This window comes from Thermobia domestica, chromosome 13 (assembly GCF_964235325.1).
Source record: "Thermobia domestica chromosome 13, izTheDome1.hap1.1, whole genome shotgun sequence".
Taxonomy (NCBI): domain Eukaryota; kingdom Metazoa; phylum Arthropoda; class Insecta; order Zygentoma; family Lepismatidae; genus Thermobia; species Thermobia domestica.
The window spans coordinates 70,507,513-70,651,691 of NC_137466.1; the positions used below are offsets into that span (position 1 = coordinate 70,507,513).

General features: G+C 34.8%; 4 protein-coding genes across 9 annotated transcripts in view; 2 read left to right on the forward strand and 2 right to left on the reverse strand.

Annotated features, from left to right (window-relative positions):
• Positions 1 to 1,458: 1,458 nt before the first annotated feature.
• Positions 1,459 to 23,250, reverse strand: LOC145667637 (uncharacterized). Its single transcript, XM_081735099.1, has 5 exons — positions 23,213 to 23,250; positions 19,241 to 19,307; positions 7,645 to 7,713; positions 3,367 to 3,489; positions 1,459 to 1,603 (listed from the first exon to the last, which is right to left on the reverse strand). Exons 1-5 carry the CDS (start codon positions 23,248 to 23,250, stop codon positions 1,508 to 1,510), a joined length of 393 nt encoding a protein of 130 aa, XP_081591225.1. The 3' UTR covers positions 1,459 to 1,507.
• On the forward strand, positions 19,527 to 48,947 carry LOC145668222 (uncharacterized). Of its 2 annotated transcripts, XM_081735874.1 has the most exons (4): positions 19,527 to 19,603; positions 23,541 to 23,730; positions 38,330 to 38,467; positions 45,388 to 48,947. In XM_081735874.1, the coding sequence occupies exons 2-4, from the start codon at positions 23,670 to 23,672 to the stop codon at positions 47,001 to 47,003; spliced, it is 1,815 nt and encodes a 604-aa protein (XP_081592000.1). In that variant the 5' UTR covers positions 19,527 to 19,603; positions 23,541 to 23,669; the 3' UTR covers positions 47,004 to 48,947. The 2 variants fall into 2 exon arrangements, with proteins under 2 accessions (XP_081592000.1, XP_081592001.1); XM_081735875.1 differs by lacking the exons at positions 19,527 to 19,603; positions 23,541 to 23,730; positions 38,330 to 38,467 and adding an exon at positions 40,671 to 40,790.
• Positions 48,948 to 58,277: 9,330 nt separating this feature from the next.
• On the reverse strand, positions 58,278 to 73,125 carry LOC145669213 (uncharacterized). 5 transcript variants are annotated; one of them, XR_014128166.1, is made up of 4 exons: positions 72,939 to 73,125; positions 66,568 to 66,681; positions 59,323 to 59,460; positions 58,278 to 59,156 (listed from the first exon to the last, which is right to left on the reverse strand). XR_014128166.1 is itself a non-coding variant. In XM_081737540.1 (3 exons), exons 1-3 carry the CDS (start codon positions 72,991 to 72,993, stop codon positions 58,827 to 58,829), a joined length of 564 nt encoding a protein of 187 aa, XP_081593666.1. In that variant the 5' UTR covers positions 72,994 to 73,121; the 3' UTR covers positions 58,278 to 58,826. The 5 variants fall into 5 exon arrangements, 3 of the variants coding, with proteins under 3 accessions (XP_081593666.1, XP_081593668.1, XP_081593667.1); XR_014128167.1 differs by lacking the exon at positions 72,939 to 73,125 and adding an exon at positions 72,884 to 72,925; XM_081737540.1 differs by lacking the exon at positions 59,323 to 59,460 and having other exon boundaries at positions 58,278 to 59,221; positions 72,939 to 73,121.
• An 18,154-nt stretch (positions 73,126 to 91,279) lies between these two features.
• LOC145668224 (uncharacterized) overlaps positions 91,280 to 144,179 on the forward strand; it is a 65,368-nt gene continuing 12,468 nt past the window's right edge. The window contains exons 1-6 of the mRNA XM_081735876.1: positions 91,280 to 91,480; positions 94,393 to 94,581; positions 106,293 to 106,577; positions 111,796 to 111,993; positions 117,099 to 117,323; positions 133,884 to 134,108. Of these exons, the coding sequence (XP_081592002.1) occupies positions 91,390 to 91,480; positions 94,393 to 94,581; positions 106,293 to 106,577; positions 111,796 to 111,993; positions 117,099 to 117,323; positions 133,884 to 134,108 (1,213 nt within the window). The 5' untranslated portion in view covers positions 91,280 to 91,389. The remainder of the gene's footprint in view (positions 91,481 to 94,392; positions 94,582 to 106,292; positions 106,578 to 111,795; positions 111,994 to 117,098; positions 117,324 to 133,883; positions 134,109 to 144,179) is intronic.

Below are 144,179 nucleotides of genomic sequence, written 5' to 3' on the forward strand. Positions count from 1 at the left end.
ATATGTACAGGAATGTAGCAATGGGAAACTGAATTCTCTTCTTCCGTCCGTCGCTGTGCTAAATTTAATCTTTCTATGACTTCGGGAAATAAGTTAAGATTTCGAGATTAGATCTCTCCCTTCGAACCGTCGTTAATTAGAGAAAAACACGTAAAAATAATACAGAAAGTAAGATTAACTGCAACTATGCAAAGGTACTTCATAGTTCGACGTATACGAATATATTTCTAACAAAAGTACTCAGTATGTAGAATAAAATGCTTTTTATTTCTGGCTTCTGTCAATTACAACAGGGTGTCTACTGGAATACCAGAAAGTAAATTCATGACTTTTTCATGACTTTTCATGACCTTTTAGTTCAAATTTTCATGACCATGTCGATAAAAATTTACCATTAGTAATAATAAACCCTACCATCAGTGGTGCATCGGAACTATGCGGGTTGCTAGTCTTAAATATCACTTATTGTGAATCTTAAAGGAAGAATCTAAAATTCTGCCGCCTTGTGCTCGAGCACAGAATAGCACTTACCTAAATACGGGCCTGCTCTTACCAGTGAATCACTCTATACTGTATTTGAAGTTTTAATTCTGAGTATAATTATCCATCTAGCAGAAATTTGTCTGAAATTAAGCACTCAGAGAACTGCCCAAAGACAAAACAAATTATAAAAGAAATTCGTTTTAAAAAAATAGATCATCAAATTTAAAATCTGCAAACTCAAACGAATAATATTATTTGCATAAGTCTAAAGGCCCAAAAATACACAATTTACATTTCTTAGAAGTAAAGAAATAGCAGATCAGAAAGTTGGACAGCAAAAAGTTGTTACTATATTACAGAGACTAGAAGATGAAATGGGGAGTAGCTAGGAAGACAGTAAAGTACCAGTTAGCTAGCACTAACTGGTGGGGGAAATTCTCACAATTACTGACCTGATACAACTGTTTTAGTACATGCAGTATGAGGTATAAAAGTATGAAGTATAAAAATATACTCTGAGATTTCAGATTTTCATGACCAGTTGGGTAAATAAAGGACTTTTTCATGGCTTTCATGACCACTAAGCAAAATATATGGCTTTTTCATGACTTTCATGACTTTCATGACCAGTAGACACCCTGTACAAGTTGAAATATTTCCATTTATGTCAAAAGCTTCGAAAGATGTAAAAGTGGCGGCGTTCGAAAAGGCCACGTTGCAAATATTAAAACATGTGACATAGACGTAACCAGTTGCCCCGAATTATCAATAATTAGCTAAAATTGTCGATCATTAAATTATGCTCTAGAGTATATAGATGCAGACACACACCAATAATTCTGCCTTTCTTACGAAGAATCCAGGAAGTTATACTGGCATTGAGGTTTAGATTACGTCTGCATTATGTACGAAGAAATATGTATATATTTATTGTGCGTGTTATTTTTATTAAGCATTTTATGCTATTTTGTTTCAGATCCTACCTATTACCAGAAACATCATATTCAAGAACGACTTCTACAAGTTATTCAAAAGTTTGAAAATAAATACAAGGACGCCGATATAATTCTTCCAAGTTACACTGGAAACCAAGTAGATGAATCTTCACTCGATGTTTGTCCTGAAACGTATGTGAAAGAAGTAGGATTTAGTATTCAAAACTGTACATATTCTCGTTCAGTCTCTGAACTTGTTACTTTAATTATTGTTGCTATAAATGTCACCGAACATGATCTCGCAACTCAAGCGAAATACTTACAAACTATTAATGAACCGTATAATAAACTGAGCATTTTCGTAGCTGTCAGCAGTAAACATAGGGCGCACATTGAAAAAGAGTTTAAAAATGCAGTTGTAATTTTCTTTCCAGATGATTTATCCGTGGGTCTAATACTGAACGAAGTGACCAGAAGAGTAAGGACAAAATATACTTTGATATCACTTGATATCTTGACACACTTAACTGCACATGCAAAGTTGGAAAGGCAAATACGAGTTATGAATATTGTCGAAAGAGTTGTTGTAACAGGAGGATCTTTCAGAAACTTAACCGGACATTGGAGATATAGCTGCTTTCAAACAAGAATGAAGAACTTCTTCTTAGAGTACATCGAAGGTTATTACCATTCTGTAGAAAGCTGCATGTATTGTGACTACTTGGAAGGTCCTTTTATGACAGCGACATCCTTACTTCTTACATTCCCTTTCCATGAATTTTATGCCTCTGAAATTGTAATGATTGATTGGTTCTCAAGACTAAAACAAACTGGTATCTATGTTGTTAATTGTCCTGATGTCATGTATTTCACTTACGGTATTACAAAATCAATTGATAAGAGTGCTTGGTTATCCATTGCTCAATCGAAGTTAGTGGACAGTATTTTAACACCAGAACGTCAACTTTTAAGGTTTACGTGTGAAGAAATAAATTTTTCTTGTAGAACCCTTAGTTGGGTGAACGCATACTTACTTCCATCTTGTTGCAATCTCCAAATTATTAATGCCTTAAATGAACTTATTAGCGTGACAAAAAGTTTAAATATCAGTTTCAAAATCACTTGGGGTACTCTCCTGGGAGCTATCAAGCTTCAAAGTTTCTTGCCGTGGGATCCGGATGGAGACATAACTTTGACTAGGCAAGATTTTGATAAATTGATTGCACACAAACATCTTCTAAAAAGAAAAGGATTGATTTTTGAAGATCAAAAGGATGGTTATTATCACTTCTTTACCCCTGAAATTAAATTTGACGTGTCTAGTGAAGATACATTCAATGTGTCTATAATACCTCTGCCTTCTGACATAAAGAACATAACTACAAAAGTTCGATTTCTTGGATTTTGGATGGAATCACAGATTAGTCCTGGAGACTTTGTTCGAAATCATTATGGACCACACTATCTTATTCACAAACAACATTGTTTATTTCATTTTAATTCGAGTTATTGTTATAATACCTATAAAAATTCCCCTGGGAAGTGGTTCCCTTGTCCTGAACCACATCATCATGCATGTTTGCGAAACAATTATTCACAAGAAGGAAACATAGATTTTCTTCCTCGTCAGCAAAATTGAGTTTGCTAATATACATGTTTTGTTTGAATATATGTTAAGAAAATATGTTTTTATTATTATTGTTTGTATATAACGTTTTTGTAATGGTATATGAGAAAATAATTATTACCAGTTGATTAACGTGTTATTGACCTGTTATTCACTATTAGTTGTAACTAATGTACGTGTTTCAAGAGCCATGGTTAATGTTCGTTTATCTATCATAAGTGTACTCATATATCATTATTACTATACTGCATCTGTTAAATAAATAAATAAATAAATAAATAAAATTGTGATTAGTGTTGCTGATGAGATCAATAATGTTACCTTTCGATTCATTTGTTCCAACACAGGTAGAAAGAATGCTTCATCCTCCGAGCCAACATGTCCATCGCCGACAACAGAGTGCAAATCAGTCTTGGTGCTTAATGCTTTACACACTGAACGAAGCTGTAATTGAAACAGACTCAAATGAAAATCAGGACGCAGACTTTCTTCGTTGTTGATAACCTCTTCAGTTCTTACCCGCGTCATTGAGCTTTACCGTGTTTTACACTGAACTTAACTCCGAAACATAAATCCAAGTCATGTCTACCCCTTCTCGTAAGGAGGGGTGTTTGTGTCACGAATTTTTTTTTAAATGAAAATGTTAGCACTCCTAACATTTATAAAGACCGAAATAATAATAATAATAATAATAATAATAATAATAATAATAATAATAATAATAATAATAATAATAATAATAATAATAATAATAATAATTCTGTTATTATAATTTCAATTCCGAATTCAGCTTGAAGGGAAACTACTCCCAGCTACGTAGTGACACAAGGTTGCACTTCCGTCAATCAAACTTCACTATTATTTAGCTTGTATATAATTACCACTATTGTATGTAATGACCATAATTTACTACTGCATTGTTTTGTACGATGCACTATAAATTTTACTATTATCGAAAAATGTTTTTACTTCTTTGACTCCCTCCTTGAATTAAACAGAGATTTTTATCAATTATTTATTCACAAAATTAAGACTATTTGGAATAAGTTCTAAAATAGTATTTAAATCTTGCTTTCCATAACATTATGTCTACCAGTGTAAACCATACTTTTAAGTTCTGTAAGTGTCTTTCCTCTCGGAAATTATTTATTCTGGTTTAACAATATCTTCATTTCTCAAAAGACTTTGCAAGGTATGTTCTTATGTAAACCTGTGCCATTCTCTTAGTTGTTCGCCAATGTTTTTCTCTCAAAGAACACATAGAAGACTTTTTATCTATATTTGCACTCACATGATTCATATTTAAAAAAAAAAAAACATTTTACTTAGAAACTACACATTAGCACAATAAAATATTCACAAATCAGTATACAAGCACTACTTCTAGTCAGTCGTTCTTTCAGAAAAAAATATTCCAGGGGGGCACACACAGTATTCCGGGGGGGGCACAGCTGGTACTATTTTATTTATTATTATATTATAAACGTATTATTTTAGTTTCGTCCGGGGGCACTCTCAGAAATCCGGGGGGAGGGCAGTGTCTCCCCAGGAATATGTCTTGAAGAAACACTGCTTCTAGTTCTAATTAATATTTTCTATTACGGCATATCTGAAAATAACATCACCCTCATATTGACATTTTTGAGGGGGTGTTTATTTCTGTTTATAAAGTTGTAAATTGAGCTACCAGCTTAGTTATTAAATTAAAATAAATTATGATTGTTACTTATTTCAGTATTTCAGAAGGAAAAAGGAAGGATTTAAAATACTTATTATTTTTCAAGAAAGTAAGATGAACGCAGTAAATGTTAACACTAGAGCTACATCTGATTAACAGATAGAATGAATTTATTTTGCATTGTGAACCGCTAGTGAACTGTAAAAATGTTTTAATGTATGAGCTAAAATAAAAATAAAAAGAATAAATGCAAGAATTCCATTCAGCCAATCAATGGAAGTCTACTTTTGCGGATTAAACAATCTTAATTAAAAAGTGCTAGGTTAATTTTTTTTGTTAAATTTTGTAGTTTGTGGTACATTTCCTACAACCATAAGAAAAATTAAATTGGTTTTTGCGTCTTAAAATTATCTAAAAGACCAGGGCCAAAGGGAGCACCACCAACTTCTAAACTCATCATCATCATTATCATCATAGGTACTCTGCCCTTACTGGCAGGTCACTTGCAGCAGCTGAGAAGCTTGCATGCTCCACGCTCCTACGCTAACCTCTTCGTCCTTACGTATGATCTTTCTGTTTTTATATCATCCATTAATTGTATTTTCCTTCGCCCCCTCCCTCTCTTTCCTGCCACCATACCCTCTAGGACGTCCCTCATGATACATTTTCTTCTTCTCATGATACAATGTTCCAACCAGTTTCTCTTCCTCTTCTTAACAATATCTAAAATTGTTCTTTTCTCCCCCACCATTTCTAACACCCTCTCATTCGTTTTACGCTCGACCCAACTAATGCTTTCCATTCTTCTCCACACCCACATTTCGAAGGCTTCCAGTCGTTTTTCATCACTTTTTCGTAGTGTCCACGTTTCCACCCCATACAGTACAACACTCCACACGAAGCATTTTATGAGTCTTTCTCAACTCTTTGTTTGAGGTCCCACAAAACAGACTTTTCTTCCTCCTAAAGGCTTCTTTCCCCATCTCTATCCTTGCTTTTATTTCACTTTCGCACTTCATGTCATTACTAAGAATACTACCCAGATATCGAAACTATTCACTTGTTCTATTTTCTCCCCTCCCACTTTTATATTTGACACAGACCTCTTCGTTGCAATCACCATGGCGTTTGTCTTTCTAACATTTATTCTCATCCCATATTCTTCAAAGGCCATCCTCAGGTTTTCTAACATTTTATTGATTTCCTTTTCAGATTCTGCAACAAGCGCCATATCGTCTGCAAATCTTATCTAATCATTCTAGCTCCTACCGAAATGCCGTCATCATCATGTAAACTCTTTTTCAGTATCTCTTCTAGATAGACATTAAATAGTGTTGGCGAGAGGCAGCTCCCTTGTCGAACTCCCCTTCCAATTGCACTCTCTTCCGTCAGTTCTTCCTTTCTCCTAACACTTATTTGTTAGTTCATGTATAAGTTTCTTATGAGTCTTCGATCTTTCCAATCCAACCCTATCTTCTTTAGAACTCCCAACAACAATTCCAAATTCACGTGGTCAAAAGCCTTTTCTAGATCAATAAACACAACATGTACCTCTTTCTCTTTTCCTATAAATCTTTCACCGATCACCCTTAATAATCCAATAACATCTCTTGTGCCCTAACCTCTTCTGAACCCGAACTGCTCCTTCTCAACTTCTTCATTTGTTCTTCTATATAACCTTGTGTTCAGTATTTGGAGCAAAATTTTAGCTGCATGAAATATGAGCTAAACTCACATATCATAAGTTTACTTCGCAGTTAATGAAAACAAATTCATCTAAGTTAAAGGAGAAAAGTAAGCAAATATAAATCACTGTGTCACTTCAAATTATTTCACTCCTGAAGATTCTCACTAAGTTTCCAAAAAACTAATTCGGTCTAAGTTATTTGCAATTTACTTAAGAGCAGAAGAGACTCACATAACCTTTGATACTCATTCTATAGAAATTCTTCCCATTCGTCTGAAAAATTCCAAATTAAGATAATAAGCGCTAACTGGCAGCTTCAAATTACATATTTAAAAATCCTATTGATGAAGGAAATACTGTCCGACTATAACCATTAGGACCGTTTGCTTACGATCTTAAATTAAGATTCAGTAGTTCATTTGGACTTGAGTTACAGAAGTCAATCATATTATTTTAATATATATAAATGCAAATGGCTTCAAAGGAAGTTAGCAGATAAACTGTCTTCCGCTTGTATTCTGCAATTTTAAGCTATTTCCACTCGCAGTTTTTACTATCTCCTTTTAGCAGCTCCTAAACATATTGAATTTACTTACGCATTGTTGTTTTAGACGAAAACAATTTTAAAAAAACTATTTATTAAAATCAGCTCGTCTGCACAGATCTTCTGCCTAACAAAGTGACCACCAGAACTAAAGATGACAAACGACAATGAATTTTGGGAGGCGACAAATCGCTTTGATGAATTCCGAAACGAAAGGGAGCCGCCTCCAGCAAAATAACGACACCTATACATTCAAGTTTCACAAAGCACTTAACTGGTTGATGACACCACCAAAATAAGAAAATAAAAAAAATAAAAAAGCTATACGAAGAGTTTTCTATAAAAATGGCGAATTATTAAATAAAAAATGTAAAAATGTATATAGAACATTTATGACAGCCGAAAGTTAGATTTCGTACTCAGTTCCTACTTCTAGAGGATCATAAAACAACTAGAATTACTGAAATTAACAAAATTATTCTCTGAATATTGAAAATGAATATTCAATTTAAAAGAAAATGAAAATGAAATATGTCAATTTAACGTCCCAGGTTAAGCTTTTTAAGCTGAGGGAGACAATGCTTAAGGCAAGTGAACGATGACGGAACAATTGGTGGAATGAGAAAGTGGAAGGAAACGAGAGCAATTCAAGAAAATCCTCGGACACGATGTTATCTACCACAAACTTACTTGTCCGGGATCGAACCAGGGACCTCCAAGCACCAATGGTAAGCACTTTACCGCTGAGCCATCGGGCCCCTGCAATTTAAAAGAAATATAAGAGATTGCCTACATTACATAAGGAAAATATAATAATTCCTACTTCTAGTGTATCATGTGTTACAAACGAAGGAGTTTTGTTAAGAGGGCATCAATTCAATTGTATACTACGTTCATTTCTATAACATTTTTAAAACTAATTTCGCAGAGCTGCTGAAACATGTTAAAAGATTGGCTATATTAGCTAAAGTAGGTATTTTGTATGGCTGTATTAGCAACCAAAAACTATGAGTTTTGTTAAAGAGAGTTTACTTGTAATTTTCCCGAATGCTTTATTCTGTGGACTGATTCTCTTTTAAGAAAACTTGATCAAATATTGTATTTTACACACAGTATATTGAAAAATCTTAGTATAAGATATATTCTGTTTTATAATTTGGCATTAGAAAGTTTATATCGGTTAATTCAAGAAAAATATACAGTAAACTGACAATGTGACGGACTTTACAGTCCGTTACACATAATTTGTAAATGATGGGATGATGCAATATTTTCTCAGTTTTTTGATGTTTAATTTTAAAAGGCAGTATTTTAAAGTACTACGCAAATTTCACCAGATACTCATTTTACATCAGATTTTGAGAAGCCCTGAGTCACATTGGAACAAAGGTATAAAAATGAAATAAATACTGCCTGAATCTGGCTGTCTGGTTTTTATAGTGATGCCGTAACGACTGTACCACTGTGACACTTTTGATCCTTGATGTTAGTTATGCACAAGATGTCTTCTTGCTTCAACCACAGTATTCATAAAGATTTCAAAATATCAAAATTCCAAATAGCTAAAGAGATAAGAACAAACCTAAATAATAATAATAATAATAATAATAATAATAATAATAATAATAATAATAATAATAATAATAAATCGCAAGAACTTCTTTAGTAGCTGATATAATTATGTTTCTTATATTCTACATATAAGTCTTCACAATAGTGAAAAAGCACGTCTAAAGCTTGATTCCTGTTGAAAATTTCATCTTTCATCATGTACTGTGTGTTGCTCCACACTTCTCTACTGTTTCTATCTTAGAGAACTCGTGTTTTATGAAGTTACGAAGTGGCATACAAAAGTACTCAGGTTTATACAAAGGTATGTCCTGAGTATAAATTGATATCGATTTCTGAACTAATCAAAGGCTTTTTTTTCGTTTTGTGTGTGTGTGTTTGGTTTTCCTTGTTCAAAGTTCTGCAACTTTGTCTGTAATGTATATACATAGTTCCTCAGTTTTGTGTAAACTGTTGTTGCAGTGCCCCTGGATCCTATTACAATTCCTACTACATACGAAGTATATATTTTCTTTTCCTTTGGGATCAAATTAAGTGGCCTCCGTTTTTTAATTTTTAATTTTTTCTTTACTTTAACATTCTATCCCTAGATAAAAATTACAAGTATTAAAAAATAATCCTGCTCTAAGGAAGACGAATATATCATTCATGTTTTTGGAAGAACAATATATTCATTGGATCACGGTCCTGCTATGACATTGGAACGCCACCTTCTATGAAAGTAAACCATGTGCTGCCATTATTTTGATACGGCAATTTTTAATCGATAAAAGGTTTTCATTTACATTTCTGTTGACTCGCGTGTAGGGTCGTCTCATGGATCCATTCTTGGGAGGCCCACATAATAGGACCCAAGTGTTAGGAAATATAACAAGTTTACTACACATGGTACGCAAAACTTAAAGACGAGGTAAACACAGTAACATTAAATAGTAGTCGATGGAAATGAATGAATTCCGTATAGTATGTTGCCAGAGATCTCCCACACGTGTAGGGAGCAAGACGTTGCTAACATTACGTCTGCGTGATCGTAGTGCCGAACGGATCTGCTTCCCCATCACTAAGTAGTTGAATGAAAAGTCCCAGATAGTGCATGTCAGTCAGAGAACAGTTAAGGTACATTGTGGCCGGGAGAAAATACTTTATTGACTTGATACGGGAAAGAACCATCAGGAAAATAGAATAAGAAGTGTGACGAATGTGTTTCACGAGTATGGTATTGCCCTCAGCATTATTTCACACGTATGAGAAGCATTCAGAACCATAGGCAATGATGTGCTAAGGTAAGATAGTGGTCGACCACGGTTGACTGCATTAGAGGACAGACATTACATTGTGAAACAGGCAAAAAGGTATCAATGTAATAAACAGCAGATGCATTCGGACACACAAGTAAGAGGACTGCAAGTTTGCCAGCTTCACGCACCATTGTGGCAAGTTGATAATATTGAGATAGTCTTTTCCCACGATGACCATTACGTTGTATTGCATTGACAGACACACGCACATCGGCGGCATCGTATGTGGTGGTGCTAAAAATATCAGGGCTGCGCCGAGGAGGAGTGGAGTTCTCATTTCTGACAAGATTCAATGTCAATTCAGATTGAGTAATGACCCTGTAAGTACACTTATTTGGTGAGAGGTAGAAACACCTAATAAAATCAGGAACATTGTCAAAAATAATCATGTTTGTGGTCCGGTATTCCAGGGAATGCATGGTCACACTAACCCAATACTGTTTGGACTCGATATACTGCGCGGTCAACGTTATTATCATACTGTATCCCTTTCTCCACTGTGTCTTTTCAGATGTGAAGTTGGCTCCAAGTCGTATAGGTATGATAATGAGCCGACCGCATCGAAAAGTACAGGATGCGGTAGTAGCTTATTATATCACTTTTCGGACGGGAACTCTTGAAATGAGTCGATATTCGGCGAATGTACTGGCCTTCCTTTTCTCTCCGACTTGAATCTGATTTTGGACGTTTGGGATACTCTGGGAAAGTCATTGTAAATCATTTTTCAACTTTGTAGTATTAATGTCGCGACATGAACTTATAGTAAAATATCCCTATTATTGCTATGAAAAAGTCAAAATTGGCGCAAAATAATGTATTCGTGCTGAATATGGAATTTTCATCTACATCATTACCAAACGCCCCCGGCCCAACAAATCGATGAGACGAACCTGCTTGAGTGTTTTTGTGAGTAGTATATAGTAAAGTTTTCCTTAATTTCAAAGTAGAAGCAATACATCTACACATCTGATACTGTATAATTAGTAAATCCCAACTATTACAAGAAATAAATTATTTATAGAAAACTTTGTTATTATTATTATTATTATTATTATTATTATTATTATTATTATTATTATTATTATTATTATTATTGAACATAATGACTTCCTTGCAATATCTTCAAATATAGACAGGATGAGGGAAAAGTAACTGTCTACTTTTAAACTTTTGTACCTTCTAAAAGATACAAATCAGGACTGCACATATTCTTTATGCGTCTATTATATGTTATCCTTCTAAATTTATGCTTTAGCGTAAATTCAAACATTTTGAAAATATCTCTCGAAACGGACGGAAAAACTTTGCTTGAAATTATGTATTACAGTCTGTTCAAAGCTCTTGTAATGCTAATTTTGATACCAGCAATATAATGCTCTATGCAGAAAATTACGTGTTCTTATGTGTATTTTAGCAAAAATGACATTTTAACCCTTTTAGGATTTCCACTTTTCGAGGTAAATTTTAGACTTTCACTGAAACAGCTACTGCTTCCTTACTATTTATCGTATAATCATAGTTCATACCTCGCTTTTTTCTGGATAGATCATAGTTTCAAAGGCATCTATCTCTTGTCCTTATTATTCACCAGAAACAAGAAAATTGAAAAAAAAAAAAGATTTTCGAAAAAAAATTCGAAATTTTTGTGTCCCTCTGGCCCGGGTCTGGGTTCACGTAGGGATCTGAATTTTAAAAAAAAATGCATTGCTATGCACATAATACGTGTGCATAATTTCGTTCTTGTATCTTGAAAACTGAGGTCGGAAGAAATTTTTGAATGACTTAAGGTAACCCATTTTTCATATATGTACATACATACATATATATTTAAAAAATCTAAAATGTACTGCGTCATTCAGATTTGACCTACAGTCATAGTTCAAACGCCATTTTCTTCAGTATAATAAGCCCTTTTCAACAGTATCACTCACATGTCGATATCATACACATGAAATGGAAAATTAGGGAGAAACCCAGAGGTATTTATGAAAATTTAACCAAAATATTTTGCCCCTGTGGCCTAGACCTGGGTTGACATAGGGATCTGATTTTTTAAAAAGAAAAAATACGTTGTTGTATACATAATACGTGTGCAAAATTTCAATCTTCTATCTTGAAAACAAAAGGCGGAAAAATAGTTGAATATCTGAATTTGCTTTCCCTCTATACATACCCACACCCACCCACCCACCCCCACACACACACATATTTAAACTCAAGTACAATTTCATATTACAAATAAACTTAGCTTATACATAAAATTAATGCTGGATGGAAATTTATATTATCCCAATTTAATAATTAATTAATTAAACTAATTCAGTAACAAATATGACACAGTCCATTGTAGAATAACAGGAGTATTATGGAATAATATTTGGAGGCAGCTTAATTGGAAAATTCTGATATGAATAAATGATGTATATGATGGAGAAGAATGGTGGGAATTAGATGGGTAGAACATAAAACAAATCAGTAAACTTTGGAAATATTAGGGAAGAATAAACAACATATATTTGGTATGTGAAAGAGAAAATGCTTAGAACATTGGTTCAGAAGCGACTGTATTATGAAGAAGGCGATAGGCTTCGATAAATGAAAACAGAAATATGCTTGCATTAGATGACCCAAATTAAAACTGAAGAGCTTAGTAAGCTGAATACCGTAGTGTATATAAAACATCTGGGTCTCGCTAAATTACCTATTAATAATGATAGAATATATGTGATAGCAGCATTATTTTAATAAGTATTGTTATGCATCATGTTAAAGTGCATGCTTGTGAATTTGATTGGAACAAAATCATAGCTTATGTGAAGGAACATTTTAATATGATTGGAGGAGAGATGAAGAGTTATATCTTATCTATAAAGTTATATCTATACAGACAGTTTTTCAATTTTTTAAAAAATAATAATCAAAGAGAGCCAAATTAGATGAATAAGGGGGATAAATACTAATTGGAATCTCAGGGTAGTCTGTGTGGCAACCTCAACCACATGCGTAGGATACTAGTATGTGACCTGGTCAATGCCATGTAAAAAGGATAATTCTTTGAACAGCTTTTTACATCCACTGCGTTTTCGTCTTAATGATCTCATGGAGCTGTTGTATTAGCTAATCATAATAATTACTGGTGATACTTGAACTAGGTAGTACAGAAACAAAATACCTAATATTCTTTGTTTAGTTATTGTTGATCAAACTTTTAAATTTATTTCAATGTTTATTGATTCATTGTTGGAAAACTATAAATAGATTCCTTAGCAACAACATTTATTTGATCATACAAAAAATCAGTATTGGATGGCGGTGGTGTGGAACCAATTGCTGTAATATTAAAGGTATGCGAGTTCTCTATCATAAGTGACATCTACAGTTTTGAATTTACAAGTAACAAAGTAAGGCTATTCTTTTCTCTTTATACACACTAATTGATTTAATTATTAAAATATATTAATGATTTAGAAACCTTAAAAAAATTTAAGACCACCTTCATTTCGGAAGGTCTATCGAAAAATTATATGGAAACTAAATAAGAACAAGACATTAGCCGATTACATAACTGTTCAGTAGTCAATTGATGCACCTCTAGCTTTCAACCCTTTATTTACTAACGGTAAGTACCACCGGAAAGAAATCATTATGGGAAAGGACTCGTATGTTGTGCTCGAACGGTACTCTTTGGAAACAATTTTCCCTGTTTTGCAAATCGACTAATAGCTGACAGGACGATGTAGAAAAAATATTTCCCGCTAAAGCCATTTAGTTTCAGGTAGTCAAAAGAGCTGGTATCCAGTGTTTGAGAGACCAGCTAACTTAAGTTAGCTGCTTGGATATTTTTTATTTTTATCAACACGCTTGGTAGTCATGTATTCATTGTTAAGTTTTGGAATTCTTTGAGTGTTGTGTGCGAGAGCCAATTGCTTTTCTTTGGACTTATAAGTACCGTCTGGGCTGTAAAGTAACAATTTATGGCTCTTTTTACTTTCTTGTTTGATTTATTTGTAGGAAGAATTTCGAGTACCCTCTCCATGAATTGTGTTTGAAACTTCTTTGAATAATTGAAGCAGACATATATCTAACTCAGATGTAAGCAGTGACATGTCGACAGGGGTAAGGGGTCATTTCTCTCCATATTTTTTTTTCGTTATCACATATAAAGTATATTTGGAAATAATCTGAAAAATTTATACCAAACATGTAACGTGAGGGATTTCAGAAAAATGAAAGTAAACATTCATATTATTTTGTCGTAAGTTGATGAATGTAATAGAGCCCTTTAAAACGGTACTACTCACTTTTACGTATCATATACCTGAACCGGAAAAATTGTGAAAACCGGAAATTTTTCTAAAAATCACCCCCTCGGAACACTTGCGACCCTCGTGCCCGAACCCAGTTTCAAATACGGATCTCAAAAAGTTAAAGAAAGTTCTAAAGGTACACAGAATCCGTACGCATAGTTACAATCTGATATCGTGAAAATTAAAGGCGTGAACCATTTTTGAAATTTGCTTTAAGAAAAATAAAAAAAGTCACATTTCTTAGCCCCCATTTGGTGCCGCCAAGTTGACCATAAGCTTCCAAAATGCATCTGGGATGTTCTTTGGTCCATTCTTGATTTACTAATAAAAAGAACACGGCTTATATACCTGTTATAGAACCTAAATAAGCGGTAAAAGACGATATTTCGATATTGTAACAAAAGTTACCAAAAATCGTTAAAGGCGTAATTCTTCCATGTGTCTCTTACAACCGAAACCTAACTCTATTTGAAATCTTTTAAAACACAATTTAAACAGTAAGCGTCTGTATGTATCAAAATTATCCCACAAGTGCTAAACGTTATTGTGTTAATATGATTGAACACCGATGCTAAGAGAATATGAACGGTTGATTGCATTCATGTGGAAGAGAGTAAATATCTGTTTAACCCTTTATTTATGGCTGAAAAAAGTCACTCCTGAATTTTTGGAGATCCCTTTGACTCAAAAATACCATCAGGTCAGAAATATCCATTTTCCGAAATGTACAGCATATGAAAACAATCTTATAAACATTTCTTCTGTATTTAATAAATTATGACATTGTAAATGAACTTTTCACCTTTATTAGCATTCAGAAATAAATTTGGATATAAATAACAGATCAAAGTTGCCTAAGTATCAACAGTAATAATGTCGAACTTAATAAATACATCAATATTAATTTCGACCATTTTTCGACCTTACAAGAATTACATAAATATCATACAAGTAAATTTAATTTGCTGCTGAACATTCAAATACTGCTGGACATCCCCCTTCCCCCTGCCGCTTGTGCCCACACGTCATTTTGATTCCTAATACAGAATGTGACATATATTCCATGTCATTGTTAAAAATTGGCTGGAATATTTTATACTGGGTAATACTCGGTATTTGTTTTTCTGTTTTTTTCAGTATTAGTAATAAGGGATTTTCTGAGAAAAATTGCTCCATACCCCTACAAATACAATTTTCTTACCCTTACGTAATTCTTGTTTCCAACCACTCTTCACAATAAGTTGATAATGTATGGTGCACCGCAACACTTCTATAGATTACAATTATTTCCAAGTCACGAAAGTAATGGCAAATCTGATTCATACCGCTGGATCCATCTCATGACTAGAAAAAAGGCCTATAATAAAATATGGGACAAGAATGCTCCCCTATTCCACCCTCTATCACATGCATCAATTTACGACAAAATAATATGAATGTTTACTTTCATTTTTCTGAAATCCCTCACGTTACATGTTTGGTATAAATTTTTCAGATTATTTCCAAATATACTTTATATGTGATAACGAAAAAAAATATGGAGAGAAATGACCCCTTACCCCTGTCGACATGTCACTGCTTACATCTGAGTTAGATATATGTCTGCTTCAATTATTCAAAGAAGTTTCAAACACAATTCATGGAGAGGGTACTCGAAATTCTTCCTACAAATAAATCAAACAAGAAAGTAAAAAGAGCCATAAATTGTTACTTTACAGCCCAGACGGTACTTATAAGTCCAAAGAAAAGCAATTGGCTCTCGCACACAACACTCAAAGAATTCCAAAACTTAACAATGAATACATGACTACCAAGCGTGTTGATAAAAATAAAAAATATCCAAGCAGCTAACTTAAGTTAGCTGGTCTCTCAAACACTGGATACCAGCTCTTTTGACTACCTGAAACTAAATGGCTTTAGCGGGAAATATTTTTTCTACATCGTCCTGTCAGCTATTAGTCGATTTGCAAAACAGGGAAAATTGTTTCCAAAGAGTACCGTTCGAGCACAACATACGAGTCCTTTCCCATAATGATTTCTTTCCGGTGGTACTTACCGTTAGTAAATAAAGGGTTGAAAGCTAGAGGTGCATCAATTGACTACTGAACAGTTATGTAATCGGCTAATGTCTTGTTCTTATTTAGTTTCCATATAATTTTTCGATAGACCTTCCGAAATGAAGGTGGTCTTAAATTTTTTTAAGGTTTCTAAATCATTAATATATTTTAATAATTAAATCAATTAGTGTGTATAAAGAGAAAAGAATAGCCTTACTTTGTTACTTGTAAATTCAAAACTGTAGATGTCACTTATGATAGAGAACTCGCATACCTTTAATATTACAGCAATTGGTTCCACACCACCGCCATCCAATACTGATTTTTTGTATGATCAAATAAATGTTGTTGCTAAGGAATCTATTTATAGTTTTCCAACAATGAATCAATAAACATTGAAATAAATTTAAAAGTTTGATCAACAATAACTAAACAAAGAATATTAGGTATTTTGTTTCTGTACTATCTAGTTCAAGTATCACCAGTAATTATTATGATTAGCTAATACAACAGCTCCATGAGATCATTAAGACGAAAACGCAGTGGATGTAAAAAGCTGTTCAAAGAATTATCCTTTTTACATGGCATTGACCAGGTCACATACTAGTATCCTACGCATGTGGTTGAGGTTGCCACACAGACTACCCTGAGATTCCAGTTAGTATTTATACCCCTTATTCATAAAATTAGTATTCATCTAATTTGGCTCTCTTTGATTATTATTTTTTTAAAATGAAAAACTGTTTCAAACGACATCACTTGAGAACAATCCTAACGACCAACTTGTTACAAAGATATGGTATAAGACATAGTAAATAGAAATTTTATTTGAATAAAGTTAGAAAAGCTATAACATTGATAGGACTATATTTTCATCCTTATACCTCTACTCACCTGTGGTGTTTGGGGTCCCGGGTCCGATCCTCATGGGCAAGAAAATTTGGAGATTTCAGCAATGCAAACAAAATGCTCGTCACAGTTCTCACTCTAAACTCTGATCCACAATTAGATTTATAGACCTGAAAACAGAGTCATTAAATTCACCTAAATGCCTAATGTATCTAAAAGATTATAGGCGACCTGTGGTCTAAGTGTTTTGCTGTCCTCACGTCAAAACAGCTCAACTTGGTCCTACTTTAAGAAGAAGACACATACACACTTCTTTAATGAAATCAGTACTTCACCTAGCCACACAGAACTCTGAACGAACAAGAGCTCTTGTGACAAGAATTTCTAACTATAATTTTACTACAGGTTTAAGATAAGGCTAAATATGGCCCAAACAATAGGCCATACTTACAGTCTCTCAGTACTGAGACAAGAAATTTTGACCATTTTACAAGGAGTAATCCCTAATACAGATTTAGGATCAACAAACGAAACAAAACAAGTTGTGTACTGACCACATTAAACAAATATTAAAAAAAGGATCCATAAACATAGGCTCGAACATTGTGTCGTTGCAGTACATATAATCTTTTATATGTACTGCAACGACACAATGCGATTTGGGTTCGATTCCTCTGAAGATCGAGCCTAGGTTTATGGATCCTTCAGATTTTGCTTGGGGGGGCAAAACCCCTTGATATAAGTAAAATTTCACATATTTCACTGATTTACTACTATTTTATTGATAAAATCTATAGAAATCTCAATCTCAGGGGGGACAAGCCCCTCTCTGCCCCCCCTAATAAAAGACCTAACATTGGTGAACAACCTTTACTTAAACAAGTCCTAACTAAAAATGTGAAAAACCTAATTCCTAGCAAATGGAACTGTAAAACCATAGTTACGCGAGACTACTAGAACACTAGAAGTCTCTTACTAAAACACCGACAGAAATATGAGTTTCCTGATGGCGGGTCCTAGTTCATACCCCTGGTCTTTTCGTAAGACCAACTAAATAACCAGCAGATTAGAGCATAGACCTGACGGAAACAAAGTCCATGCTGCATTTTTTTTTTAAGTGGTTGATTCAAGTGACCTACGACTGTCGGTTTTACATAACCATGTGCTCCAGCCGTTTTGAAAATACAACCCAGTCTTACCGACAGCCGTTTATATATGATTCTGAAATCGTGAAACAGAACCTGTAAATGAAAGCGTTCTCCAGATAAAATAAAGAAACGATATTAATTTTAAACTAAAAGGACGCTAACCAGGGTCGGATCCAGGATTTGTTGAAGGGGAGTGAACCTATGACTACCTCTACATTTGATTTAAATTTTTAAAGTTTTTAAATGCCTTTAGGTATCTGCGGTGTAAATGAGGAATATTACTTTGTTCAGTGAATCTTTTTCCTTCAACCTTCAGAAAATCGACTTAAGCTATTGCTTTTGCAAAACTAAGCTTTCTTTTAAGCCTCAAACGGACACATGACAGCACAAAGCTTCGAAAAATGTTGCTTTTTCACTGCCAGGTTCTCATTTTAGATAGTGGATATTTATAGTGAATTGGGGTGCATGTGCTCCAGTACACCCCTTCCCCTAAATCCGGTCCTGACGTTAACCAACCTTCTTCCTTGAGTTTTTCCTGTCTTCAGCCACACATCTGGCCCAAAATTAGTTACATATTGCCCAGTGTTTCTATCTCGCTATAAAAGACTAAAATGAGCTTTTTTCTCTATACTGTACAATACTAAAGCTATAGAAAAAATAAATACGAAAATTATACACTGAAATAAACAAAGCAATATACATATAGCAAAGAAATAAATATTATTATTCATATATATCGTCCGTCTCGAGACAAAGGGGCGTATCTCATTTTCTTAATTTTTCCAGGAGAGAACTTTAAATCTTTTCTCATTGTTTATTCTATCGTCTTCTTTGAAAATTTCCTTTCATATCCTTCTTTCAGGTATACAACTTACGAGATCAAACTAAATTTTGAAAGAAGATGATAGAATAAATAATGAGATAAGGTTTAAAGTTGTCTTCTGGAAAAATTAAGAAAATGAGATACGCCTCTTTGTCTCGAGAGGGACGTTATAAATGATCATATAGGCTTGAATTAAAAAGTAAAGTCAATATTACTATGTATGAATAAAATTTACCTTAATATTATGGAGCAAGTTAATGTTATACACATGACCACTTACAAAATTTAAATATGATACAATGCTCAACGAGAAATATATATATATATATATATATATATATATATATATATATATATATATATATTAATGTTCTGAATTGAAGTTTACTTATATTCTGTCGCAGAACTCCTCCGTGTACAAACATTTGAATATTTCTCCCATAACGTCTATTGTTCCGAAGAAATGTGTAACATAAATATTTAAGATACAGAAAAATAGGAACTGTATCTATAGCTTTACAAGAAAGAGTAGTTTATTATTGGAAATGTTTTTAAGTGAACCACTTTGCAAGAGATTGCTGCGATACTTTCCTTTATGGTATTATTTATGTTTATTCTATTATTATTACTTACTTTTATTAAAGCGTTAGAGTTTACAAATAATTTTGTATTTAAACATGTTTTGTAGGGACAACTCAAAATTAATTACAAATGGTTAAAGTATATTTTGAGAGATATTTATTTTCTCCTTTATAACAAGTTTATAGAAGATTATAATGCATGATATTAGAATCTTACTCAGATTTTCATGACACGTTAATAAGATATGTCCATTTGTATACAGCTTAACACATTTGTTCCCAACCTTTTTGAATGACAGGACATGTTAGTGCAACCGCATGATACGTGACACATTCGATTTTTAAATAATAATAATAATAATGCACGTACCTAGGTAATAATAAAAAAACATAAACTGATGTATAGAAGCCAAGTATCAGACATGAAGGATTTAGGAATTAGATTTCGGGGCTGTCGGCATCTAAGGCCATGTAGCATATCGCTTACATAAGGTATGAGCACACTATCCGATGAAAGGGAACGAAGAAAGAGTTGAGAAAGGAAAGAAGGAAGCGGTCTGGGATCATTATGTTAGGTACCATCCAGGCGTTTTCCTAGTAAGAGTGAGGAAAACCCGATTAGCCTGAAAAAGCTAATACACTTTTCGACCGAGTGCCTCCACCGGGAATCGAATCGGGACCACTCGCACCAAAGGCGAGAGCGTTAATATCACATCAAATGTGGATAGACAGAAGTTATCACGTAGGAGTACTCGGACGGAGAACCAGGCCCGTATCCAGGGAGGTCTAGGGGGGCCAGGCCCCCCTAAATTTTTGCTGGCTCCCCTAAAAGTTTCACAGTAGGCTTGCAAATTATGTATAATATGGTGATGAACTATAATATGGTTGGATCGTCCCCCCTAACTTCAGCCAGACCCTCCCGAACTTCAGAGGCCCCCCTACATTTTTGGGCTGGCTACCGGCCTGCGGAGAACTTTTCTGATATGACAGAGCTCTTTCGAGAGGATTAGATACGCTTTCTGAGACGAGACATGCACTGTACAAAATGTAGATTTAGACACCTTCTATACATATATACTTTTTTAAAATAAAAAAAATTGCAACACATTTCATGGGGATATGCGATACAAGGGTTCAGAAAATGTTTCTTATACTTCAAGACACTTGAGACCTAGGAATATTTTGTTGAGAATATAAGCTGAAAAGGAGTTAATAATAATAATAAAAAGACGTGCAATGTATGAGGCGAAACCAGAAAGATCTCACCCTGACTATGATAGGAATGTACTAGTAATGTAAAACTTCGCACAATAATAGGTTAGCATCTCATTAATATGTGTACTAATTTACAAGTTTTGTCGAATTGATGTTACAGCTAGAAAACTAGACAGTAGAAACACGTTGGACAAGATTGAATACCGAGCTGTGATTATGTTCCAACACCTTTAAGGAAAATTGGGACAAATGATACGTGAAGAGATGGCAGCTGTATATGTTGAGAAATACCCGTCTTACGGAGACAGTAGAATCCTGGAACAGAGAATTCAAATGTAGTCACGTGGCCCCGCGTAGCGTAGTAGCTAACACTCTCACTTTCGGTGCGAGCTGTCCCGGGTTTGATTCCCCACTTTTTCAGGCCAGCAACCCCGAATGAGGTTTTCTTGGATTTTTGTATTCATACCAGGCAAATGCGGGGATAGTGCTTAACTTATAGGCCTCAGGCCGCTTCCTTTCTTCCCTTTCCCTCGCCGAGGGACGTCATCCCTCAAAACGTAACTGGCTAAATGGCCTTAGATGCCGAAAGCCCAGAAATCTAAATCGTAAATCCTAATCCTTTAATGTAGTTACAAGTCAACAAAATTGACCTAACTGAAGATTGCCGTTCAATAACTACAAACCAACAAGTATGACAGCAAAAGTTGTGTAGCTAGCACTTAAAGATAGATGTTTAACTGTTAATTGCTTACTTAGGGAAGTTATCATCAGAGTACGTTTACACTATATCACATGGCATTCTATACATAAATAAATTGGCAGCAAGGTGGGTTTCCGAATTGTTGACACTTTTCGAAAAACAGTGATGCGTGCAATGCAATGTGCACAAAGCATTTTGGACCTACACTAGAAGGGTAAGGATGCTTTTGAAAACATCTTAGTGATTATGCATGATTTCAGGGTCTGGGGTATATTTATTTGACCCTGAAGTAAGTAAAACAAGGAAACATATCTCGTCTTCCTTCCCCGAGAAGGCTAAATTGCAGTATTCATCTAGCAAGGTCGTGTTGTTCGAGTTTTGGGAGCATAAATGTGGACCTTGAATGATTACTTTACAGGAATATATTGCAGGTACTATTACTTTACAGGTACTAGCTACAAGAGTTACAGTACGATATTAAAGTAGAGACAGAATTTGCCCTTGAATGGTGTATTGCTGTTGCAAACAATGTACGGGTAGACCGAACAGCAAACACGTTCATATTTGTGTACCACTATGTGTATGGCTACGAACCTTTACCCTACCACTATGATCACCTGGTCCGGCTCCTTCCGTTTACAGCCTCTCCAGAAATATGAAGAAACATTTGCGGGCTATACGTTTCGCGTATGATAATCAGTTCATTAATGTGGTGGGAAACTGGTTTTCCTCTAACTTCACAGACCTCTATGTAGATGGTATTTACAGACTGAATCATAAGAGCGAAATGTAAGGCGATACGAGGTAAATACACAGAGAAGGGCTCGTAAGTGAACCAAGTTGCCGATTCCTAGTTCATCTCTATTATAGTGAGGGTAAAAACTTTCTGACTTTCTCTAATACTGCTATAAAGACATACGAGTGTACTACTCTAAAAATATTAAAATCTAAGAGTTAATGATAATTTTAGGTGATTATATCTCATTAGCAAATGCCCCAACATGTAACTACAGGCAATATCTTGCGTTCCTCCTTCTTAACCTTTCATATAGAACTCATCTGCACTCGAACTCTCGTATGGAATTGTAATGTCTGATATGGACATCATAGTGAACTACTTCTTTCACTAAATTTCAGCACTTTCGCTAAGGTAAATTTAGTCAGCAAACTCATACGCTTACGAAATTTCTTCTTGAAAGATAGCACAAAATATATGTTGTTCGTTACTTAGCATGAATATCAAATATACCGCGTTATCTTCACTGATAGCTTAAAAGTAAAAACTAATGTAAATTTTCAATAACAGTTACTTAGATATTTATATTTGTGCAGTCATCGTGTATGCTAAAAATAATAATGTAGCTGAACAGTCTTGATTTGCACATTATGAACAAATGAAAGGTGTGGATGACTTTTGACTAGTAATAGAGATATCAATATTATCTCAATGGTTTATTTTCACCATGTCAACTGAGGTATATATTACAAGAACACCGTCGTGCTGTTCCCATTTCAGTATTTCTTCATTCATTCTCCTTGCTCATTTTAACACTGTCGTGTTGTTATTTTCATCCATAACTTCAGTATCAAACCATAAGATCAGGCCTTATTAACCGCAACACTGAAGTTATGTGGTCAAATAACACGTTAAAGTGTTAAGATTCTGGAACCATCGGCCTTTGTTAAAATTAAGTTGTATTAACATGCTTACTTGTGTTTGGTGCTGTTCCTATTCCAGCATTTCTTCATTCATTCTCCTTGTTCTTTTTAAATACTCTAGTGATATTATTTTCACTCGTAACATCTGTATCGAACTGTAATTTCAGGCCTATATTAACCGCAAAACCGAAGTTATGCGGTGTTAAAATAACACGTTAAAGTGCTAGTGACGTTGGAACAAGTGGTCTTTGTTAAATGTATTAACACCCTGATTTGCGTCTTGTTTTCTGATTTCTTAGTTCGGTAATAATATCTCTTTATATTTAGTTGTAAGGTATTAATTAATCTTAATTTAAATAATACTCTTCTGTGCTTTTTAGATCGCAAATTACTACTAGTTGTTAATGGCTTGACACACATTTTCGATATTGAATGAGGTACATGGAGGCAAATCTGGAGGACTATTTTTAAGTAAATGATCAACCAACTAGGAGGAACAATTCTACGAAATGGACATCAAACAATGTGTATCTATGACTTCCTTTATTTTAATAGTTACTCTTCTTTTAGGTAAAAACATTTGGTTGTATTACACGTTTCACATGCTCCTAAGTGTAAACGATCACATTTTGCTTATTCAACTTGTACTTTTAATCTAGATTACACAATGTCACATAGAACATTTATTCCTTTCTGGTAATTTTAAACACAGTACTTCTTGTACATACGTTTATAACTGCAATGCCATATATTAATTTTGGTTATGTTCCAAACACAAATGGTTATCAAAATATCAGACAATTATGTAGTCTGCAACGGTAAGGGACAAAATCTTGCGGACGAAACATTGCTACCCAAAATTCTGTGGGGTAAAATCTCTTGAGGACCGTATCTTGCTGGATCAAAACTCGTATCCGAAATCTCATACGAACAAGACATCACCATTATATATATATATATATATATATATATATATATATATATATATATATATATATATATATATATATATATATATATATATACGTATATATAAGATGCTTAATTTAAACACTGGAAGCGAAAAAGTTGACTGTTCAAAATGAATGGATTTATAACCTTTTAAAAAATAGGAGAAGTTTTATCCATCGAATATATTTTAGTTAAATTATTTATTGAGAGTGAACTGATAATCTCACTGTTGTTGAATATTTATGCCAAAAATAACTTAAAACATGATACTTTGTGTATAAAGTCCTCATTAAAAATAACTGGAAACTTGCCGCAGCTTGTTGAAAATTCAGCTTTCAAGAGAGGAAACTCATTTTTCTCTACATTTAAATCGAAATTCAATGTGTTATCTTCGTCTTCTGAAAATGGTTCAAACATTTGAAATAAATTTTCTGTATACTATACTGCACTCAGATTTATTTTTAAATTGCAGAAAGATTAAGTTTTCTGCGCTAATGACGTCTCAATTAAGAATAGTTTCTATTCGTTATGAAGAGGTAAATTAGTATGTTATTCACATGCTGCTTGAGGTGAAGGAAAGAAAAGTGTCCTTATCTATATCTGATAGTTCCCGTGAAATAGAGGGATCTTTCCTGTAATAATAGATATATTTTTTACCAAGACATAAAGTCTCTCATATTATAGAGCAGTTGGGTAGTAGAAGTTTAACTGTTTATACGTAACTAGTAGAAAATGGATCGATCTGGGCCAGACCTGAGCCAGTTTTAGCCAACTCACAAGCCACTGAGAAAATGACCACCGTGCACCGTGAGCCCACGGTCTTTTACGACCTCCATTTTAGGGGTGAATTCGTTCTCTTTTATGACCACTTTTTGGGGGGTGTATTCATTCTCTTTTACGAGCACATTTTAAGGGGTGAACTCATTTCCTTTTATGAGCACTTTTCCAACCCATATGTTGATTACGAACACATAGAAGAACAGATAACACATAACACTACGTAACACACAGCAGAACAGATAACAGATAAGAATATGAAACATAGAAGGGGTGTACTCGTTCCCTTTTATGAGCATATTTTCCAACCCCTATTTTAACATAGGAGATAACACATACGATTACGAACACATAGCAAAGCAGATAACACACAACAGAGCAGATAACACATAAGACTCGTACCCTTTTATGAACACTTTTTCAAGGGTGTATTCATTCTCTTTTATGAGCATATTTTTCAACCCTTATTGTAACATAGGAGATAACACATACGATTACGAACACATAGAAGAGCTGATAACACATAGCACTATTTTAACATAGCAGAACATAAGACTACGTAACATAGCAAGGGTGTACTCGTTCCCTTTTATGAGCACTTTTTCAACCCTTATTTTAACATAGGAGATAACACATAAGATTACGAACACATAGAAGAGAAGATAACACATAAAACTACGCAACACACAACAGAACAGATAATACATAAGAATACGTAACATAACAAGGGTGTATTCATTCTCTTTTACGACCTCCATTTTAAGGGGAACTCGTTTTCAACCCCTATTTTAACATGGCAGATAACACATAAGATTACGAACACATAACATAGCAGGGGTGAACTCGTTCTCTTTTATGAGCATATTTTCAACCCTTATTTTAACATAACGAGCAAGGATTACAATCGAACACCCACGGTCTACAGATAATCATTTTAGATGGTGTATTCATTCATTCTCTTTGATGACCATTTTTCCACCCCTAATGAAATTACATAGGAGAGCAGATAATACATAAGATTCGTTCTCTTTTACGACCTCTATTTTAAGGGTGAACTCGTTCCCTTTTATGATTACTTTTTCAACCCCTATTTTGAACATTTGAACATAGCAGAAATGACACAAGCATGTCCTCAAACTACTGGCCATCGTGAACAAAAGGTCAAACTCGAAAACGAAACAACATATTGAGGTGCTGTTTCCAAATCTAGTAACTGGTCATCAACTACTACAAGTTCCAAAAATAGTGGTCATCGAGGTCAAAGGTCACAGTACTTAAAACCTAATTACTCGAAAATGGAGCCACATACTCAGGTGCTGTTTCCACATTTAGTAATCGGTCACCAACTACTACATGTCCCAAAATTAGTGGTCATTGAGGTCAAAGGTCAAAATACTTAAAACCTAATAACACGAAAACTGAGCCACATATTGAGGTGCTGTTTCCACATTTAGTAATCGGCCACCAACTACTACAAGTTCCAAAATACTGATCATCGAGGTCAAAGGTCAACATACTTAAAACCCAATAACTCGACAACTGAGACACATATTGAAGTGCTGTTTCCAAATCTAGTAATACGCCATCAACTACTAAAGTTCCAAAAATAGTGGTCATCCAGGTCAAAGGTCAAAATACTTAAAACCTAATAACTCAGAAACGGAGCCACATATTGAGATGCTCTTTCCACATTTAGCAATTGGTCATCAGGTACTACAAGTTCCAAAATAATGATCATCGAGGTCAAACGTCAAACTCGAAAACGGATCCACATATTGAGATGCTGTTTCCAAATCTAGTAATACGCCCTCAACTACTACAAGTTCCAAAAATAGTGGTCATCGAGGTCAAAGGTCACAGTACTTAAAACCTAATAACTCAGAAACGGAGCCACATATTGAGATGCTCTTTCCACATTTAGCAATTGGTCATCAGGTACTACAAGTTCCAAAATAATGATCATCGAGGTCAAACGTCAAACTCGAAACCGGATCCACATATTGAGATGCTGTTTCCAAATCTAGTAACTGGTCATCAACTAGTACATGTTAAAAAGTACTGATCATCGAGGTCAAAGGTCAAACTCGAAAATGGATCCACATATTGAAGTGCTGTTTCCAAATCTAGTAATTGGTCATCAACTACTACAAGTTCTAAAATAATAACCTTCCAGGTCAAAGGTCAAATATTTAAACGCAAATAACTCTTAAATGGATCCACGTATTGAGGTGCTGTTTCCAAATCTAGTAACTGGTCATCAACTACTACAAGTTACAAAATAATGACCATCGAGGTCAAAGGTCAAAATACTTAAAACCCAATAACTCGACAACTGAGACACATATTGAGGTGTTATTTCCAAATCTAGTAACTGGTCATCAACTGCTACAAGTTCTAAAATAATGACCATCGAGAGCTTGTAAACGGAGCAACGGATAAATTTTGTACAAAGCAGAAAAAGTGAAAGAGGAATAAATTTGAGTGGTCTATTGAATTTTGTACCAACGAGAAATGTCATTTTTTCTAGACCATGTTCTAATATTTAAACAAACGAAGGGTGAATTTGAGGGACCTATTCAATTTTGCATCAACGAGAAATAATTGCGTATTTTAAACAAACAATCGGATAAATGTAACCGGCTCAGAAGCTCAATACTATTTTGTACTCTTGAGTGAGCTTTCCAATTTTGTAGCAAGAAGGACCATTTTTTAAAAAAACTAACTCAGAATTTCATTTCATTTTTGTAATACGAACCAGAAAAACTTGATTGGATTATTTCCTTAGGTACCAACTGGAAAAAGTGAAGGACCATTATTCAAATAAACGAAGGAATAGAGTATTTAGTTTTTGTACCAACTAGAAAAAAAGAAGTGAAGTATGAATAAAATTTAGGTGGACTATTTTCTTTTGTATCAATCAGAAAAAAAACGAAGAAGAGCCATTTTAACAACTTCATAATTTCGATGTTCTACTTTTTATACCAACGAGAAAAAATGAACTAGCTGAATATACGAAAGAATAAATTTAAGTGACCTATTCAATTTTGTACCCATGAGAAATGGCTCAGCAAAAGGCGAAGAAGGGCTATTTTAAACAATGAAGTATTTAGTTTTGCACCATTTTGGAGTATTCAAATAAACAAAGGAATTATAATTTGTGTCAACTCTAAAATCAATTAAACGAAGTAATGCATTTGAAAAACCGAAGTTGAGTATTTTATACCATTTTGTATTATTTCAACAAACAAAGGATTAAGCAAAATAAAGGATCATTTTATATCATTTTAAACTAGTCTATTTAATTTTGTAGCAACCAAAGGATTTTCACGGAAGAACAAAATTGTACTAATCAGAAAAACCGAAGAAGACCCATTTTAACTAACTGAGAATTTCTGTACCTTTTTGTACTATTTAAACAAACGATGGGATAAATTTGAGTGACCTGTTTTTTGTACTAACCAGAAAAATCGAAGAAGGTACCTTTATACTAGCTCAATGAACGAAAGAACAAATTTGAGTGTTCTACTTTTTATACCAAACAAAGAAGAACCATTTTGTACTAATCAAATAAACGAAAGAAAAAAGTGAAAAAAAGACCAATTTAACTAGCTCAGAATTTATATACGTTTTGTTTAGGTGTCCTACTTTTTGTACCAGCGTGAACCATTTTTAATTGACTTAGAATTTTATACCTTTTTGAAAAATTTGTATCAAATCGAAAAAAGCAAGGAAATACCATTTTAAATAGCTCAGCATGTTATAGCTTTTTGTTTTTTTGGTCTACCCAATTTAAACAAACAAAAGAATAAATTTGTCTGACCTATTCACTTTTATAGCAAGCAGAAAAAGCATGAAAAAAAACCGAAGAAGGTTCATTATAACAAGCTAGGTATTTTTATACCATTTTGTATTACGGGTGGTCTATTTCATTTTTGTAACAATCAGAAGAAAACAGCTCAGAATGTTATACCTTTGTGATGTTATATTTTTGTGTCATCCAGAGAACAATTTAAATTGCCTCTCCCTGACAATTCAGTTGCCAGAGTCCAATGTTAGTTATCTATTAAATTCTTAATACTACAGTACTACAAATTGATCCAGTTAACAGTTCAAGTTCTTTTATTCTTACACAATCAAATGCATATGCTACAGTGAGCTCAGTGTTCATTTACAGAATTAAATAATTGTTTATCTTTCTCTAAAAACATTTCTACTATTTTGTTGATATAATAATCACACTCTGTAATGTATTCATATACCAGATTAAATTTTTTCTCCAAAGTATAAGTGTTCTTAATATTACAACCTTTAAAATGCTTCTTTATATAAAGTTTATAGATTTTCTCTCTCATTTCACGTTTAATCAAGATTGTCCACACCTTTTGCAATAATTCGTAATCATACTGCAGCAAACAGTTGTGATCTTTTTCATTCTCATTATGTTTAGAACATGCTTCACATAATAATACTGAATTTGGTGTATACTCATTAAATAATTGTATAACACATGTATCACTAATAGTTTCACTAGTACAGTCGCACTCATTAGCTTCCAGTTCAAAACAGGTAATATTTGAAACACTGTCATCATCACTTTCCGGGAGTATTTCATCATTATATCTATTATAGCGTCTAAAATAATGCACTTCTTCTATTTCTTGTGTTGGATATATTATTCTCACTTTATCACGTAATTCATCTGGCAAATCGGGGTCAGACGGCTCGATTAACAGTATGGGTTTCTCGTTTTCACGCTGAATTTCTTTTTCTCTAGGTGAAACATAAACAATCTCCTTGCTAGTCATTTTTTCTGCTCTTCAGCAAAAACAAATCAAGTGTGATACATCTATTTATATACCTAGAAAAAAAGCATTCTATGCATTCTCCGTGTTTAATAATATGTTTCAAAACAATACAACATCGTGATGTATGTTCTATTATTTCCAAATATACTCCATAAACTTATATTCCATTATAATAAAATACATAAATGCAAAAATATATATTTGTCTTTTTTGACTTAGACGAGGAAAGAAAGTCTATAAATAATTGAATCGTTGAGCAATAGGCAATACACCTGTTAGGTAACGCATTCATAACGTTGTTTAAATATCTGCTTTTCTTACTTTGATATAATCTCTTCTTCTGCTGTGATCAAAAATGGCCATGCATGATGTTACGGAAATAACTATGGAGTCTGTTCTACACAATTATGACTCAACTCTGGTTTGTTAAATCTCACGTTCAATATTTTATGAGCCTTTCTTAGTGAAGGGAGAGGCAATTTAAATTGTTCTCTGGATGACACAAAAATATAACATCACAAAGGTATAACATTCTGAGCTGTTTTCTTCTGATTGTTACAAAAATGAAATAGACCACCAGTAATACAAAATGGTACAAAAATACCTAGCTTGTTATAATGAACCTTCTTCCCTTTTTTTTCATGCTTTTTCTGCTTGCTATAAAAGTGAATAGCTCAAACAAATTTGTTTTTCTATGCTTGGTATAGAAAGTAGACCTTCTCCGCTTTTTTAATTGCAAACAAAATTTATTCATTCTTCAATAGGCTAGTTACCATTGACCTTTGCTTAAGCCACTCAAATTTTTCTTTCCTTTTTCTGCTTGCTATAAAAGTGAATAGGTCAGACAAATTTATTCTTTTGTTTGTTTAAATTGGGTAGACCAAAAAAACAAAAAGCTATAACATGCTGAGCTATTTAAAATGGTATTTCCTTGCTTTTTTCGATTTGATACAAATTTTTCAAAAAGGTATAAAATTCTAAGTCAATTAAAAATGGTTCTCGTTGGTAAAAAAGATATAGGACACCCGAATAAATGGCATAAAAAGTATAGAATGCTGATCCTTCTTCTCCTTTTCTGGTTAGTACAAAGTGTTAATTCTTTCCTTTTTTCTGCTTGGCTAGTTAAAATAACCCTTCTTTGATTTTCTTCTGATTGGTACAAAAAATAGTACAGAATGGTATAAAGATCTGAGTTAGTTAAAATGGTTCTTCTTTACATTTTTTTCTGGTTCATACAAAGCTAAATACTCCATCCAAATTTTGAGTAAAATGGTTCACGTTCGCTTTCTCAAATTTAGCCCTTCGTTTTGTTTAAATAATACAACATGCACTAGAAATTCTAAGTTAGATAAAAATGACATTTCTCCTTGGTACAAAATGGAATAGATCACTTATATTTATCCCTTCGTTTATTTAAATAGTTAATATGGCATATATTTGCTTTCTTTCTTGTTACTCCATCCAACTTATTTTTTGCGTTACAGAAATTCTGCGCTAGTTAAAAAGGTCTTTTTTCGCTTTTTCTTTCGTTTATTTAAGTAGTACAAAATGGTATAAAATACTCAGCAAGTTAAAATGGAAAAGTAGAACACCCAAATTTGTTCTTTCGTTCATTGAGCTAGTATAAAGGTACCTTCTTCGATTTTTCTGGTTAGTACAAAAAAACAGGTCACTCAAATTTATCCCTTCGTTTGTTTAAATAGTACAAAAAGGTACAGAAATTCTCAGTTAGTTAAAATGGACCTCCTTCGGTTTTTCTCTGGTCTCACTCATGTTTATGCCTTCGTTTATTTAAATAGTTTAAAATGGTCCTTTTTGCTTTTTCTTTTGTTTGTTGAAATAATACAAAATGGCCGTTTTTAGAGTTGACACAAATTATAAGTTCTTTGTTAATTTGAATACTCCAAAATGGTGCAAAACTAAATACTCCATTGCTTATTTGAGTAGTAAAATTATAAAATAGTCCTTCTTCGCCCTTGTTCTTAGGTTGGTACAAAACTAAATAGACAACTCAAATTCTGAGCCAGAAAATCTATAAACTTTATTTAAAGAAGCATTTTAAAAGTTGTAATATTAAGAACACTTATACTTTGGAGAAAAAATTTAATCTGGTATATGAATACATTACAGAGTGTGATTATTATATCAACAAAATAGTAGAAATGTTTTTAGAGAAAGATAAACAATTATTTAATTCTGTAAATGAACACTGAGCCCACTGTAGCATATGCATTTGTTTGTGAATGAATAGAAGAACTTGAACTGTTAACTGGATCAATTTGTAGTACTGTAATATTACAAACATTGGACTGTGGCAACTGAATTGTCAGTGAGAGTCAATTTAAATTGTTCTCTGGATGGCACAGACATATACCAAATGTAACACCACAAAGGTATAAAATTCTGAGCTGTTTTCTTCTGATTGTTACAAAAATGGTATAATGGACCTTCCTGGTTGGTATAAGTCACACAAATTTATTTCTTCGTTTATTTGAATAACACAAAAAGGTATAGAAATTCTGAGCTTATTCCGTCGTTTGTTTGAGTAGCAGAATATGGTATTTGAGTAGTACAAAATGTACATAAAATAGACCTTCTCCGTTTTTTTTTAATTGCAAACAAAATTGAATAGATCACTCAGTTTTAATAGCACAAAAGGTACAAATTGACCTTCTTTGCTTAAGCCACTCAAAATTTATTCTTTCGTTTATTTGATTAGTACAAAATGTTAATTCTTTCCTTTTCCTGCTTGTTTTTCAAAACTGAATAGGTTACAAAAATTTATTCCTTCGTTTATTTGATTAGCTATATTGGATCTCTTTCGCTTTCTTCGTTTATTTAAATAGCACAAAAAGATATAAAATGCTGAGTTATTTAAAATGGTATTTCTTGTTGATACCAAATTGAATAGGTCACTCAAATTTATTCATTTGTTGATTTGTGTAGCACAAAAATACTCAACTAATTAAAATGGCCCTTCTTTGCTTTTCTTCTGATTGGTATAAAATTGAATAGATCACTCAAATTTATTCCTTCCTTTCTTTAAATAGCACATAAAGGTATAAAATGATCCTTCTTCGCCTTTTCTGGTCAGTACAAATTCTTTTCTTTTCCTGCTTTGTTTTTTCATTTGTTTGAATGACACAAAAGTACAGAAATTCTGAACTAGTTGTTTATTTGAATACTACTGAGCTGGTTAAAAAGACATTTCACGCTGGTACAAAAAGTAGGACACCTAAACAAAACGTATATAAATTCTGAGCTAGTTAAATTGGTCTTTTTTTCACTTTTTTCTTTCGTTTATTTGATTAGTACAAAATGGTTCTTCTTTGTTTGGTATAAAAAGTAGAACACTCAAATTTGTTCTTTCGTTCATTGAGCTAGTATAAAGGTACCTTCTTCGATTTTTCTGGTTAGTACAAAAAACAGGTCACTCAAATTTATCCCATCGTTTGTTTAAATAGTACAAAAAGGTACAGAAATTCTCAGTTAGTTAAAATGGGTCTTCTTCGGTTTTTCTGATTAGTACAATTTTGTTCTTCCGTGAAAATCCTTTGGTTGCTACAAAATTAAATAGACTAGTTTAAAATGATATAAAATGATCCTTTATTTTGCTTAATCCTTTGCTTGTTGAAATAATACAAAATGGTATAAAATACTCAACTTCGGTTTTTCAAATGCATTACTTCGTTTAATTGATTTTAGAGTTGACACAAATTATAATTCCTTTGTTTATTTGAATACTCCAAAATGGTGCAAAACTAAATACTTCAATGTTTAAAATAGCCCTTCTTCGCCTTTTGCTGAGCCATTTCTCATGGGTACAAAATTGAATAGGTCACTTAAATTTATTCTTTCGTATATTCAGCTAGTTCATTTTTTCTCGTTGGTATAAAAAGTAGAACATCGAAATTATGAAGTTGTTAAAATGGCTCTTCTTCGTTTTTTTTTCTGATTGATACAAAAGAAAATAGTCCACCTAAATTTTATTCATACTTCACTTCTTTTTTTCTAGTTGGTACAAAAACTAAATACTCTATTCCTTCGTTTATTTGAATAATGGTCCTTCACTTTTTCCAGTTGGTACCTAAGGAAATAATCCAATCAAGTTTTTCTGGTTCGTACAAAACTAAACACTTCATCCAAATTTGAGTATTACAAAAATGAAATGAAATTCTGAGTTAGTTTTTTTAAAAAATGGTCCTTCTTGCTACAAAATTGGAAAGCTCACTCAAGAGTACAAAATAGTATTGAGCTTCTGAGCCGGTTACATTTATCCGATTGTTTGTTTAAAATACGCAATTATTTCTCGTTGATGCAAAATTGAATAGGTCCCTCAAATTCACCCTTCGTTTGTTTAAATATTAGAACATGGTCTAGAAAAAATGACATTTCTCGTTGGTACAAAATTCAATAGACCACTCAAATTTATTCCTCTTTCACTTTTTCTGCTTTGTACAAAATTTATCCGTTGCTCCGTTTACAAGCTCTCGATGGTCATTATTTTAGAACTTGTAGCAGTTGATGACCAGTTACTAGATTTGGAAATAACACCTCAATATGTGTCTCAGTTGTCGAGTTATTGGGTTTTAAATATTTGACCTTTGACCTGGAAGGTTATTATTTTAGAACTTGTAGTAGTTGATGACCAATTACTAGATTTGGAAACAGCACTTCAATATGTGGATCCATTTAAGAGTTATTTGCATTTAAATATTTGACCTTTGACCTGGAAGGTTATTATTTTAGAACTTGTAGTAGTTGATGACCAATTACTAGATTTGGAAACAGCACTTCAATATGTGGATCCATTTTCGAGTTTGACCTTTGACCTCGATGATCAGTACTTTTTAACATGTACTAGTTGATGAACAGTTACTAGATTTGGAAACAGCATCTCAATATGTGGATCCGTTTTCGAGTTTGACGTTTGACCTCGATGATCATTATTTTGGAACTTGTAGTACCTGATGACCAATTGCTAAATGTGGAAAGAGCATCTCAATATGTGGCTCCGTTTCTGAGTTATTAGGTTTTAAGTATTTTGACCTTTGACCTCGATGACCACTATTTTTGGAACTTGTAGTAGTTGATGGCGTATTACTATAATTTGGAAACAGCATCTCAATATGTGGATCCGTTTTCGAGTTTGACGTTTGACCTCGATGATCATTATTTTGGAACTTGTAGTACCTGATGACCAATTGCTAAATGTGGAAAGAGCATCTCAATATGTGGCTCCGTTTCTGAGTTATTAGGTTTTAAGTATTTTGACCTTTGACCTGGATGACCACTATTTTTGGAACTTGTAGTAGTTGATGGCGTATTACTAGATTTGGAAACAGCACTTCAATATGTGTCTCAGTTGTCGAGTTATTGGGTTTTAAGTATGTTGACCTTTGACCTCGATGATCAGTATTTTGGAACTTGTAGTAGTTGGTGGCCGATTACTAAATGTGGAAACAGCACCTCAATATGTGGCTCAGTTTTCGTGTTATTAGGTTTTAAGTATTTTGACCTTTGACCTCAATGACCACTAATTTTGGGACATGTAGTAGTTGGTGACCGATTACTAAATGTGGAAACAGCACCTGAGTATGTGGCTCCATTTTCGAGTAATTAGGTTTTAAGTACTGTGACCTTTGACCTCGATGACCACTATTTTTGGAACTTGTAGTAGTTGATGACCAGTTACTAGATTTGGAAACAGCACCTCAATATGTTGTTTCGTTTTCGAGTTTGACCTTTTGTTCACGATGGCCAGTAGTTTGAGGACATGCTTATGTCATTTCTGCTATGTTCAAATGTTCAAAATAGGGGTTGAAAAAGTAATCATAAAAGGGAACGAGTTCACCCTTAAAATAGAGGTCGTAAAAGAGAACGAATCTTATGTATTATCTGCTCTCCTATGTAATTTCATTAGGGGTGGAAAAATGGTCATCAAAGAGAATGAATGAATACACCATCTAAAATGATTATCTGTAGACCGTGGGTGTTCGATTGTAATCCTTGCTCGTTATGTTAAAATAAGGGTTGAAAATATGCTCATAAAAGAGAACGAGTTCACCCCTGCTATGTTATGTGTTCGTAATCTTATGTGTTATCTGCCATGTTAAAATAGGGGTTGAAAACGAGTTCCCCTTAAAATGGAGGTCGTAAAAGAGAATGAATACACCCTTGTTATGTTACGTATTCTTATGTATTATCTGTTCTGTTGTGTGCTGCGTAGTTTTATGTGTTATCTTCTCTTCTATGTGTTCGTAATCTTATGTGTTATCTCCTATGTTAAAATAAGGGTTGAAAAAGTGCTCATAAAAGGGAACGAGTACACCCTTGCTATGTTACGTAGTCTTATGTTCTGCTATGTTAAAATAGTGCTATGTGTTATCAGCTCTTCTATGTGTTCGTAATCGTATGTGTTATCTCCTATGTTACAATAAGGGTTGAAAAATATGCTCATAAAAGAGAATGAATACACCCTTGAAAAAGTGTTCATAAAAGGGTACGAGTCTTATGTGTTATCTGCTCTGCTGTGTGTTATCTGCTTTGCTATGTGTTCGTAATCGTATGTGTTATCTCCTATGTTAAAATAGGGGTTGGAAAATATGCTCATAAAAGGGAACGAGTACACCCCTTCTATGTTTCATATTCTTATCTGTTATCTGTTCTGCTGTGTGTTACGTAGTGTTATGTGTTATCTGTTCTTCTATGTGTTCGTAATTAACATATGGGTTGGAAAAGTGCTCGTAAAAGGGAACGAGTACACCCTCTAAAATGGAGGTCGTAAAAGAGAATGAATACACCCCCTTAAAAGTGGTCATAAAAGAGAACGAATTCACCCCTAAAATGGAGGTCGTAAAAGACCGTGGGCTCACGGTGCACGGTGGTCATTTTGTCAGTGGCTTGTGAGTTGGCTAAAACTGGCTCAGGTCTGTTCCAGATCGATCCATTTTCTACTACTTACGTATATATGCTACTGTTAAACTATGCATACAGTGGTGTTTTGAAAATTCTACACGGAAATCATTATGGCAAAATTTCATCCCGCAAGATTTTGCACTATGAGCTTTTCCTCTAGGCAACATTTCGTGTCACGAGATTCTGGCCAGATGAGGTTTCGGGCGGACGAGATTTTAGCCAGCTAGGTTTTGAACGACGGTGTTTTGACCACTTGGGTGCCAGGTTGTAGCTGCGAAGTTTCGGCCACGAGGTTATGGCTGCGAGTTTTCGGCCGCAAGATTTTGTGCCCGAATTGTTACCAAGACGTAAGATGTTGAATGCCCGTTAGTTATGTTAGATGATCGGCTGTAGTGCGTCAGGTAGGTTAGAATGGAAAAGTCTGAGAAAGCATGCAGACAATGGTGATGAGAAAAGAGAAATTCTTTCGGGTTTCAAACCGAACAAATTCTGGTGAGATAATTGTTTTAAGTGTATCTAAGACGCCAGTCAGTTACATGTTTCTGAGAGACAGTGTCCAAATTCATGGCGGCTTACAAAATTTATGGCAAAACAACATCGGCGTGAGAAGCAGCTTCAATAGTGACACGGATATTCGAGCATTGTAGATTATACATTATCATTATTACTATCGAATGCAGCAAAATGACTATAGAACTCAACCAGCCTATTGTGACAATCATAGTCTGACGCGCGTACCATAACCTGAACATCCGCAGTCGAATTGCAATGCCTAAACCTCTTATTACTGCCAACAACACTTTAGCGCGAAGAAAATGATGTCAACACGATGCAAAGTGGACAGTCGACTATTCTAAACACGTAATATAGTTTCGGGAGTCATCTTTTACCTTATTTCCAACAAGAAATCATGTTTCTGTATGCCCAAATGGCCAGAAACCTAAGTTCCGAAGTCTCTTCTACTTTCCGTGAAACATGGTATCGGCTTTGTGATATTGTAGGCTGCAATTTCCAGCTATTCTGTACGTCCTGTGATCCGGTGACAGAATGTATTACTTTCCCCTGGTAATGTGGACACGATGATCACGTGGATATTATTGATTTGAGTAGATTTTCTGCAACGATTTCTTGCATTGTCGTGCAATTTTCAAGGCGCTGTCTAGCGGAAAAACTTAATGGGTTGTTGGACATCATTTCCTTTGAATCATGACCTAGTAGAACAGACTCATATTGGAGCCTCCTACAACGTAAAATACGTAAAATCATATGATTGTAGCATTTTCGTAGCATAAGCCTGAAACCGAGGTTACGGGGAATTAAGTTCTTCTTTTATAAGCAATTGTTGAAGATCTTCAATATGTCAGTTTGACTATCGTGGAACATGAATTGCTTTTGTTTCTGTTGCAAAGAGACGGGTACAAACTTTTACGGAATAATTGTAAATCGTAAATTTCATTAACTTGTCCCGAATACTTATGGTATGTGGCTATTAGTACTGAGAAACGTTTAAAACAAAACTCGATAGTTGTTGTTTCACAATTATGCTCAAAATTATATTAAAACTCAACTTTTGAGTCAGAAATTAATTACAATAAAACTATATTGTTAATATTGTGAACAAGAATGTAAGTGTTTTCTTCTACTCTTATACTTTCATATTGGTTTTAATCTTTTCTACGTTCAATTTATGTTTCAAAAAGTAATCCATATTTTTCTAGTATGTTACAAGTTTAAATGTTTCATAATAAAAGTTGGAAGAGATACAAAGAAATGTAGCAGCTCAGGGAAGGAAGACATGTTGAAACTTCATCACGAAATAATAGAAGATTTACGATTCATAAGTTCCATGCTAGACGGTAAGTGTTATGATCATTGTGTTACTTTAAGCTTAAAGAGCTACAGGTTATAGACTCAGTGCTACATGGTAAGGATAATAGTTGTAATGATATCGAAAAGTCTAGAATAACAATAACTTACTAACTCATGCTAATGCAACCATAACATTCGTAAATTCTATATAATTACTTCATATTACACATTAGATACAATCATTATCATGATATTTAAAATTCAATGCTATCGACTTACACATGATTTAATAACAACAGCGAATTACAAAATTTACATTGAATGGTAAATATAAGCCTTATTGTGTTGTTTATAGCTAAAAAAAGATTTATACAGAGTGAATCAAAATTATGTGAACACTATTTGAGAGAAACCATTTAGTCATAGTTTTCATTACAGAGAGTCTCAACCTGCCTACTAGCACGATTAATGCACATAAATTAACGTTTAACAGTACAATTTAGTGCCCTGAACACACATTTCAGGAGAAATGGTGGATATCACACTTTTTATTCTGTATTTGAGTTTTTCTATGTCGATTTCACTTTTGTGCTAATACACTCGCTCCTTTATCATACCCCATAACCAGAAGTCACAGGGTATAAGATCCGGAGATCAACGGTCCGCCGAGACCAATCCAATGATTTGGGAATGTTTGATCAAGATAAGCATGAGCAAAATGAGGCGGTCCATCATCATGTTGAATATAACATTCTCGTCTAAGTTGTAGGGGCATCTTATCAACGGCACTCTTGCAGCATTTGCAAGTAGCCATCTGTAGTCACCGTTCGAGCTGTGAAGAAAAATGGGTCAATTACAGCAGTAGGGTTCACGATATACCACACATTTACCTTCGAGGATCCACCTTCATGCTCACGAATAATACGTGGATTTTCAGTAGGACAGAAAATTGTGTTTTCACGATTAACATGACCACTGGTATGAAAGGTAGCTTCATCACTGACTGACAATGCGCAGCTGCATCCGTGGCATTTCAGCTAGAATCTCATAGCATTCTAGTCGTGCCTCTTCCTGCCGAACAGTAAAATCTTGAACGATTTTAGGTGATATGGTCGCATGCCGAGGTCCTTGGATGGAATTCGGATCACTGTCTTCTGTGGAATCTCTGTTTCCAGACAGCAATGTCTCGGCGATTTTGATGTACTCCTTACTATGGCTCTTGTACTGTTTAATTCACTTCTGCCAGTTCTAGGTCGACCAGAATTTCCTCAATAATTTTGTCTGCTAATGATCCAATTGCTACAAACTTTTGGTAAATGCGATAAATTGTTAAACGAGTTGGTGGTCGTCAATCTGGATATTGTTCTGCAAACTTTCAAAGCACTTCTGTTGCTGATTGCAGAACGTCCACTAAGCTTGCTACCACTTTTCTTTGCTCCAATGTGAGTCTGTCAGCCATGGGTAAGCATTAATAGAAAACAAAAAACAAACTATAGATTTTAACATAATTTTAACTCACCCTGTATGTTTTACGCAACATTGTAAGTTTGTGTTATTTTGTGATAGTTAACCTTTACGATTTATAATTTACTGCATATGATACTCAATGGTAAAAGCCAGTGGCGTATTTACGATTTTCTTTCGGGGGGGGGGCGGGCTTTGCTAACTTCAGACCTGGAAGTGTGAAAATTGTGCAAGATATTTCATTTACTTTAATATAGTAAATAAAATTTCGGAAGGGGGGGCTTAAGCCCAGAAGCCACCTCCCTAAATACGCCACTGGTAAGAGTAATAATTTTTGTGCTACTTGGAGCTCGAGTGTTATAATTTCAAACTCTAGGCTTTATAGTAAATATAATCAACACAATATTGTGTAAAGGTAAAAAGTTAGAACTTGCAAGCTCTGTTTAATTGTGAATATAATTATTGTTATACTAGGTACGGATAAAGAATAACAACTTTCTAAATATTTTGTATTCATTTTTGCTTGAACCTCTACATATACAACTTATAGAAACTATGCTATATCGTAGATAATCAGTTTTATGATGTTTGAAAGTGACGAACTACAATTTATAAAATCAATACTAGATGGTAAGTATAAGCATTGTTAAGATAAAGTTGTTGTGTCAGGAAATATAATTAAACAATTACCGACCTAGTAACTCAGTACTCATGGTAACGATAAACTGTTATGTTACTTCGAATGAAATATTTTTTTAGTTATAAGCTCTATATTAGTAGAGCAAATACAACTATGGTCATAGAGTAATTATACAGTAAAAGAAGTTACAAGTGCTCTTCACGCTAAAACTATGAAGACTGTTGCGCCACCACTCAAGAAAGTAGGAGAACCACGAACCACTAAAAGTAAGAACGAATGAAATCATTCAGAGCGTCTGAATCTGATAGAATTAGCCAATGATACACTTAGCTACTGCAAGTAGCAGACGATGCAGTTAGTTACAACTCGAGCCGGTAGTATCGCAGTCACTTTCGTTGTATTGTGGGAAAAAATAATTTCCATTAGTTATATAGGAAGTGGTTCATCTGGGTAATCAGTGACTATCGTTATATTGTCAAATGATCGAGAATAACGATTTAAAAATTTTATGTTAAATTTGATGAGGAAATTTAAGTATTATTATTCTACTTACTACTTAGTCTCGTGGAATCCAGATACGTCTAGAGATTTTTTTTTTTAATTATGCTGAAAGAATAAGTAGTGTATAACATGCAGATATAGTAAATAGTATACGTATTATGGTGATTTTTTTTTTCAATTTTGGAAAACAGCGTTCCAGCATTCTTTCCAGAGTTTACTCTCGTGATAAAACGGGAAATAGAAAAGTAGCATTTCAGCGTTTCCTAAACTGTTAATAGCTGCGAAATAAGATAGGGTAGATTATTTGGGTTAAGAAATAAAATTTCCCTTTCAATGTTGAGTTATCGAATAAATTTGATTCGCTTATCCATGTGAAGAACAAAACTACGCTTCCAATAGTTTTCTTCTTCAGCTTCGCAAACGCTGAGTAACAAAGAAGCAGAGAAATACATGGTTCAATCCTAGGCCAAGGTTTGTGTTCTAAAATATTGTGCCCAGAAATTATCTAAAAATCCAAAAAGTTTTTATCACTCTCTACATAGCAACAACAATCACTAAACACAAACTATATACAACTTCCTTACAAGGCTGTCTATAATCTTTATTATAAATTAACTAGAAATGTTACAGTTTCGGAAGTATATCACTTCCTTCTTCAGACTACTACTTCAACTTAAATCATAAATAATATTACATCACTTGTTATCTCTACCAATCAGGAATCACTTTTCATTAAAATTCAATATATATGTCCATTGTTGTGACATTTTGAATTCTTAACAGACATAATAAAATGTTAAGAAATCTTTATATTTCTTTTAACATATATTAACTAAAATAAATACTAAATAACTACCTAAATATTGAATTTTTTACCTGAATATTGAATACTAATTAACTACCTGAATATTGAAAAAACACATAAATAAATTTAATCTTATAATACAATATAACCCTATATTGTCCTTATATTCTACCTTTCTTGTTTCTTATTTCTTCTCTTTTCAACATGTCCTCCCACTCTTCATTAATATTCAAAACACTATCCCAGTTCATAGCTTTATCGTAAATTTCTTTTATCCTCCTCGCTTCTTTCCACTTTCAAACCAGTTGTCTCCTTTCATATTTCAATATATTCTCTCCTTCCCAGTTTACTTCGTGGCCTGTTTCATCGACGTGCTTGTAAATGGCATTAGTGTCTCTCTTCAATCTTACATAATATTTATGTTGTTTTAAACGTTCTTGCATTCTCTTCTTGGTTTCCCCTACATACACCTTATCACACATCCCACACGGTACTTCATATATCACTCCTTTTTTTACGTAATTCCGCTGACGTTCTCATCTTCTTTTTCTTTATATCTATTATCTTGATTCCTCCTTTCCTGTACGTCTTAATACCGTCTCTCTTAAAAATTCTTCTTATCTTCTCTGATATCAACCTTGCACTTTCAATACTATCAAGTGATTCCTGATTGGTAGAAATAACAAGTGATGTAATATTATTTATGATTTCAGTTGGAGTAGTAGTCTCAGGAAGGAAGTGATATACTTCCGAAACTGTAACATTTCTAGTTAATTTATAATAAAGATTATAGACAGCCTTGTAAGAAAGTTGAATTTAGTTTGTGTTTAAGATGGACACAAGGCCTTTTTATCATAATAACAATCACTAATGTTCATTTCTACTTTAACCGATAGCGTGTAAGCCTTGAAGTTGAAATATACATGTCTTTCTTTTACATTATATTTAATGTTCCTCACCACTAATGGCAAAATGTGGCGAGTAATAATGAAAAAGTGTATGATTTGTTCCTGTGGGTAACAGGTAATAAATCAATCTGATCTGTTCAGTATAAAGGGAACCAAGTCCATGTTTGGTCATTTTTTCTTTTTTTTTTAAACATATTTTATCTATAAGATATCTACCTCAAGCTCCTTTCAGAACTTAAAAGATTCATATCCAGACATTATAAATAACTCTTAGTCCATAATGTAAGAAAAAAAAAGTTAATTTTCTGACCATATAAGCATGTAGTTAGAATTTTGTATCTTTCTCTCAGAACCCTAGTAATTGGGTTTGATTCCCTTGTGATCGGAACCCTCTATATATTTGAATTAAGACTTGAATTTTAACTGTGAAAAAAATATCTTTAACCTTTCGTTAGTAAACCTATTCTGGCCTTACTACGTCAACAATTTATAGAAAAAACAGGACATTTAACTGTTCTAAACTGGTCTAGACAACATGATACAAAAATCTCAATTTATGCCTGTTGAACTATCGTATGCTTCAGTCTCTGCAGAATTTTCTGAATGGTGTTAAATTAGTTTGAAACGAAGCCAATAAAAGGCACGAGTCACAATTTATTTTACTATAAACAACAGCAGTAGTATAACAACGGGCTATGGTGTTGTTGCCGGAATTATGAGAGTAACTCTTCGAATACAAGGGCGCATATGCAGTTTTATATTGTTATAATAATAATAAAAATAAATGTTACGCAAAATGATCAATATTTTGGACAGCCTGATACTACTAACTCCTAATATATATATATATTAGGGTGGTCCTTAATTTTCGATTTCCGAATTTCTTTGCTCCCAACCCCTAAATTGGTTCCATGTCGGACCAAATTAATCTGTGAAAAAAATGGGCTCAATCGAAGAATATTTAACCGACCCCCAAGCGACCTAAACATCTGAATGCATTTACAATGTATAGTATATGGCAAAAGTTTGTAATAAACTCTTGTAACTTAAAAATGGCTGAGGGAAAGGAACCATATCTTGGATAGAAGTTGTAGAAGTAGATCCATACCTGATACTGACTAGTGAACGAGATGAGGCATATATTTACGTCCACCATCTTGGATTCGGGCACAAAATTTTAAACCAGAAACTGCGGCATTTGCATTCTTTGATGATGAAGTGCCACATGTGAAAGAAAAACTGGTTCTTAATATAAAAGGGGGTACAGAAGAATGTGATGCACAAAATCTAAGTTATCAGCGCCGTAACTTAGATTTCTTTCTTGGGGGGCAAGCGTTAATATGCGTATTTGGGCCCCTAGAAAAGTTATTTTTCTAATTGTTGGGCCCCCTTTACCTTCTTTTTTTTACTCTTTATGGGGCTCCAGGAGCCCGTGGGCCCTCGCGCATAGCAAGGTCTGCGGGGCCTTCAGTTACGCCCCTGGTTCTTTCCATATATGACAAATTAATTAAGGAGACAATATTGAAAAATCTCAAAGTCATACGAATAAATATTATTTCTAGGGTCTCTAATAGTAGACAATTTTTTTACTGAAATGGGCCCACGACTCATTTCTTGTTTTATTTACCTTTTGGGTGCTGTTTTGTTTATGTAATGTAGTGAACCTCTTTGATGCTTCATTTATAATTTCATACCGTATATGGAGTAAGAAAATGTCTTAAAATGGGCACTCCTGGAACGGTGGGGAGCTTCCCTGGGAGAGCAGTTGTCCCTCCTACCCACTCCTCACAAGTTACGGCCCTAATCTTCATCGAAGCTAATTTGAGAGGAGTGACAAACAAAACTAAATTAATTAATATGTATCTGACATGTACGATTATTTCCTTTTGTGGAAAGTAGAAAAATGTCAGTTCTACAGTCCGAAAATGAAAACAGCCCTATATGTCAGATGCATATTGACTAATTTAGTTTTGTTTGTCACTTCTTTCAAATTAGCTTCGATGGAGATGACCGGTTTTCGAACTCAACGATTCAATTTTATCTACAACATAGAAAAGTATTTGAAATAAAGTTATTTCAAACGAAAGTACTGTTTTAGTTCGACGTTTGACTACAAAAGTCAATCCGATGTTATAGCATATATCAAGTTACCAAACCTTAGACCCGTCTTGAAACGTTATTACTAACAAAGATTCACAAGATAGGTGAAATGTTTTGTTTATCATTTCAGAAATATACAAATATTTGATAGAAAATTTATTCAGATCGTGGGAAGTATAGAGGGAAGAAACCAGGCATTTTTACGGTTGCCCGGTGGACCAGTCGACCCGTGGGTAGGGATCCCACCTACATAAATTGCTTTCAATACTTCAAGCTAAATAAATTCAATATCAGAGTAATTTAAATCATCGGAATAGGAGGTCTAAATGTTGCATTTTGTTTAATCTTGATATAACTCATGATCTATTAAAACAAAATAAAACATGCTATGTATAAAGATGTGTGACGTAGATGTACCGTACGTAGTCAACTTACCTCAAATTAACAATTACTTAGAAGTTACACTGATTGAACCTATGCAATACAGATGTAACTAGAATTATTTGTATGTGTGTTACTTTTATTAAGTATTTTATACTTTTGTTTCAGATTCATCTAATTACCAGAAACATCATATTCAAGAACAAGTTCTAAAATTTATTCAAAAGTTTGAAAATAAATATAACGACACCAAGGCAATTCTTCCAAGCTACATTGGAAACCAAACAGATACTTCTTTATTAGATGTTTGTCCTGAAATATATTTGCAAGAAGTTGGATTTAGTGCTAAAAACTGCTCAAATGCTCGTTCAATCAGTGAACTCATTACACTAGTTTTTGCTTTTATTAGTGTCACTGAACATCATCTCAACATTCAAGCAAAGTGTTTACAAACTATATTTGAAAAATACAATAAAATACATGTTTTCATAGCTACAAGCAATAAATATAGGGAGTATATTGAAAAAGTGGTTAAAAATGCAGTTCTAGTTTTCTTTCCGGATGATTTCACCTTAGGTCAAATACTGAATGAAGTAACTAGAAGAATAAAGACAAAATATACCTTGATTTCAAGGGATGTCTTTACACATTTAACTGCACACGCCAATTTAGAAAGGCAAATCAGAATTATATCTACTGTAGAGGGAGTTACTGTTGCAGGAGGGTCTTTCAGGAACTTAACAGGACATTGGAGAGTTGGTTGCTTTCAAACAAGAATCAAGAATTTCTTCTTAGAGTATATAGAAGGCTATTACCATTCTGTAGAAAGTTGTATGTATTGTGATTATTTGCAAGGCCCTTTTGTCACAAAGACATCTTTACTTGGTAGATTTCCTTTCAATGAGCAGCTCCCTTCTGAAGTTGTAATGCATGATTGGTTCTTAAGACTAAAACAAGCTGGTATCTTTGTTGTTAATTGCCTTGACGTCATGTATTTCACTTACAGTGTTACAAAATCAATTGATAAGATCGCATGGTTATCCCTTGCTAGAGCTTCGTTAGTGGACAGTATTTTAACACCAAAACGAAAATTTTTCCGGTTCACATGTGAAGAAATAAACTTTGTATGTAATTCTACTCGTTGGGTGTACTCGTACTTACTTCCACCTTGTTGCAATCTCCAAATTACTAATGCCTTAAATGAACTTATTAACTTGACTAAAAGTTTGAATATCAGTTTCAAAATCACTTGGGGCACTCTCCTGGGAGCTGTGAAGCTTCAAAGTTTCTTGCCGTGGGATCCGGATGGAGACATCTCTTTGACTAAACAAGATTTTGAGAAATTGATTGAACACAAAGATGTTCTTGAAATGAAGGGACTGATTCTCCGACAACAAAGGAACTGTTATTATCATTTCCTTACTCCTGATATAAGATTTGACTTGTTTTGTGAAAATACTTTGAATGTGTCCGTGGTATCTTTGCCTTCTGACATAAAAAATATAGCCACTAAAGTTCGATTTCTTGGATTGTGGATGGATTCAGAGATTAGTCCTGCGGATTTTGTTCGTAATTATTATGGTCCACATTACCTTATACACAAACAGCATTGTTTGTATCACATTCACATTCGCCATTGTCTTAATTATTATCAAAATACCCCTGGAAAGTGGTTTCCTTGTCCTGAACCATCTCATCATGCATGTTTGCAAAACCATTATTCACAAGAAGGAAGCATTGATTTTATTGTTCGTCAGCAAGACACAGTTTGCGAATGTGCATGAATTATTAGATTTTCACAATGACGCAAACGATTAGATGACGCAATATCTTTTTAGTTTTATTTTATATTTAATTATTAGAAACATGTAGTATTGTAAAACAACTCCCAGGATTTCACAGATTTTCATTTTATACAGTGTGGCTGAATCCCTTAGTCTCATTGGGATAATTGTGGAAATAGAAATAAATACAGTCCCAATCTGGCTGTCTAATTAATAGATATGTACCTTATCGGCTATAAAACTGTGACTCGTCTTATCTTTGACATAGGTTATACGCAGATGCATGGGGTAGGGACATCACTACAAAGATATCCCGTCTTTTCTGAAAATGTATCTAATTTTAGGTATCATTTTACAAATTTTAATATAATTTATTGTGATATTGAATTTGGATCCCCCAAAAGTTTTGGACCCCTTCCGAGATAAATTCCTTTGCACATGTCTGCGCAGATGTTTTGTAGTATCAATCACAATATCGATTAGACAATATATGGAAATTTCAAATATATGAAAGATAAGAACAATTGTATATGGTATTAATCATATCCCTTGTGTTCGACATATAGTTATGTAAATTCTATGGTATAATTACAATATGCTCTTACAACGTTCACCTCGCACCTCTATCGTTTGATTCCGCTAGAAAATCTTTTCTTCTATCTTGCCTCATACGGCATGTTGCTCCACGTTTCTCTATTGTTGCTACCTTACAAAATTTGGATTTTGAAAAAGTTATACAGTATATTTATAAGTAAAATACAAAAGTACTTCGGTATATACAAGGACACCTTCTAGGTAGTAAGTTCATATATTATTCTGAAAGATACAATCATAAGAATAATTTTTGGTTTGTTAAACTTTCCTTATCAAGAGCACATATGCTTGCAATTTTGCTTCTTAATAATTTTGCTTGCACTTCCTTAGTTTTCTATTGGTGCAGTGATACTTGGATCCATTTGCAATATCTACTGGCACATGAAAAACTTATTTTTTATTTAATTTCGGGGTCAAAATCAGTGGCCTCCGTCTTGAATTTCCAACTTTTTTTCTTTAGCAATGTATCCACAGAGAAAAAGATACGAGTATTTTAAAGAAATCGATTCTCGAGAGGAGAGGAAGGCATTATTATGTTTTTTTAAAGAATAATATTCAATAAATTTTTCTTATCAAATCACGGGCCTACTATGATACTGGAACACCTTACTAGAAAACTGAGTGGATTTTGAATTTAACGTCCCTTTCAGCAGCAAGAATATATGAGACGGGATCTACTGATTAACGTAGAATCCAAACCACATGAGCTCCGGGTCCCCTACGCAAAAGGCGCATATGTTAACCGCTTAGCTACGAAGAAGCTCACCCTATTACAAAAGTAAATTATGTTAATTTTATATGGTAGTTCTTAATTGATTAAAGGTTTTCATTCTTATATGTCTGTTAACTTGCCAGTCAATCAGATATCGAAATTTCAGAAAATAGTTTTAGGTCTACATAACTCGTGTACAGGGCTGTCTCATAAGGATTTTCACGAAACATCAGGTGTTTACCCTAATTCATTCTTGGGATTTCAAATATTTGAAAGATGATGATCCATACTTTGATGAGTCATTTTATTGCACTGTGTGCTGTCAATGTCATGAAATGAACTCATAGTGAAATATAACTATTACTAATAGGAAAAAGTCAAAGTTGGGTGGAAAACAATTTATTCATTCTGAAAATGGAATTTTCATCGATATCATTGGGATCGAAATTTACTTCCGCCCCAGGCACTAGAAATCAACGGGATGACTTTGCTTGTGTAAATGTGTGAGTATTGTACAGTAATATTTTCCGCACTTTAATATGTATATTTTGAGGAGGTAAAAATAATACAATATGTACATATTTGGTGTTGTATAATGAATAAAGCTCAAATATTACAAAAAATAAATTATTCTTAGAAAACCGTTTAATAATTATTATTATTTTGAATAAGTAATTCCTTCTACCCCAAATACAAAACAATGTGTTTGCAATACCTTCAAAAATAGACAAGTTGAACATAAAGTAAATGCATAATTTTAAAATTTTGTATCTTCTAATATAAACAAATCAGAGCGCTATGTTTCTCGTCACATGTTTATTATATGCCATTACTTGTTGTATCGTTGTATCTTAGCATAGAGGCTTTGAAATGGGCACAAAAACGAACATATTTTTTTTCTAAATGTGCAGAAATATTTTGTACGAATTTTAGTACAAAATAGGCTTTATACGAGATATGACAACACACATTTTGTTTTCAAGTTAATTAAGAGTTTAAAGTTTGCTATGACGCTTGTCCCATTGCCCATTCTGTAATTATAATCAAATAAATGAATTATGTGCTTTGTAAAGAACATTATGTGGGACATTGATTTACCATTAATCGTCCTGAAAAATGCTCACTAGGCCAGTTTCTAACAGGGCATCTTGTATAAATATCCCTCGCCGAAATTTTCAATGCAGAAATTGTGACCACATAAACATCTATAACATTTTTCTGTAATATCCCTTAGAACTTACTTTCGGCTTGTCCTGTGTCCTTTCGACCTCTCTAGACGATTCTCATCAGCCGAATAGTACCCTTAAGATCCCTAAACTAATTCCTCTACACAAACCACAACTCTATACTCCAATGAACAACGTAAAACGAATCAACATGTACTTCTTTTCAAGAAATCACTCATCTGTACTGCGTGTTGGAATAGTGTTGGAATACGTACTGCGGCAGATATGAGTTCGATTCCCGGTGAGAGATCATATGGTTCGAATCCCGTGTTAAGCTGTGACTCGATAGCCTAGCTTCTGAATGGGACTTTAATCCTAGATAAACAAACCAAAAACCTAATCTTATTTTCTTGCACTAGTCAATTCACAAAATTTCAAATTCCTGTCCAATTTTTCCGAAATCATTCTTCAACTAAAGGTTCTCATTGTAACTGAGGTAGATTGGGTTAGATGAGGAATAGGAATAAGATTTCTGGGCTTTCGACATCTATGGTCACGTTAGTCTGTCATGTATGAAGGATGACGTTCCTTGGCAATCACGCTGCACGGTAAATTATGAAGGAAGAATAGTATGGAGGAGGAAGCGGCCTAGGTCCATTATGTGAGGTACCTTCTCTTGTGTGGTGTGAACGAAGACAATGTAAGAAAATCTCACTCAGGATATCTGGTCTGAAAAAAATTTCGACCAAGTGTCCACACCGGGAATAGAACCCAGGATTACTACGCTATGGTGGCCTCGGTGGTTAGCGACTACGCTATGGTGGCCTCACAAATTAACTTGGAACGATAGGTTAGGTTTGCTAAGTACGTTGAATTAGGTTAGTAGGGTAGATTACAAGAACAGGGTAGGGTAGTGTTTATTTGTACATTGTAATTACAAGTATATTTGATGTGGTTTTCACTGTGATGCGGGTTCCTATACACTTGTACTGGTCTTACGCTAGTAACTCTATTTTTGTAAGTATAAAAACAGTAGAAGCAAGAGCTTCACCTATCATCTTATTCGCTCAAACAATTGTCATTCCTTTCTGAGAACAATATCGAAAAATTCAGTATGATATCTTGTGAAATTATTTTTTCCTTCAAAATATAATGTGGAAAATACAGAGGTTAATTTATTTATATTTAGCCGAAATCAATGTGCAAATGTGGGGCGTATGCACAACACATCGCTGTGAGATTGCCACAAAGCAAGCAACAGTATCTCGTTAGTTGCGTTGTAGAGCAGTGTGGCCTAGCGTAATCTGATGCTGCCGAAACTGAACAGAGTCTGGGAGGAACTCGATATGGTCTTTTCGAGACGCTAAGTTCACTTTGTCGTGCTTCGTAGGAATGTGTCAAGTGCGTAATTTTCGTCTAGATCGTGCCGCCGTGAATCGTATAATACGGAAATACGCTACACAGAGTCCTGGGCCTTCCACACCGACGCGAGCAGCTAGAACTGTTTCCCAAAAGAATTCATGATCGTAGTCGGTATCTTGGACACGGCAAACTGCGTCTCCGAAAGGTGGAAGAGAAACGTCAAAATCAATGCTGCGTCGTACTAGACTCATGTCCTGACTGAAATGAACCATCATAAAATCCCAGCGTTATACGGACAAGATGTGAACCAGGTTGAAATGTACCAAGGCAAGGCATCGAGCCACACAACGTAAAGATAGCTGAAATTCTATCGCCGTGTGGAATAGGAAGGAAACTGGAATTTCGTCAATTCCCTTCTGTGTAATTCCTGTGAAGAGCCCAGATGACTATTGTGCTTTCGGACTCCTCAAGCAGCACCTGTCTTATCGTCGAGTTCGTACAGGCCTGCGGAAAGCGTGTAAAGAAGACTGGGAATCAATACTCACGGTTCAGCTACAACGCAATCTCCTGCAGTGGAAATTCTATGCCGGACAATAGCTAGTAGAAGTGGCCTGGAGATCGAACACAGCCGGTGGTGGAAACACAAAGTTTCTTAAGTAATTGGCACATTCAAATTTCTTCATTAATGTTCCCTTTACACTTCTTCAGGTGGGTTTTATTGTTTTGTGTGGGCTTCAGTTACTTTCATTCACTGTCTTCAACAGTGTACACTATTATTAACTGTTATGTGATTGAAATGTCGACTCTAGCAGTTCGTACATCTTCATAATCGTTATCTCTCGTTCTATCGAGTATTTGATTACAGATAGTAAACTTTATTGTTTCTGGTTTCCTCTGAAACGAAAAAAGATGGTCGAGTCTCCAATTGAACAGCTCCAAACTTTCACAGCTCCTGTACTAGCCTTCTTCATTATATTCACTTCTTCCAAGCTTATTTTCGTCAATTTTCACCATGTTCTGTTCCCAGCAACTAGCTTTGCTCTTTTCTTATATGTACTTAACTAGCACTTTTTATATGAGCTGATTTCAATCAACTGTTGTTTTAGGAGATGTGCTATAGTGATCTTCCATCCCATGGAACTTGTTCCTTTTAATAGTTAGTACGTTAACACTAATATTTATGGGATTGTTAATTTGTTTCTATAAAGTCACAACTTTAATCTAATAGTAACATGCTTTCTGCATCTTTTTACTATGTTTTATATAAGTTCCTAGTTTCTATTTTTTCGGTTTTCCGCAATCCTATTATAGCACATCTTCGTTTCTTCTTAATAGGATTCACATCATACAGACTACTTCAATAACCCGGCTTCAATACCAAACTTTCGAACGCACCTATAACTTTATATTGGTACCAAGAAACAAGAAGAAGGCATATTTAGTATTCCTTCCCTCCCAAACAATTTTGTTTCGCGATATTTGGAATGCTTAATTTATTTCTTACTTTATTTTGGTGTTTTTAAACCAACTAGAATCAGACTTAGTAGCTTTAGAAGAAAAAAAAAATACGAAACTTAAATAATGTATAAACTTAAAATATACATAATTGTACATTGAAAATGCAAGACCTATTACATCATTCTAAGTCTATAGTATATTATACTAGAACACATTTTATAAGTAATTCTGATTCTTATACCGCTACAAACCCTGCGGCAGGAATCTCCGAATAGCCTTGCATTCTGATTTCAAGTATTTGTTACGAGTTTACTGTCTGTATACACTATCTCTGGGCTGTTCTCTGAACGGACATAAAGTTAGTAAGGATAAAACAATTAACCTGGATACTTAGCACCGTCGTGTGTCTGGCTAAGTAGTTAGCTTCCTTATTCTTGCTATTAATATATAAACCGTATTATCAGCGAATCAGTTTACATCAAATCAGATCTATAATAACCTCAGAAATCCCACTAAATAAAGATTAAATTTATGCAGCTGTGAGAAATACTTCTTGAAAACTGTACACCACCTGAGAATTTAATTACAGTGGGGAGGAAGCAGGTACGGAAAAGTACAGGCAAGTGCAGATATTAGAAAACAAGACCGATTATTTTTGGTGCAAACTTAGTTTCGGCCAGAAATTTTTCATAGTGGTGAATATTGCATTTGGCATTGGGAACTTGTGCAAAACATGTGCTATCTAACGAGGAAGGTCCATAAACCGTGAGAGTTGAATTTTGATGAAAATTTGTGACAAGATTCAGTTCGAGTTGCTAAATAACGTAGTAATAGTCACTCGATGCGCAAATGTTTCGTTGAGCTGCTACACCGACGCCATCTTGAAATCCTGTAGGCAATGTCCAAGAATACCCTTTTAGCACAAAAATGAAAAAGCTTTTGATATATCTGACTTCAGTATTGTAAACCAAGGTAAATCATTTATATGCGAGAGTACTTCCAGTGCATGACCGCCATCTTGAAAGGCGCTATATTGAATCGCCGTCAAATATGATAAATGGCAAGGGGGTCATGTGGGGTATCAAATAGAACTGGAATTTACTCTTAAATTCATTTCCGTAACCAAAGTTTAGATATCTCTTTTCACTTCAGAGTTAAGAGCTCTCTCGCTCACAGGAACATACAAAAACTGAGCAAGTAAAATTTGTGATATGAAATGCGGTCATGCAAACACTTGCATGATTTTAACTAATGAAATAGTAGTTATTTGATCTACAATAGCCTCTATACCAATCAGATCTTGAGACTAGTGAGAGATATCGTTAATTAAATTGAAATGCCTGTAGTGAAAAATGGAATAGCAGCACTGTAACAAATTATTCCTATTTCAAAATCGCTATATTTATATGAGTCTGTATGTGTTGCGATTATGCATAGCATTTAAATACTGTAATATAAATTAGGTGGAACGGCCCATATGGTTTTAAAAAATCTGTCTTGAAGTTATTAGAGAATTAATAGAAAAAATATTAGAAAAATAATATAAACTATTGCACATAAGCAAATATTGACCTACTAACCTTTTGCTCTTCAATTGTGATGATGGAGATCCAAAACGTAGTGATTAGCACACAGCATCATGGAGCAGTGCAAACACTTAACAAATGCACTTTCGTCATAATCTTCATGACCACAGACACTATTTTCTACTAGTCTTCAGAACATTTGTAAATGAATCAATTATTGCTCCTGTTACGTACCCACATTTCTGCCATGCATATGCAAGCATGTCCTTTAGGACTGGCGCACAAAATTGATGATACACAACAGAATGCATTTTCTTTATGAAAATTCTGCCATATAACTTGTACACCGAACAAGTGAACACCTGCTACAATCAGTTATTTATCACAGTTTTGATATGAAAACTAGTCTTGCCCTTATTATATGCAAGTGTTTTATCGTTAAAGGTGGAAAGATGCAGATATTTAATTATTTTATATTGAAGGGAAAAGGAAGAAAGAGGCTTGTTTTATGGATTGCAACTTGGAATTGAATCTTGTAATAATCTTTACTGCCACATATTCTTAGCAGTTGTGCATGCATTCTCTTATCACTATTAGCAGAACAGACACAAGAAAAGTGAATTCTAAGTTTCCAGGTGTATCTTCTAAGAATTGGCTGTGAACTGATAACACTAGTTAACAAACTTAAACTTTTTGTTTGTTACATGAGAAAAATCACCTGATCTTAAAGGAACTTTTTGCGCTGAATTCGAATATGCACTCGATTTCTCTCCATCACGTACAGTTTTCCCGTAACAGAGGGATTTTTGGGAAATTCCCTCAAAAATTTCCCTTTTTCAGATATTTTATTCCCCTATCTCCTGTCCCCTTACATATAGTAACATAGAAATTATACCTAAGTATACCTTGATTTATATTTAATAAACCCTAAAAGTTTCTTAAAAATCGCTTTGTTCTTTCTAGAGAAATAAATATATTTGTATGTATACTGTGTGCACTGTTTATTGCACCTGATACTAATGCTTTCAGATCTCCTGAGTTGGGGTAAAAACGATTTGCTTTATTACTACAAAAACAGACATAAAAATGAATATTTACAATAGTCAACAACACACTTGTATTGCTCTCTGTAAATTAGAAACGTGTATAAAAATAGAATGTACTTCCAACGTATATTTTTTTTTAAACGTACAGTATATGTATATCTTAATACATATATATACAATTCTCCAAGTTTTTTCGTTTTGTTCATGAAATGGTTATCAATATTTGTTATCAAATGTAACAGAATGCAAAAGAAAGAAAGAATGGAATACAGACTCATTGTTGACAACAATGAACTAATGCAGTCTGAATTTTCCACTACGGTATCGTTTCCCCCCTCCCCCGCGCATTTCTTTCTTTCTTGTGTTCTTGACACCTGGTGAGGGAGTTTTGTACATTTTTATATTGACGTGTGGTTTAACACTACTTCACTTTCAAAGTTGTCTTTGCTGCTAAGAGTGCTTTCATGTTTGATCTTAACGGCATTATACCCAACTAAGACCAGAAGTTTAGTTTGTGATCAGTACAATGGCGTCAAGAGGACGGCGTTCGTGTGTTAACTCACCAAATAGTTTTTGTTATGTGTGTGGCCAGTTTGTAGTTAAAGGACAGTGTAGATCCATTACGCCATCGGTGAAACTAGCATATTATATATATTTCGAATGTCGTGTGGGAGATCAGGACAAAACTTGTGCACCCAACATAATTTGTGCGTCGTGCTACGTCACTTTACTTGCATGGGCCAAAGGGAAACGGAGGTTCATGAAATTTGCTGTACCAATGGTGTGGAGAGAACCCACCAACCATCTGGATGATTGTTATTTTTGTCTCACAGTAGTTAAGGGACATTCTAAAAAAAGCAAATACACAATAAGTTATCCCAACGTTAAATCCGCAATTAGACCTATTCCGCACGGGGATGAACTTTCACTTCCCGAGCCCCCTACCAACTGGGAAGAGATATGGCCAAAAGACTCTGATGATGATCATGACCTTGATGAACCATCGACATCAACATGTACACCCAAGGATCCAACGTTCATCCCTGACTGTGTTCGCGAGCCACATTTCATCCGGCAATGTGAACTTAATGACCTAGTCCGTGATTTGCACCTGACAAAACAAGAGGCGGAACTTCTGGGATCAAGGCTCCAGCAGTGGAACTTATTGGATGCAGAAACGAACATATCAGTGTACAGGAAAAGGCATGTTCAATTTTCAAGCTATTTCTCAATGCAAGATAATGTGTGCGTATGTACGGATATAAATGGGTTGATGGCGGAGCTAGGAATTCCTTACGTTCCAGAAGAATGGAGGTTATTTATCGACGCGTCAAAGGTCAGCCAAGGAATCCTATGACACCATGTCAACTTTGCTAAATCTTATAAATTACAAGGACCATTGTTGGCAAATATGTTGTGATCTCAAGGTAGTTGGTATTTTATTAGGACTGCAGTGCGGTTACACGAAGTACCAATGTTTTTTATGTTTATGGGATAGCCGAGCTGGTGACAAACATTATGAAGTGAAGGAATGGGAACCTAGAGTGAATTACCTACCTGGAGAATGCAACGTCAAATACGCTCCTTTGGTAGATCCTAATAAGATATTACTACCGCCACTTCATATCAAGTTAGGACTTATGAAAAACTTTGTCAAAGCCATGGACACATCTGGTGAAGGTTTCAAGTATTTGCGACATAAGTTCCCTAACCTGAGTGATGCTAAGATTTCAGCGGGAGTGTTTATTGGTCCCCAAATTAGGAAATTAATGCTTGATGATAGCTTTGACAGCAAGTTAAACAGTGCTGAGCTAGCTGCCTGGACAGCATTTAAGTGTGTTGTGCGCAACTTTCTGGGCAATAACAAAGCTGAGAGTTACACAGAAATCGTACAGGACATGATACAGAAATACAAAGAGTTGGGTTGTAGGATGTCTTTAAAAATCCACTTTTTGCACTCCCACCTCAGCTTCTTTCCTGCTAACCTAGGTGCTCTCAGCGACGAACAGGGGGAAAGATTCCACCAAGATATAATGGCAATGGAGAAAAGGTACCAGGGACGATGGGATCCTTCAATGATGGGGAACTATTGTTGGGGTCTTGTTAGAGAATGCAACATTTCTTACAAAAGAAGGAAGTAGTGTGCGTTTTTGTAACCCAATGGAAGTTTCATATATTGTGATAGTTTTGATTGTCTTTTCATTACCTTTTGGTACATTTGTATTATTGTTTATTGTAAATTGTCACACTTGTAAATTATATTGTATTATATTTTATATATGTGTTTGTGGTAATAAAGCAAAACGTTTTACCTCAACTTAAGAGATCTAAAAGCATTACTATAAGGTGCAATAAACAGTACACACAGTATACATACAAACATATTTATTTCTCTAGAAAGAATAAAGCGATTATTACGAAACTTGGAGGGTTTGTTAAATATGAATCAAAGTATACTTGGGTATAATTTCTATGTTAGTATATGCAAGGGGACAAGATCTTGGGGTGTAAAATAAAGGAAAAGGGAAATTTTTGAGGGATTTTCCCGAAAATCCCTCTGTTACGGGAAAATCGTACGTGATGGAGAAAAACCGAGTGCATATTCGAATTCAGCGCAAAAAGTTCCTTTAAGAACAGGTATTTCCTTTTATGTAACAAAACCTTTGTTAACTAGTGTAATTTAAATCTCCTTCATTGTTCAATCTGGCAGCAATAAATCGATTGTATTTAGAGAAACTGTCAATAAATACATTAAAGTATTTTAACTTCGTAATATGCACGGTAAATTATAGGTCGTCAAATATGAGTATTGGAAAGGAACGCAATATTCTGCAACAATGATGGTCTTTGCGTAAGGTTTCTAGATTGGAGAATAAAATTTAACACACTATAATGGACCACGTAAAATTGCCTAAAAGATATTTTTGGTTTGATACAATTCAACGTCCCACACGCCTGCTACGCTAAAGGTGGGTAGAGCGTTCACCTCCGGTGCTTGGGGTCCCTGGTTCGATCCCAGCTCGCGCCGTGTGGACTTTGTGGTGGACAAACACCGTGCACGTGGGTTTTCTCGGGGTTCTCCCGTTTCCTCCCACTTTCTTCATTTCACCATTTCACTCATCTCTCATTATCACCGTCTCCTTTAGCCTAACCGGCATAACAGTGGGACGTAAAACTTAAAGATTTCATTTTCTTTAGTACAAAAGAGAGTTTATGTTTTACGATGCCCTGCATATTCCATAGGCCTGGAGGGTTGTTTTCTGGCGATATTTCCGTCATCCGGGAATCAGTGACGAAGACCTTGAAAACCTTTAGAGTACAGGAATTCCAGAAGTGATTCCATGACTTGCTGGATCGTGCAAAGTTGAATGTAAACGAAGTGAGTTTCTATTTCGAATAAATGGAGATAATTGATTCAACTTGTTATTTATTTTCTTTTTACCATACCAATCTTATTTTCTAATTGCCGTTGCATGTATTAATCACAGGATTATAAAACAAACACTCATCGGCTTACCAAGTACATAAAATGATAGAGCAGAAATCATGTAAACTCTCTATTTTTCTACGAAATAATTCAGTAAAGTAAAAAAGTAATATGTATCAATATGTTTCGGGGTTGATTGCAGACTTAGTTGCTTGAAAACGTTCACCAACAACACTGTCTTCACCAAATTAAATCTTCGGTTTCCCTTGGTTTCAGCTGGAATTTAGGCCTAATCATTTGCATATAATCTAGTCGTAAAGTCCTCTCGACGCGACATATAAACTGTTGTGGTAGGTTTAGAAAATTTCCTTGCAAGTAATGAATGATTAATAAAATTAATGATAAAAAAGAAAACTAATAATACAAATTTATGTTTATTTTAAAGTAATAGTAGCGCATGCCGAAGGAAATTATCTTAATATCATATCCAAACAGTGAGTAAATACATTAACTGATCATTTTACTCATTGTATTAGGATAAAAAATCACTCAGATGATTTTCCAAGGTTTTTATAATATCCTTGGCATTTTCTGTTGTGGTTGCTCCTGTAGGAGGTGAAGAAGATGATTGCAGGCTTACTTTATTGCCAACAGTTTCTGTAGTAATCTTTTCAGTTGAAGTCACCAGACTTGTTTGTGAGTTTTTGTTTCTTGAGGCCAAATGTTTAAGGTTATTCATCATATTTTGAAGACGGCCGTGTTGCTCTCGCACTCCAACTTGGGCTGACATCATGTTAGATATTGCTGATTTCAACTTGTGTAATAGTGAATCCAATCTCCCTCTTATATTGCCAATTTCATCCTGCAAAGCGGAAAGTTTTGATGGCAGTTTATTACGATCAAGTTGGTCTGATCCATTAGTTATGTCTGTAAATTATTCAATAATGGAAAAGAATTAGAAGTTAATATATAGATGGAAACATAGAAAAACTAAATAATCAATTACGCATACATTAATTATTACTTACCTTGTCACTATTTCTTTTTAAAAAGTAGTATGTTATTGTAGTATACCATTATTTGTGTATTCGCAGTCAGATTGAACGCTTACACGTCCTCGTCCAGTCTATACATTGGTTTCCCAAACATTTCTTTATGGCGACAACCTGTTAGTACAAAACACACAATTTTATAAAACTCCACTCACTGACATTAATTATGTAATAGAATATTCAGTGTTGGATTTCGGACTAGGAAAACAAGGCAAACTCCCTAAAGCTGCACAACTGACTGTTAGAGGGACCGCAAAAGAAAAAAATAAGTTTGTACATTGTAACGAACTATCCAAACCCACAAAGGTACTTTTATAAACTAGAAAGTAAAGGTACTGTAAAGCAATCTGTGGTTAAAGCAAAACTGTTTACCTTATCAGTACAATAAACAAAACACAAAGAGATGTGTCAGTTTAAACTAGCGATTTATCTTCTGCTCTAGGGCTACTCAGTCTGGTGTAGACACTTGAAGCCCTGTTAGTGGAAAAGAATTAGTGTAGTAATGAGATCATGTGCAATAAATGTATGGGTGACGATTATAAATGCGATAATGAGGTTTATGGAAATCTGTGGCATCTTCACGTTCATGAATTGCAAGATCTTCGACTGGCGAATAAGCGTAACGTAGTAAGGCTGGTGTTTGCTCGAGAAGTTCACATAAAATTGGATGAGCGTCTTTGATACGGTGGTGAATATAATGAGAGCGAAGGCGGTAGAGATGTGGGTGAAGTGTCGGTATATCGGTATAGACTTCTTATGTTGGAGTGCTAGGTGGTACAGAGTACTGCTATAAAACTTTAATGGAGACGACAACCAGGCAATGTTTCAATTAATCAGAGCAGGGTGTACAAATCCTTGTAAGTATAAAGTATCAGTCACAAATTGAGGCCCCAGTGTGTGCTTCTTAAACTACGCAACAAACTGAATCGACGGCGAATATTAGCTTCGAGGTTGGAGAGATGGGCTTTTCCAGGGAGATGTTTGTCAAAGATACTTCACACTATCTTGTAAGGTTAATGGTAAACCTAAAAGTGTGAGATATAAACTTTCAGGATTTCAAGTTAGACCATATTTGCTGTGTTAGAGTCTAAGTAACGTCATTTGAGTTTTTTTTGCATATAGTTTTTCACTTGAGACACTAACTAACAAGTTTGGCGATTGCTGGTTACAATTTAGCATTAAATACGATTTACTAAGGAACATAATGCTACAAAGGCAGTGTTAGAAAATTGTAGAGAATATATTGCTGGTTGAGATTGTGGCATTTTAGCGACAAATAAGATCACATTAGGGGTGACAAAACAGTCTTGAGTCACTCCTACTCGAAGTACAAAGTGGCGGGATTGAGCCTGATTAATTTGGATGAACGACTGAATGTTGATGAAGAAAAATGACTGTGAGTCGAACGTATTTTAACGGTAGAATGTGTAACGAGTTGAAAAGAAGTCCCTGATGCCAGACTGTATCGAACGCGGGCTCGATATAAAATGAATTTAGTATAGAAGGCAGATGTTTCTTGAAATGGTTAATAATGTAACAAGATAGTTTTAAAAGTTGATCAGCAGTACTAAATAATGGTCGAAACTTGGCTTGTATAGATGGCAGAAGAGAACAAAGATGTAGATAAGACTAGAATCGTCTGAATAGAATTCGTCCCAATCTCTTGCTGAAGACATTAGTGAGATTGATTGGTCGGTAGGAGCCTATATTGACAGGATCTTTATATAGTTTTAGGAATACCATTATTTTCGCGAGCTTTCATAGGGTAGGGAAAAGCCTGTAGTAAGAATTACTGTATAGAGCAGAGCTATAATAGTATGAAACGCCAATGGTGCCTAAATTTGATTGTAAGTTATTAGTATCTGCTCCAGAAGTTGTATTACGGAGAGCAATGACAACATCATTACTAGTAATTGGGGTTGTGAGTGGTTCTGAAGCATCAAGGTGTTGTTCTGTGACACGTGCAAACTACGGTCGGATAGGATCAAAAAACCTGGTAATGTGACTATGAGACGGATGTGTAAAAGGTGGAGCAGACTGAGCGGTGAAAATGTCCTTAAAATGATTTGCGAAAGATCTTGCTTTCTCTGGATCGGTATTAGGGACAGTGCAAGCGACATGAAAATATATTGTGATCCGTGCGTCTGGTGAGTAAGGCGTTTGAATTGTGTCGCTTAAATATAAAACACATATATAATTAGTTCTCTATAATATATATATTAGATAAATTATGACATATACACTTTCAAGTGATAATTTCCAATCTTGCTTCGCTCCTTCCCAGTCTCATCCAGGGGAAGAATTAAAATATCCTAACGGCTTCCTTAAAAAGACCAACACAAAGAACAGAAAAAATATAGAGACTAATCAATAACTTGGGAAGCATTTTTGTATTTGTGAAAATTAAAGGAAAAAGAATAATTATACTTGGTATTAATTCTATAATTAGTTCCCTTAAATACTTTACAATTTTTGCGCAATGTGTATACAAAATTAATATTCTTGATCGTATTAAATTATATTCCTCAACCTACTATCTTTTAGACCATCAGTTCATTCAGCCGAGCGGCCAATATCCATTCCGGAAGAGGACTCATTTGATCCCCGACCGAAGCAAACCTAGTATTATCTTTGTCGCCAGCTTACTCAACTAGACGACTGTTTTAAAATGGGACCAAGCAGAAGACTCTCTCTATCTTCTACAGGTTAAAAATGAAATTACTCTTCGAGGTTTAATTCAGCTGTTCCTACTTAAAGCTTCTTACGTAATAGAAAAAATCCGCAGCTATGCATCACTCAGATAGCTGGGTTTTAAGAAAATCAAACCGAATGCCCTCTCATTTAAGAGACAATTAAAAATAAAAATCTAAATGCCTTTTCATTCCAAAGGCAATAACTATACAGTGATTGCACCCGCATTCAAGAGACAACCACAAGATTTAAAAGAAATCTCCGCAGCCGACATCGTTCAGGCGACTGGGTACTAAAAATAAAAAAGAACAGCGCCTCCTCATTCTGAAAACGGTTAAAAAAAGCTTTATCTGGTTCGTCGTATTACGACCGGCATCACCTATAAAAATAGCTAAAGTTTATCTCTATCAAACCCCCATGAGGCTCACTTATCCCGAAAGAAGAGTTATCACTATTACATGAAAATAAACAGTCTCCATCATTCAAGAGAAATGCCCAAATAAAATTTAGCAAAATTTTTAAGAATACTAGTTCATAAATAAAAGGTAGACTCCCTTATAATAGGAATCTAAATAAATCCTTATTTTATCCTATCTAAAAATATCCTAATTTCCTAAGATTTAGAAGAATGATAGTTCATGTCTCAGAGCTGACTACTCATTCTGTAAGTCCGGGTGAGAGGTAAAAAACTTCATCCCTGCGTCCCTTCACTATTGGAGACGCAGAGGGGTAAGGATCTCTGGGAGATGTGTAGAAGTTAGTGGTTGAGAAGAGAGTGCCTCTCCCACAAACATGGACCGTATTTATACGCTCGGCCTCCCGACTCACCAAGCAGCCATATGTTCCAAAAAAAAAAAAAATATTGTACCACTTTAGTCTTAAAAAATAATCTTTGGCTACCTATTCTAACTAAAGATAAAAAGCATCTAAACCGCAAAATATTATAAGTGAAAAAAATACTTAAATAACACTAAGAAATTAAATTTCCATGTCGTTTAATAAAAAATCTATATACTATAATTAATTAGGTAAAGACACAAAAGATGAATGTGTGATTTTATAATCAACAAAGAAGAAGTCCCATTATTTGTTGAGTTAGTTTCATTGCGTAATCGGTTACAAGAAGTAATCCAGTGATGATATAATGTTTGACCATTTGTTGGAATTGGCAATGAATTAGTAAAAGTTTGTGATCTTTGGTTCTCCTGCATTTGTTTAAACATTCGTGAAATTAGTGAAGTAATGTGAGAGTGTGATGACGTAAACTAGACTGATTAGAGTGCAAACAACTTTTTGGAACTATATTTTGATGATTACGTTATTTAAAGAAGTTGAGACGATTTCTATGTCATTCAAAGATGCAATGTTAGTACTTGTAGATGGATGCGGCTCAGAAATGAAGATTCCCGGATATTTACTCCAGTCTGCTTTTGCGAAATTATATTTTGTGTCAGAAACTCGCGATTCTATTGTGTGAGTACCAGATGGAATTATTATAAGAAGAATGAGTAAGTCATCACTGCCTACCGAACTGAGTACCTCCATGTTAGATTTAGTTAATAGATTATTAGTGACTACTGCAACGTCAAGTATCGTATTACTTTCAGGCCTAGTTGGTGTAGTAGAGAAATGCAGGAGCTGCTGGTAGTTTGGAGAAAGTTTTGGAAATGTTGTTGCTGTGCAGTAGTTTGGGAATGATAATTAATGTCTGCTACAACATAGGTTTTAAAGTTAAGATCCATGTATATAAGAAAACGATACGATAATGGTTGAGTGAACAGAACATAAGTAGTTGTCGAAGTAAGAGTAAATACTGGAAAACATACTGTTGTGATGACATGTTTAGAGTACTGATCAGGATATAGTGGCACGATAGGAAGAGGAAGTAATGAGGTAATGGCAATAGCGGCTCCACCATGGTCAATTGTAAGGAAAGTCAAATTGAAGCAGATAATGTGGAAAATAAAAACTGTCTGATGATTTTAAGAAAGTTTCGTTGAGCGCAATACAATCGACTTCATGCAATGATGCCATGATTTTGGGCAAACTTCTATTAGTTTGTGGCGAACGAATATTAGCAAATAGCATGTTGACAGCTTTCCTATTTCTGTTCCTGTCTATTTTGTCCATAATTGTTAGATTCGGTATGAAAATGAACATGCAAATAAAGGCCTGAATAGATGGCTGCCAGATGAAGGTGAAGAAAGTCGAATTCAACTTTTGAGGCATGCGTAAGAAATGGAAATAGAGTTTGTATCGCTAGTGTGATAAATTGTAGGATGTTTTCTACGGTTCGAGGAGATAGAAGTTAATTTGAGTTCCTTTTGAGGCATTGGTAGAAGTAAAGGAGGTGTGAAGATATTGGAACAACAATCTGATGTTTGTCAAGTAGAGACTTGCTTTTACATTGGTAGGAATAAGTAGAATAATTGCCATTACAAGAATTACAAACAGAAGGTTAATTTAGTAATGTGCAGTTTTTAACTTTATGATGTCCTTTGCACTTGGAAGAGCGCAGCTGTTTGTTGGATGATAATTATATTGCAAGTAATTTTCGCACATATAAAGAGAGGTATTGGCGAGGGAGAAGGTTTAATTCGATGATGACAGCAATAAATTAAGTCCTCATTAATGGATTAAATCCTCATTAACAGAGTAAACGAACCATGTATGTTGGACCCACAACATTTTAATGCAAATTGCACAAGTGTGATGAATGTCATCTTCCTTGAGTTCCTTTAAAACTTCTTGATCTGTGATCACAGGATCGACATCACGGATCATAACAGAAAGCGATCGAGTAAACTTAGGTGGATGGAGTGTTTTGTGACTCCAAGTCTGTAGTAACTGGATCTTTGCGTTTGTGCCAAACATGTTTGGACCCACATTATAAAATAGGTGTTGCAAGAGATTAGAATTAGTTGTTTTAAGAATGATGTTGTTCTGAGTTTTTATAAAACACATGCGTGCGCAATATCGTACTCGCTTAAAGTATGTAGAAAGATTTGATGTTATCCAAATTAGGTTCTAACTATGTAAAGAGAAAGGAGATTAGTTCTGAGTTGAAGAAATTTCTTCCATAGGAGTTACAATGGATATGCCAACTGCTGAAGTAGAGGTTGACGAGCGGGTGCAGCCTTCGACGGACTCCGTAAAGACTCGGTATAAGTAGAATATGTAGTTGATGGTGAGTGTACAATATAGGTACGAAGCAGATATTCACACAACACTTGTTCGTTTTACTTGAACAATCATATTTCTGAACAACACTTCTATGATCATGAAGAGATCAAAACCGTGGTTGAGATGGGGTTCCAGCACTAGGCTCTAGACACCTATGATTAGGAATACACAAACCAGTATCCTACTTTTACAAATATTTGTACAACAGCGGCGATTACGGCGAAAAAATCTTTTATCACTAAATATCTTGTAGTTGACATGGATACACAATTTGTGATTGAATAGTAGCTGTTGTAACTTTATTTTCAGTCACACTACGCATATATATATAGCACTATATGAACATAGCTACCACACGTTCGGCTTTGACCAGGACTGTCCTAGCTTGAAAGAATTCGTCGTAGTGTCCCGCTAGTTAACATTTTGTCCAGGTTTTCGATTCTGACAATCTTTTCATCTCTTTTTATGTATGTCCTATCTTCATTGCACCTAGGAGATGCAATGAAGATAGGAATATGTTATAAGCATTTTAAGCTTTAGCATTTTAGGCATTATAGGAATATGTTATAATCCTATAATGCCTAAAATGTTATGTTATTAAATATGTTATTAAATGTGTTATTAAATGCCTAGGAATATGCCTAGGAAATACCTAGGAAATGCCTAGGAATATGTTATTAAATGCCTTTATAAGCATTTTAGGCATTTTAGGAATATGTTATAAGCATTATAGGAATATGTTATAAGCATTTTAACATATTTTTGGTATTCATATTTTTACATTAACAGTTACACATGCAATACACTAAAATATTGGAAGAGCACACCGCGCCATAGCATGCAGTTTATATACGCATATAATCTTAGGATCCAGTAGGCTTGTTACCTTCCAACCATAATCAGTAATATACTCATCAGTGGCTATATAGTTACTTTAATTGAATTTGGGGCGGAAGATCTGAGTTTGATTCCCGGTGAGAGTTAATGTGGTTCAGATCCTACTTTAAGCTGTAGGTCCACGTTCCATATAACTTCTGTGCTGGAAAGGACGCTAAATTCCGCTACAACATCAATAACAATCATTGGGAGTGAAGGCAGAAATTAAAAAGATTCTTATATTGACTAGATGACTACTTTTTGCGTATGAAATGAGTGAAAGTAAGTCTCCCAGCAGAGTGTTTTTCGTAAATAGATTTACCGCTCATCACAGGGTCTCGGTTAGGAACAACAGAAATATGATAACTGAATACTCGTATATGGCTCTATTTAAGAGAAATCTATTTTATATAATTTTAAATATCAAATAACATTAGTCGGAAAGGTTCTTAATTGTTAATATATTCGTACTCTGTATTTCAACTCCAACGTAGGCCGTAGTGTTTGTTCTTTCTGCAGGTATATTATTCTGCTCTTCTTGTTGTACTAGTGAGATGTCATTTCCTTTCCCGTGAGGCATTGAATCTAGAAAATGAAAGAAAAATATTTGAATTTAATGAACACAAACTTGATTCTTGTTACTATTAACTAGCAAATGTCTCTGTGTTACACGAACAATATTTTGAGTCTTATTTTGATAATCTCATTCTTTTCCTTAGGAAATGTGTCTCCGAATACCTATTATATTATATTAGCAGAATACCACATGGAGAACAAGCTTTAATGTATATTATATTTATTCCTTACGCTTAATCGTGTGCACTTTGTACATTACATTATTCAACAAATGTTGATCAAAGGTGTGTAAATTACTTAATTTTAGATTTTTATATTCATTCGACTATAGTATGACAGTATTGGATAATAAAAATATATACTTAGCCCAACCTTTGCAAAATTATTTTTGTATATACAATAGTATACTTAAAAAGGTTTACAACAATAATAAATGAATAAAAAAGAGTTATATACAAAGTATCAGTATGTTTCCCAATGTAATTATACCATTTTACAAACCAAATACAAACAAAATACATGTACCATTTTACAATTTTACGAACCAAATTATGAAACCATTTTACAAAACTCCTCATAAGTAAATATAGTTAATAATCTTGACTGTTATTTATGATTTAATAGTATACTATGATGTATGTTAGGAGAAATAAATGGGCATATACTGCCTTTCGCTGATGATAGTTCCCTTACTGTTGCTGGTAAGGCATGAGATAAGACATTCTTAAAAGCCGAATTAGAACTGAGGAAAATATGGTTATGACTCCGTAGTAATTTATTAGTACCAAACGCTGATAAAACTAGATATTTGACCTTCTCACCTACTTATATTTAAGAGTCAACGAATAAATCGTTAAATTTGCATAATTCTGAAAGTCGCATAAGGTGTCAGTGTAAAAAATTTATTAGAGAACAAAACATAAAATATTTAGAAGTAAACATTCATAAACATTTAAAATTAAATTGCCATATTAAAGACCTTCCTAAAGTTTGAAGAAATTTTTTATACAAAGTTGTCCAACTGAAGCATGTTGTTAATTTGGAAATGTTGAGTATGGTATACCATGCTTTTGTACAGAGTATATTAACTTACGGTATATGATGAAAATGTTTGCTATGTTCATCAATTACTACTCTACAATCCTCAGGAAAGAAATTTAGGTGGAAATCAATGAAGAAAATGGAGTTCTACTGACATATTGCATTCAAGTTTATCCTAGCATTCCAATAACTTAGTCACAAGTTCTTTCTAATTTTTTGCTCGACATCTTCCCAAGAACTGTAAACAGAAGATCTTTCCCACACAACTTTCTCATCACCTTCTTGTATTTCATGGAACTATTGATCTCTGAATAGCTGTCGCATTTGTGGAGCTATGAAGATGCTCCTTAACTTTGTATCACTTAATGGAGAGAGTTTTTCCCTTAAGTGTTTGTAGGCTCCCTTCTGGTGATCCATACTTTCAACGAAACATTCTATAACAGCTGCTTTCATATGTAGCGGGGAAAACAAAATTCATTTAGAATCTACAAGTGGTTCATGTTGCACATTTCTCACGCCTGGTTGAAAGATCTCTTGAGTACTGTAGTCACTTTTGAAGTAGTGAAAGAACAATGTTATTGAGCAGTGTAGTTGGCAAACTTCGGCCAGGCCGAATGATTAAAGGTAGTAGTGCGGCGCTAACTCCACTAAACTTCCATCCTTTTCTTAATTTGTCTACTAAATATTAGGAAATGTACAAATATGTATGTTATTATTATAAATGAAATGCCTAAAGACAAAATTCTAATCTATAATAATTGCAACTCTTACTTCATCCCTTTGCAAGTTGAATTTCAAATAACAAAATATCCGTATTTCAGAATTTCTTAGTTTAGAGACACCAGTTTGTATTTGGAATTTCCATTTAAAATTAGTAAACACATATTTCTGCAATTTTTAAAAAATATTTGATTTAGATAAATGATTACCCATCCATTTTTCTTTTTCACTAGGTCAAATCGCTGAAACATGTGTTCACTTACTTTAAATGAAAAGCGCACAGGTGGCTCTGTCCACCACAAGCATGTGCACTAGCAAGTAGATCAGCAGGGAGGACTAGAATGTTTTTACTCTAATAAAATAAGAATGAATCTGATTTCATTAGCTTTTCTTCAGCTACGTTCAAGATTTGATGGTAATCTTACAGACAAGTGTCTTCAATTGGAATCTAATGATCTTAGTTATGCCACATAATAGGTTACTAAAAGTGAAACTTAGTTTGCACATATGTACAGATACTTATAAATTTAATAGAAGTACCTGAAGTTAGGAACACGACATATGTCTGGGTTACCAATGCTCAGGCGGCAACGCAGCGCAGGGCTTTTGGTGCTGGTATATTAGAACAAGCTCCGTATTACGTGAGGAGCAGAGAACATCAATGTGCAGTGAACTGAGCAGACGGTGATAGTGGGTTATTTCTCTAATTTTCATAAAGGGAAAATTATTGGTGCTCAGTTGTGTGGTGTAATAGTGATGAAAGTGTATTGGGAATGTGTTCTGAAGGGCAATAATCAAGGTGATGACTACCTACAGAGCTTATTTCAAAGCTGCATTGGCAAAGAGGAACAGTGTACAAGGAAAACTCTCAGTGACAGATTTCGTCAAGTACTAAAGCAGATTATTATTGTCGTGCAACTGCGGTTCAAGTGGCGGAGGAATACTAACTGCATCTCTCATAGTCAAAATACGTCTAGCATGACATGGACATAGAGGTCAGGTTGCACGGGCGAAACTTCCGATAAGGGACCATAACGCTTTAGCACACGCCAATGGTGCCGTGAACGTGCAGCAGTTTGCTGAGAACTGGAAACATTTGAAGTGGTCAGATGACTCATCGTTCAACTTGTACCAAACCACAGGCGTTCATGTGCGGCGGATGCCCGAGGAAGTCTATGATCCACAGAGTCTCTGATCAACCGTGATACATGGTCTAGCGACTCTGTGAAGCTATGGGCCACAATATCATAGTTTTCAGTAGGTCCTGTGCTGACACTTATCAGTAATCATGTCACTGCCTGTGCTTATGTTTTCATTTTAGGGAATCATGTTCATTTAATTGTCCAGATATTGTTTCGGAGAAATGACACCACATTTAAGGTTGATAATGTGCTATTCACAGAACTGAAGATTTGAGGCTGAGTTGAGGAATATCGGAAAAATTAAGCACTTTTCCTGGCCTGCGCTATCTCCAGACCAGAACATTATTGATCATATGTGGTTCATTCTTGAAATACGAATTTGGCTCACATTTTCCTCTCTATCCTCTTACGGAACAGAATGATGCATTGCGCATGGAATTGTGTAATACTTTCCTTGCTACCGTTTGTGACTAAACCCCAGATTCCGCGTTGCGTAAGTGCAGTTCTGAGAGCTAAAAATAGTACAATAGCATATTAATCAATATGGTAATATGTATTTTTTCAAGTTTTTCCACTAAAATGATGTGTCTATACTATCAAATTGCATGTCTAATTCGAATGTGAAAGAATATATAGTAAAGACATGAGAAAGAGTGTAAAAGAAGTTTACAATTGAAAAATGATGTTAAAAAGAGGTGACTTTTGTGTCAAAAGGAAGAGATTAAGCCAAACCAAAGTCAGAATACTTACGGTAATGAATCTATTTCAATAATTGTTTTAACTTCAAATGGCAAGGCTATTGACTGTTGATTATCGAAATATATTATTTATAAAAGTTTAACATCCCGCGATTGTGCAAGGAGGCTAAGGGAAACGATGATGATGATATTGAATGAGATGGTGTAATGAAAAAAGTACGAAAAATTCTTTTCTTTGAAATAAACTGGAATTTTAATTATAATTATCTGATTTTGTTGGTTTATTTTTAATATTTTTAAATGTCCCATCCCTTATTTTGTGAAAATAAAATTATGTGTTGTACACATTTAACAATTAAAAGTAATATTAATTTACAGTAAGCAATATAAAATGTATATGCTGTATAAGTCTAATTTATTTTGACTAAATTTAAAAGAAACAATGTATAATGACAGTAAATTTCAAGTTCATTTTAAGGAAAAAATAATAATTTCCCATGTACCTCAATAAGCTGCATATACAGAGTGTTAATGAACTATACAGACAAACTGTAAGAAGTGATTCCTCATATCAAAATAAGAGAAAAACTTCATACGGACCTATGGAGAAAAGCGCATAGTTTCAGAGCTAGGGCTGTCCAAAATCAAGAAAAAGCCAAATTTCAAGAGATCTTATTTTGAATTTAGAGACTGTGGATGGTGGTTTTTATCAGCGTAAAGGAAATTACGAATACGCAATCCAAAAATGCATATTTCATTAATGTTCAATGGGTGTACAGAGTATTCCGTGCAGGGTGAAATTCTCAGACATGCCATCAACCGAATTTTGAGATATGCTCTGATTTTATGATTAGTCCAAAGTAAGCAAAAGATGAGCCTTGACAGCAGTGAACACGACGGATGTCGGAAGTGTTAAGGGTCGTCAGCAGCATGGTCTCTTCTACTCGGATGTGTTCTTATAAGTGAAGAAAACGTGAAATATACCGTGGCGAAATACGTATCATCACATTTTCTTCCGAACACACACACGTAAAAAAAATGGAGCTACCGATTCCTAACACTTCCGAGTTCCCTCCGATGCATTGGATGCCCATTGTTGTCATGGCTAATCTCCTGTTTCCTTTGGACCCTCTTGAAATCAGGTTATATCTGAAAATTCTATTCAGAGCATATCTGACTATTACATCCTGTAGGGAATATCCTCTACACCTATTGACAATTGATGAAATATGCACTTTTGGATTGTGTATGAATAACTCCTTTTAAGCTGGTAAGAATCACCATCCACAATTTCTGGAATTCGAAATAGGGCCTATTGAAATTTCGATTTTTCACGATTTTGGACAGCCCTAGCTTTGAAACTATGTACTTTTCGCCATGGGTCCGTATGAACATTTCCTCTTATTTTGATGTGAGGAATCACCTCTTACAGTTTGTCGGTATAGTTCATTAACACCTTGTATTTAAATCACGCTCGACTCTAGTCATAGGAGTTGGTTCTGATTAGTTGAAGTTATTCTTTTCTCGCCACGTACAATACATATAGCACAAACACTATCTGCTGTCTGTCTTGGTAGCCGAGCGTGCGGAAAAATATACATAGTCCTGTCATACCATAATATATACACATTGAGTGGTATAAAGTCGTACAGGATCTTCTTGTCACACCTGCTCATTTAGTACGCATTAGTTTACTTGCACACAGCGTATGCCACTCTTGTGGATAGTCATCATCGTCTAACGACGTGTTCTAAGGTTTTAACAATATAACATTCATTACGGACCATGTTAGGATATATATATGCCATTGTGGAATTCAAGCATTCCCAGATAGTCTATTACGCCTTCCTGATTTTTTGCTATATGCCAAGGCCTAAACAAAATTCGTTGCTTGCTTAAACTGTGTATTATATCGTTACTCATGTCTATCATTCAGAATACCAATACAAATTGCTTATGTATGGTGCGTATACCAAATGTCAAAATGTTCCTTCTTATTATAGATTTTTTTTTGCTAATTATTTGACGTTTTTGTTTCTTCCTCATAACTGGCGGCTTTTTTTTATCAGTAATTATGTTGTATATTTTATAGTTTTGTTAAATTGCACAAATGTATTGTTAAGCTGTCAATAACTCATTTTAAAAAGCGTGCTAGCGCACGGCCTAGTAATTAAAATCGCTTCTGGCGGGGTTCAAACCCGTCCCAAGGAAAATTTTTAATTTTCATTACACTTTTATTATCGAAACAAGATAAAAGTAATACTCATTTGCACTTATACTTAATATATAATGCATAAAAAGTTATTTATTCACGCTGTGAAACAGCTGAGCGAGGTTAGAAGCCCCGGAAGGTTCGTTTTGTTCCACCTTGACCCCCATGATAATACCACGTGACATTACGTCACACTCGGGTTTTTGCTACTTCGATGTATGTAAATCTAACCTCACCCACTCCCTTGTGACCAACTTAGAAACAGTTGGCTAGGCATGCGTGAAAAAATTCCAATAAGCTAAAGAACATTGTGGTCAAGATACATAACAACATTAACAAAAAATATATATATATATATACCTTACTAAATGAAAACTTACAAAAAAAGAAAAACTAACCAAACATATTTTAACCACACTTCTTATGAACTCATAACAGAAACAGAAATCGTACCTGCTTTCTGATAGATGCATGCATATATCAGGTAAATAATATGTGTTGTTTTCATTGTGCTAAATGTCTTGTTAAACAGAAATTATTTTTGTAATACAAAGTATAATGAGGGGAAATACAAAGACAACGTTATTACGCTATAGCATTTTTATCTCGATTCCGTGCTGTGAAATTTGTTCTGCATAATCATAATGAAACAATAGAGGCAACATTGTGCCAAGCTATGCTTGTAAAGAAAGAAAAAAACATCATTCTTAACTTTCTGATGATTGATAAATTTCTTTCGTAGATTAACGTATCTTTGTGATAAAAATCTCAATATTTAGGTTAATTACCGTAACTAATGTAAGAGTGCTTAAAGAACAGAAATATTACTGTTTTATATTATCTAGGACAATGCTTAATGATTTCAGGCCCAAACCTTATTTTTTAAAAAAGCTAATTACTCCTAGGACCTGTCAACAGACAAAATACTTAATGTAGCATATAAGAGACACAACTGGCTAGTTGTGGCCTGGTTCAAGAACTCGCCTTATTGCCCCCTCCCCTGACCAACCAAACCCAAATGTTCCGCGACTACACGTGATATGGGTAACCCAATAATTCTATTCAAATTTTTGTTCAAATGGTAAAGCTTGATTTAAAAATTGCAGTACATAATTTAATTTTTAATACAAGATAAAGCATCACACTAATTAGTATTTGATTGCCAAATAATCTGAAAATAGCATGCTTGACATAGTCTTATAGTCTTATCATAATAACTGCAAATCACAATGATTTTGGAATTATATCGGGAGGTGCATCTGCATAGAATGAATCAGTAGTCTGTTGCTTTACAATAGAATATTTAATTATGACAGTCAAGCTATTGTCTCGAGCATTACACTCGGACATTTTGCAAATCTCTTAAATCGCTGTAAGTTAAATGAAAACACAAGAAGCTGGATCTAAAGTTTAACTTTCCGGTCTCTTTTGGCTGCAAAGGTTTTTATAATGTCCTGAAAAGAAAGCTTTCAAACTAATTTATGTTCCATGGATATGATCCTAAGGTTGGTGATTCGTTGTTTTCTATTAAGATTCTGAGGTACTTTTTAATGATTTTTAGTTTGCTAAAACGCCTTTCCTTGTCTTATAGTGAAAATAAGTATTTGACCAATTTTGCGTCCGCTCAATCCGGCTCCCAGAGCACAAGCCCCGTTTGCACTCTCTTAGTTACGTCACTGAGCATGTATGTGCAGAATATATATAACACTGATAAACCTTGAGAAGTGGAAGCATATTACTAGATGTTTTGTCAAGTTGAACCTCGTCAAAATCCTTGATTCAACGGCTCATTCATGGAAGCCCTTTTCATTTATATGGTATTATATAGTAGTAAATTACTGATATATTATATGTGGATTTCGAAACCTCATTTTGTTCACCAAGGACTGTGCTACAACTTAGATATGGAAACATATGCTCACTCTTTTTCTCTCTCTCTTCCTTACTTTCTTAATGTTCTACTAGCCACAAAAGTTGCTGTTCTTGACTCGAAAAGCTGTTATATCCTCATACATTCTACCCATACTTCAACGGAACTTGGAAAATATATACATAGCATAAAACATATAGTATTTTTAGGTATATTTCGTGGAGGGTCTCAAACTTTAGAAACGACCATTTTAATGAAACTTTCGGTTAAATTTAACGATCGTGACACATGCGTATAATGTCACTCAAAAACCCGCTTCATTATAAAGACAATGATGTACAAACCATGACTCTTTGATACTAAGATACGAAAAAAAACTCTCCTAAGTGATTTTTATTTCATTTCATTTTTATTAAATGTTTCAAAGTGTTTCAATTTACTTTGGAAATATGTTAATCTTCATATGTATCAGCAGTGTTTCTATGAAAATTGTCAAATATATAAACTAAGACATGTAGTATTATATAAGTTACACTTCCTGTTGGTAACTGAAACTTGACACCCCACAAGAATGCCCGAATAAGATAAATGGAGCCTTTTTCGGAATATTTCGAAGCATTTTTACAATCTCTCTCAGATTTATGTCTGTGACATGCGAGTATATATATGGCATCATTCGAAAGCTTGATTTATTCTAAAAACAATAATCTTCAAACCATGAATTTAAAGTAATTAAGATATTTGAAGGGGCTTCTAAAGCCTATAGTTCTGTTTCCTTTTCTAATACTTTTCATCAATTTTAAACGACATATATTATATGCTCAAAAATATTGTAAAAAAAGTACATCATTACAATTTTGAACTAACATAAAAAATGTATAAGCAGAGATCGTTATATTCAGAAGTTAATAATCGATTTAGTTGTAATTCCTTGTATTCATTTTTTAGTTCTTTTAGTTTTTTTTATTTTATTTATTTATTTTTTTTTGTAAAAAACAAATTATAAAAACATTAAATCGGCTCTAAGGGAAAGCACTTTCAAACGAAGGTTTGATTTCTTTTCTTGTTATTAAAACTGTCCTTTCTAGCAAACAATTAATTCAACACTAGCTTCCCTTGTGAGAAGTAAGGAGGCGCAAAATTCGGTACGAAAAAGAAAAGAAGGAAGGAAAAAAGAGAGAGGAAAACTAGTCTTGTCAACATATCAGTATAAACTAGTACTTAAATCCTCTTTCTGCTTTAGGAAGTGGTCCTATAATGCTATTCATCTTAGGAAAATGCATGTGCACATATATAAAATGGAAAGGAACATGTAATAAATAACGTTTAAAATCCAGGAAATGCAGTATTGATTTTTGAATATTTTTTTACGTTTCGCGCCAACCGTAGTGGCGCTTCGCGGCTTCTCTGTCGACCTCACTCATATGTACGGGGGCGCCTTCATATACTCTTGCCCCGGGCGCTGATTTTCCATGGCACGGCACTGTATCCAAGCAATGAGAAGTTGCTGAGGTGTAATTTCTAAACACAGAATTTCGAAAGAGAGAAGAGAGTCAATCAGTGTGAAAGTTCTTTGTAACTAGCGATAAAAAGGACACCAGAAAAGCAAGGTAAGTCACTTAGGTAAAAACTTTACGCGCGTCCAACACCATAAAGAACATAAAGAGATGCTCGACAACGAGTTAGTATGATAGGTTTGTTTGAACGACGTGAATGTGGTTCACCAGTTTGATGTAGGACCTCGGGTGTAAGAACATTAAGATAGATAAAGCCCTCATACTGTAGATGAACTGACTACGCAGTAATCGAACAAAAGACTGCAAAGACTTCCGCATACAAACACTCTTTATAACATGATACATTTTAGATAGTCGCAATGCCAGTCTCAACACAGTAAAAGAAAATATTTTCATCAGTTCACACAAAATACTACTTTTCTTAAATTAAACTTTTTAAAAGTTAGTCAGAGATCTTGTCACACTGACACTCGCATTCTTACAAAATTGTCTGTACAGTCTTGGGACCAGATCATGCTTGTTGGAAAAGTTGCGTATACGACATTTCTCTTTTGGAATCGTTTCTATGGTGGTGATGGACACGATGGTTTCTATGGTGGTGATAGCCTGGTCACGTGGTCCGGGTCGTGTGAGTTTTCTTTCAGTTGTGCTTCAAACTTTAATCCATTGGAGACGGCTATATCAGTAAGGAATGAATTTAAAAGTTCTTTAAACGATACAATAAACATAGATAGAGGCCAATTTTGTATCTTATTTCATTCCCAAGGCTTTGGGGTATACTATAATCTGTTTCACGTAAGCTGATAGGAAAAAGAAGTTTCCCCCCCACCACGCTCAAGAACAGGTTAATGTTGGTGTTTGGTCTTCCACCATCAACCCCCGTACACGGAGGTATAGACTATCCAAATATGTCTAAATAATAAATTGCAACTTTCATAATAACACTACGTATTTTAAAACACTTAATTACTTTGCCTATAATAGTGAGGTAAGTAACACGTGTTACTCTAGTAGAAATTTTATTGAACAGTTGTATTGTTTATTTTTCTTCTTTTTGGCAGTCGGGGTTGTGACATAATGTTGGAATGGCAAGGGATGCCAGGGTTGGTAATTGAATGGTTATTTACTTATTGATACAAGAATTCCATAATATAAAACCGCAAATAAAATCTTTATAAGTTTTACGTCCCACGGTTATGCCGGCTAGGCTAAAGGAGACGGTGATGAGAAATGAATGAAATGGTGAAACGAAAGAAGTGGAGGGAAACGGTAGAACCCCGAGAAAAAACATTTACAGGGTGTAAAATCGAAAACCTAGTATAATATGTGTGGGTAAATTATCAGAGCGTAAAGATGATAACCAGAACCTGAAATGCTAAAAAAAAAAAAAAAAAAAACTCCTCGTTTCCTCTCTTATTAACAATGTTCTTACAGTAAAAAGAACAAGAAGAAACTGATTATCGGGTGTTGCAAGATAAGTGTTACAACTCTTGGGAGGTGACTCCTCCCACTGAGACAATAAAAAAAGTTCTCTTCAACTTTCTGCTATCGGACATAGTTTCAGATCTACAAGGTGCCGAAAGCGTGGGAAAATGACTTTCGGACGCCAATAGTTCGGAAACTATCCAACATAAAGAAGGCGGGTTAAAAATTCACTGAGGAAGTCATACCTGCTCTATTGAATTTTGTATGTTTCACAATCCTACCATGCACGCGCAATGGATTCCCCAAAGAAACGTAGGGAGTCCCGGATAATCTACCAAATGAAACTTGGTCTAAATGGATATGAATTGATAGGCTTTCTACCAGGTAACAATAATTCGTTTGTATTAAGTCGATATCTGGAACAAATACAAAATGGCGGACACCTTCATGCCCGTTGTGTGTGGTTGCATAATCGCCAGGTGCGAATGCTGGCCAACAGTGAAGTTCTGAGTATTAAGTGTAGCGACTTTGTACTCAAATGCTCTACAAAGTCATCTGGAGTGTCGGTAGAGCATAACAGATGAAGCAGGGTGTTCCACATGTGTGATAACACTTAACGAAAAATGCCCAGAAATGCACTCATACTCGAGTAAACGTGAGTTCAAAGCGTCGGAAATGTAAGGATTAGCGTCAAGAACATGAAAGCCATTGCCAATTCACCGATAATATTCCTTGAAACGATGCAATATGATGTGCACGGTTGCATACTAATAAAGATGCAACAACTGAGGCCAAGTTGAAATTGTGCAATTGGACTCACTAAGAAACTGGGTAAACTAAAGAAATGTCACTAGTGGGATCGCGATTATCGATATTGAAATGTGGCCAATGTGTGTGTTGATATCAACATGTAGCTAATGGACAAATCTCAACACGTCTCACTACTGCTGGGACACCATCCCACGTGCGAAAAATAGAAAAATAACTACTCGGGTATTGAATCTGAGGCCGTTGTTTCCCAGTAGGATTGGAAACTGCGACCACGCGAGCAAAACCGAGTGCTCTAGCTGTGAGGTTCGAAGGAGCCTCACTTTCTCTGTATTCATTTTTTTGAGGAGTACCCACTTTGTTTGGCAAGCGCCCTTGTACAGTCTCCTGACATGCTTGTGTGTTTCATTTTGTTACTCCTACTGCACAGTTGTAAACAATCAGAGCTTTAAGACGTTTCTTCCTATTTCTCATGTCGTTTTATTTTTCATATGTATGGCATTCCAGCTGTAGAGTTAAATGTGCCAGAAGGTTTCGTTTCGTCTTTGTCTTGGCATGTGCACTGTGTGTAAGATACGAATTTCTGGAGGTATCTTCCTATATTTCGAATACGTCATATGTCCCAGAAGATGTGGGACATGATACAAGTTTGTTATTTTTACGCTCTATCAGAATTTGAACCATGCATTAAGAGATTTCTTGTTATATGTGTCGACCGTGGGACAATGTCCCAAACAAACAGGGACATTGATACAATCGTGTTCTATTTATGTTCTACCAAAAGGTGCACCAGATGTAATAGCAGAGTGTACAACTTATTTTCCTAGTTTTCGCACGTGAGACGGTGTCCCAGCAGTAGTGAGACATGTTGACATTTGTTCATTAGCTACACGTTTATATCAACACACACATTGGCCACATTTCAATATCGATAATCGCGATCCCACTAGTGACATTTCTTTAGTTTACCCAGTTTCTTAGTGAGTCCAATTGCACAATTTCAACTTGGCCTCAGTTGCTGCATCCTTATTGGTATGCAACCATGCACATCGTATTGCATCGGTTTCAAGGAATATTATTGGTGAATTGGCAATGGCTTTCATGTTCTTGACGCTAATCCTTACATTTCCGACGCTTTGAACTCACGTTTACTGAGTATGAGTGTATTTCTGGGCATTTTTCGTTAAGTGTTATCACACATGTGAATCACCCTGCTTCATCTGTTATGCTCTACCGACACTCCAGATGACTTTGTAGAGCATTTGAGTACAAAGTCGCTACACTTAATACTCAGAACTTTACTGTTGGAAAGCATTCGCACCTGGCGATTATGCAACCACACACAACGGGCATGAAGGTGTCCGCCATTTTGTATTTGTTCCAGATATCGACTTAATACAAACGAATTATTGTTACCTGGTAGAAAGCCTATCAATTCATATCCATTTAGACCAAGTTTCATTTGGTAGATTATCCGGGACTCTCTACGTTCCTTTGGGGATTCCATTGCGCGTGCATGGTAGGATTGTGAAACATACAAAATTCAATAGAGCAGGTATGACTTCCTCAGTGAATTTTTAACCCGCCTTCTTTATGTTGGATAGTTTCCGAACTATTGGCGTCCGAAAGTCATTTTCCCACGCTTTCGGCACCTTGCAGATCTGAAACTATGTCCGATAGCAGAAAGTTGAAGAGAACTTTTTTTTATTGTCTCAGTGGGAGGAGTCACCTCCCAAGAGTTGTAACACTTATCTTGCAACACCCGATATATATATATATATATATATATATATATATATATATATATATATATATATATATATATATACTGATAATAGTGTCCCAATAATAATCTTGTTTCCTGAGCCTCTCTTAAAGAAGAGGGGAATATGACTTTATCTTGTCTTAGAAATATTATCGGTCTCCATTAATAGAAATAATCATTTGAAGTAATTAACTTGCAAGAGAGAGAAGGTTATGGTGTGCAGAATATAAAATGAAATGAAATCTTTGAGTTTTACATCCCATGGTTATGCCGGCTAGGCTAAAGGAGACAGTGATGATGAGAATGAAAGAAATGGTGGAATGAAGAAAGTGGAAGAAAATGGAGATCCCCGACGAAACCCACGCACGTGGTGTTTGTCCACCACAAAGTTCACTTGGTGCGAGCTAGCATCAAACCAGGGACTCATGTACCACAGGTGAAGGCTCTAGCCCAGGGGTGCATTATAATCTAATGTTGTAACAAGAGTTGATTATTGCATAAGAACGACAGAGTAACGATAAATACGAGTTCATTCAATTATTAAAAATAACGAACTCTTTGGCTTAAAGAGCTCAAAGGCTCATCGTAGCAGAAACAAATACTTCGATTAGATTTTAACCTGTGAAAAGTCAATGTACCATGTTTGTTATCAACATCCTTCAGAGCTCCTGTTTACATTGTCCGGAAGCCTTCTCTTTCGCCCAGCTAATAGTATCCTTTTCCTAGGCTTTCTGAATAGACTTAATGACTTGGTGTGTATTTCCCATACAGACAAAATGTCATGTTTATCTTATACAGTACGTATTAACTTTATTATTTCTATAATACTCGGTGACCTGTAATTGTTGTAAACTAAAAGCTTGTATAGCGTTTAATTCACCTGAATGTATGCCTCTTTTGCTCCAAATATTTTTGCCAACATTTTATTTTCGAAAACCCGCAGTTCCCGTTCTTGTATTTGTGTTAGGGATCAACTTTCACATTCATACAAAATTGGGCAGATTATGCTCTTATTGATTTTAATATTTTTAATATTTGCTAAGACAATAAAATGTTTTTCAGTAAGGCAAACTTTAGTACATAAATAATACGCAATACCTTTCTACACGACAAACTTTAAAAACAGTAATTGTTTGTTACTTGGGGTTGATAGCTAAAAGGAACAGCAGTGCTTTCTCAACATCAGGTGCGAGTGAATTGTACGAATTTAAAGGTTACACGATTCTGTTAATTAGAAAAGCTTCCCTCGCTGTGAAGGTCAACGAATTGCTTTCCCCTTCTGTAGTGGTAAGTGTAGGTAGTGTAGGTAGTCTGTCTGTTTGCTCGCAGGAAAGGGGCGATGACGTCATTACGTAAACTGCAAAATATTGTTATATAGAACCATTTGCGTTCCTACTCCTATCGTAAGTATCGTATAATTATGATTTATAGATAGCTTTATCAGGCAAGAATAGGGTTTCGGTCATTATTCACCGGATTAAGGAAACTCATTTAACTTAATATATTTTGTCCGAATGTTGTAGAAAGTTCCCCCCACGGTTCTGATTGCTCGGGGAGTGGGCGCATATTTCCTAGTTGCAGAGACCATTGAAATTTACAGTGGCAGGCATTTTTCAAACACTGTGACCCAAGTAAATATACAGGCTGAATAAATCATTTCCAGGTATTGTAGAAGGCATTCAATATCGGGAATGTTGATTTAATTCAGTTTGAAGTTGGTCAACTCCACATTCTCATTGAACACCTTAATAAAGACTAATTTATTTGTCAAGGAAGGATGTGAGAGATCAGAAATGTTCAAGTATTGGATCGAATTGGTTCAAAACTTGTTTTCCGTTTTACGATACTTGATTTGTAGCGACAGGGAAGGTAATTGGAGACTGAATATATCTGCTTTCCGTAGAGCGCTACCTTTATTTTTCTGCGTACGCCAGATGTGGAAGCACGCATCTTGAAGACTGCCTCAAACTAGCTGAAGTACACCCACAATTATATGAAGATTTTTTGAAAAGGCATTTCTTTGTACAGCAAACTAAAAATCATTTCAGTAGTGTTGCAATGGATCAGGCATTAGAACATATGTACAAGTCTGCAAAAGACACAAGTGGAATCATTGGAATAACTCGCAGAAAAGAATCTGTAGCAAAAATAGATCTTATTCAGCATGAAAAGACAGAAATAAAGCGCTTATTTTCATTTTATATTGGACGCAATTCAATGATGAAGGCTTGACGCCTAATGTGGTTTCAAAAACACAAACAGCTCATAATGAAAAGCTGGTGACAACACTTGCGAATTACATCTCTGAAAGGTACTACACATTTGCTTTATCAGATAATGGAATTCAAAATATTGTCACAGGTCGACGTTTTACACAAGAAGAAACGAAATTCAAGCTAAAAAAGTGTTGACATTGGATAAAAACTGTACGATGAATTTAGGAATTATGTTTTCATTGAGGAAACCAAGAAGCTGCTATCATCTTTACACCGAATAAAGAACGATGAATTTCAATCAGATACAAGGAAAAGTTGGTGTAAAGAAGGAAACTATTGATCGTTGAGTGTTATTGATATAGCACGTACACGAGAAATTATTCAATCGATCGTCTACTACGTTGGGAACTAACATCCAGTTCGTTTTACTTGACGAAAGATGGGTTCCTTCGTAAACCACAAATGTCAGATATCGTTAGTGAGCTAAAGAAAGAATTACCGGATGGAATGCCTGAGTTCACCTTTCCCACCGCAACCATTATCGACTTCATGCTTCACACTAGGATGGTAGCAGCAGCCTGTGGAAAGTCACTGCAGACTTTCGAGGACCTAGTGAAGCGCGTGTTCCAAAGAATACTTCATCTATGAGAAGGAGCCATGGGAATAGATGTCGTTATGGAAGTTTATGTGGAAGGAAGCATTAATTCGTCGGAGAGAAGAAGAATGGAATGTGATCCTATTGAAATTACTATTTCCAGCATAGAAACACCTCTTCCATAGGACATGAATCATGTTTGGCATCTCCACACAACAAACACAACCTTCAGCAGTTCTTTGCACGGTACTTTATAGAACGTTGTTCCTACCAAAATATTTATATCTACATAGGAAGACTTGGAATCAATGGAGAGAACAGTGTATGCCTCAAATGGTGAGTCGACTGAAATAAAAGAGCTAATGTTACATTTTGAAGAAGCAGATGAAAGACTTTTTTACATGTGAATTTTGCCATCAAGACATCAGAAGTGACACTTGTTATATTTGCTTCATCCGATGCTGGTTCGTTTATATATTCAGTGTATTTTCACGCTCTGGAGTTTAAGAGGAAATGACTTACTGAGATGTGGATTCTATGTGGTACAGGAGCAACAACCAGATACTTACATGTCCACAAACTTATTGACTAAATACCTGAATCGTTCACCAAAGGTTTATCAGCTGTTCATGCATTGTCTGCATGCTACACCACAATTAAATTTTCAACCAACCACGCTGCTGTTAAAAATGCAAAAATCACCCTCCCCTTTTGGAAAATTTCGAGAAGAATGAATTATCCAACACCATGGTCAGCAAGCCGAGTTGTATCTTCCAAGTATTTTAAAAGCATTCCTATACAACACTAAATGACTTCAGAGTGACGGAGTGTCAAGGATGAAAGGTGTTGTTTTGTCAAAGCTTCCACTAAAATCATCTTCAACACATTTACACATAAAGAGAGAGTATCTTCAGGGTCACTGTTGGTATCACATACTTGAAAATTAAGCACCAAGTAATTCCTAGGATTACCTAGAATTAAGGTTTCTTAGAACAAAATGGTGATTGGTTGTCTTCCATAGTAGAAGAATACTTCTACCGGATTACCTTGCAAATGAAAAAAAAAGTGCCAATGGCACTGTTTGCAAATGTCGCATATAATCGATTTTGTGCTCTAAATTATGTGAATGTGGTCTTAATAGTTGTAGTACTCCATACACCTAACATGTATGTTGTAGTACTAACTAAGACAAATTCCTTTAATACCATAATATTGCAGCGTATTAATTGAAATTATGGTTTTCCATTACATTCAAAATAATAGTTAAACTTTATTTCTGTATGTAGCTGTTATATACAAGTTTCATCACATTTTGTTAGCTTCAAGAGAAAAATCTGTCATTAAAATTTTTTGATCAAAATCATGTTCTTAACTTATTATTACTATATTCATCATGGAAATAAAGCTAATATTCGAAAATTGGACATTGTTCAAAGTAATGAATGTCAATCTGGTCTTAGATATTGTCTTAAATCTCGGAAAATTCTCATATTATCAAGATATTTTGCTCAAGGTTGAAGTAATCCATTACGAGTTAAGAAAATATTGTAGAAGAGAAATTATGTATACAAAACTTTTCCACAGGAGCAGTAGCTATGAAAATTGAACGCTACAAACGTATTTGACCATGTACGTAATGACATCATCGCCCCTTCCCTGCGAGCAAACAGACAAACTACCTACGCTTGTATACTCCAAAGCCTTGGGAATAAAATACGATACAAATTTGACCTCTATCTATGTTTATTGTATCGTTAAAAAAACTTTTAAATTTATTCCCTACTGATACAGCCGTCTCCAAAGGGTTAAAGTTTGAAGCACAACTGAAACAAAACTCACACGATCCGGATCACGTGACCAAGCTATAAATAGTCCATCACCACCATAGAAACGATTCCAAAAAAGAAATGTCGTATACATCACTTTTCCAACAGATCCTATGTATGGCCCACTAGTACTTGGTATGAGCCTTACAACCAAAACGAGAGAATTTGCTATGTTAGCCATTCAATTACTAAAATTTAGCTTCTCACGTCATTTGGTCCCCTAGATATTAGACCTGATGTCTTTTTTAAACTCTATCTTTGTGTAACTTTCATTCTGTTGGTATGTCCTTACGACACTAATTTGAAAATGCTATGATTAACTTAAACTATTATGACTTGTGTAATAAAGACACATGAACCTATGCTCTAGTTGGGTATTGTAAACAAAGAGAAATGAAACACGGAATGATAGTCTAGTTTATTACTTGATTTAATACTTATTTTTAACATTATGTGTTTGTGCTGTGCTTAGTATAGGAACGATATGTGCAGCGTACGCAAAAGTCATATTTTTTATCCGGAATTTTAAAGCTTATTTGTTAATGATGAGGCGATTTCTTTTAAACCTGGAAAATATTTGTATTAGCTACTAACGGTTTAGTAGCAATGCGAAATTTACTGAAATTACTAGTTTTTAGTGTAACGTAGAGTTTGGTTAAAGGCAATTTGGAAAGTGATTTTTGAAGAATAGATTGAATTTAGAGATAGTTTTGTGGACTGGCTGTTTATCTTTGAAGCTGTAAAGACTTAATTTATTATCAGCTAGGGTGCTAGTAGGGACTAATTAACAAAGTTTGGAAAATTTATAATCTATATACGGTGAAGTATTTTTGTCGTATATTTGTAAACATGAAAAATTACCACTTTTTGTGTTTGATCTTAGTTTTTTCTTTTCAGAAAATTGTTAGGTTGAGGGAATAATACAACCAATGTGTAATGTAACGTAGAATTTTCTCCTTCTCTTTTTAGAAATTGATGAATACACCGTTTTATATTTATATGATTTGACACACGGAGAGAAAAAATATTTACGAAACAACATTACGTAAATAAAAAACGTAAATGAGCATAGATTTTTTTTGCTTATGATTTTAAAATTTATGTTGTTTACTTTTATCTTTTAAAAATGGTTCCTCTATAATTCAATGCTCCCATTTAGTACCCTAATATTCAATTGTTTAAATACTATAATTATCACAGGTTACTCTTTTCTTTTAAACAAACAAGAAATACAAACGGTTGCCATAAGATGAAAATTCTGCTAACAACGATCTCACAATAATATTATTTATCCTCAGACTTACTACAAGTGATCCAACAAATCAAAATCTGTTTCTAGCCTTGGATATTTTAGGTACATTTGCCAAAGGTAACAGCAGCGTAAGTCCTAGCAAAAGTTTTTAAAAAATAATTTTGGAAAAATTTCTGAATGTGTGTGATGCCATCCAAAAGTCTAATGATAGACATACAAACCGTGAATCAAAGGCGTTAGGTTACGAGCAAGGAGTTTCTAACGTAAAAATCTACAATTTCATTTAAAAATTCCGAATAAATGGAACCGAATGGTCTTACTGACAGAGATTTTTTTCATGGTATCAAAAAGAGAGCTAGAATGTGCAATTTTAATTGTACTTTCCAAAACAACGTGCACGTGCATATCAAAGTTCTAAATTATAAAACCTTTTCCCATTTACGAGTGTACGTAAATCGAAATTATACCTCTGCTTAAATTCAAATTGTAAATCCAAATCCTATTGGTTTAATTCTGCTTCGTACAGTGAGGTATAACGATCTCAATACAAATAGCAATCAGTGGAACAAGAAATCCTGTTAAATATATTCTACTAGCTAGTCACAAACCTGTAACTTTTTCCGACCCTGGTGTAACTTAAAATCAAAATTTTCAACTAAATATATAGTTTTTCATTTCTTTAGTTACTTTATCATACAAACAAACCCAATCGTGGAACGAATGACACAATCTGGTACACTCCCCATCAAAAAAATTGCGATAGCTAACGCCGTGCATTTAGGCCATCCAATATACACTTTATTATCCCATAATCGTGTCAGGTAAAGAGACCCCTCTCTCTCCTCCTTTCTTCTCTCCTATACTAAAATTAACTAACCACATGGCACAATTTTTATTTCAAACTACCCATGTATTATTTTCGATAAAGTCAAATAACAAAACCGAAACGAAACAAGATTTATAAGTTGATGTAGGGAAAAACTGAAACACACGCAATGAAAAATTGAAACCAATGGATGTCTATTACACAGAGATACAGAAATGAGGCAGAGCGAGAGAGAGAGAGAGAGAGAGAGAGAGAGAGAGAGGGAAGAAGAAGAAGAAGAAGAAGAAAAAGAAAAGGGAGAACAAATAAAAATGTGGAATTTAAAATGAATAAGAAAAGAAACTTACATTATAAACTTCCGTTTCCAGAAATCCGATAGTAATACAGAAATAACATTTGTTTCTATATATTTTTCAGAACTATTCTAATATATAGAGGATGCTTTAAATATTCATTAAGTCACTTTCATAAAGGATAGCATACTCAATTTCCCGTAGAACTGTTTGATTTGACCACGAATAGCAAGGGTTGAATTGTCGCAGTTATTTGGCGTTGATAATTATCAAAGTTCACGTCACTATGGATATAACTTTCGTTAGGTACACTCTGCATCAAAAAAAATTGCGATAGCTAACACCATGCAGTTAGGCCACTCAATATGCACTTTCTTATTCCATAATCGTGTCAGGGAGAGAGACTCCCTCTGTCTCCTCCTCTTTTCTTTCCCATACAAAATTAGCTAACAATATAAGCGCAATTTTAATTTCAAACTACACATGTATTAATATCGATAAAATGAAATAATAAAACCGAGACGAAACAAGATTCATAGGTTGATGTACGCAGAAACTGAAATACACGCAATGAAAAATTGAAACCAATGGATGTCTATTACACAGAGATTCAGAAATGAGGCAGAGAGAGAGAAGAGGAGAGAAGAAGGAAACGAAAAGGGAGAACAGATAAAAATGTGAAATTTAAATGTAGTAAGAAAAGAACTTTACATTATAAAGTTCCGTTTCCAGAAATCCGATAGTAATGTAGAAATAGCGTTTGTTTCTATATATTTTTCAGAATTATTCGAATATATAGAGGATGCTTTAAACATTAATTAAGTCACTTTCATAAAGGATAGCATACTTAATTTCCAGTAGAACTGTAGATCTCCCAGACACATCTAGGATAATGTCAAAAGTTTAACACATGCTTCGTTACCGGGTGGTTCGGTAGCAAATTCGGTAGTGTTCATTGGAAGTACTGATCCAAATACATTCTAATAAACCTAGTAGATAGCTTTGGTCATATCCTCCGTTTAAAACTAGTAATGCAAACTGAAAAAAAAAACGAAACGAAAAGAAAAAGAAAGAAAGAGAGAGAAAATTGAATGTGTGCTATTTTACTGCTAAATTTCTATCAGAGATATCCTATATTTAAAGTCCAACCTTTCTTACCAAAGTCGAAATGACCAAAAGTCCAAATGAAAACTTAGAAATGTTCAAAACGAAAAGTGGATATTCCTTATAGATGTGGCAAGTTTCAAATTTCACCGTGAATAAAACACGTTGAATTATACGATGGAAACAAATTTTGTGTCGAACTAGTATAAATAAAATTTTGTTTTCAAATAAGCAAAGAGGTTACCATTTTCTAGTCTTTTCCCAACATTTATCTCTTCCAAAGATCCAGCATCAATTTCATCTCTTGCGGATATAACGTAATTCGCACAGATAGTATGAACAGGCTAGAGCTCAAACGGGTCATCGTGTCAGTCGAATGATGTTGGTTAGGTTATAGACCACCACTGGGTCTAGGATTCAAACCCGTAGTGACCCGGTAATTCGACTGAGACTCGGTAACCCAGAGGACAAAAAAGAGATTTTACTTATTCCCATGCGTTTAAACAGTATTTCTGTCAAAGATGACCAGGACTGGAGAAGTTATCCCCAAAGCACGAAAAACACGACGGCAAGTTCCCAGTTAATTAAATTTTCTTGTTGAGTTTTAACTTTTTAACACGCATATGCACTGGAAGTGCTTGTGTGTGTGTGTGTGTGTGAGAGAGATACAAAGACATAAAGACAGGATAGGAAAGATACAAAGACAGGATAGGGAAACGTCAAGAAATAGAGAGAGATGGGGAGGGACGAAAATCAATATGAAACATACTTATCATTGCAGTGTATGATGTAGAACACACACACTCTTAACTTGAATTATCCCCATTGATGCTTTGTAAGTTCTTCAACAGAGGATAAATCTGTGCTTGCAGCCATTATTTCATGCGAAAAAATCTTACTACCTGAAAGGGAATCGAACCGAGCCGACCACCCGACTGATCTCGATCAAATTTTCAACATAGATGAGGTGCGGGCCTAAGATGGTATTTATCTATATCAAGAATAAATAAAACTTGATAACTCGTGAACTAAACAATCAATCTCGATAAAATTTTTAACATAGATGGGGTTCAGGCCAGAGATAATTTTTATCGTTTCACTTTCAGAACTTGGGGAGGGGAATAGGAGAGGAAAATGTATAAAAAATAAATAACACTTAATGACTCTTGAACCACCAAACCAATTTCGATCATATTTTCAACCTAGATGAAGTTCGAACCTGAGATGCTTTCTATCATATCACTTTGATGGTGTAACTTAAGGGAGGGGGAGCAACATTTAAAAAAAGAACGAAAAATGACTGGCATTAGTGACGAATCTATAATTTTTGGAGTCGCTGAGATTAACAGTGACACATCTGATGCTGTTTAAATCCAAATTCAGCCCCGCAACTTGGAGGAAGGGGAGATATAAAAACGATCGAAATAACCAATATCAGTGTAGAATTTATAGTTTTCCGACTCGCTGAGATGAACAATGACACTGCAAATACCATGCCCCACAACATAGGGTGAGAAAGAGAAAGATAAAAATCATCCAAAATAAATGATATCAAAGAGCGCTTTAGTAATAGTAAAAACTGACTGAGTAACGGAACATATTACTATTTTTTCTCAATTTAACCCGACGAAGCGGGTAATTGATGCTAATAATAATAATAATAATAATAATAATAATAATAATAATAATAATAATAATAATAATAATAACAATAATAGACAACAATACTGTGAATATGAACAAATTATTATTATTATCATGCACGTACTTTTGAACTTATACGGGGGAAATTACTGCAAAATATGTTTTATTTCTGTAAGTTTTCTTGATTCTATGTTTTTTTCCTTATTAGTGGACACTCATTTCTCTCTAGGCCGTCGAATAAATGAATTTCGTTGTGCACTTTGATTCGTTCCAAACATCAGGGCTTAAGTAAGTAATATTTGGCTTTTAATTCCAGATGGTGTGATAGTGTTGGGGTATCGTAAGGGATTTGTGAATAATACAGCTATCTAACACAGATACAAACCCTGTTCACGCCAAAGTTATTTTTTTACAAAGTGATTGTGAAGAATAGACTTATCATACTGGACAAGCATTAAGAAAGTGGAAACAAACACCTGTATCATGATAGAGACGATTTACGAATGTTGGTTGGGAAAGGGCAAGCGAATTACCAGGACAATCCAAACACATCATTGATCTGCAGTATACACTTTCCGCGTTATCGTTCTCAGAAAGAAACACTGCACCATTTGTTAAACAAAGTTTGGCTAAAGCAATCGGTGGTGTAGTGGTAAAGTGCTAGACTTCAAAATGAATATCGGTTCGATTCCCCCTCTGGTAGTAAGATTTTTCCGTATGAAATAATGGCTGCAAGCACAGATTCATCCTTTGTTGGAGAACTTACAAAGCATCAATGGGGATAATTCAAGTTAAGAGTGTGTGTTTCTACATCATACACTGCAATGATAACATTTCTTGCTGTCTTTTTTGCCGATTTTACATTAGAAAATCCAATATTGAAACCGGAAGTAGCTGATTCCAGTAGAGGTTAAAAAACGAAGATGGACTTCTCGGGGCATTCAATCTGTATAGAAAATAATTTTGATATATTTTACCCTTCTTGCTCTACGGGAATCAATATTAAAACTGGATGTACAAATACCCATCACTTCAGTTTTAAATATAAGGAGAAGGGAACCAATTCACTGGAACTGTTAATAAACATTATTTATCTGTAACTATATATAATGGTTTTCCGGAATGCTGCTAAAAAACCATTAAATGTCATGATATTACTGAGAGATATTCGGTTATTTGACGATTTTCAAGAATAAAATGTATAAAAGCTTGGAAATTGATTAACTTTTCCTGAATTTATTATCCATTATATAATCTAATTGATTTTAATTATGTGGAACAACGATTGATCTAATATAAAAAAGAAGTAGAGAAGTAATGAGCTATTTCAGCTCGGAAACTGAAGACTGACTGTAAAAAAGTTTTCAGTTTCCTTTCAAACCAAATTACTTCTGTGTGTGTGTGTGATATTGTGATACTTTCTAGCTTGTACAAAAGATTGAAAATGTCAGTCTTAACCTTTCATGAACTTTTAAATCTTTACATGTATATCAATGATGGTTTCTTTATAAACAACAACGTGTTGAATTATAATAAAAAAAATATTACCTAAACACTTTGTCACGAATTGCTCAAACAATTGAACCACAATATATAAACTATCAACAACGATTGTTTAGGAGAATTGTTTTAGAATCATATTTATAAACTTTTGGAGAAAACCAATGGAAGAATGTATCATTACGTTCCATTATCATTCTGAGTTGAAAATGTTACAGAATGTGACAATGTGCTAAACACATATTTAATTAATTTTTATAAAGTAAAACTATTTTTATTATATATAACGGTTTAGTCCGTTTTATGTTAAATTTATTAGTGAAGAATATGAAGAACTATTTTTATATTGCATTTGTGGCTGTGTTGTATATAAATACTATAAACTGTCATGATGGTAAGATTTTATTAGTGATTGTGTACTTTAAGAAAAAGATTTCACTAATTTCTTATTTCTAATTTCTAATTTCTTAAACAACTTCAATATTTCACTTACAAAAGTAATTGTTAACAGCCAAAATGAGTCTTCACCATGTTGAGTAAATAACATGTCCTTTAAATCGAAACACTTTAACCGAAACATGAGTTTCAGAAACGTTATGAGAAACACAAGGTCTCAGAGACCCATTAGCCAGTTTTGTATTATATTTACTTTGAAATGTATTTAAGGTATTTTATAATAAAAGAGCCAAATAAATTTAAATCTTCATGAGCAACCAGGGTTGCCACCATTGTGTTTTAAAATTTACCACTGGGTCTCAGATACCCATGTTTCGGTTAAAGTGTTAAACATATATCACAATGATCTTCGCTAAGACTAACGTACAGAAATGTACTCAAACGTATTGGTACGTTCTAAAAGATTCGTTTTTCCATGTTTTATACAAAGCATTTCAAAATGGTGTTAGGTTCAGTGTACAGAAACTTTCCGGACGCTCTGTACATGCGTAGTAAGGTTTTCTCAAAATATAAGATTGATAAACAAGTCGGAACAGTAGTTAGACTGTACTATCGCAATAAACATTTTGTTTTTACTCCCAACAACTTATTTTATCTCATCTTTCTAAAATATTCTCTCTAAAATATACTTATTTTACCTCACCTCATCTCATCTTTCAACCCTAAACGAAATTAGTTTTTGTAAAGCTACAAGATATTAAAAAAAATAAATGAAGTAAAAATTCGTTTTCCAATACATTTCAGTTCTTGTTAAAGCCTTTTGAAAGTCAGTGCACTTGATAAGAACTATTAAATTCCATATTTATAAACTGTTCATGCTTTGTTACTATGAGGGAAACTATTACCTCGATCTCAGCTTCCCTTAGTGGGCTTTGTGGTGGATAAACACAGTGTGTGTTTTTTTCTAGGAATTATTTCGTTCTCTTCGTTCCACTACTATCATTCATGTCATTATCACCTACGTCCTTAGTCTTGGAGCACACTCGTGGTTCGTTAAACTCAAAAATACCAAAACTGAACAAAAAAGCAGTGTCGTTTCACAAAATTATTGATAGAGGAGAAGACTTACGCTTCAATAACTGACAAAATTTGAAAACTAACGTGTTGATATAGCTAGACTGTTCTAACTTTTAGTACGAAAATAATTCTTAGCAGTATGACGAAAATTTTAATTGCACCCTTGCCCCCACAAGTTACGGCCCTAGATCTTCAAAATGATGGGTAAATGACAGCTCTATAGATTATAATAGAATGTATCTGAAGGACATGAAATATTTTGTTGCGCACACAATAACATTAATATAATTTCAAATACGGAAGGAATATTTCACTATTTTCCCCCATATTTACCTTTTATTGGAAGCACCGAAGAAAACAAAACATGTTACAAAATCTTTTTATTAAGATTGTACCAATATCGAACTTCCACAGTAGATACCAAAGCTTTCCAAATTCGAATTTGTCATAGCCATTCAATTTGATATTTGGTTACCGTAGCACGTATTTCACAGACCATTTTTGTCCAATCAAAGGTCAGAGAAGTACGTTATCCAAAGAATATAATTATAAAATAGTATCTCAAATTATTCTAGATTTTGCAGTAATCTCTATACGATTCGTACGATTTTATTTTATTATTTACATAAAGGCGTATTAATGCTTACGTTTCTACTTACTTTTTTCTGATGGCAAGATTATTCAGTGCCCTTTGATTGTGTGTTAGAACATAGAATTAATTACTGACTATACTATTTTAAGCAGTATTCTTGCAAAGTTCCACAAATACGCTTACAATACTTATTTTTATCATTTCTCACTCAAAACAAGTCACATAATATGAATGAGAGTCACTTCCAGGTAATGCTCAGGAAATATGTTTCTCGTGGTGATTGCGGATTTAATAACTGTTTCTGTAGCGCTGCTTTGTGTTCATGCTTTTCGTGCGAAAGAGTCCCCTCGTAGTAAATTTGTTTGTCAAGAACTACATTATAGATATCAAATTATGCATACAAATGTAGATCATATGACTTGCATTAATGTATATAGTTTTTCTAAGTCGGTTTGTAATTCATATACTGACAAACTGATAGTTGTTAGTTGCTCTGCCCATTATTCAATCAAATAGATCATTTTAATCATGCTTTGAGTTCCATTAAACTTTCATTTATTCCATTTCAAGATTTGATTTCCAAGTATTAATTCTTTATGTGTAAATACCATTCTATAAAATGGGGCCGCGGTTGCTCAGTGGTAGAGAAGTCACCTCTGGTGCATGGGGTCCCTGGGTCGATCCCAGCTCATACCAAGTGAACTTTGTAGTGGACAAACACTGTGTGTGTAGGTTTTCTCGTGATTCTTCCATTTCCTCTCACTTTCTTCATTCCACCATTTCATTCATTTCTCATCATCACCGTCTCCTTTAGCCTAACCGGCATAACCGTGCGACGTAAAACTCAAAGATTTCATTTTCAATTTTACTACTCTATAAAAATATTATCGTTAATCTACTGTATAATAGTTTGACCACTATTGTTTCTTTCTGGAACAATGTAAGTAAATATCGGTAATTAATTAAATCTAACTTAACACAACTTCCTTGCATACTAAATTGCATGAGTCAAGTAAAACTTCGATTGTAAAAGTCCATATTATATTATATAAAAATGCACTATATAAAGAAGTTTAATTGCTCAAACTAATATACAAAAGTAATTATTGAACTTTTAATTTGAAACCTGTCCTCCAAAGAAGAATATATGGTATTTATGAACTAGTTTGCCACCATATTGTATGTATAGCGTAAAGCTTTAACAACTTGCATTAACACATTTACGCTTCTCTTTTTTACAGCGGACAGATTTAACTACATTCAACCAGGATTCGCCAAATTCGGGAAACAAGGTTATTATTTCCAAATTGCTAGGGTAGGATGGACGGAAGCCTATTCCATATGTGTGGCCAACAACAGTAAGCTTGCCGAATTGGATAATGAAGAGAAAGCAAAATTTATTGGTGACTACTTAGCCGAACATCGGCACGGTAAGTGTTGTATCATGTACAGTGGGCCACATAAATTATTGAGATATAAAATAAGTGAGATAAGCAACCCAACTAACGCCTGCTCCAAGATTAATTACGCCTGGTAGTAACTAGCACAGCAGCGTGAAGTTGCCTCCAACTGTTAAAAGCACAAATCGTAAAAAGTGTTATTGTGCAGAAGTGAGGAAAAACGTTCGGTGACGAAATGACAAAAGGGAGTCTTCGCATACTTGAACTTACAGTACACAGCACACAACCAGAAAAAAATATTCGGACCCCAGAGGCGCCGATGAGAAGATAACAGTCGGGGGACTTAAATAATCTTATAATTAACTCAAATGAGGGATTATATAAACAAGTTAACTTACTTCAAATGAGTACATATATGCGTATCAAATAATATACGTATAGATTATGTGGTATGTATTAGGTTATTTTTTTAAGTAAAGAAAAAGCCTTGCGCTGAGTTTTGAAACTAGTTGCAGTAGTCCTACCTGCAAATCAATTAAAGTATGGATAGTTCATTCAGGAGAAGAACCCAGCTCCTAATGAAAATTTTGGGAGTCTAGCAGAGCATGAGCTCCTAGGTTCCGGCGCCACTGATTGATACGTAGTGTTACTTCGAAAGAAGAATTTGTCTGATTTCATTATTCGTTAAATTACTTTTGAAAATGCTAAATATCGCTATGCAGTACTTTATTTGTAAATATTTAAAATGCAAAATTCGATAACATTCAAACGAGTTGGAGAACTTATCCGTACAAACGTATTTTTCCTTAGGTTAGCAAATATAACTGATTGTTCCTGATTTTATAATATTTGTAAAAATTTACACATTAAGACACAAGGAGAAAAGGGGAGAATATAATGTCAAAAAACATAGTTAAAAATGCACTAAGTTAATGGTTAATATCACATATAGAACCATTAACAGCATTAACTCCGTAACTCGTTCTCTCCATTCATTTTACTTCCTTTATTTTCAGGACTACATTATCACTGAATTTCTCCACTGGAGATTATCTTTCATTTAGTAGCATCCAACGGGAGCTCAGTCTTGTAAATGAAGCATTTTAAAAGTGTAAATGGCGAGAATCGAACACGGATTAGGAAATAACAATGCTATCCATTTATCTATAGCGTTAGTTATTCGGACTCGCCTAAATAAAGAGCCTTTTCTGTTGGCTCAAAACAGTAGCGTATTAATAGTCAAATTGATTAGCAAAACACAGGAATATGTATTTGAGAACTCGGAGAGTATTATATCACTATATTCACTAAATTATTAACATTTCAGATGTTTTTAAAAAACAAAATACAAAACTCCTTTATTTTGAATCAAATACGGTGCGGATATTATACTCGTAAACAAACGAAACACGAATCAATTACTGCGTAGTAATCGTGCTTCTGTGGGCAAGGCCCTCGACCAGTAATCTGAAGATAATCGAATCGGATCCACGAACAACCAGTACTTTTTTCCTTTGAGAACTTTTGGTGGCGTTTGATCGGCGATGACACACGTTTCATTATCTTCAGATATTTGTATACTCGGATATTTCAATACTTGAACTATCAAATCCTCAGGAATATTAATTATAATTGTTTGTTATGTTTGGTATGTGTGATTGATGCATAATAGTTGGAGGAGCACTGTTAATTTATAAACAGAACTGTATTTCCATAGAGGTTGATCCACGGATACGCGAGTTGAATAATGATCGCATTAGTGTTCAATAGTAATTTAATTTATCACATATATAATAAGTTGAGTAATATTTGTCAATTAAAGAAATATATGCATATTAATTTTAGATTAATAAAGTTAACTAAACATATAAATTGAATCTATTGCTTCACTTGATCGATTGTTTGTTTGTTTGCTTTATAATCGAAACCCGAAATAGCTGTGATAAGCATACACTGTCTGGCACTGTCGCTCTTCATTACCAACTAAACATGTAAGCTGATTGTTCTTGATAACCAATTGTAATATTGCTATGTGTATAATGAGAAAATTGATTGTTTTTGTGAATATTGAATGTTAATTTTACGCACTACACAAAACACCCGCGCACTGTCCATTTCTGCTCACTTCTGTTTCTCGCGACGATCCCTCTCGCGCGGCGAGGACACTTCTTCTCCCTTCTCCCTTTCTTAACGGTTGTCTTTGGGGTGAAAGTTGGAAACTGGGACTGTTTACAAAAAATGCATTAGAATGCCATCTTTGGGCCAAGAAAACACACTATTTTGGAAGGGAAATAAGAAAATACTAACAATAATAAACTAATAATAATTATTATCTCATAAAAGATTAAAAGTTAGGAGCTTATTATAGCTTAGGTCATAACATTACAACCGGAAACATGAAATTTGCAAGAATATTTTGGTTTTGTTTAGTGTTGCCCACAAGAAGAGTAATATCTCTTCTCGTTTCTAAAACAAAACAATCAAAATTGAGACGAGAATTAACATTTTACATTGGAGACGGGACAAGGCCAACTCAAATTATCTTCTCGCTTTGGAGACGAGAATCGAGATGAGACGAAAAGTATCCTAAACATTTCTCGTTTTGTTTCAATTCTCGAAATAGTGTATGTCAATTCTTTAAGTAAGAATTGCTTTGTAGACTGAATCTTATAGTCTATTTTGTTACTTTGTATTTCGGAGCTCACTGAATTTATTATGGTTTGTGTAGGTATTTTTGTGGGAAAGCTTTTATAATTACTTCTGCATATCATAAAAGTTAGTTTATTATATGCTATACTGTTCAGTAATATTCAGTTACTTTTATTGCAATTATTCCCTTAAAACGTTCAGTAGGATACTTTCTACATGGAACTTTAGTGGAATGCTTCCGTTTAAAATTTTGGTAGTTGCTAAGGTGTGTCCTGGAAGTCCGGACACCCTCCCGAAATTCCGACTTAAATGTAAGTTTTGCCTAATTTTGGAACAACTTCAAAAATTTTAATACCATTATTATTATTATTATTATTATTATTATTATTATTATTATTATTATTATTATTATTATTATTATTATTATTATTATCACTGACGATTTAAGACCTCAATGTTACGTCCTATTGCAATGTAAATAAGCATACTGAAGTTGGTAGGAAAAGAAAAAGAAAGGATAAGAGATACTTTGGAAGAATTAGTGTCCGAAACGAAACGAGAGGTGAGAAAGAAGGTGTCAGCTCCGGAACAATATTAATATCGAAACTTTGGATGCTTAAACAGAAACTAAGTAGGATTTGTCTTCATCATGATACATAGTAACATGCTTTCTTTGGATAAAATACTTTGCATTATGTATGCGTTATATTAATATTTTAACAAAATATATTTAATATATACGAATATATAAAAAAGGAATTGTTGCTATTTACAAATTTTGGGTGAACGGATATATGGAACGTGTTGTAAATGTAGAACGAAGGTGTTAATATTATTTCTAGCAGTAGGAGTAATAGTGGAGGATGTTCGGAATTATTGCTAGGAAACAATATCGTTTCAGACACATTTGTGACTCATACTAGGCCCTAAGCATGACGCTTAGGTATTCATGAATTGTTTGCTGAACACATTACGTTCTCATACAGTACGAATCAAGGTTGTAGATAGACATGTGACGTCATATTGCTCATTCAGTATTTCCCCGTGAAGAAAACCGTTTAAACTCCAACGTGTGAGACTGAAAGAAATTGAGTATTTTTCATTTTATTACACATCAGAAGTTAATAAATACAACTTACCGCAGCAGGAATCGAACCCGGGACACCTGAATTACGAAACGACTGTTTACGTCACTACGCTAAACTGTTCTGCTAAGTAAGAGTCAAAAAACACTTGTGTATGAAGCAAACTGCACATGTTTACAATAAGGACGAAACAGAGTAATTTCGGCCATGATAAAATACTATAGTCGAGAGAATTCAAATTTAAATTAGAAAATAAAAAGACATACAATCACGCAAGGACATGAAGGAGAAACTGGTTTTAAGAGTAATTTCTTATTTTACAGTTATTTCCACAAACTTCGAACGACAGGGACACGAACACAGAGACATCGAGGACATATACAATTTCAAAGGATCACCCACCGGGGATCGAACAAGGGACTGCGAGCACTGAACTATCGAAGGCGGTGATGGCGTGGATCAATGAAAACTTGACCCACCACCCATCATGACCCATGGCCAACTATGACCCACCAAACACCATGACCCAGTCTGACCCACCACGACCCAGCTGACACCTTCTTTCTCGCCTCTCGTTTCGTTTCGGACACTAATTCTTCAAAAGTATCTCTTATCCTTTCTTTTTCTTTTCCTACCAACTTCAGTATGCTTATTTACATTGCAATAGGACGTAACATTGAGGTCTTAAATCTTCAGTAATAATAATAATAATAATAATAATAATAATAATAATAATAATAATAATAATAATAATAATAATAATAATAATAATAATGGTATTAGAATTTTTAAAGTTGCCATAAAATCAGGCAAAACTTACAGATAAGTCGGGATTGCGGACACCTTATACACCTATGCAACTACCAAAATTTTAAACGAAATCTTTCCACTAAAGTTTCATGTAGTAAGTATTCTACTGTAGGTTTTAAAGTAATAACTTTAATAAAAATAACTAAATACCACTGAACAGTATAGCATATAATAAACTAAATTTTATGATATGCAGAAGTAATTATAAAATCTTTCCCACAAAATACCTACACAGACCATAATAAATTCAATGAGCTCCGAAAATACAAATTAACAAAATAGCGTATAAGATTCAATCTACAAAGCAATTATTACTTAAAGAATGGACATACACTATTTCGAGAATCGAGATAAAACGAGAAATGTTTACGATATTTTTCGTCTCGTCTTGATTCCCATCAGCAAGGCGAGACGATAACTTGAGTTAGCCTTCTCCCGTTTTTAATGTAAAATGTTAATTCTCGTCTCAATTTTGATTGTTTTTTTTTTAGAAACGAGATGAGCAATACCTCTTCTCGTGTTCAACACGTTTGCCTAATGTCACGTTTTTGGTTGTAATGTTAAGCGATAATAAGCTCCTAATTTTCAATATTCTATGAGATAATAATAATAATTAGTATTACTATTATTATTGCTGACGGTTTGATAGTTCAAGTATTGAAACATACGAGGGTTCAAAGATCGGAATATAATAAAACGTGTGTTATCGCCGATCAATCGCCACCAAAAATTCTCAAGTAAAAAAGGGTACTGGTCGTTCGTGAATCTGATTCGACTACCTTCAGATTACTGGTCAAGCGCCTTGACCACTGAACCACGATTACTACGCAGTAATTGATTCGTATTTCGTTTGTTTACGAGTATAATATACGCGCCGTATTTGATTCAAAATTAAGGAGTTTTGTATTTTGTTTTCAAAAAATCTGAAATGTTAATAATTTAGTGAATACAGTGATAGTGATCTTTTGTCATTTCGTTAGCCAGCGTTTTGCCTCACTCCTGTACAAAAACACTGTTTACGATTTGTTCTTTTAACAGGTGGGGGCAACTTCATGCTGCTGTTCTAGCTGCTCTACCAGGCGTAATTAATCTTGGAGCAGGCATTAGTTGGGTTGCTTATCTCACGGATTCTGTACCTCAAGAATTTATGTGGCCCACTGTACATATAGCTAATCTATATGAAAGAAAGTAATATAGAATCTAGTATCTGATATCATTAGTTCAAATTCTTTTATGTAGAAACTTCAATATATCAGTCACATAATATTTATTTCTATTGAAATTTGAAAGAAGCATGTATTTTAAAACTATAAAATAGAAGAAGCATTTATTGATTGAAATTTCGTTTTACGTTAAACATGAGTTAACTGAAAGAATGTAGTAAAACAGTTTATAAATAAGACCTGGATTTATACGGACTAAAAGAACCTATTTCGTTTGCTTAGTACGCGTAATATCCTTTGTTGCCTTTCCCCCAGTTTTCGCTAACCTGTATAGCATCTTCAGTTCACCTTGTCTTTCAACTTCGTCATACATTTTATCCCAGGCTTCTTCTTTTGGCCTACCGACTGGTCTTTCTGGTACTTTATTAGCCGCCTTCAAGCTACACTTATCTTAATCTGTCCGAAAAGTATCACACTGTTTCTTTGGTTCTTCCTTCGCCGTAATATCTTCCTCGTTCCCTACTATGTTCCTGTTCCTGTAAGAGGTATCCTACATAGAGTTCTATCCAAAGTCTTCTCTCCGATCATTAGTATGATCCTACTGTTTGTGCACTACTATTTTTGCACATATCCTTTTTGTAGATTTACTTATTTCATAATATTTTATTTGAACTATCCTCTTAATTTCTCCTCTTTCAGTCTCCACAATCTAACTTTCGGCTCTCCGTTTGACGCCCTCCTATCGTATCTACTCGCGAATTTCCAGACTACGGTCAGCATTCTATGCTGCAGGTACATGCTTTCACCAATTATTACTTGCTTTTGTTAATTTATTGGAGGTATTGTCTTCGATGGAAAATGTAAGCGTTTTGACTTTCTTTTGCTACTCTTTTAAGACATTGGGTGTTCCTTCTTCTGAAAATAAATATTTCAACTTTCTCTTCTTCATTCCCTTTTCCCGTACCCCAACCACCGTGTATTCTCTCAAACCTTTCCCTGCTTCCACCAACATGTCAATTTAGGTCATCACCCACGATTACTCTTTCCCCTATCGGGATGTTGTAAAGATCGTGTTCCAAACTCCCAGAATTCTGTATTTTATTCCCTCTACCCCAACTTGATATATTTTAGCAAACTGCAGAGATCATAGTTATTGGTGTGCAATTTTTATATTGGTATTATTTCTGTTAGGCTTGATGGTAGGATGAACATCACCAACTTTCCATCTTATTGAAAAGTGAGAACTAGCTAATGACTTATTAAATATCACCTGCAATGGATACTTAAGTAATTGGAAGCAATTCTCAATGATACATGGTGCAACCGGGGAAGTTTGTGCCCCAAGCCTTTGATAGGTTCTACGACTTCTTCAGCTTCAACTTGAGTAAATGTGAACTGATTAAGTAGATCAGATTTAGCGTGATGTAATGAAGACTCGAGATTATACTCAAGATTTGTTATATGAGAATTGAAAGTATTGCATAAGCGTATTAGCAGCATTTATTTCGCTTTCTAGTTGATGTTGTTTTCAAATTTAGAGTTCTAATATCGGAATTAGGTTTATTTTTAACGTAAGTAAAAACATACATTTTCAAGAATATTAGATTCAAGATCGTTACGTATTTTTAAAAAATATTTGGAATGTCACGTTTGAATACCCGTATTTCTGTAATATTATTAATATGGTAGGTAATGTGTCCATTTTCTTCGATGATGATCTTTATTGTTTTTCAATTTTATTATATTACGTATGAACTAAACGGGAAATTTCTGTTAAATTTTCTTACGTGATACACACTTGTTCAAAATATCGTTCATTATTTTCTTACTTCATTTGATTTTTTAAAAATAAGTCAGTATCATAAGGACAGTACATATCGTACATGTACTGTACATATCGTACATGGTTAACTGGCCCTCTTCTTCCAGTTGGAACTCCTTCAAGATTTTGACTACTATTACGCCCTATTGTGACTATACATTTCTTTACCTGACTTTGACAAAATGTTTTTTCCTGATCTTGAATTTGCACAATTACAATTTTTACTCTAGTGCATTTTCCTTACTATACACTACAGGCAATTCGACTCGAAAGTCTGCCAAAAATGCAAATGGCGTCATCCGCCGTTTGTGAACTTCTTTACAATTTTTAATCCAAGTAATTTAATTTTCGAATAAGTAATTCAAGTTACACACAATTATAGCACACTTGGCCAATAAGGCTGATGCACCTATTAATTAGAAACACCGTTAATGGTGAAGAAGACAAGACAAGACAAAATCTTGTGTAGCTTAGCACGTACATGGAATATTATTGTATACAGTTCATTTGTTCTCGAGTTATGACTTACTAAATATAACCTGCAATGGATACTTAAGTAATTGGAAGCAATTCTCAACGATACATGGTGCAATTTTGTAAGATGCCTGGGAAGTTTGTGCTCTAAGCCTTTGATAGGTTCTACGACTCTTTCAGCTTCAACATGAGTAAATTTGAACTGATTAAGCAGATCAGATTTAGCGTGATGTAATAAAGACTCGAGATTATACTCAAGATTTGTTATATGAGAATTGAAAGTTTTGCATAAATGTATTAGCAGCATCTAAATCTCTTTCTAGTTGATGTTCTTTTTAAATTTAGAGTACTAATATTGGAATTAGCTTTATTTTTAACGTGAGTAAAAACATGGATTTGCAAGAATATTAGATTCACGATCGTTACGTATTTTTTATAAATATTTGGAGTACTAATATTGATTACCAAAGTTTTTGGGTATCAGAAGGACAGATAGTGTGTGTGGTCTGACCGATAGTGTTACAAACTAAACTTCCAGTAAGTTTTTTTCTTATCTTGGATTGAGCAACATTCCGTTTTCTTACCCTTCTAATTTTTATAAAATAGTAGAATTCGTGTTACACTTTAAAACTATTAAGAACTGAAACAATATAATGTATAAGGTAATGTTATTTGAATCTCCTTAAGTGTGACAAGTTTATTATTGCAAGACACTGTGCTCATGGCTTGCTCATCAATGTCCAAAGTTATTTCATCTTTAGAATGAAGATGGATTTACGATGTGAGTTATCGTGACCTTTGGAATGGAAATAGAGAATGAATCTTCTATACAATATGATTTTTAACAGATTATTAAACTAGGATTTTATTAAAAATTAACGTTACATCGGCTTACAGTTCACTAGTTGCTACTCTGACGAACAGTAGTACTTCCTTAGCTCCGAGAAAACATGTGTTTTGCTTTGTGAAAACGTTCAATAGCGTAGTCAGTAAAACTTCTGTCTACAAAATGGGTCACTGAAGTTCGATTCCTGGTATGACATGAGTGGGAAGTTTTGGAAATTCTATCCTCATTCCGATTTGCATAATTAATCGTCTTCGAAAAGTTCTCAAATCCACCCACTGCTGATTTGAATTTTTAAGTCCCTGATTTTTGGGGCTACAGTTGAATCTTTCAAGCTATTCTCACAATACTTTGCATTTGATTTTGCATGTTTCAACATAGTTTCAACACTGAAAGCTCAGCTGGAAGATATTTGACAGTACCGGAAGAATAATTTATATCTTATACAGGAAATTCACTGATATAAAATCATTGACATCAAAAGCCTCTAAGATGTAACTCGTGTCCCTTTCTACATTTACATTCAATTTAAATATATAACAGTTAAACCATGAACAAATTCAAGAAGTACCCGTCGATTCATGTCGACTATATATATATATATGTACTGTATATGGTAGAATGGCTTCGACCATTTCCGAGATTTTAAATTTGAAACTCAAGTGTCTACAACATTAAATAGTAAAAATATCATGTAGTATAAAAAGAACATAGGAATTACGCACGATATGGAATAGTGAATCGAGGAAATAGTGCATGTAGTGAATTGAATTTAAGATAAGAGACGCGGCAGGTCACGTTTAGCATCATTTGACAGTTGACAGTTGAAGCTAATAGATATGCAGAACATGTTGGAATTGTTATAATCACACGTAAGATATTGTGCCGTGAAAATATCTGAACTTTCCGCGAAACAGCGCTACATTTATGAATACCTTCCTTTAAAGTTGCAAATGTTGTTCAGGCTTACGAAGAAATTTGTGTTATTTTGGAGTAAATACGTTATCAACAGCAACATTCAAAATATAGTTCAGAAGCTTTCAGAAGTTAGGGAAATGTCGATGTCTAAATACAGCTCGCAATAAGCGAAACTTACTGATACAGTAGCTGATGTTCTGTCAAAAGTTGAGCAAGATTCGCATGTAGAAAAACATGACATCATCAATGGCCTGAATATCTATAAGAAAATAGTGATAAATAATTTGGAGAGAGACGACTACAACAAGAGTTTTAGGAAAATGGTCCAAAAATGGATGAAAAGATTAAGATCTTGGACAATAATTAGTTTTTTTATCAGGGGCCACAACAGTTTTGAACGGCCCCTAAATTGAGTTTTCGTGTTTTATTTCTATTTTGAGGAATAAGCACATAATACGAGTTAAGTAATAGTTTGGGTCTGGCAACAGTATATGTAGTTCTTCAGATATAAAGCTTACAAGAAAATTTTTGATTGAAGTATATAGGATCCTTTGAATCAAAAAAAGAAGCTTGGCGTTTGAGTATCATATGATCTGGCACAAGAACATATACTAGATCGAATTTCTGTCTAGAAATCTCTCCTCAAATATAATGACTCCTTGAGTTTACTCTTTCAAATGACAATGCAATTACTTTTCTCTTTTAGTTAATTTACTATCACGTCTGTTTTCTCTTTCTAATTGTTGGTTTTCAAAAGCGTAGGACAACTGGTTAGCCAACATGCAAACTTACCTTCTTTCTGTAGAATAAACTATGAGCTTAATCAGGGCTCATATCAGTCACTGGCACAATGTAATAACATGGATAAGTCCAAAGTCCCATTGTTTTTCATTGAATGTGGATGCGAATGTGTCTTCTAATATTTCAAATCTCACCTACTATTTCAGAGCTCCTTCGTGGCTAAGCGGTTAGCGTACGCGCCTTTGGCGCGGAAGACCCGAGTTCGATTCCTAACCGAAGCTCATATAGCCCGGATTCCACGTTAATCAGTATTTCCCGTCTCATATAGCCTCTCTGCTGAGAGGGACGTTAAAACTCAAAATCAACTCAACTCAACTCACCTTCTGTTTCGTTCGTCCTTTAGATCCAACAGTTTGTGATGTATAACCATTGAACATTTATCTGAATGTGCAAGAAATCAAAATTAAATTTGGCCATTTCCTAAACGGTACCCTAAACGATAAAGAAAAAACCTTTCCCAATGAAGTTGTTTGTCTTTTCCATGATCTTTCCAATCATGTTAAATGTTGCGTACTTTGCTAATTAAAAGTTTCAAATGACACTCTCTAAGCCTCATAATCGGGTTCTGATAGGATAAGTAGATCACTTCATTCGATATAACCTGCTATTTTTTTAAAATCATATTATTTCCAATCATTTGTGATTTATAAGTACTGGATCTGGTATATACAGGGGCGTCATTTAGGGAGGGCAGGAGGGGGCAATTGCCCCCCCCCCCAAGAGTTTGAGGAATACATATACTTTAGTCGATTGTTTACTAATATAGTAGTACAAAACGTGAAAGTCTTATGTCGGTGGTGTTCTTGCCCCCCCGAAGCAAAGTCTGAAATGACGCCCCTGGGTATATATATATATGCATAAATACTTGCAGTGGCGTATTTAGGGGGCTTCCGGGCTTAAGTCCCCCCGAAATAGTATTTACTGTATTAAAGTAAACGATACATCTTGCAGAATGTTTACATTTCGAGGGCTAAAGTTAGCAAACCCCCCCGAAACAAAATCGTAAATACGCCACTAAATACTTGATAAATATATATTATTTATATTTACAACGTAGATAAGAATGAGATTTTTCATATAGAAAATTATTAAAATAAACTCTTTTCTTATCGTTTTATTTATAACATTTCTTCATAAAATACTTTCATGGTGTAAATCTTTAATTTTCTCTACAGAAATGGAAGACTACTGGGTCGGTTCAAGGCAGAATAATTCCAAGTGGATATGGGCTGATTCCCAGGTGGAAATTCCTCCGGACGATCCTGAGAACCCGGACAGAACTTTCCCTAAATGGGTGCTGAAGAAAAACGCAGAAGAGGCTCCCCAGGAGGGAGCTGAAGGAGCAGAAGGAAGTAAATCGAAAAGGCTCTGCCTGGCTGTTGACAGGGAGAACCATGCTACACCAATATTTGTTCCTTTACCCTGCCACCTGCCGCGACACTTCATATGCGAAAAAGAAGGTAGATACAATCTCGTTTTTATTTACATTATCAGTATATTTGAATGTTTTGCTCACAGATACATTAATCAGTTGACAAGTGAGTGCACTTATCGATTAGTATTAATTGCTCTAACAATTGGGAAGGTATTAAAAGGTAAATACTCTTTCAAGACATGAAATTCGAAAATTGCAATCAAAATCTTTGAGTCTATAGAAATCTAGTATTCCTACCTGTAATTAAACTGCGATTCAGTTCTCATTCAGAAAATATAAAAATTAAAACCAAAAGTAACTTAAAAATCAATGTTTTATTTAAGTAACAGCAACTTTAGGAATGATCAAAAAAATGAATCAAAAGATTGCGATCTTGGCCAATAATTAGTTTTTGGATCTGGGGCCACAAAATTTTCGAACGGCCTCTAAATCGAGTTTTCGTATTTTTGTACGGAATAAGCACATCATAGTGAGTTAAGTGATAGTTTGGGTTTGGCTTCACTGTATGTACGTAGTTCTTCAGACATAAGGCGTACAAGAAAATATTTGATTGAAATATATTGGATCTTTTTTGCATTTTTGGATCAGAAACCACAACATTTTTGAACGGCTCCTAAATCGAATTTTCGTATTTTTACGGAATAAGCAAACTGTACTAAGCTAGTGATAGTTTGGGTTTGGCTACATTATATGTAGTTCTCCAGATGTAAGGTCTAAAAGAAAAATTTTGATTGAAATGTATTGGATCATTAGATCCAAAAAAAAAATGTGTATATAGGGTAGAGCATTTAATTTGATACACTATTGTAACTTTTAAACTAATGGACAGAAAGGCTGAACTTTCGTTCTATGTAAATATCAGTACGAGGACATTGTTTACCTTACTCACTGTGTAATACCACAAGGTTAAAAGTGTTGCCAATTCAGCATAAAGTTATATTTTTGTCAAGTAGCACTACCTCATGTTATTAAATATTTCAAATCTAATTATGTTGAAAAACTTAACAGAAGTTACACTTATTATTCAGTATTGCAAACTATGGACACTACAATATCATAAAAACTGAGAAACCGCCACATTTTGGAGAATTCTACAACAGTAATAACGCAAGTGAAACGGACGAGGTAACTTACATCAAAAGTACTTTAATGTCGGATACTACGGTCATCATATGACTTATTGCGAACAGCTCTTGCAAAAAATTAAAAATTAGACTTTTTTCAAAGGACTTTATTGAGAAAAAATGTTTAGATAAGTATCACATGGAATTACGTACATGGTTTTCAATAGAAATAAAAACCATAACGCCGTTTGCAATAATTTCATATCTCAATTCATTCAGGAGATATGAAATTAAAAAAAAAAAAATGATATAGAACGTATTAGATATTGCTTATAATGGCATATTTATGTGAACTTTCTTAAAACAACTTTTGATTTACTTTTTTCTATTATATTAATACTACTGCTTGGTAGATGTAATTACAATAAGATCTCTGAATCCATAATTTAAACAGTGTTGTCAACTTTACCATTTTTACCATATCTCCATAACTATTTGAGATATCAAATTGCTGTAAAGGGCATTGAGATCTTTATATCTATTAAAAACCTATATACAATTGGATGAGGTACTTAACCTAACCAGATTTTCGAAATAAAAGCTTTTGAAAACAGTCAAATTTTCCATCTCTTGTAACTTTACTCTCTTCATTCTATATCAGTCATATCGTGATAATGGTAATAGGCATTAAAGTAGTTTGGATATACGTTGGACCGTCTGTCTCAGTTTAGTTGTTACTGGTATAGAAGCCATCGAAATTTGGATGGTTGTAATACTGTATTGTCCTTAGTTTGCAACACTGAATAATAAGTGAAATGAAATGAAATCTTTGAGTTTTACGTCCCACGGTAATACCGGCTAGACTAAAGGAGACAGTGATGATGAGAAATGAATGAAATGATGGAATGAAGAAAGTGGGAGGAAACGGGAGAACCCCGAGGAAACTCACGCACACGGTGTTTGCCCATCACAAAGTTCACTTGGTGGGAGTGGGGTTTGAATCCAGGACCCCATGCACCAGATGTGAACGCTCTACCACTGAGCCACCGCGGTCCCCACTGAGTAATCAGTGTAACTTTGTAATTTTTATTTTCATGTCGATAGAAAATATCCAACAATCTAGTGTATTCCACTTGAAAACATTCAACTTAAAAGTTACAAGGCTGTATCAAAATAAATGATCTACACTGTACACAGGGTGTTACAAAAATGTATCACTGTATTTTGGGAGTAGACTTCTTACATCAAAATAAGAAAAAAGTTCATGCAACCTAGGTTGGAAGTGCATAGTTTCTTCGTTATAGGGTGCAGAGAATGTGAAAAAATTAACTTTAAAGATCCATAGTTCCACTACTATAGGACCAATTGTAGTCGGGTCAAAACATCACTGAGGAAGTAGTATGTGAACTATCCATCTTACAGAAGCTCCGGTACTTGCACAATCATTTTTAGAGAGGCTGTTTGGGAGTACTTCGTCACTCTCCATCTACCTCTCTAAAAATTCGTGTGCAAGTACTGGAGCATTCTTAAACATGGATATTAGACAGTTTACATGCCAGTTCCTCAGTGGTGTCTTAACTCGACTACGATAGGTTTCATAGCAGTGCAGCTATGAACTTTTAAAGTTCACTTGTATCACGTTTTCGGCACTCTATAACTCCAAAACTATCCACTTTTCAGGACAGGTCCATATGAACTTTTTTTTCTTATTTTGATGTGAGGAATTTTCCCCAAATTGTTGCAACACCATGTATACAAATGGAAAAAGTCTCTAACGTTACATAAAATTATGTGATTGTCAGAACTTTTTGTAATTACATCTACAAAAGCTATTACTGTAATATTTTAGAAGTACACGAAAGTAACATTTAAAAAACAACAAAATCATGTAAGTACGTCATTTTAAGCGTTATAGCAATCTTTACCTATTGTTTTCATACAGATTGAGATATCAAATTACTGCAAACGGCGTAATGATCTATATTTTTTTTAAATATATGTGATTCGTAGTGATGCTTACCTAAGCACTTTTTAGAAATAATATATTTTTTTAAAAAATAAAATTTTCAGTTCGTTGTTCCTACTAGTTACAAATACGTCATATCATAGTCATAGTATTCGATACTATAGTCCTCCCTAAGTTCATTGACATTGTCCGTCTCACTTTTATTTTATTACTATTGTAAAGACATCCCAACTTTAATATACGTAATGTTTCATTAAGTGAATATGTCAAACAGTGTTTTCCTATTTACATGTTACAAGATTTCATTGAATGTTATGTATTAGCTAATGCCTTCACTACCAAGGGATATATATATATATATATATATATATATATATATCACTTGTTTAGTGGATAAGGGAATCCAGTTCGCTTTTGGTCATTTGGGACATATTTTACCTTTAAGATCTCTTTCTGAAGCTCTTAACAGATTACACAGCCGTACACACAAAAATAAAAGTTCTATGCACGGGACCGTATCGTATGAATTCGATGTATTTTGTTACACAGAATGAAAATTTCGAAACCCAGGACGATCGGTCGTGTCAATTTTTTTTATAAACAAAACACTTTAGCGATTTTGAATAAGGAATATACTGTACATGTAACATAAGCATACAAAAAAAATGTTCTCAGGAGGGAACCCCAGGATATAGATTCGATGTATTTTGTTACTGTTGAATCCAAATTTCGAAACCCCGGAATGATTGACCGTATCAATTTTGTTCTATGGGTGAAAAGCTAGAGTGAATTTGGATAGGGAGATCACACGTTTTTTGCCCATAAAACAAAATTGACACACTCAGTCGCCCTGGGGTTTCGAAATTTGGATTTGGCGTAAGAAAATACATCGAATCCATATCCTGGGGTCCGTTGCACAGAACTTTTATTTGTGTGTGGTTGTATTATTAATGTCCAGATATTGTAAATAACTCCTACAATGTAAAAATATGTGTTAACTTTTCCAAGTACTTAATCGTGGCATACATGCCTATTTTCCACAACTTCGGTAATTAGACTTTGATTCCCATTCTATCTGAATGCTCCATTTGTCCGACTTTTAAATTGTCCTAAAATTGTACTGGATCATTTAAAATGCTTTAATTTTCTTGTATTGGGTGTTATGTTTGGTAAGATATAGGAGCTACCTCAGTGAGCTTGTATATAAATATTATAAACATAGTTTTCTCTTTACTACTTTTGTAATTAACCTCTGGTTTTGCATATTTTTTACAAGCTACTTATGGATTTATAATGTATATAGGAAACACTACTTGGCATACATAAACAGTATCATTGCTACATTGTGCAGTGGAGAACAAAGTTTTTTAAAAAAATACCTATGCTATGTAAAACTGCTTATATGTATTTGCTTTAAAAGTCCCCTACTGGTCATAGGGACCATAACTATACCATGTTCACTATAAGAATGATCACCATCAAAACAAACCCATTTAAAGGGACCGAATTGCAACGTGGAAGAGATACATCCACAAAAAATAGATCCAATTCTAGAATTCATAATAATTCACGCTTTTCATTTATTTCTAAATATCAAGACCCAAATATAACAATGGTAGAAGGTAATATCTTTCTATATCATTAGCAAGAGGTAAATTAACGAGAAATTTCAGCACTCTTGTATTACGTCATTATGACGTCTCGTCACCAATCGCTGGTCTTTCACTTTAGTATCAGTTGTTAGATGAAACAGAGCCATACAATTGCACTTTGTTTACATTTGGATCACTCTTATAGTGAACTATGTATAGGTAACTGTTGTAATAACCCACTTGCGATGACAATCTTTGGAATCTACATGTCAGCTTCAGCTTAAATACAGTAGTTAAAAAATCTCCTTTCCTACAATTCTTATGCAAGGATTCAATGGGTCGTCCGTTAATATATCTTGGCGGGATGAAGAAATGGAACTAAGGCTAATGAGATTGAGTGCGAGTAACTAATATCCATAAAACTTTAGTCCTCAAAGTAGGGAGAGTGGCCAATGTCTTTAGTCTAAGTCCCATTTCTTCATCAACATAATACACAGTTTAATTTCGTTGCTTATTCCTATCCGAAAGCATTTTGTACTTACAGTTTAAACAAAATGATAATATTCATTACAATAAATGACGATAATTTATTCTCATTGTTATTATGTATTTATTTTCCAGTCCCAGAGGAGGGTGAGGGAGAAGAGGCTCTTCCAGTTTTCTTTTCAGAAGGAAACAAAAAATACATTTTCTACCACAAACGAATGAATTTCCACAAAGCGGTGATGCTGTGTGCCAAATTCCATAATTCCTTGGCCACAGTAGATCAAGAGGAATTAGGGCAGAAACTACAAAGACAAATGTATAAGGCTAGACCAGGTACAGTCTGACATATCGATATAAAACACGAAAATTGGATATACATGTATTATACTGTAGGGGAAGGCGTTGTACCTGTGAACACTTTTAGAGTCTTCGAAATTTTGATGCTAATATTCAACACTTTTTCTCCAATTTTTGTCGAACATTTGAAGTGTCATCTCTTTGCTATCAGATAGGATGATTTTTAAAAGTGTTACATAATTACAATAGCTTTTATAAGATAAAATACGATCAAATCCGTTTTGTTCACAGGTACATTATGGTCATGTACCTTTGAACAGACCCTCTTGTACCTTTGAACAGTGATAATTACAATGCTTCTGCGGCAATAACATAAAAAGAAGCCACAAATATTAACCGTTATAAATTGCAATAAAAGGTTTAGCTATAAAAAGCTCCCCAGAATTAAAATTTTATCAATTAAATTAAAAATTGAAGAGAAGTTCTAACAAAACCTTGTGAACAATAAAGTTGAGCATATACAACTCTTAACATAATGTTATATAATAAGCGAATATATAAAAACTACTTAAAATTATAATTAATATCTTTATATCCTAACCTAACCTATATAAAATATATCAATTGTTTTAACTACTTACATTGTGTAGCTTTAAACAGTATTATTTATCGTTCAAAGGTACACGATGCATTAATGTTCATAGGCACAAGAGGGTTAAAAAAATCACCACTAGCTTAAATATTGAAGAGAAGTTAAAACTAAAAATATTACTGTATTCACCAATGATTCTACCCCAAGTTTGTACAAATAAATATCACAAGTTGCAAAAACCGAAGAGCACAAAACTCAAAAGGTAACTACAAAAAATCTTCGTTTTGGGGGTGAAAAAATTAAAAGGAACATTACTCGACACAACACTCAGTAAACAACAGCCAAACGCGTTGTGTAGTGCTTTTTTTTTTTCATTTAATCTTTCAAATGAATTTTAATCACTGCACCTAGATAGCTCTGAACTCGAGAAAAGCACAGGTGTTAAAAAGGTACATTGTTTCAAAGGTATAACGCCTTCCCCTACATATTATAGCCTTGATATATCCATAAGATATGTCATTTTCTTTTATTGCACATTATACAATCTAATACACTACAGTCTCGTTTAACTCAGTAGTTCTGAACGTAAGAGTTAACGTCCTTCAGGGGATGTTCCTGTTTCCAAAGGTGGCGCTAAAATGAAAAGAGGTGATCGAAAAACAATAGACTACATGCGGGGCATTTGATGAAAGAGATGTAAGAGAAACGTAGTCGAAAAGATGACTACTGTACACAGATTATGGAAACAAAATATACGTTTACTTCATACGTTCTTCAATACTTATTTTAAGAACTGAAGCTTAGTTTAAGATGACAAGGCCGCTTAGGAGAATTGCTAAAAGGAGGTGCGAAGCTTGCGAGGGTTCAAAATCACTGGTTTAACAGAATTTCTGGGTAAATAGAATCGCTAAAAATAACTTTAACTTTTGCACGACTTTTATTTAAAAACACCAACCAGTACACGGTTTCTTTTGATGTAACAGTCATTTATCAAAAGATAAGTTCATTGTTACGATGCGTTGGCTGTACTCATCCATTCTCCCATATCCATCTATGTTAACACACATAGGGTCGACAGTTCTGTGTTGTAAAGGTCAAAACACACATGTAAGATGAAATTTGTATGCAAGTAACAATAATGTATTTTGAAAAACCTTTATTCCAGTTTAATCAAAGCACATCAGTCCTTTTAAATTCGATTAAATGATAATCTAGTGTACCAATAAATTATTCCAGAAAAAATAAGTAAGACTTAGGAAACATATTAAGCCTATGTAAAATTTCCCAAAAGATAAACAGTGAGTATACCGCGTGATATGGAGTTATCATTTTATTAGTCCTTTAGGAGCACTACTTTAAATCAACCTCTCTTCAGTGACACTAAAAACGAAAAACAATTTTCAAACTTAATTAATATTTTATTGCAATTCATAGAATGGGTTGGTTATTTGACAAATGAAACGCAAACAAGGCTTACAAACCATACTCATCCACAATGTTTAAGTTCCTTGTTTAGATATACACCTGCCACCAACGAAGCGATCGGCTGTATGTTTATATGCCACGGTCGTCTCGAACGAGTTAAACATAATAATTTAAAAAAGTGAAGATCATGTGCCCTCCCATCTCCTCTAACGGCTTATCAGCTACTGATTTCCTCAAGATGCATCCATTTTAGGTGATAATTCCTATCTTGCCTGAGATATGATTGGAGAATTTCTGTACTAAAGAGGACATTTCTGTATTACATTATTAACTATCAGCACTATGAAACTGTTAAATCATAAAGCGAAATTATAATCATTCGTTCTCCTTTTGTGGCTGGTGTTGAAATATTGAAAACAGACCGTAAGTAAATACTCTACTCAAGGGGCATAAGCCTTTAGGACCCCAACCTGTGTGCTAGAATTAATTGAAAACAAATAAATACCGGTACATATATTAAGAACTTACGTGATGCAACATAAAAATCAAACAAATGAGCCGTTAGGCGAGATGGGATTAGGCAGGATAGGATTGAACTAAAACATAAGCAATTAATATTCTACACCTAATACATGATACTTCCGTTTATTTATATTACTTTTGAATATCAAGAAAATATATGTAAACATGCAAATCATGTATCTGAAAATTAATTTTAATATCTTAGAAAAATGTATTTGTTGAAAAAATATAACGATATTTTTCAAGGCTTATTCAAAGTTACGCCTTTCAGCCATATTATTATCCTATGGCTAAAGAAAGTTAGAACCATTGTATTCATGTTAGTATAATTTGGTCTTTAGAAGTTTTAGAGAACAGTACAGAAACTGTTAAGTGAATTAAAATAGCTAAACATTGGAAATTGATGTAAAATATCTGTAAAATCCAGGCTGGTGCTAATGAAGCTAATGAGACTTTCCCATAGAGAAGAAATTGACAGAAAAGATTCATAGTATGGTATTAAAATGAAGGAGAAAATTGTTGACTTACACTATTTTTGGCTTAATAAGTTTAAGTAACACATCTAATACGATTTAAGAAAACCAGAAGGAGCTTCTCAAATCCATAATATGGGTTCCCCTATTAACTTATGGTCTAACCCTCTTGGCTAATTCTATTATTTTAGCAGTTTGCTAGTGTATGTATCATGTATATACAACAGGATCAGCGAAACAGTACAAGTACGCACATCTTGCGTCACTTTCTTGTATTGGACTCAAGGAGCTCAAATCTCTCGAATATTTATGAACCTATATTTTTTAAAAGCCTTACTTTAATTGCCAACCTATCTAAGAAACTACATGAACGCAAAACTCTCACAGACTTTTCTTAAAAAACAAATAAAGACCTCAATCAAACGTTGTCTATTTACACGAAACAACTCAAGGTCTATTCGTCACATTTCTCTACTTGTCGTGTCTTTAAACTAGACTAAGCTAAATACAGTGACGCTATGCACACTAAGCAGATACGTAAGTGGTTTAAAATTGAGAGATTTATGATCAGTGTGTTGATTGACCCGTCACCTTTTCGCTGGTTATCTTAATTACACTCCTACCTCTTTCAGGTAGCTCAATATATCTCACGACGTTGGGTAAAACGGAAACTGAGAATGCATCTAAACTGTATTAGGAAATAACACAATAGAAATATCAATATTTAATTTCAAAACATTTAGAAGATAGAGGACTCAGAAAATTCCACATTTGATACTGACGTACTGCTGTTGTAAACGTTGAAACTTCAAATTTAGGGCAAACGTGGATCTTACAGCAAAAATAACGGAGGAAAAAATGTTGAAAAACACCCATTTCACCCTCGAACTAGAAACAAAAGACTTGAATTTATACATTACTGTCTAATATGTGACTTAAAGGCTATTTATCAACTTCATAACTATTTTTACATCATGATCACCATAGGTATTCCGACATTATTGCTAGTCACTTGTCACAACTGACAAGCTTTCATGCACCACGGTCTTCAGCTAGCCTCTTCGTCTTTACATACGAATTTTCTGTTTTGATATCATTCCTTAATTGTAGTCTCCTTCACCCCCTCCCTTTTTTCTATCACCATACGCTCTAGCACGTTTCTGATGATGTAATTAATTGTCAGTCAATTTATCAATCAGTTTCTCTTCTCCTTTTCAATACGTATTATAATTTAATGTTACTAAAAAAATATTAGATAGAGCCAAAGAAATATTTTAATATTGAAGCATTTAAGAAATACAGGCCTCCAAAAATGACATATTTTGACACTAATTGACTGATCATCCTCTGTCATGAAAACATAATATTTACTTTTTGTACCTTCATGAACGAGAAACATGGAAATCCTCTAATATTTGCATCATCTGTTGAGAAACACATTCAAATAAATTGTTGTACTCACTCCTCCACAGATGTTCATGAAATTGTAGAGTCTTGTAAGATTTTTGATAGTCTTTGATAAGATTTTTTCATAGTTGTTGATGTTCGACATTTAAAAAAAATGCGTGAAATTTCCAGAATGAACAAGTTACTGTGCTTTCGTTCACTGCGCCTTCCTCTTTCACATGGCGAATGTTTTGGATTGCTGTCACAGTGTTATGCTCGAGTTCGAACTCACACAGTAACAATTCACGTATTAGATGCTATTGAGCACTCGTCATCTTTGTTTCTGAAAACTGATGAGATTCTGATGGACTGTTGACTTCAATGTTAAATAGTCCGCTTGCTACACTATCTCTTAGGCCAGTTAGACCTTTCTCTTACGGTCGATCACGGTGTATACACTCTCCTAGTGTTTGGATTGTCGAAAAATTGCAAGACTTATGAATCATCTTTATATATGGTAACTTATTCTAACCTAATATTTCAAGGGATCCTTTATTTTTGTTAGTGGGTAACTTTTGTTCATATACTGTACGCCAAAACAATGTTAATAACATGATAGCTTAAATGACATGATTCACCACATACAAAATATATTTCGATGTACCTAATTATAAAGACCCAAAAGTATCCTCTAAACAACGAAATTTTTGTGTCCTTTGATAATTTTGTATTGGTACTTTTAGAATTTGATCGAGTGTGGATCGGAGGGCGAGTGGACAATGATAAGTTTAAATGGATGGCAACTGGAGGAGATATCCCAACAGACATGGAAAAATTCCCGTTTTGGTTAACGAATTTGGAAAGTGGAACAAGGAAGGACAAAGAATGTTTACTCCTTGATAGCCACAAAGGCCCCCACTTCCTGGATGAGAACTGCGAGAGGGAGAGATTTGTATTGTGTGAAGAAGGCAAGTTTCTTTTTTTATTTGTTAAAATACTATTTTGTGTTTTACATAATAATCTATTGTAAGGTTTTGAATTGTGAAATTAAATGAGTGTATTACTAAGCTTCTAACTTTCTCCAGTATTTTGTTGTTTGAAAACGAGTAACAGTGTCAAATGTATATCTCGTAAAAGAGTTTGGTTTGTATGGCAATTAATATAGAGTAATTGGTAATATATTTCTACTATTTCCGGCTTTAGTAGATAGATTGGAGTTGAGATGGGACAAATTATTGGGATGCTTAATTAAATGCAGAAAACCGTTTATCGCTATCTATTACCTTTTCATAGAACTTAGAAAGTTAGTTAGGGAATTCTCTATGTGTGTGTGTGTGTGTGTGTGTGTGTGTGTGTGTATCTGTTACTTGCGAAATTTTCAATTTTGTGCTCTCCGTTCTGTAGAACATAAAGAACTAACTGAGAAAGAGATGGAATTTTACGCGTCACTCTTACCATACCCGAGTCAGAGGATGGTGTACATGTTGGTACCGAATTGTAGCCGGGAGCCACTGGCCAATTAGCCACGGTTCCCCAGATATTGCCCCAAAATGTTTGGATTTCGGGAGATTTAAGGAGCTATATCTCGGGAACCGTAAGTTATAGAGAGATAATATTTTGGGAATTTTAAAATTTTGAGCCCTCCATTTTGAGCACGTGTCTTCGTAAAACAACACATCGTAGAAGTTTTAATAGGGCTCTTAAACAAAACATGTGGAAAAAATTTAGTATCAGGGAATCATAAATGGACAGATATATTACAAGAATTGTTTAATGAGTATAGTAATAAAGTACATAGAACAATATTGGTATAAAGCCTGTAAAAGTTACTAAGAAAAATTAATTCTTTTAAAGTTCGTTCTGGCAATGCTCTTGAAGCATTCTCATCTTTTTTTTTTTTTAAATTTGGATTCATTGTTGTGAGACTAGGTTTAATATATGTTCTATGCAAACCTATTACCACTTCTGCTTCTAATTAATATTGACTACAGTACAGAGAAAATGGTAATGGAATGCCACAAATCTATTTTATTAGCTCTCTGCTTAAGCATACGAGTGCATATACGTGTAGTTTCACTCCAGCTGTACTCGTATGTACAGGTATATATTGTTGGGTGGATGGATGAGTATGTTCTTATTTTGTGGCGATCAACGTGAAAACCGGAAGTGGTTGATTTATTTCACTTAAAAGGCCCCATCAAATTAAAATACCTCTAATTTTACGTGATATCTTCAAATAGATATAAGATAATCGAAAAGTGGAACAAGATCTCCCTAGACAATATTATTTTACATGAGACACCGTTATCAAGCCACGCTTAACTGCTTTCGATTTCCAGCCATTTAGAAAATCGGCATTTATTTTCGCGTTTCTAAATGACTGCAAACGGAAAACTACTAGGTGACTCGTGATAACGGTATCTTATGCAAAATAACATTGTCTAGGGCGATCTTGTTCCACATTTTAATTATCTTTTACCTATTTGAAGATATCACATAATTACTGTAAAATTAGCGGTATTTTAATTTCGCAGTTGAAAAAGAGTATTAAGAGATAAGATCGCACTTATTCTTAGAACATTGAAATGTTTAAGAAACAACACTGATCGACATCTCTTATCATTATTGCTCTGTGTACGTGAATATTGAAGCTGAAAGTTGAAATACTTTTCTATCACTTCCGGTTTATAGAGCTCTTATCTAGTAGAGAGCTAAGGAAGAAGATGAAATGTATTCTTGGAACGTATCATCGATTTGCAGGAAACCGTTGCTCGGTATCTATTACCATTTCCACACTATAGTAGTCATAGTTAAAACTGAAAATATTTCATTTCTATCATTTTTTGTTTGAATATCAGCCCCATCGACGAATTTAGTGTCTTTCTGTTTGGTATATTCCCTTTTTAGTCCACAACCCTGTTGCCAAATTATGCTGTTATCTCTATTTAATTTAAGATGATGAAACAGGAACTCCTATTTGACCTATTTCTGCTTGGAGTAATCTACTGGAAGAGGGATATTTAATATCGTAGGGATTATTATTTTTTTTACAATTGTAATCTATATTTTTATTTGCATATGTAAAATACATATTTCTTGCTGGTTGCTACACATACTTTACAAAATAAATAATAAGGATAATGACAGTAACAATGATGAAAAATGCAACTAGTAATATATATATATATGTGTGTGTATATATATATATATATATATAGAACAAATTAACTTCATAACTAAAAATAGCGAATAAGTCCATCCTCCACATGTTTGGAAGTAACAGGAGAAAATAGCACGGAGTTGACAAAATTTAGTTTACAAACTTTTCAGTCGAAAGTGTTCATTAATTCAGATTCATCTCAAATAAAAAACTTCTTCCATTTTTGAAGAAGGGAAGGAACTTAAAATGCTGACCGCTTTACCTCTCTGTATTGCTAAACTAATACGCTGAAGTAAAAATTGTGCACTTCTCGTATCTCCCGTCTTGAGGTTTAAGTTCGACCCAATTTCCTTTAGGAACTCTCTAGCTTCCCGCCTAAAAACTCCTATAGTTTCTGTAGCAATCTTAGATTAAATTTTAGTAGCAATTTTAGATTAAAGAAAAAATCTAATCTTCTATAATGAATGGTACAATAAATACCCAAATAACAGGATTCCTAGAATTTTCTTCAGCAAAATCTGGAGGAAACTTCCGCATTCATGTGATAACAGTAGGCGTTTCCAAGCAACTGGAAATATAGATATATATACATATATATACAGGGAGTTAACGAACTATACCGACAAACTGTAAGAGGTGATTCCTCATATTAAAATAAGAGAAAAAGTTTATTTGGACCTATGACATAAAGTGCATAGTTTCACAACTAGGGCTGTCCAAAATCACGAAAAGGCCGCATTTCAATAGGCCCTATTTCGAATTCCAGAAACTGTGGATGGTGGTCCTTATCAGCGTAAAGGAAGTCACACAATCCAAAAGTGCATATTTCGACAATTTTCAATAGGTGTACGGGGTATTCCCTACAGTGTGTAATTCTCAGATATGCTGTCAATAGAGTTTTCAGATATACCCTGATTTCAAGGAGGGCACAAAGTAGGCAGAGTTTAAGCCTTGACAACAATGGACATCCAGTTCTTCGGAGGGAAGTCGGAAGTGTTAGGAACCGGCAGCTCCTTTTTTTTTGTGTGTGTGTGTGTGTGTTCGGAATAATGTGTGATGCGATGTATTTCGTCACGGTATATTTCACGTTTTCTTCAATTGTAAACGTGAAAGAAAACATTGCAGCATGCGTTTTCCCGAGTGCGAGAAACCGTGCTGCTGATGATCATTAAGATTTCCGACATTGCGCCAAAGAATTCCGTGTTCACTGCTATCAAGGCTTAACGTTTGCCTACTTTGGACCAATCATAGAGTCAGAGAATACCTCAAATTCGGTTAATGGCATGTCAGGGAATTTCACCCTGTATGGAATACTCTGTACACCCACTGAAAATTAATGAAATATACATTTTTGGATTGCTTATGCGTGGCTTCCTTTACGGTGATTAGGACCACCATCCACAGTTTCTAGAATTCGAAATAAGGCCTGTTGAAATTTCGCTTTTTCGCGATTTTGGACAGCCCTAGCTCTGAAACACTTTCCCCTACATGTCCATGTGAACTTATCCTCTTATTTTGATGTAAGGAATCACCTCTTACAGTTTGTCGGTATAGTTTATTAACATCCTGTATATATTAAAAAGTTTATTATGCTAATGTTAAACTTCTTGCATGTTTCAAATTTATTTCTTTTCTTTCTTTCCTTTCTTCTTAACAGTAGGTAACTGTGTTGGTACCTTAAAATTGTAATAAACTATTGTTGAATTCGTGATAATTTCTTGAAATTATTGCATTTTCCTTCTTAGTACTTTTTGAATTAAAAGATCCAATATATTTCAGGCAAAAATTTTCTTCTAGGCCTTATATCTGGAGAACTATATATAGTGTAACCAAACCAAAACTACCACTTAACTCAGTATGGTGTACTTATTCCGTAAAAAATACAAAAACTCTTTTTAGGGGCCACTCAAGAGTTTTGTGGCTCCTGATCCAAAAAATTCAATATATTTCATTCAAGCAAACATTTCCATATGCCTCATATCTCGAGAACATCATATAGCGTAGCCAAACCTAAATTATCACTTAATTCAGTATGATGTGTTTATTTTTAAAAAACTCGGTTTAGGCACCGTTCGAAAATTTTGTGACCGCTGGTCCAAAAGATCCAATATATTTTATTTAATCAAACATTTTCTTAATTTTGTAATATTTTGAATAAATTTATTAAAAACGAATTTGCAAGATAAACAAATCCTTTGTTGTGATTGGCTATTCAAGAAGAACATCTAGCAAACAGAAGATCTTTAAATTATACTTAGTTTTGTTTTGATTGGCTGTTACGAACAATATGACGAAGTAAGAAATAGAAGATTCCAGAAACTAACAAAGCGGATACAATTATAATAGAATCTAACGGTAATACGTCATTATTTTATTTGAAACTGAATGTGAATAGTCTTGTGTGTGTAAGTGGTGCTGGGATTAAGTTCAAAGTGTGCAAGAAGATTACTCTCTTATGAAGGCTGTCTCTATCGCAGAAAAATCATATCAGAAGTGCAGGCATGGATGCAAAGCTACAATTTTTCTTATTGTTGATGACTTTCTATCAAAATCAGGTACACGTTCTCATGAATCAGAAGAGGCAACACTCAAAGCCAGATGCTTAGTAGATGATACGAAGACCAAGGTGTGTGAAAATCCTTTAGTAGTGGTTCCAAAAATATTTCGGTATGTTATTTACTTCCATTTGTTTATAGTGATTGAAATAAAAATGGTTGTTGAAAAGTTTTGAACTTAACTAAAATCCATTTATCTTTTAAGATTATTTGCTATACAATTATAATTAATTTCAGTTGAACACAGTTCATGTGCCTAGAAAATAAATTATTATTACGTGACGTAAAAATATTTTGATTGAAATTGTTTTAGTCAATACGCATTATACCAAAATATTAACATAATCTGATGTGATAATTTTGAGATTTACAGAAGAACTATTGCAAAGGAGTAAGTGGGTCCGAAGTTTTACAAAATGTTGATGAAATTAAAGCGAACGCAATAAATGTATGCCACGACTTCCCCATACAGTATAATCCGTTTTGAAGAAGAAATGGGAAGTTTGAATGAGCAGAAATTCCTCCTGCATCAGACTGCATATTGGTAAGAAATATTTAATTACTCTTTTTGTGGATGCACAAAGTACAGATCACAATGATGTGGAAGGTCAACAAATGCTAAATAAATATCAATATACTGTTTGATATAGAAAACCTATGCTACTAAGCTATCAGAAAACTTTTACGAAATATATTTTATAGCGTTACTTTTTGATACTTAAACTAAACTAAATGGTTTTATGTATTCTAATAGTATAGTGAAAGACGTTTATTATATATTTTTAATTTTATGTAATTCATATGATATATGATGAACAACTAGTTTATTTCAGTAAACTTCTTAATAAGGTTTAATTATGATAAAGATATTGATTTGGACCTTTTTGATTAATTACTCTTTTCTCTCATTAGGTTTTTGGAATGATTGGCAATCTGAAGAAATTACCAAGCGCTGGTATGATTTTGATCGATGGAACATTCAAAGTTGTTCCTTTCTGTCAACTGTACACGTTGGGGCAAGCTTTTCCACTTTTTTTCTGCTCATTTTCTAGTAGAAAAAACGATTATTCTAGACTGTTACGTTCGAACAAGTAGTAAGCTACTGACTATGGCATGCTATCCAATTGCAATTAGAATTTGAGAGGACGGCTACTAGGAAATCAACTTTTCCCACTAGACCCCTATGTGTAGTGTATGTGGAGGAAGATTTAAGTATTAGGGCTTTCTACACTTTAACAACATGATCAGGAAGTTAAAAGCTAGATTCGTCGCTCTGCTTCTCTGCCACTGGTTCCTATAGAAAGCTTTCGGGATGTACTTGTAAAATCTACTTATACAAGAATCTGCTCTAGAAGTGCCAAACAAAAATGAATTCCACGAAAGTATGGTCGATACTTAGGTTGATGAGCGTACGAACTTTGTCTCTTTTATCAATCCGTAAATGGTTTCTTTCCTTTCTTTCTTTTTCTTTTTTTAGTACATAGATAGTGTATGGTGCGTTCAGTGCAAAAAGGAATCAAGTCTTTTTTTTTGTCAATTTGGATACATTTGATGTTTAAGGAACCTATCTGAAGCTCCTTTCAAAGCTTCAAAGACTCATCCGCAGATTTTGTAACCAACTTTTATAATTTAAAACACGGGATTAATTTTCCCATGCTAACTTTGGTAACTGTACCTGATTCTCTTGTGCTCTGAACACCGCATAAGTCTTTAGAGTGGAGTACTTTCATTCTCTAGGATTGTAATTAAATTAATTACAATTCGTATGGTAGTTTAAATAGCCAATTTTGGTAATACTGTTTACTGGTACTAATTACTTCTCATTAAATTTTCAGCATATTGGGGAATCAGTATGGCACAAATAATATATCGTAGAAGGTTGGCGTTCGACATTCAACCGAAAACTTACCAAAGAACATCCCAATATTCTTGCTTTTATATCAGTATGACAGGAAGAACAAAATGAAAACAAAAGTGCAATTTTGATACTTGAAGTTGATCAAAAGCCTCGGACGGACCAAAGTTGAAGTAGGCGCCTTGATGAGCGTATCAAAACATAGAAATTCAGGTCGGAATCTCACCATATTGATCTGATGCACTATGTAGACGCTGTAAGTTATTGCTTCCATTTAAAAGCTGGAAGGACATGAACATGGAGATGTAAATGCCATGAATTGTATATAACTGTAATCAGTGCACTCTTTACTTTATAATAGCATGAATTTTAAATTCAGTGTATGCAATCAATGACATCATTGTAGTTGGTAGGTACATTGTAGCGGAAATGCTGATAATGTTTTCTGTAACTAAATATTTTTATTTTCCTTCTATTTGCTTTGTATGTTTCATGGGTATTTGTACGGTGGTTTTTTCAGAAATTGTATAAATTCTGCTTCAGTTTGTGCTATTTTTCTCTTTTTACTTGAAAACTGAATGGTAGGAGTTGAGGAAAATATATATAATGAAAAAAACTTGGATATCGAAAATGTTTTTTTTTTCGAGAGATTAGGTGAAATAATTATAGGAGAAACAGGGTTTACTGTTTCGCCTCCATCTAAGGTAATAGGAAGGTAATGATATTAATCTAAGGCTGTAGGCGAAAGAGCAATAAGCAAAATATGCATGAACCACGAATTTGATTCCTAATGTTTGATCTTCTGCATTTTGGCCACACTGATGGTAACACACCAAATACTTTTTGAGACTCTTTTTATTGCTAGACGCACAGAATAAATATATAAAGGAGTTTTGGTAAACGAATTCCTTAATTGGTGAAATACAAGAACTTGCAAATCGTTCTTGCACATGCATAATATTTACAGTAGCTTCTGTTATCTATTATCACTATACTCGGAGCAAAATAAGAAAAGAATTGACATTTGGAAGATCACCAGTTGGTATGTTGCCACCTTGTGAGTACTCCGATCAAGCATTTGATGTGTTCCTTCCACATCTATTGAGAAACACTTCTGAGCATCTGTTATAATGCGGCAACATTGTAATGTTGTTGTCCCGTTTTAGAGAAACTCTCTACCTATAACTATCACTGTGATGTTTATGACTGGCCTCTTTCACGGCGGCCTTAATGACCCCGTGACGTAGTTTTCCTTCTCAAGTTATATATCCACGTATCTTTGAATTATTATTTCGCTTCATGTACAAGAAAGTGTCAAAAGGTTTGTGCAATCACCTATAAGGTAACGAACTATGAACCTGATGCATTTTATAGTTAGGTTCTTATATGTTAACCATTCAATGTATGGACTTGTGTCTTTCTTTTTGCAGGAATATCACTAAAGCTATGATGATTGACAACCTTCAGGCACGGAGTGTCATTAAGTTCCTCCATCTTCAGAGGAAATCAGTATAGCAGATCCACGAAGAAATGAAAGAAGTCTATGGGATGAAATTCCATCCTATGAGATAGTATTCAAGTGGGAACGGCAATTTCAAACTGGATACATAATCACCGAGGGCGCCTCTAAATCCGGAAGACCATCCTTCACGATTTATGTCGCCATGGCGGAGAAAGTTGAAATTATAATGGAACACAGAAGGATAACCACTGAAAGTGCTATTTATGCAATAAGTTCGAGTTATGGGTCTGCCTGGAATATCATTCACAACAAGCCGGATCTTCAGGAAGTGTCAGCACGGTGGGTCCAACCGACTGTTCACACCTTGCGCAGGCGCTGCAAGAGAAATGTATCGCTGTGAGGTGGATGAAGATAACTTTTTCTACAGATTAGTGACAATGGATTAAAGTTGGATTTATGTTTATGATCCAGAAACAAAGGAAATGAGTAAACAATGGAAAACCGGCTCCTCCCTCTTTAAAAAGCTACGAGTGCAGAAGTCTGCCACCAAAGTGATGCTAAGCAGGGACTGCTTAGGAGTGATGACAAATTACCTACCATATTGGCAAAATATTAGTACTACTTATTATTTCCATCTCCTGAGTAAATTACGAGAGGAACTGAAGCAGAAACATCCTGAGTTGGTCACAAAAGGAGTGCTGTTATTGACAGACAATGCACCAGCTCATTACACATATTTACAACACTCGACTTTATTTCGCATTTTATAACCAACTCTAAAGACTTAACTCACTTCTTCACCTTAAACGTTTGAAGTTACCGATTAGAATTGCCGGAAGAACGATCTTCACTGAGGCAAGACAATACCGAAGTAGGAAAAAGAATAAGAAAGCTTCAATTGCGATGCACTGACAATTCACTCAACAATTAGCACCTCTAGCGGCTACAAACACATACCTAAGACCTACAACCTTCTTTGTTTCTCCTGACCAATTTTAATAATGTATGTCGCTTTTGTTTTGCATATTTATTATTATTATTATTATTATTATTATTATTTGTTGTTGTTCTTGGAGTAACCATTCATATATATTTGTATGGATAAGCCAGAACTAGCCTAAGAGGTATTTTTTAAGTCTTCACTGAGTGAAATCAGCCGAAAATGAAACTTACCAACAAAGGAAACTAACAGTAAATGTATTAACTACTCTCACTTAATAGAATCACAGGCAACGTTAGAATCAGGAAAAAGGTGAGTCATGCCTCAAGGACACGCAGGTAACAAATAAGTACTGCTATGTTAAGTTCGAGATAAATGGCGTCAGATCCACCGGTTGTATAAACTAGTGCTGTCGAAATCGGTTTTTGATAAAAAAAAACGAAAACCGGTTTTTGAAAAAAGTGAAATTTTATAAAACCGAAATGTCGGTTTTGAAAACCGCATTTACGGTTTCGGTTTTAAAAGCCGTATATGCGGTTTCGGTTTCGAAAACCGCATTTGCGGTTTTCGGTTTTCAGAAAAACGGTTTCCTTAAAACCCGAAACCGCAAATGTCACAAAAATTCAACAGCACTAATATCAAGTAACGACGAGAAAAGAGCAAAGAATCTTTCTTTCCCCACTTCGGCTCACAGTTGCCAAATGGAGGGAAATTCCCCTTGGCTTACGGAAAAAATGTTCAAAATTTGCGGAGGGGAAAGAAGGTATTTTTTTCTTAAAATGTCTTAAAATGTAGGGAAATTCTTGGTAAGTATACTCTTAGAATTGGCAGAATAAGAAAAAAAATAAGTTGCAATTTCTCATAAAGAGGCACGGCTATCGTTATTGGGAAGTAAAAAGATACAGAATAAAACATGATCGGTGTTTTCTTCAGGTATAAACTATTGACTTACGATAAGAAACCAGTCAACACATGCAAAATCACAACATTCACATTTATCGGAGTGACAACAATTCAATAATAAAATTGTGTATTGCGATCTAGATTTTCTTTCTTTTCTTTTCTTTTTTTCTTTTCTTTTTTTTTTAGAAAAAGGGAGATGGTGCTTTTATGTTAAAGAAAGAAAGAGTGGCAGTGCTATTTTTAAAAAAAACAAGGTGAAAGGGTAATAGTGATAAAAAAAAGATCTCAGTCTAAGTGGATGAGATTTTAAATTGAATTTCGTGAGTTGCATGTGCAGTGATCTTAAATAGGGATATACCTTATTTTCTATTTGGCTCAGTGTTGCAATATTACCTGATTTTAGCAGGTACCACCCGATTTTCAGGTTTTATATTCGTGCCCCGCTTAAACATATCTTAATTACAAAAAAAAAAAAAACCCGCTTTTTGAGACCTGAGAAAAATCTAAGACGACTTAGTTTATAAAGTGTTGGTATATTCAACGTAAACCGCTACACCTCTGACAATCTCAATCGCGATTGAGTTAAATTTGGATTCGCGCTCAGGCTCAGGCTGTGGGTTATCTAAGCAGTGCGTGTGTGCAGGGCCGTTTGCTAATAAGAGATGTGCTCTAATTCACAGTGGTTTTCTTTGTGTAGTTCATGTGTTTTTAACGAATGAATATTCGTTTGTAGATGTTGTGACAAACATACTTGAATTATTCATGCCTTCATAAGCTAAAGAATGACGAGCGACAATTTCAAGTGTAACTTTAAAGACTCCTATAGAAGCGTATTTAAGTTTGTTAGCCAGGGCAGAACTCACGTCAGTTTGAAGCAAAATGTACACTCTGGAAAACTGTTTCGTTTGAAAAGTAGGCTGCAGGGAAGCAAACTGGACCCACCTAATTTTTATATATTTTGTAAATTAGACCACGAGGAACACGAGCCTGAAGGAATTTTGACATTCCGAATTACGGAACTCGAGATATTCGATCATAAAGTGACCACAGAAATAAACTGCACCACACCTTATTTTTATATATTTTGTAAATTAGACCACGAGGAACACGAATCTGAAGGAATTTTAACATTCCGAACTTCGGAACTCGAGATATTCGAGCATAAAGTGACAACGGAAGTAAACCGGACCCACCTGATTTTTATATATTTTGTAAACTAGACCACGAGGAACACGAATCTGAAGGATTTTTAACATTCCAACTTCCGGAACTCGAGATATTAAAACTTAAAGTTTAATATAGACGCTATTCCCATCAGGATCCTACCGCCTACAGTCGGACAATTTGTCCATGCCGACCAGATGCCGCAGTCGTATTGCCGGCGCCGAACACCGGCGTCCTTCCGCACGATTTTCGACCGCGACGATTAGTTGCCTTGCCGAGCAGTCGGCAAACAGCCGAAAATTAGCATTAAATGCGTCGGGGCCACCGTCGAAAAGAGGACGGCATAAGGAGTCGGCAGAGGGTCACAAAAAGGCCTTTCCGACTGTTTTGCCGACTCTGACGGTCGGCAACAGTCGGTAAAGAATCGGCAAACGTCATTTTATTTTAAGATTTTCGACCGCTTGCCGCCTCGGCAAAAGGTCGGCAACTTTGAGCAAGGAGATTGTCGTTCCACCGCGTACGGGTGTCGGCTGCCACCGTCGTCGACGGCAATCCCTCTTTCCGACCGCGACTTCCTAATGGGAATGTGTCTATATGAAAAGACACAATATGGTAATGATTTTAGGTAGAGTCAATAATGGACCGAAATTTATCCCCTTCACCAATTTATTATAAGAGGAGAAGAAATGGGTGTTTGCACGGTGCCCCTTTTCTCAAGGCAGTCTCCAAGGCACCTGCCGGTTCTGGTGAGTCTTGAAAGGTAGCCCCCTCAGCTCAAGGCAGCTTGGCGAGGTTTGGTTGTAGCAAGGACCCCTAGTCCAGTGCGTTCTCGGGTAAGGATAGGTGTACCCCTAGTCCAGTGCGGTGTAGGTGATTTAATCAGTTGGACGACTTATGCTGGGTCCCTCAGTGGTCCGCCTTTTATCTGTCCTCTTCGGGTCCTTCCGTGAGGTCCGTCTTCTTTGGGCGATCCTCGGTGCCCTTTCTGCCGGCTTTCCTTCTGCTCTGCTGTTTACAATCAATAGCATGTATTGTGTTGATATGTTCTTTTGTCCTGATGTGGGGATCCTTACAATATTCTCTATACGAAACATATTATGTCCTGTGAGATATATAAAGGTAACCAAGAAAGTTCTGTCACTTTTTGTGGATGTCTGTGTTCAATTGGCCCTCACACCGTAAGTTGAATGCGAATGGAGATAAGGCGAAGGTCAGTTTTTGGTGTGGGTATATCCAACATACTACCTGGTTGTAGCGGTTCACTTACAACGTTAACTTGTGTAAGGACAGAGTGAATATGGAACCTCCACAGAGCGTCATAAGGACGTGTATGAAGTACGAGTTGAAACTTGGGTCAAACGCCACTGCAGCGGGGCGGAAGATATCGCAGGCCTTTCGTGAGGGTGTCGTGATTACGTAGACAGTGCAAGGTGGTTTAGCAAGTTTAAGGACGGTGACGAAACACTCATGAAACACGCACCACGTGCCGGAAGATCAATACATGTACAAAATGAAGATCTTCAGGTAGCAATCGAGGCGAACAGTGGACAGACATGTGAGGAACTGGGGCTAACATTCAGTGTGAGTGGAGAAAGCATTCGGCAGCACCTCCATCAACTTGGGAAGCACTACGAGTTGGGTCTAGGTCCCACATGATTTTGACACCGGGCCAGAAGGCTACGCGAGCAGACACCTGTGTTTCTTTGCTGTCTCGTTTGAGGAAGGAGTCATTTCTGGATAGAATGAGACGTGGGTCCTGTACGAAGCTCCACGGCGTCGTAATCATTGGTTAAAATCCCATGAACCGGTTCCAAAACAGCTGAAACCAGTAATGCAGCAGAAAGTCCTGCTATGTGTTTGGTGGACTACTCGCGACATCGTGCATCAGGAATTGCTACCGGCTGGTTAGAGCAGATCATTAATGCAACTGTGTACTGTCAGTAGTTGAGCCGTGTTCAAGAAAACACAAAACCCTGGAGCCAGCACTTCTCAATCGCTAAGGAGTTCTCCCGTTACGGGACAACGCCAAGCCCCGCATGGCTAGAATGATACCGATGGGTACTATTTTTGATCTTCCAGGTACGTCTTAGATGATATATCGATGCTCTAAGGCTATAGGTCAAAAAGCTACAGAACTTTCGTCGTTACTTTTATACATACTATATAAAACTCCTGTATAAGTTCTAATATCTCGAGTTTGGGAAGTCGGAATGTCAAAATTCCTTCAGATTATTGTTCATTTTGCTCTAGTTTACAAAATATATAAAAATCAAATGAGGTCCTTTTTCTGCTTCCGTGGTCACTTTATGTTCGAATATCTTGAGTTCCGACATTCGAAATGCCAAAATTCCTCGTGGTGTAATTTACAAAATATATGAAAATGAGGTGGGGTCCAATTTGCTTCCCAGCAACCGAAAAGTACATTGGAAGTGTCATCAAAAAATAACTAAAAAGGGGCGAAAGATCCCAGGTCATTATTTTTAACACACAAGTTCACATACTTACGGTTTAGAATCCCCCACTTTTCTGATTTTCGCTTATAGCACCGCAAACACGGTTTCGGGCGGCTTTCGTTTTCGAAAAGAGCTTTTGCGGTTTCGATTTTGAAAACTGCATTTGCGCTTCTCGATTTTCAGAAAACAGCCTTTTTTCAAAAACCGAAAATCGCAAATGTCACAAAAATTCGACAGCACTAGTCTAAACCTCTGGTTAATTTTTCATTGTGCTGAAAAATGCTGCTTCTCGTATACGCGAAAATACGGTAAATCAATTTTCAATTTTATATTTTAATCCTTGTCAAGCCAATATTTAAATTTCCTGCTTTCCTACCCTATTTTTTCAGTAATTGAATAACACCTTACCGGTAACTCTTTTAAAGCTTTTCTTTTTTTTTTCAAGTATAAAGACAAGTTGGCAGAGCAATACTGAAGTTTCTTTTATATTACATTTAGCGGGCCTGTGCTCGGGACATCGCGCAGGCATTTAAGTGGCAAATATGTACTGCAGTTCCCGGTTTAACCCGTAAGTACTATGGACCGTCTCTCAGACCGCTGCTACTTTTCGTATCATTATATTTTCCACAGTCTCACTACTACAAGTGTATATTTTCGTCTACCTTCCTGTCTAGCAAATGGTTACATGTTGTGAAGTTCGTGTTATAATTGATCCCCTGTGCGCGGAGCTGGAGGGGCCAAGCGGTCTCACAGACGTACTATAGTAGTTACGTGGGTATTTTGCTGCACAGTTGTCTTTCGCTATCTACTGATTATTAGCAGTTTTCTGTCTTACCATGCTGCACGTCTTGCACCACACATCAAATAATGACCCCGAGACTGAAAAATCTGAAATAATCATATTTTATAACATGAGTAAAGGCGGAGTGGATACTCTAGACAAAAAATGTACAGATTGCACATCAAGTCGTCGAACAAGACGATAGCCATTGACAATTTTCTTTATGCTGGTGGATGTTGCGTATGGTGTCAATGCGTATGTCTTGTATCAAGTCTACGTTAAGTCCGCAGTGATGACAAGACTTTATTCCATGAAAACGTTGACAAAAGGACTTGTTAGGCCTCACATAGAACGTAGATTGTTTATCGGACATCTGCTGACAGCTGAGTTTTTCAATCAAGAGCATACTACAGCTTGAAAGTGAGTTTCCCACCATCGCGCACAAGGAGTTGAAAAGGAAAACATAGTTCACTCTCCACTGAGTTGTAAGCGGAAAGCAAAGATATTCGTGTCAGCGGTGTGGGGTACCAATTTCCTTGCAGTGCAGAATAAAAAAGATATAAGTGCCTACCTGAAGAAAGTGTATGCTGTCAGAAAAGTTAGTGCGGTAATTTCTTTACCGGCAAAACGTATTTTCTTTACTCTCGCGATGATATAAGAACTAAAAATAAGTTTTATTCATTACCTTTTTACTACAAAAAATGTACAACTATACAGCTGTACAGTACAACTATACAGTACTTTCTTGTAAGTTTAAGAAAGCTAAAATTCCATGTTTTTTCTCCGTTTTTACTGTATTTTTATTCTCAGTGCATCTATAAGAAGAGTGTATTTCAAATTAGTGTTATTTTGACTACATAGAAACGGAGAAAAAATTGAATATTTCAACAATTACAATTTTAAAATAACAATGAAAGCATTGTTGCAAATTTTGACTAAGTTCTTTTTCTCATTGCTTTAAAAATATGAAACTTTTTTTATAACGTGAAATTATTATGTTTTATTTTTCTACAAGCAACTAGGATATGTAGGATAGCATTTTAAAAATATGCAATAAAACTACTATTCAAAAAATGTGAAACAAGAATGCGGTCTGACAAACCGTTCCATAGTAGTTACGTGATTATTTTCGTCCATAGTACTTAAGGGTTAAAGAATTAATTTACAAAATGCATGTTCTGTATCATAGTTTCTTGTGTAGCAAAGTAACTAGACAAAGAAACGTTTTTTATGTTATTTTTAAAAATTTGTGTTGAAATCAACCCAACTGAAACAGTCTCTATTTTACAATTCTTCAAAATACAAATGGGTTCTGGAGATATTCAACGAAAGCAAGTAACGCCAGTTCAACTACACAGGCATTTATTTCAGTTTGGATCACATATCATATTATTATATTAAGATATTCTGTAAGAGGATGTTGTAAAATAGAAGATCTACCCATATGTATCTTCATCCTATTAACACAGTGAAAGCAAAAAGCAACCGAGCATCGTCACGCCTTATTGGTTACTCCCGTTTCTGTCATGAATGTTGGCTCGAAACATTGCGATCTTATTGGACGGAGCGGGCAGAGTGAGGGTGGCGAAAATGTAACGAATGACTTCACGATTCTGATGTATAAGCAGATCCTGTATTTTATAACATCCTTGATTTCTACAGTCTATAGTCTGTATCTATTGATTACGTATCCACTTTTTCGTTAACTAGTTTTCATATGCATTTACTTAAGTATACGAATAGTGGAAATGAAATGTAAACAGGACGCTGTGTCGCGCAAGGCTGTACGATCCTGCCAACTGGTTATTATTATTATTATTATTATTATTATTATTATTATTATTATTATTATTATTATTATTATTATTATTATTATTATTATTATTATTATATTTAGTAGTAGTATTCGTACTAATCAATATTTCTTGTTTTTGCATTTTCATGAAGGCATTTTAACAATTGTATAATCATATGAAAAAAGAACACTGCCACTAACACATCGCACATCCGGTGAAAGAGTATTAGAACTCATAAAATAGAAATTTTGAGTTATTCTCTAATTGGTGGTATTTTCGCAGAAACGTAACTAAACAAATTCATACCTAGATGGGAGAAATACCAGTATTCCAGGGAGCAATTTTGATAGAATAGCAAACTTTAAAAGCCATGTTCTTTGAAATGTGCATTTTTGAATTGTAACAGTCTTACACTGGGTATGCGACATCTTAATATACTTTAATTGTTGTATCTTGTAGAGGCTGCAAGTATGGTAAAAGATGTAAAAGCTTTCCCAGTAGAGAGAAAGGAATTTAATGGGAAAACGTATTCTTTTGTGGCTGGAAAAGCTAATCATAAAGATGCCGTCGACTATTGTACCACGAAAGAAAATGGGGAACTACTCAAAATACCTGGCTCTGAAAACGGCGTGGACAAAGAGCTCTGGACCTGGATTCTACGCGCGATGGCTGAACTCAAATCAGGTAGGCTACAGCAGTATAAAATATTATCTTGGTTGTAGTCAACATATTGGTCAATAATAGTCTACCTAGGTACTAGGAAAAACAGTTTAAACCTTACTGCAGTATTTCACTTCAGTAACAATGTTTTTAAGATCGAAAGATTTTATTTAGTCTATGAGGGAAATAATGAAAGATGAATACACCTATTTCCGATGTAAACTACACAGCCGTTTGAGAGCTTACTTGAAAATATACGATGACTAATATATCGATTCTGGTGGGAAACAGCATAGTTCAATTCCAGGTGGTAGTTCATCTGGTTCATATTGCATATTAAGTTTTATATTCAGTCTGAAATAATTTCGTTGCAAAATTAGGATATTAAAATTAAAATTAATCAATCAAGTAATATTGAATGTTTTACTTGATTGATGTGTTATTTTTGGAGTTATGAAATGCTATCATGGCGATTAGGACTAATATTTATGAAAAACGTTTAACTTTGCATTAGTTTAGATGATTCAACTACAATTCAAAATTGTTACATGACGTTCTTATTTACAGTATGTAGCACAGCTATGTGATTTTAAGAAAAATGTGAGTCACTTATCCTGTAAATGATATTCTATCAAAAATGCCTCCATTTTCTTTATACCTTCGAAAGATTCTCAAGTTTTGAAGGAAAAATTAAATATATTTTCAGTATTTTTGTTCAATAACAGTATAAAATAACACTGGTTGACATGGGTTTTGATGTCTGTAAACTAATTGCTATTTTGAACAACCATTTTGATACTGATCCCAAAACTATGCTTCTTTTTTTCCATCACCCACAGTTTTTCTATTTTTACCCGGTAGATGCCAGGGCGCATAATATTACAACAATGGATTATTTAGACATTCAAAGCTTTGTTGTAAATTCTTAAAAGTAACCAAAAGAAATACGTAACTTTTTGCTGTTATAACTAGTCTCATTAACTGATGTAATAAAGTGTAATTTTTTCATGTATCATATTACTTAATGTAAGAAATCACGGTAAGTGTTACTTAAACAATTTGTGTATACACAGCTCTAGGATACGGTGTTTTCACATACCTTACCAAGATACCTAACCTCTCTTGTGTCAGTTACTGAGCCAGCGAGGACCAAGTATAGCATACGTACTTGCGAGCATAGCACAATTACAGCACTTATGGGTCTGACGAAAGTTTTCACTTTTGGAGAGTGTCTTGTCTTTTGAACCTCTAACATTTTTTTCATTTTTTCCTCTTCATCTGGGCTTTGGCCCTCGGCTACTCTATCACGATGACGGACACTGGCAAAGTTAACGGATCTACGAATCTCGGTCAGGATGTAGGATTACAACCTCCACCACATAACATCGGGGCTAACGGTCGCCAAAAGACGCAGCCAAGGATTGTTACGGGAACACCTCGTTCAGACCGTAACTCTATTCCTTCCTACGCTGACTGCATCACTAAAGGACATAGAATTCGTTCTCGATCTTTCTCTGATGGCGAACAAGCGCTAGATTCAAAGAAGCAACGAATTACTCCCAGTGTTAATCAGACTACAACTGACAGCCATTGTATGGATTGGGCATCCACTTCTGCCGATAATCATCATCAGCAATGCCAGTCAGATCCCGTGTACAACTTCTTGCTAACCGACTACGATCAGAAGTATGACCGTGTTCGTGCTGTCTTCCAGCAATTAGTCAAGTATGTCCCTCGACCTGAAATCCGTGAAATTGTTAAGACACGCCGTGGCATCATTTTGAAATCCAGTAGCCCAAATTTCGCCACGCATGTTCGCAAAAAGGAAACTTATGAAATTTTTGGGACGAAAGCAAAGATTTCTACTTTACAACCGAGTACACGCAAAACTCCTCCTCCACCACGGCGACCTCCCATGCTGTCTGTAGTTATTCGTGGTGTAGAACCTGATCTTACTGATGACGAAATTCTTGCTGAACTCCATCAGGAAGGGCTATTTATAAAGCGTTGTATTAGGATCAACAACTACCAGGCACCAACTTATCTCGTACGAGTGCTGACTGATCAACTTCTATCCAAGGGCGCATATATCTATAGACGCAAATATAAGGTTGAGCCCTCTCGCACGCCAGCACCTCTGCCTGTTCGCTGCGAGAAATGTCAACAGTATAATTCACATCCAACAGCTGAATGCACAAACAACACCAAATGTGGCAATTTTTCCCGCGAACATCCTACAAAAAACTGTCCAAACCTTGAAAAGCCACCACGTTGTGATCACTGTTCTGAACGTCACCCAACGTACAGCTATAAATGTAAAGCTAAGCCTCAGCCTGATTTAGCTAAGCCTGAACTCGTTGTCCCCATACGTTCAGTCGATGCACCAACTCCACCAGCAAATTCATTGCGCCATCCAGTTACTGTCGAAGATCTACTCCGTTTTCTGACTATTTCACTACAGAACATCCACCCATTTCTTCGCAACTATATTCTATCTCAAATCATGCACGCAGCCAAACTGTTATTTAATCTACAACTACATGTAACGTATTCCGGACCAACAGTGCATTTTCAAATCCAACCACTTGAAGTTTATGTTTGATATGGACAACTCTACCTACGGACTTATATTCACTTTCATTATGAGTTACAATTTACTATTCCTTAACATACGAGCATTGTTGACGCACCAACTGCTCTTTACACAGCTCCTACAGGAAGAAAAAATGCATCATTTGCTCTTAATGAAACTTACCTTGCACCATATTTAACATGCTATATACCGAAGTATCACTTACTTCGACATAACGCACCAACTGGACCACGTCTCTACGGAGGCACAGCTATTGGTATTCGGCAAAGTCTTCCTTATCGTGCAGTTACTGTTCCACCTGCTCTTCACCTTCATGAAAATAACATGACGACAATTTATTTTAGAGGCAAAACCATTACCTTTGTTACTATTTACTATCGTCCAGGCAGAACTTTCAGCTATGATTTCTTCCGCTATATTGATACCAACTTCCGGCATTACATTATCATGGCCGACCTCAATTTTCATAGCAGTTCCCAACGTGACAAAGACAACTTTCTCGATTTTGTTCGGAATGAAACACGAGCTGAAATTCATACTTTACCGAAACCTACACGTCCTATCAGTCGCACTACTCCTGACATAGTCATAACTTCATCTTCACTATCTCAGTCTATTCACATATCTGTACTTGACTCCATAGGTAGCGACCATGTCCCCATCAGAGTCGAACTTCATTGTTCTCCCAACACTCAGCCGAAGCCTCCTCCTCAGAAGGTCTACTGCTACCAAATGGCAAATTGGGAACAATATCGCACCGATTTAGACACTGCCGTAACTACGCTCACAATGCCTAGTACGCAATACGAACTCGATCGAACAATCACTGGACTTACTACAGCCCTTCAAGACGCAGCACAACGTTCTATCCCAACAATCGAAGTTCAGCTACACAAACCTAAGTTACCTCCGCAATATTTACCATTTATTTCAGCATCCCGGAGAGCTTTCCGTGAATATCTCGCTACGGGTAACCTTGAAGCGCTTCGGCTTCATCGCCAGTACCTAAGGATCACTCATAATTATATCGTTGCGTTCAAGAGACGCCACTGGATTCAAACTTGCAACACATTAGCTAATGAAACATCCTACAAAATATTGGCGCAAGTTCCATCAATTAATAGGTAGAGTTTCTCGTACGCCTTACCCCATTGTTCATAATCATCAAGCAGTCCTTACGGATACAGAAAAGGCTAATAGTTTTGCTTCCTATTTTCAAAATATCTTTACACCTCTACCCGATTGGCATACACCAGATCGCTTGCAATCAACTATAAACAGACATACCGATGCAGCTTCTCCTTTCTTTCGTCCGTCTGATGATCATGATTTAGAACCAAATAATCCTCTAACCCTGCCGATTCAACCCGAAACTATTAGTAATACACTTAAAGGTAAACGGAATACTGCACCAGGATTTGACTCTGTTACATATGTACTCATCAGACAAGCGCCTCACTCTTTTCTACTCTTTCTTAGCACCATTTATACCTTTATTCTGCGAACTGGATATATTCCACGCGACTGGAAATACTCAAAAGTGCTACTCTTTCCTAAACCAAAGAAACCTCCATCAGAAGTCACATCCTATCGTCCTATTCACCTCACTAGTTATCTCTGCAAAATCTTGGAAAGAATCCTTGTCCGTCGCATGCACGACCATCTTCACCCACATAATCTTCTTGCAATACACCAAGCTGGATTTCGACCAAATTTTAGTACTCAAGATCAATTATTCCATCTCACCACAGCTATTTACAATCAATATAATACAGGTTTTCCTTCTTGCCTTGTAACATTTGATTTGGAAAAGGCTTTTGACAAAGTTTGGCACCCTGGCTTACTATATAAACTTCGTAAATATCTTCTGCCAACTTCGTACATCCGCTTCATACACTCCTTCTTAATAGGACTACTAGCTTATATCTCAATCAATGTAACGCTATCTCATCCTATCTTGCTGCAATCTGGTGTACCACAAGGCTCATCATTGTCTCCTTTATTATACTTACTGTACGTCGCTGATCTTGTTATTCCTAATAACACCACAATATTTCAGTTTGCTGACGACACTGCATTTTGCACATCTGCCCGCACCGTACAATCTCTTAATAAAACCATGCAAGTAGCCATTGATGCATTTGTGCGATGGTGTCATGTTTGGAGGTTAAATATTAACTCTTCCAAAACAGAAACCATAGTTTTCTTACCACGTCGACGCCGTTCACGAGTACATCGAAACCCGAATCTACTTCGCCTTCAATTTGATCTTACGCCTATACCAGTTTCAAGTACTATTACGTATCTCGGTGTCATTTTTGACACTCATCTTACCTGGACTCCACATCTCACCAAACTCATAGGTCAAGCGCAAAATCGACTTAATCTTCTTAAACGATTAGTGGGCACAACCTGGGGATTAAAGGCACATACCGTTCTCAATACATACGAAACCTTCATGCGGAGTACATTAATCTATGGACATACAGCCTGGGCATCTGCGCCCCTAAAATTCTATCAAAAACTTGCTATACTAGAACGCCATGCTATACGCCTAGCATACCGCATAAGCCTACCTCATCCAACACGTCTACTTTATGAGTTGATAGACTTTCCGCCATTATTAACGCACCTCGAACAACTGCGTATACGTTACATCAGCAAACGTATGGCACAGCCCCATCCTATGATACTTGATATACTCCGTTACGACCGTGACAACGATGCACCACCAACTTTCATTGACACCCCTCTCCAACACTTCATGACATTATATCATTTACAGTTAGATGATGACATATTGGACCCCGAAATCTATACAATCTACCGACCGCATGAACTTTCATCTCACATCTATCCATCATATGCACAGTGATACCTATTAACAAGGGCCTCCTTCGTCTTCATCAGTTCCTGAATCGCCCCAGGAACAGAAGATAACTTCATTCGTCTGAAGTAACATAACCTTGTGATGTGACGTCCAAAGCACTGCATTTCATCCATTCATTACAGTTGTTCATTTTCTTACTGCAGTCCTCTCAACTTTATTTTCCTCTCATAATTTGTGTTTATGTAATAACTGCCAATATTCTCTTCTAGCCATTAACCTATTAATGTTTGTGTTATATATATTTTTTTCTCTCCTGGAATCATTTCAATCCATGTATGTTTCATATTAATGTGATGAATAAAGAAATGATAAACCTGGCAACCCTTAGACCACCTACATTTCCATAGAGACACTTGATGTACAGTACAACACTTACCCGAAGAAAGGGCACAACCCTTTAAACGGGACGACGAATAAAAAAATACGGTGTTTTGATCAAGTTTCTGTGCGGTTTGTTGCTTTGAAACAGTGAAACAATGTCATCTAAAAAGTGTGTGAGCTCTCCAGACATTTTTTGTTACATTAGTGGATGTTATGTAGTGAAGAGACAAAGACAACGTGTAACAAAATTTGTGAAGGATGCATACAATGCATATTTTGGAATGAAATTAGGTGACCAGGACAAAAAGTGGGCCCCACATACAGTTTGCAAGACTTGTGTGGAGGCTTTGCGATTGTGGGCATGTGGCAAGAAGAAAGCCCTGCCGTTTGGAATCCCAATGGTATGGCGTGAACCAAAAAATCATGTTGAAGACTGCTATTTCTGTGCTGTTAACGTTAGTGGTTTTAGTTCTAAGAACAAAAGTAAGGTGAACTATACAAACAACATACAATCAGCTATCAGACCTGTAGCTCATGGGCCAGATATACCTGTACTATGTGTACCTACTATTGTCGAAAGTTGTTCTAGTGACAGTGAAGTTGAGGTAGAATTAGAACAGCGTGATGATGATGATGCATTGTATCCTAGTACGAGTACTAGCACTCCAAAGCCACTTACACAACATGAACTTAATGATCTTGTGACAGATTTAAATTTACCAAAAGAGAGTGCCCAACTTCTTGGTTCTCGGTTGAAGAAAAATTCTCTTGTCTCCTGAAAGACATTTTTCATGGTACAGGCACCGAGAGAAAGAAATTCTACCATACGTCACTGAAGAAGAAAATTTAGTGTATTGCAACAACATAAAAAAAGTGATAGAATTCTATGGTATTCATACAATGCAACAGAATGGAGATTCTTTATTGATGCATCGAAGCCCAGCTTGAAAGCTGTTTTGTTGAGCAACGGTAATGTATTACCATCGATTCCCATAGCATATTCTGGGTTCTTAATGGAAACGTATGAGTATGAAACGTTGAGACTTATGCTCGTAAAAGTGAAATGTGAAGAATATGGTTGGTCAGTATGTGGCGATTTTAAAGTGATAGCACTGTTGTTAGATTTCCAATTCGGGAACACAAAATTTCCCTGCTTTTTGTGTGAATGGGACAGTCGGGACAGGAAGAATCATTGGAAAGTGAAAATGTGGCCACGTAGAAAGTCTCTCTCTCCAGGAAAGAAGAATGTGACACAACAGCAATTGGTGCCATCGTCTAAAATACTACTCCCTCCATTGCACATTAAGTTAGGAATCATGAAACAGTTTGTTAAAGCATTAAACACTGATGGGGAATGTTTTAAATACATTGCAAGTAAATTTCCAGCAATAAGTGATGGGAAATTGAAAGAAGGCATTTTTGTTGGCAATCAAATAAGAAAGTTGATGCTTGACCGTGAATTTGAGCAAATAATGACAGAAACTGAAAGGGAGACCTGGGTTAGTTTCAAACTGGTAGTTCCCCATTTTCTGGGAAATCAAAAACATAAGAACTATGAACATTACGTGAAAAACCTTTTGGAAAATTTATGTAAACTTGGAAGCAAAATGAGCCTAAAGTTGCATTTCCTCAACTCCCATCTCGATTTCTTTCCACGTAATCTCGGAGACTATTGTGAGGAGCATGGGGAGAGATTTCATAAAGACATAGCAGAGATGGAAAGGAGATACATGGGGATATGGAACGTTAACATGATGGCAGATTATTGCTGAATGTTGAAAATTGATGTTCCCGTGTCGACCGTCAGCGATGTCAGGAAATCGAAGCGAATGAAGTTTGATGCTAAGTGACGTAATGTACTTGTGATTTTGTATGTAGGTGTAAATGAAAATATACATTTACATTAACATTAACATTAATTTTATAATCTTGTGGCATGTCGCATCCATTTAAGAACTGTATGAAAATTGTGAGAAATGCCTGAACTTAATATGTAATACGTTTTGATAAGTCCCTTATAGGCTTTGTAATAAAACAATACACCTGCTGATGCTAATATGTTTTAACGATTTGTGAAAAAATGTGACGTGATAGAGAGAAACTGATTTTATTTTTGAAATCAGCATTTCTTCTATAAATTATATAGTAGAAATGATTTTAATATGGGTGAACTCTCTTCCGCTGTATATACTGTACAAACAACAAAATTGTACAAACTCAATACTGAACATTGCTTGACTCGTGTTTATCACAAATTCACAACTACATTCGAAAAATGTCATTAATTCTTATCCAGATGTTAAAAATTTATTATGAATATTACCAGCAATACCTCAATATTTACCTCTAAAAATTAATCCAGATATATTTGAAGTAACCATCCGAAATTTTGTGTCGAAATGTGGGAATAGCAAACTTATTCTACTATCTTCTTACATAAATACATCCTACCAACAAGTGAAGAAATAGACCAGGAGAGCCAATATGTTTAGTAGAGCAAATTGAGGCATTAGACTAATGATCATCAGTTGAAACATAGGAAGGTTTGTCTCTCTGAGAACGTGGACATTTTCTCCAAGTATCTGTGTTCATCTCCCTATCATGTTGAATTAAGTAGGCTATTGAATTAGACTAATAAGCTCATGAGTGCAGGAGCAATTGTTTAATAATTGCAGATAAGAAGTTGGATAGATAAGGCAGATGCAACCAAAGTTCGGAGGTTTATATGTGACGTGTGTGTGGATAGAATGTGTTGGATCTAGCGAAAAGTGAGTGAGAGGGTGTTAGAATTGGTGGAGGTGAAAAGAACAGTTTCAGATTGAGAAGAAAAAGAGAAACTGGTTGAGACACTGGCTAAGAAGGAATTATATTATCTGAGACGTGCTAGAGGTTATGGTCGCAGGAAAGAATGGAAGGGCCAAAGAAGGCTACAAGTTTGGGCAATATCAAAACAAAAAAATCGTACATGAAGTCGAATAGAATAACGCAAGACCATGGAACATAGAAGTTTCTCAGTTGTAGCAAGTGATCTGCCAATAATGGCAGAATACCTATAATGATGATGATTCCGTACGTTGTATTACTAACGCTGTGCTTGTAGCAAGAGACAACACTAATGTAACACAAACGATTGATAGAATTTTAGTTTCCTGTAATGCTTATTAGTAAGAATATCGATATTTTGTTTGACTATCACACTTATTTGTTAATACTTCTCGTATCTATGAGCTCTAACTTTGCGCCTATAGCACTAACCAACAATAACGTAGCGTTAACGATTGACAGACCTTTCATTTTTGGCAACTCTTAATTAAGTGACAATTTTAACATGACATCGAGCTACGATCGCCATTTTCATTTAATAATGTTTTATGAACACCATTTTTTTATTTGAAGCACTAACAACACTTAAAATTGAAACCTTCCTTATGTTTCCAAAGTTATTTTATAAAAGTCGTTAGTTCGGCTTGACATCAAGCCTGAATTGCCACATTTATTTGTTAATAGCTTCTCGTTCGTAGGTGTATTAATTAACGTTGTGCTTGCAACACTAACCAGCACTAACGATTGACATCCACTTCGTTTCCAGCAAAGCTCATTCGTGAAAGTGTCGATTTTGGCTTGACTTCAAGCCAGAATCCCCACTTAAATTTGTTGACAATTATTTGTAATTATGAGCAGTAACGTTGTGCTTGTAGCACTAACCAGCTATAATGTAGCACTAATATTTGACACTCTTTTCGTCTTCCGCCAAACTTGTTTGTAAAAGTGTTGATGTTGGCTTGATGTCAAGCTAGAATCATCTATTTTATATGCTATTAACTTTTCATACGTTGTAGCACTAACCAGCTGTAACGTAACACTGACTGACACCCTTTTGGTTTCTCACAAAGTTTATTTTTAAAAGTGTTGATTTTGGCTTGACGTGAAACCAGAATCGCCACATTAATATGTTAATAACTTTCCGTACGTAGGGGCACTAACATAGAGCTTGTAGCACTAACCAACACTAACCTGGCACTAACAGTTGACACCCATTTTGTTTTCCGCCAAACTTATTTGTAAATCTGTTGATTTTGGCTTGACGTCATGCCAAAATCATCTATTTAATTTATTAATAACTTTTCGTACGGAGGAGCATTATTATCATGGTTGTAGCACTTACCAGCACTTACACAGCTCTAGCAATTAGTATAACTTTTTTGATTTTCATATGTGGCAATTTTGGCTTGATAAACGTAGAAATGGGGACGAAATAGAAATGTGACCTAAGGAACTAAAGATATTCTTT

Excerpts from the sequence above, each read along its gene's own strand:
- LOC145667637 (XM_081735099.1), bottom strand. The coding sequence starts at position 23,250 with ATGAAGAAATGCTGGAATAGGAACAGCACCAAACACAA. Across the intron at positions 3,490-7,644 it reads CCTGGTTCGATCCCGGACAA|CTTCGTTCAGTGTGTAAAGC; the intron begins GTAAGTTTGTGG and ends TTTCAATTACAG. Across the intron at positions 1,604-3,366 it reads TGGAACAAATGAATCGAAAG|GACAAACATCGAGTGAAGAT; the intron begins GTAACATTATTG and ends CATACGTTTCAG.
- LOC145668222 (XM_081735874.1), top strand. The coding sequence starts at position 23,670 with ATGGACATCAAACAATGTGTATCTATGACTTCCTTTATTTTAATAGTT. Across the intron at positions 23,731-38,329 it reads AATAGTTACTCTTCTTTTAG|TATGTTACAAGTTTAAATGT; the intron begins GTAAAAACATTT and ends ATATTTTTCTAG. Across the intron at positions 38,468-45,387 it reads CATAAGTTCCATGCTAGACG|ATTCATCTAATTACCAGAAA; the intron begins GTAAGTGTTATG and ends CTTTTGTTTCAG.
- LOC145669213 (XM_081737540.1), bottom strand. The coding sequence starts at position 72,993 with ATGAAAACAACACATATTATTTACCTGATATATGCATGCATCTATCAG. Across the intron at positions 66,682-72,938 it reads ATGCATCTATCAGAAAGCAG|ATTCAATGCCTCACGGGAAA; the intron begins GTACGATTTCTG and ends TTCATTTTCTAG. Across the intron at positions 59,222-66,567 it reads CGTTGGAGTTGAAATACAGA|ACATAACTAATGGATCAGAC; the intron begins GTACGAATATAT and ends AATAATTTACAG.